The 138579-nt window shown below is 42.1% G+C and overlaps 3 protein-coding genes across 7 annotated transcripts; 2 read left to right on the top strand and 1 right to left on the bottom strand.

The window, feature by feature from the left end:
* The first annotated feature begins 20007 nt into the window (after nt 1-20007).
* On the top strand, nt 20008-85945 carry PTPN2 (protein tyrosine phosphatase non-receptor type 2). Of its 4 annotated transcripts, none has more exons than XM_068993587.1 (11): nt 20008-20135; nt 41099-41189; nt 53312-53412; nt 58531-58629; nt 62723-62860; nt 68823-69032; nt 70248-70400; nt 75162-75343; nt 79150-79251; nt 80035-80127; nt 84552-85945. In XM_068993587.1, exons 1-10 carry the CDS (start codon nt 20067-20069, stop codon nt 80084-80086), a joined length of 1197 nt encoding a protein of 398 aa, XP_068849688.1. In that variant the 5' UTR covers nt 20008-20066; the 3' UTR covers nt 80087-80127; nt 84552-85945. The 4 variants fall into 4 exon arrangements, with proteins under 4 accessions (XP_068849688.1, XP_068849686.1, XP_068849689.1 ...); XM_068993585.1 differs by having other exon boundaries at nt 85600-85924; XM_068993588.1 differs by lacking the exon at nt 80035-80127 and having other exon boundaries at nt 85600-85924.
* Nucleotides 85946-99785: 13840 nt separating this feature from the next.
* Nucleotides 99786-109395, bottom strand: PSMG2 (proteasome assembly chaperone 2). Its single transcript, XM_068993922.1, has 7 exons — nt 109307-109395; nt 106618-106789; nt 104694-104752; nt 103359-103477; nt 102289-102462; nt 100815-100935; nt 99786-100045 (listed from the first exon to the last, which is right to left on the bottom strand). The coding sequence occupies exons 1-7, from the start codon at nt 109361-109363 to the stop codon at nt 99953-99955; spliced, it is 795 nt and encodes a 264-aa protein (XP_068850023.1). The 5' UTR covers nt 109364-109395; the 3' UTR covers nt 99786-99952.
* A 354-nt stretch (nt 109396-109749) lies between these two features.
* On the top strand, nt 109750-126637 carry CEP76 (centrosomal protein 76). 2 transcript variants are annotated; one of them, XM_068993750.1, is made up of 12 exons: nt 109750-109812; nt 110418-110573; nt 111621-111702; nt 112301-112525; nt 113666-113851; nt 115959-116056; nt 116623-116751; nt 118161-118349; nt 120368-120534; nt 121543-121876; nt 124271-124488; nt 124878-126637. In XM_068993750.1, exons 1-12 carry the CDS (start codon nt 109750-109752, stop codon nt 125014-125016), a joined length of 1986 nt encoding a protein of 661 aa, XP_068849851.1. In that variant the 3' UTR covers nt 125017-126637. The 2 variants fall into 2 exon arrangements, with proteins under 2 accessions (XP_068849851.1, XP_068849852.1); XM_068993751.1 differs by lacking the exon at nt 112301-112525.
* The last annotated feature ends 11942 nt before the right edge of the window (nt 126638-138579 follow it).

The raw sequence follows: 138579 nt of genomic DNA, 5'->3' as shown, positions 1-138579 counted from the left end.
CTGGAACTCTGTCAGCAGAAACCTTCACCTGGGCCCCTTAAGCCCCAGTCCCATTGGGTTGTTGGCCCCTCTGGCTCCTCCCCAACCTTCTCTTTGTTCTCTAGCTATTCTACCCCACCTCAAAGCTGGTCTTAAGAGATGTGGGTCAACAGTTGTGAAACTACTACCATGTAATTGAACAATTTAGTAAATGGAAGATATTTGGTGGGAACCAGGGTTCTCAATGTTGAAGCTAGAGGTCACAGATAAGAAAATGGGAAAGACTAAGGTAATTTTCATGGTGATCAAGTGGAGTTGGGAAGCTCCACTTTGGTTTAATGTATGTAGATACAGATTGTTATATTTTGAAATGTTTCTGGATATTAGTAAACACACTTCCCTTGTTTATTCTGGCTTCACAAAGTTGTAAGCTTGTTTGTTTCTGTTTAACTTTTCACTTCTTTGCTGTTTTGGGTTTTCAGAGCACAGGTGGTGGTTTGGCAGCAGAACTTTTCTTTATGATTCTTGTTAACATTTAGTTTGGCACAAAGATCACAAACGGGCCCAAGGGACACATCACCTCTTTCATTATGGAGGAGTCTAAGTGATTTCAGAAGCTTTTACTAAAAGCCATTAATTTTATAAAATAATGATTCTTTACTGTAACATTTTATAGTATCATAGATCACTGCCCCTTTCTCTACAGTAGTAGTGTGTGTGGTGTGAATTTCCTAAACCAAAGAGTTAATTTCTTTATCTAAATTTAAAAACTTTAGCAGCATATACTGAGCCGAAGGCTACCAAGTTATTCTCAACAGAGGTGGATCGGAAATACCATTGGCTGTACTCAGGCTTTCTTATATATATAATTTTACTTATTTATTTATGAATATGCTGTGTTTTTGTTGCTGTGTTGGCTTTTCTCTAGTTGTGGCTAACGGGGACTACTCTCTAGTTGGGGTGCTCAGGCTTCTCATTACAATGGCTTCTCTTGTTGCAAACCACAGGTTCTAGGTTGCTCAGGCTTCAGCAGTTGTGGTTCCTGGATTCTAGAGCTCTGGCTCAGTAGTTGTGGCACGCAAGTTTAGTTGCTCCTTGGCATGTAGGATCTTCCTGGATCAGGGATCGAACCCCTGCCCCCTGCATTAGCGGGCAGATTCTTTACTATTGAGTCGCAAGGAAAGCCTCTACACTCAGGCTTTCTATCCACACAGAACAACCTGCCTGAATTCAGTAAGATCAACCTTTCCTATGTGTCTGTATAAAGTAAAATAACTTACATGACTGGTAGACTCTAATTCTTTTTTAAAAAATTTAATTCTTATTTTTGTATTGTGTTAAAATACACATAACAAAGTTCACCATCTTAACCATATTTAAGCATGCAGTTCAGTGATATTCACAGGCAGCTATCAGTGCCACCCACTGCCATAAGACTTTTACCTTGTAAACCTGAAACTCTATTAAGCATTAATTCTTCATCTTCTCTCCCTTCAGCCTCTGGCAACCACTGTTATAGTGAAAGTCGCTCAGTCATGTCCGACTCCTTTCGACCCCATGGACTATACAGTCCATGGAATTCTCCAGGTCAGGACTGGAGTGCATAGCCTTTCCCTTCTCCAGGGGATCTTCCCAACCCAGGGATCTAACCCAGGTCTCCTGCATTGCAGCTGGATTCTTTGCCAGCTGAGCCACAAGGGAAGCCCCACCACTGTTATACTTTCTGTTTTTATGATTTTGACCATATGTTTCACAGTGAAGTCATATAGCATTTTCTTTTTTGTCACTGGTTTAATCCACTTAAGATTCTGGATTCTAGAACCTTGATGCAATGGAATCCAGAGGTAAGTCAAAAACACCTAAAACTGTAGTCCAACTCCCTTACATATCAGATTCTGACAAGACCGCAAGGAGTTGGACAGGACTGAAGAAACTTAGCACTTAACACGCACAAACAGAAAAATATAAATAAAACCACACCCTGGCATGTCATAGTTCAATTGCTGAAAGTGAAAGATAAACAGAAAATCTTAAGTAGAGGCAGAGAAAAAAAGATTACATGAAAAAAAATAATAAGAATGACAGCTGATTTGTCATTAGAAATAATTTAAACCAAAAGGCAATGAAATGACATTTTTGAGGTGGGGGTGCAGAAAGAGTCAATTTAGAATTTGCTATCACTATGAGTTGAAAAGTTGAAAACTGGAATGGGTGAATTTAACTCAGATGACCATTATATCTACTACTGCGGGCAGGAATCCCTCAGAAGAAATGGAGTAGCCGTCATGGTCAATGAAAGAGTCCGAAATGCAGTACTTGGATGCAATCTCAAAAATGACAGAATGATCTCTGTTCGTTTCCAAGGCAAACCATTCAATATCATGGTAATCCAAGTCTATGCCCCAACCAGTAACGCTGAAGAAACTGAAGTTGAACGGTTCTATGAAGACCTACAAGACCTTTTAGAACTAACATCCAAAAAAGATATCCTTTTCATTATAGGGGACTGGAATGCAAAAGTAGGAAGTCAAGAAACACCTGGAGTAACAGGCAAATTTGGCCTTGGAATGCAGAATGAAGCAGGGCAAAGACTAATAGAGTTTTGCAAAAAAAATGCACTGGTCATAGCAAACACCCTCTTTCAACAACACAAGAGAAGACTCTACACATGGACATCACCAGATGGTCAACACAAAAATCAGATGGATTATATTCTTTGCAGCCAAAGATGGAGAAGCTCTATACAGTCAACAAAAACAAGACCAGGAGCTGACTGTGGCTCAGATCATGAACTCCTTATTGCCAAATTCAGACTCAAATTGAAGAAAGTAGGGAAAACCACTAGACCATTCAGGCATGACCTAAATCAAATCCCTTATGATTATACAGTGGAAGTGAGAAATAGATTTAAGGGCCTAGATCTGATAGATAGAGTGCCTGATGAACTATGGAATGAGGTTTGTGACATTGTACAGGAGACAGGGATCAAGACCATCCCCATGGAAAAGAAATGCAAAAAAGCAAAATGGCTGTCTGAGGAGGCCTTACAAATAGCTGTGAAAAGAAGAGACGTGAAAAGCAAAGGAGAAAAGGAAAGATACAAGCATCTGAATGCAGAGTTCCAAAGAATAGCAAGAAGAGATAAGAAAAACTTCCTCAGCAATCAATGCAAAGAAATAGAGGAAAACAACAGAATGGGAAAGACTAGAGATCTCTTCAAGAAAATTAGAGATACCAAGGGAACATTTCATGCAAAGATAGGTTCGATATGGACAGAAATGTTATGGACCTAACAGAAGCAGAAGATATTAAGAAGAGGTGGCAAGAATACAGAGAAGAACTATATAAAAAAGATCTTCACGACCAAGATAATCACAAAGGTGTGATCACTCACTTAGAGTGATCAAGTGAAGTCAAGTGGGCCTTAGAAAGCATCACTACGAACAAAGCTAGTGGAGATGATGGAATTCCAGTTGAGCTGTTTCAAATCCTGAAAGATGATGCTGTGAAAGTGCTGCACTCAATATGCCAGCAAATTTGGAAAACTCAGCAGTGGCCACAGGACTGGAAAAGGTCAGTTTTCATTCCAATCCTAAAGAAAGGCAATGCCAAAGAATGCTCAAACTACCGCACAATTGCACTCATCTCACACGCTAATAAAGTAATGCTCAAGATTCTCCAAGCCAGGCTTCAGCAATATGTGAACCGTGAACTTCTAGATGTTCAAGCTGGTTTTAGAAAAGGCAGAGGAACCAGAGATCAAATTGCCAACATCCACTGGATCATCAAAAAAGCAAGAGAGTTCCAGAAAAACATCTATTTCTGCTTTATGGACTATGCCAAAGCCTTTGACTGTGTGGATCACAATAAACTGTGGAAAATTCTGAAAGAGATTGGAATACCAGACTACCTGACCTGCCTCTTGAGAAACCTATATGCAGGTCAGGAAGCAACAGTTAGAACTGGACATGGAACAACAGTCTGGTTCCAAATAGGAAAAGGAGTATGTCAAGGCTGTATATTGTCACCCTGCTTATTTAATTTATATGCAGAGTACATCATGAGAAATGCTAGGCTGGAAGAAGCACAAGCTGGAATCAAGATTGCTGGGAGAAATATCAATAACCTCAAATATGCAGATGACACCACCCTTATGACAGAAAGTGAAGAGGAACTAAAAACCTTATTGATGAAATTGAAGGAGGAGAGTGAAAAAGTTGGCTTAAAGCTCAACATTCAGAAAACGAAGATCATGGCATCTGGTCCCATCACTTCATGGGAAATAGATGGGGAAACAGTGGAAACCGTGTCAGACTTTATTTTGGGGGGGCTCCAAAATCACTGCAGATGGTGACTGCAGCCATGAAATTAAAAGACGCTTACTCCTTGGAAGAAAAGTTGTGACCAACCTAGATAGCATATTGAAAAGCAGAGACATTACTATGCCAACAAAGGTCCGTCTAGTCAAGGCTGTGGTTTTTCCAGTGGTCATGTATGGATGGGACAGTTGGACTGTGAAGAAAGCTGAGCTCCGAAGAACCGATGCTTTTGAACTATGGTGTTGGAGAAGACTCTTGAGAGTCCCTTGGACTGCAAGGAGATCCAACCAGTCCATTCTGAAGATCAGCCCTGGGATTTCTTTGGAAGGAATGATGCTGAAGCTGAAACTCCAGTACTTCGGCCACCTCATGTGAAGAGTTGACTCATTGGAAAAGACTCTGATGCTGGGAGGGATTGGGGGCAGGAGGAGAAGGGGACAACAGAGGATGAGATGACTGGATGGCATCACTGACTCGATGGACGTGAGTCTGAGTGAACTCCGGGAGATGGTGATGGACAGGGAGGCCTGGCGTGCTGTGATTCATGGGGTCGCAAAGAGTCGGACACGACTGAGTGACTGAACTGAACTGAACTGATCACTATGAGAACATCCTTCAAAAAACAAAGGTGGTAAAATAATGATCTTTTCAGTGAAACAAAAGCTGAGGGAAATTATACCAGATGGAAACCTGGATCTAAACAAAGATCCAAAGTGTCAGAAAAAGATTAAAAAATGGATAAATGTAAAATACATATAGTTTTCTTTCCTTAATTTCTTTAATGTCAATTTACTGCTTAAGGACATAAATAATACATCAAGAGGGGTGGGTGACTGGAAGATTCAAGTATGACTTCTGGGTTTCATGACTGTGGTTATGGGCATGCCATGAGAAGAGATGGTTGGATGCTATCACTGACTCAATGGACATGAGTTTGAACAAACTCCGGGAGATGGTGTAGGACAGGGAAGCCTGTTATCCTGCAGTCCATGGGGTTGCAGAGAGTTGGACACAACTTAGTGACTGAATAACAACAACAATGGCCCTGCTCTTTGCTAAGGCTGGGAGAACTAAGGGAAGACACAGCGGCGGGAGGAAGGTAAAACACTTCTCCCTGGACACTGATGACTTCCTAGTCTGCATCCATTTAACCCAGCCTAGATTCTTCCTTGTATCTATATTTACCAGACTTTCCTCTACTCCAAGTGATTCAGGAAAAGCTGGCTTCACCTTCTCCTCCAGAGCTGGCGGAATGGCGCTAAGGGTCAGTTCATCTCTCCTGGTTAATGGCTAATTTGGGAAACCTGGCCTGAGACAATCAGTGCAGGGTGTTCCACACCAGAGCGCAGATTTAGGAATGGGTTAGGGGAGAAGTATTGTGGGGACTTATGAGAACAAAGTATATTCTTCCCTGAGAGAAATGCATCAGAAAACAATGTCACTTCTTCCTCTGGACACTGTGGTTCGAAGGGGTGAGGCTGGTACCCTAACAACTGTCTTGATCCAGTGTGAGCGGGAGCAGGCTTCACCCCAGCACAGAGCTCAGAACAGGCGCGTGACTCCTGGAGCTACTGCTGATGCACTGTCTGCATCAGGACTTTCCCAGCGGACCATGAAGTTTAAGTTACATCACAAGTAGCCCAGACCATTCTACCTGACACAGACACAGCAGGTTTAAGATGCCTGCTTCCCTGGTGTCTCAGAAGGTAAAGTGTCTGCCCACAATGCGGGAAAACCTGGGTTCGATTCCTGGGTCGGGAAGATCCCCTGGAGAAGGAAATGGCAATCCAATCCAGCACTCTTGCCTGGAAAATCCCATGGACGGAGGAGCCTCATAGGCTACAGTCCATGGGGTCACAAAGAGTCAGACACAACTTAGCAACTTCACTTTCACTTTTCAGGTTATCTGAGTGGAGGTGTCATCCAGGCCGTTGGATATCAGAGGTGAGTTCAGAGGGCAGTTCCAGGAGACAGAAGTTGGCATGTTAGCAGTGTAAACAGTATCTGAAATCATTAAGGGGTTAACTGTCAACAGAGATAAAAAGGGGGCCCCAAAATAGACCCACCCCTCAGATTAGGACTGGAATATGATGGGGTAAACGGTGGGGTTGGGGAGAGTTTCACATTCTTACTTTACGTATTTTTGTTGTTGTTTTTTTTAATGATCAGATATTATTTTCCTAATTTCAACTAGAATAAGGGAAAACACTGCAAAACTCTGTGTCAAAAAACATAAACAAAATTTTAAAATTAAACAATAAGAAAAATATTTAAGCTATGTGACAGATAATGGGTTAACTTGAAAATCTCTTACAGATCAATAAGAAAATATTGACCACAACAATGGAAAATAAGCAAAGGTCATGAACTTAAGACATGTACACATGCATGCCCGCATACAAACACACAAATATTATAAGTGCCCATCAATATCTCATAAAAAGTTCAATTAATAAAATGAAAAATTAAAATGAAAGTCTTGTTTTCAACCTAACATACGGTCAGGGCCAAAAAAAAATAAGAAGACTGACAACAAATAGTAAGTTTTGGGAGGACAGATTTAAACAGGGGCTGTCAAATACTGTTCCTCCAAGTATAAGTTAATTGAAGGCAATAAGCAATACACATTAAAACATCCACACAGCCTAGCAATTTCATTTCTTGGAATTCAGCTCTAGAAAAGAACTGTGGATGCATTCAGAGATATGACTACAAGGATACTTATAATGCCAAATATTGGAAACAATAGGGGATTTATAAATATGCCATGCTTGTTTTTGTTGTTCAGTCACTAAGTCCTGTTCGACTCTGCGACCCCGTGGACTCCAGCACACCAGGCTTCCCTGTCCTTCACTATCTCCCTGAATTTGCTCAGATTCATGTCCATTAAATTGCTGATGCCATCTAACCATCTCATCCTCTGTCGTCCCCTTCTCCTGCCTTCAGTCTTTCCTGGCATCAGGGTCTTTTCCAATGAGTCAGTTCTTCGCATCAGGTGGCCAAAGTATTGGAGCTTCAGCTTCAGCATCAGTCCTTCTAATGAATATTCAGGGTTGATTTCCTTTCGGATTGACTGGTTTGATCTCCTTGCTGTCCAAGGGACTCTCAAGAGTATTCTTCAGCACCACAGCTCGAAAGCATCAATTCTTTGGCCCTCAGCCTTTTTTATGGTCCAACTCTCACATCCGTACATGACTACAGGAAAAACCATAGCTTTGACTATTGTTGTTGTTGTTCAGTCGCTAAGCTATGCTTGGTTTAGTTCATAAAATGAAACAAGTTGCAGCCTTTACCAACTAGCTGAATGTTTAGTAGCATCTCAGCAAGCTTTTGGTCGCTCTAAAGGGATATAACCAGGTGATGCAAGCGCCCTAAGTCCCTGATGATTAAGGACTGGCAAGAACTCAGCTGGGCCACAGTGAGGGTTCCAAGGGATCAGAGAGGCTGCCTGTCTCTGTTTCTGGGACCAGGAGGTCTTCAGTTTCCACGGCCTTTGTGTGGACCCACCTCTCTCTCCAGACCATATTTCTCCTTGATGTGCTGAGCTTCTGTCCTCGTCTGGCTGCATCTCCCCAGGGTCTTAGAGCTGCAGGTTACCCTCTGTTGACTGGCTTGGTCTCCAGCCACAAAGTTTCATTTTTTGAGAAGGAATATCTAGCTGGCTTTACTGCGCTTGATGGCCTGGTTCCCCTTGTGGGCAGTGTGATCAAGTCTGGAGTTTGTGGCTCTGAAAACGGTCCCTGGGGATCCCAGCCTGGGTGCCTCTGCTTTATGATTCACAGGGATATGCCTGTGACACTTTCTGGGATTGGTTAACTGATCCGGGGCCAGTCCTCTTCAACCTGGTGACCATATAGCCCTCACAGCCCCACCACCCCTGGGAGCAAAGAGTAGACAGAAGCCAGACTTCTAGGGCGCAAGGCCTTCCCTGGCTGCTCAGCTTGCTCCTTCACAGGAGCAGAAATCCTTCTCTGCTTTGGTGGAGTGATGAGTTCTCAGATTAACAGAGCTCAAGGGGTGGGTGGGTCATCACGCAACCAATGTTTCAACATCCTGCAGCTGTCTAGACTCTGGCCAGGAACCTAAGAGGATTACACATCTTTCATAGACATCTTTCTGTGAACAGAGAACATGTATTTCTGTATAATGCCAATTCTGAATATTCATTGGAAGGACTGATGCTGAAGCTCCAATACTTTGGCCACCTGATACAAAGAACTGACTCACTGGGAAAGATCCTGATGCTGGGAAAGATTGAAGGCAGGAGGAGAAGGGGATGACTGAGGATGAGCTGGTTGAATGACATCATCAACTCAATGGACATGAGTTTGGGCAAACTCAGGAAGAGAGTGAAGGACAGGGAAGCCTGGAGTGCTGCAGTCCCCAGGGTCGCAGAGTCGGCAACTGAACAATGAACAACAAATAATGCCAATATTCTCGATTCTTCCCAACATACTGCCTGGGACAAAGATGTAGCAAGCATGCAGAAACCACAGCTTCTCATCTTTTCATATCCCTGACTCTGATGCTGGTAGTTTGAGGATCAGGCTCAATCACTTGAAATTTTTAAACTTTGGTTCAAAATTTCAAAGCTCCACAACAACTTAAGTGTGTTTAAATCCATATATTTGAAAGAATGTATTGACTAGGAAAAAGAATTACTTGCTATTTGGAATTAATATTAGTCCACAGCAGCCTTCCTGGGGTCGTGAGGCTTTTTGAGTGCACACGACGTTAGCAGCACTCCTGCCGGGATGAGGGTGACATCAGAGCAGTGTTTAACTGGGGAATTGAGCAGCTCAGCAGTGCGGGAATTACTTCTGTGATGTCATCTATGTTGTGCTGCCAGTAAGTGTTCTGAAAATACTCTGCTCCGGAAAAGCTATGTCTGAATGAGAGAAGTCAGTTTTCCAAAATGATTCTCATCAGCCCCTGCCCCCAAACAACCTAGTCCAGTAGACCAGAGAGGAATACAACAAGCAGGCTTTGCAAGGGGCACTGCTGAGAACTCTGGGGCAGGGACCATCCTCTGGTAATGACCTTCAATCACAGTCACAAATAGACGTCATTAGATGGATGGCCCATTAACTGTGAACCCAGAAGTTTCTATCTTCCCTCTTTCTCTCTCCCTTCCTCCCTTCCTTTCTCTCTCTCTTTTCCCCCACTTCCTCCTTTTTTCTCTTTCCTATCTCCCTCCCTTTCTTCTTTTCTTTCTTCCCTGGAAGAGAATCAGACAGGCAGAACTCCTTATGCAAAGTTTTCATTTCAAAGCTAATGCTACATGCTGAAGAATGCAGGATGATTAAAGACAAAACCTTTCAACCAGTTTAAAATCTATGCAACAAAGAAACAATTATCATTCTCTCTCACACTATAAGGAAAAGTTCTTACCAGCCCATAAAAGATTAAAAATCAGTTAAAAAATTTATAAACCCTCAGTCTTTAAAACCACATATTTTTGTTAATTAAACCATTATTTTTGCTTTAAAGCAATCCCCAGAATATTATAGAAAGCATTGAGACAGCATTTTTCACAAATTCGGATTCTGAATCTTTGTTTGAAAAAGGTCATTATTTGTTTCTGGGAACCCTGTTTTTTTTTTTTTTTTTTTTTAAGTCATTTTTATCTGTTTTGGCAGGCTCTGTGAAAACATTACCCTTCCTTGCAACAACACTTTGATGAAAGTTAGTCTGAAAGCCTAGCTAAAGAGAGTAAGTCATCCATAGCCTATGAAACAGATTCCTAGCTAAAAGAAGATTACTAAAAAAAAATCAACATGAAAAGTTATCTTTAGGCAGTGAGACTTATGTGTCCCCCACACTCTCCTCCCTTCCATCATAAGCCATTTCTGTGCATTTTCCAACAATCTGGTCAATCTAGTGCCTCTGACTGGAGAGTGTGAGACTTCCCACGTTTGCTCAGCTGGTATTAAACTCACCACTGACAGCTGCAGTACATATAATGGCTCACTCTCAGTGAATACACTGCAGAAGCCATCACCAGCTTTTGCTGTGGGTGGTTGTCTGGACTCTGCCTTTGGATCCGGGAGCTGGGGCCTAAAGCTCCTTGCATCCTGCCCTTCCCATCTTCTGCCCCCTGAGGTTGGGCCACCTGGGTAGGTGCCCTCCACCCAGCCTGGCCCTGTCCTTCAGGGCACACTCTGACTTACTGGCCCTGGAGTGGGGAGTGGTGGGGAGGAGCGAGGGACCCAGGACAGGACTCTGTCTGAGGGGTGATGATGGGGGGTGGGGTGGTTGGGGGTCGGGGATCACAGCCCCTCTCTGCTAGCACAGTATTTCTCTGAGGAGGCTGGACGGCTGGGGTCCATAGCGGAGCCAACATGGGTCCATGTGACTCTGCATCACCTCGGTCCATGTGTGTGGCCCCACATGGCCCATCTGGGATGAATGCTACTTTGGTCACAGCCCTGAGGCCAGAGGGCTGACCCCCAAAGTGATGGCCTCAGCCCCACTGCAGGCTCTGTGCTCCTCTGGGGGCCTCGGCTCCCCAACCCTGGGGTGACCTCCACTGACTACCAGCCTCTCTTCTCCACTCACTGTGAGGATTCTTGCTTTACCTGATCAGTTTCAAGTCCTTCAGCAGGAGCTTCTCCATGTTGCGCACCACCCCCCGACACACACACACACACCAGCTGGTGGGGAGGCCAGGGTGGGGTCTGCTGTGAAGCGATTAAAGCTTAGAGAACAAGAAAAGACAGGGCTGGGGGTTGTCCTGCTTTGTGGCATAAGATTCCAAAGAGTATCTTCACCCCTAGAAGATGAAGCTTCACCTGTATCCTCCTGTGCATCCTGGGGTACCTGCTCAGAGTATCTGGGGCGGGGGGTGAACATCAGCAGAGTGCAGGGGCTCCATGGAAGCCAGGGTGCAGACCCCCCTGAGTGGACTCTGCCTGACAGCATGGACAGGCCCCTGGCACTCCACATGGTCACCACAAGGGTTCGTGAAAGTCTCTCAGTTGTGTCCAACTCTTTGCAACTCCATGGACTATATACAGTCCATGGAATTCTTCAGGCCAGAATACTGTAGTGGGTAGTTTTTTCCCTTCTCCAGCAGATCTTCCCAACCGAGGGATCAAACCCAGGACTCCCACATTGCAGGCGGATTCTTTACCAGCTGAGCCACAAGGGAGCCCATGAATACTGGAGGGGTAGCCTATACTCCTCCAGGGCATCTTCCTGACCCAGGAATCAAACCAGGGTCTCCTGCATTGCAGGCGGATTCTTTACAACCAAGCTGTCAGGGAAGCCCCTATCATGAGGGTGCTCTCTCTCAAATGGGAGTCGGGTGGCCACAGAGAACCTTCATGTGCACTAATGGATGGTGAACAGGTGCGCACTGCATCTCTTCTCTGGCCACTATTCCAAATCTTTATCAATACATCCATTTACATCACACAGGCTTGTGGATTTTGTGATATATTCCTAAAGCAAGCTGTGCATACATTTGTTTTCAGACAGATTGTGTCCATTTGTCTAGGATTCCACAGGTCCTGGATTTTCATGGCCAGTTTGTATTTCCAGGTTTCTGGACCTTACTCACAGAGGGAAGGGAATTAGGACCACATCTCTGTGGTAACACGCATTGTTTTACTGCTAGTTTGCCATAGTGAGAAGCTGGAAACAATCTGAATGCCTAATAGTATAGGACTGGTTCAGTACATTGTAGTGGGACATTTCAATGGAACTGTCAACCACAAATTGGGACTTGCCATCTAGCTCAACAAGGATTAAATCATGTGCTGCTGTAGCTGCTGACCTTCAACACCCACTGAAAGGAGTTCAGGGTGGAGCGCAGAAATGAGGCACTCTGTGCTCAGAAGGGAAAAAACTGGCAAGACTGGTCCTCAGACAGATTTTTGAAGAGTCAGCTTTATGAGTCCAATTCTTGTATCTCCTCATATCTAGAAAGGCACTAAAGTCCTTCAAGGTGACAACTGTTCCTTGTGACTAGCAGTCTTTACGAGACTAAAAGAAACTTTCTGGAAAAATATGTGCTTGATTGCATGTCAAGAGTCACATCAGAATCACAGTCTTCATCAGAATCACATCTATACTGACCTTCCCCAATGCTTCTTTGGAGCAGTTTCTCAGAGCTACTGTGAGGGGCTATCTCCTGGGATACAATCTTCATTTTGGGCCAAATAAAACTTAATTCACAACTTTCGCGTTATACACTCTTTTTTTTTAAGTTGACAGGACTATGAAAATGAAACTGAAGGTCAGCTGTTCTATTTCTAAGTTTAAATTAAGGGAGTTTACTTTGTTTTCACGAGACAAGGCAATCTGATGATCATCTGAACGTTCCTTCTGGCATCAGCAGAAGGACAGGTGTCCTCCCTGCCCTCCACTACAGAGATGCACGTTCAGCGGAATGAAGGGAGGAGGGGTGGTGTTGGGTCTATTTTACCACAGTAAAAAAGATAACAAAAAAAACTCCAGACCAATAAGACAAATACCCCTGTACCTATCACCTGGAACGAACAAATATAAATATATTGTGTCATATTTTACTCAACCTAAATTTTACAAGTAAAATATTATGAATTTAAAAAGTGACATAAGGCTTCCCTCGTGGCTCAGTGGCAAAGAATCTGCCTTGTGATGCAAGGGACACCAGTTCCATCGCTGGTCCGGGGCGATCCCTCATGCCGAGGAGCAACTAAGTCTGTGTGCCACAGCTCGAGTTTGTGCTCTGGAGCCCGGGACCCAAAACTCCTGAAGCCTGAGAGCCCTAGAGCCCGTGTTCCACAACAAGAGAAACCACAGCAATGAGAAGCCCGAGCACCACAACTAGAGAGTAGCCTCCACTAGCCACAATTAGAGAAAAGCCTGAGCAGCAGCAAAGACCCAGCACACCCAAAATAAATGAATAAATAAGTAAATAAAAATTTTAAAAGTGATGTGGAAGTCTTAATTTCAGTTAGGGCCCAAGAAAAAATATATATGCAAGTAATTCCTACATCCTGAAGTCAGAGAAGGAGGACCCACCCACAGAGAGGATCAGAAGTACTCTGATTCATTTGGATGAGCAGCTCAGACAGCAAGCGAGCACGGGGACCACAAAGATTGAGATCCCAGAGGGCTGTACTGTGAAGGGAAGGCAAGAGCCTGGGAAGCATAGTTAGAACTCACTTCCAGCCCCTTTCTTGGCCAATGTGCAGGCGAACAGCCAGGTAACAAGCACTGCAAACCATCCATCGCTCAGTCCTCACTGAGTTGGGTGAGGTGCCTATGGTTGGGTTCCTAACTAAGTTCAGTTTACACTTGTCCACCTTTCCCTGCCAATATCCTGCTGGTTTTTGATGAAGACCACCACTCTCTATCCCTGCTGTCCCTTCTGATGGTGCTACTCTCCACAACTCCTCCTAGGATTGCTCCTAAGTTTTTTCTTGATGGTTTGGGGCAGTTTCCTCATGGCTCTTATTCTACACGTCAGGAAATCCTTATAAGGGTTCTGCCAACTACCATGTAAAATCCCAACTATGCACATGGGAGCTGGGAAATAACCACGGGCAGGCCAAGGACCTGGCAGCGCTATAGGGTGTTCTTGGACCAGAACTCCACTTGTCACCTGCCTTCATAAGCCCAGCTCTTACTGCAGGAATATAACACTATTTCAGATCAACCCAGATTCTCTACCCATTCTACCCTGTAGTGGGGTTGCAGCATCCTTCATCAAAGGGAATTGGCACCTTCCTTTCAGTCAGTGAGCTTTCAGTTCTGTGAACTGATTTGGCTTTGGACAGTGAATGAGACTGTGATTTTCCATTGCCATGACTCATTTCAAACTTCAGCTTTCCAACACTTGGATCCTACTTGGTCAGCTGCCATCTCTCTCACTCCAGAGTGGAGCACCTGGATCTACTGGTCATCAGCTGTGACTTCGAAGGTGGAGGAAATTCCTCTAGTGCTGCTGGCCCTGCGCTCCCCCAATCCACGCTCTTCCAGGACCCCACCATCCCCATTTCCAGCACCTTCTTCTGGTCAGCTTTGGCCCACGCAGGATATGTCCCACCCATCTCTCAGAGACGCCATGCCCCACCTCCCCAGCGCACTCCTTGAGCTTTATGAAAGGAACGTCCACTGAGTTCTCCGAAGGAGCAGGGACAGGCAGTGGGCTCTCCGCTTGCACAGAGGGTTCCATTCTGAAGTCCGTGCTCCCTGAGCTTTTCCAGTGCTTTGCAAGGAAGTTCAAACCTCACCTCATTCGCTGTGGATCACAGTCCTGTCTGCACTTCAGGAAGTTTTCCTGGCAGTGAACGAAGAGGGATGCAGGTGCCCCTGCCAGGACTTCCATGTCATCAGAGTGCATTTCTGTATTGATACATTCTCCTCTCCTCATCATCAAAGGTCCGTCCTTCTTTACTCAACACCTTAAGATTTACAACTGCCCATTTCCTTCTCCTTCCTATCAGTGCCTGTGAGCCAAGCCCTACGATTCTTTTGATTGCATAAGCTTTCTTCCTGGAGCGTGACCTGTTTTCCCAACTAAAGCAGCACTGAGAGCAGTCAGGAGGTAACACGTGGTGGTGGTGAGGAATCTGGAGAAGTAGAAGCATCATCGTGGGACAGCTCTTCAGGTGAGTCTAGCAAGAAGTTTAGCACTCCAGGGGGCATGGACAGAGAGGTTCAAAGAACCTGGACTCTCAGATGCTATTTGGGAACTATCCATTTGGGCTGCCAGAACCCAAATACCATAGACAGGGTAGCCCAAATGTTTATTTCTCACAGTTCTAGAGGCTGAGAAGTTCAAGATCAAATGCCAGCAGATGTAGTGTCTGATGAGAACCAGCATCCTGGTGCATAGTAATGTGTCTTTTGTCTTCTTGCCCCCCCACCATTTGAAGAAAGAGAGCAGCAGAACCTGCTGGGGTTTCTTCTAATGAGGCTTCACCATCATGATGAATCATCTCCCAAAGGCCCCACCTCTATCTCAACATACAGATGTGGGGGGAAGCAGATGCCTATGCAGTCCACAGTAGGGCCACATGCACTCTGATGAGAACCTCTAGAAGCTTCTTCAGCTCATGACACATGGGGTGTTGGCAGTTAACATCTCAACCTCCTCACCCTTCAGTCTGGATAACTCAGCAGTAGTTCTGGACTTCCTCTTGGAGTTCTCCAGTGGGACCAGGCCCGGTTGCCTACAGTGGTGGCGGGCTGTCAACAAACATTTCACTGCTTCCTTCCTTGCTTCCTGTTCCTGCCTCCCTTCCAGTGTTCTTCACCTGGGTTCCTGGCATCACCCACTGTGGAACATACTTGCACTCAAAGCTCCCTCCCAGGGCTTGCTTCTGGGAAAATCTAATGGAGTAAGAGTCATTCCTTTTTGCCCAATAATTCCAATTCTGAGTATTTATCCAAAGGATAAAAAGGAGGGGGGCGTAGTATCCAAAAGGATATTGCAGCATTTTCATATGATGGGAAAATTTGAAACAATCTAAATGTCCAACAAAGATCCATTTGGTCACATTTATTTTTCATCTATCATGTACCAGGTACCATGCTGAACTTGGGATTCCCAAAGAGAATGTCCCACAATTGGATGGGACAAGAGACAAGGCAGGAAGATGATGAAACCTGAACGAAGGCAGTGGCAGTGGGGACAGACTGGATCGCAGAGAGTTTCCTTAAGGAAGAATCAACAGAAGCAGGTGACCTGTTAGACATAGAAGAGAAAGGATAGGGAGACAGTGAGGGTGATGGGAAGCATGGTGGTGGGACAATTACTGGTTAGGAGACAATTAGGAGGTATTTTTATGACCACTGAAATTTGAGAAGAAGGAGCGATGTCTACAAAGTCCATGTCTACCTGAGTCCAGGTTTCCAGCTTCAGTGAATGGGAGACAGGAAACAGAATGTAGCTAAAAAACTAGGTCCGAACAATAAGGTCTTTTCATTTATTTCCTTATTTTTAGCTGTGCTGGGTCTTTGTTGCTGTGCAGGCTTTCTCTAGTTGTGGTGCAAGCGCTTCTTCTTGTGCTGGCTTCTCTTGTGGAGCATGGGCTCTAGGTGCACCGGCTCAGTAGTTGGAGCTCCGGGGCTAGTAAGGAACTCTAGAGCACAGGATCAAGGGTTCTGTCGCACGGGTTTAGTTGTTCTGCAGCATGTGGGATCTTCCTGGATTAGGGATCGAACCCGTGTCTTCTGCCCTGGCATGCAGATTCTTTACCACTGAGCCACCAGGGAAGCCCAAAAATAAGGTCTTGAATCCAGATTTTGTTGAGTTTGAAAAGCTTTACTAGATTGTTTTTGTTTAATCGATAAGTTGTGTCTGACTCTTCTGTGACCCCATGGACTGTAGCCTGCCAGGTTCCTCTGTCCATGTAATTTTCCAGGCAAGAATACTGGAGTGGGTTGCTTTTTCTTTCTCCAGAGGATCTTCCAACCCAGGGATTGAACCTGTGTCTTCTGCAATGCAGGTGGGTTCTTCACCACTGAACCACCAGGTTGCTTCAAAATTATTTAACGTCTGTGGACCCTCAAGCCACTTCACTATATAAGTCAGGCTCCTGGACTTCTGTCTACAAGAAGTTTCCTTCAAAAAAAATGAAAAGCCAACTACATAACCTTTGAAAAATACTTTAGATCTTTCTTATCAGTTTTCTTCAAGTCTTATTCCAGGAGTTTCCACAGGATAGATCCCAGAAACATTCCCTGAAATCCCTCTTTGATCATTTCCTCATCTGCTCTCTGCACCCACCATGTGTCTCACCACTGAAGATGCCATGAGGACCAGCAGCCAGTGGAGGCCACACCGAGCCTCTCAAGGGAGGCTGATGGAACCACGTAGGCAATGTAGCTCATCTCTGTTCATTTTGTTGCTCACTGTCAATGCAGATGCTGCTGGTATGAGAACTGCTTGTTGCCTTAGAGTCCTAGCTACACGCAGCAAATGAGGGCAAACCCACAGAGGGCAAGCACTGCACCCCCAGCCAGCATTTGCCAGAGTTCCTGAGGGACCATGTCGATCTGGTGACAAGAACGGCTGCTGTGAGATCACAAGTTGAATAGCTGTTTGACCCCAACAGCCATGGGGAATCCCAGGAGATATTATGCCTTTAATTTAGTCAGTTTGAAGGATGTAACTTCGGAAACCAGGACACTTACATTGTGGGGCATTTCTGGAGGGAGAGTGTATGTACTCCTCAGTTATATTCTATAAGGGTTTATTGGCTGCTTAATGTTCTGTGTTACAGTTTCTTCTTGGTCCAATAGCTTGCTGGTTTTCTCTCACCAGTGTTTGCATTATCTTACTTGTGTAAGGACACTTTAAAATACCCAAGTATTTTAAACCTCTCAGGAAGTTCTTTACCACTGAGCCACCAGGTTGCTTCAGCCTTGTTTAACATCTGTGGACCCTCAAGTCACTTCACCATACAAGTCAGGCTCCTGGACTCCTGAAAATCCCCTGGAGGAGAGCATGGCAACCCACTCCAGCATTCTAGCCTGGAGAATCTCGGTGAACAGAGGAGCCTGGAGGGCTACAGTCCATGGAGTCGCAAAGAGTCAGACACAACTAAGAGACTAAATGTCAATGTCAAGGACACTTTAAAATAATGAAGTATTTCAAACCTCTCAGGTAGCTCTGTTTCACAGAATTTCAATGGTCTGTGTGCTCTGCAATCAATCCTTTAGCCACTAACCTGTATGGCTACTGAGATTTGAAATGTGGCTAGTTCAACTGAGGAACTGAATTCTTAATTTCTGTTAAAGAAAAAATCTATGCCTGACACTTGTAGAAGATGATGAGGTAAAAGGAAGACTTCATTCCAGCTGTGCATGGGGTGACTACTGTGACAGGTATAGGGGCCACCACAATGGGTCTTGTAGTGGGGTAGGGATGGGTTCAACTCCAAATTCTGAAGAGGAAGTGGGAATTTACAGTCAAGTGGGGTGTCAGCAGATGGAAAATTACTAAGAGGTGTTAAAAAACAAAATTCAACTGAGTAAAATTTAGAGATTTTATTGGCTTTATTAAATGATTCATGTTTTGGGCAGATGGACAGAAGCTCCAAGGAGCTACCCAAAACAAACGACTTACAGGCAGAAGGGAGCTGGAACAAGGGAGTTATTCCAGGCAGAGAAGCAACTGGTTACTACAAGGTCGAGGGAAGTCTACCTAGCAGATCACCTACCTAGTGGTGATTAGTGAATCTTGATTTAGTCCTTTAAATTCCATTTCTGGGAGAGCTGAAACTATCATCAAATCTAGATTGGTGACATGGGGCTTCCCATCGACTTCCTTTTGGGCCTGTAGTCTTGTTTTTAACAGAGGCAGCACAGGGGGTTTTGGGTGAGCTGACCTAATAGGATTCTAGGTAAAAGCAGGGCAGGGAGATCAGATGTCACGCGAGGGATGCAAAGATGAGGAACCTGACTAAATATCAAGAGTGATCAGTTACTGAGAATGGGGGCTTCTGGCTAACTGACTCAGCAGGATTGCAAAAATTTGACAATGCAGAGAGAAACAGGGCAGTCCAAAACTCAAGACCTAGCTGAAAAAGAGCTCAGAGAATCTTGAGTAGAGTTTGGTCAAGAAGAGAATCTTTGTTATTTCATTTATTTAAAGTTTAAATTTCAGTGTTGGACAGCAGAGCTTAATTTTTCTAACACATCACATTTCTACTGAAGATGATAAGCTATTCTAAGAACGCAAGTTTCCCAATAATGAATTATCTTACTGTAAAAGGAGATGATTTCCATAATCAGCATGTTTGTTTGTTATGAGATGATTTGTTCTTTTTACAGGTAACAAAAATCTGTATAGTCAAAGCTACAGTTTTTCCAGTAGTCATGTATGGATGTGAGAGCTGAACAATAAAAAAGGCTGAGAGCTGAAGAACTGATACCTTCAAACTGTGGTGCTTGAGAAGACTGAGAGTCCCTGGACTGCAAGGAGATCAAACAAGTCAATCCTAAAGGAAATCAACCCTGAATATTCATTGGAAGGACTGATACTGAAGCTCCAATACTTTGGCCACCTGATGAGAACAGCCAACTCACTGAAAAAGACCCTGACGCTCAGAGAGATTGAAGCAAGCCAGGAGAAGAGGAGGACAGAGGATGAGATGGTTGCATGGCATCACTGACTCGATGGACTGAGTTTTAGCAAACTCTGGGATATGGGGAAGAACAGGGAAGCCTGGCGTTCTGCAGTCCATTGGTCGCAAGGAGCCGGAGACGACTGAGCGACTGAATAACAAAGGTAACACTAACTTTTAAGCTGTATAACGTTTACTTAACAAGCTGTCATCTCCAACCTGCAGGAGACGTTGCCTCTCCTGGTGTAACAGCGGTTTATCTGGCACAAAACCCGGGGGCGGCCAGGCGCAGGCATCAGTCCCGGTTTACATTATCCTAAAGAAGAAAGTGGGGCACATTCCGCTAAACTGACCTAGATGATGTTCAAAATAAAATTCAAACCCCAGGGCGCTCAACCTGCAACTCTCCCTGAAGCCCAGCCTCCCCGGCCTGCCCGCTCCGCCCCTGGGGCTGCCCGGCCCCGCCCCCTCCACCTGGGCACCGCCTGGACCACGCCTCCCGCGGCGCCCCGCCCCGCGCAGCGCAGACAGCGCGCTGACGTCACGCACCAGGTACTTTCCCCGCGGCCGCGGCGGCGTGGGGGCGGGGCGGGACAGGCGTGGAGCGCGCATGCGCGGCAGCGGCTGCGCGCTGCCCGGATCGTGCGGGGCCTGAGCCTCTCCGCCGGCGCAGGCTCCCTCGCGACAGCTCGCTCCCGCCGCCATGTCGGCTGCCATCGAACGGGAGTTTGAGGAGTTAGACGCTCAGAATCGCTGGCAGCAGCTGTACCTGGTGAGTGGCCGGCTCACACAGCCGCCGCCGTCCCCCTCAGAGGACCGGGCTCGCGCCCACAGGCGCCCGCCGCCTCCCCCGCCTCCCGTTGGGGCGGAAGTGGCGGCGCGCGTGCGCCGCCCAGGGCCTCTGCGCTTCGGCGCTCGGGGTGGGGTGGGGGAGGCCGAATGCGCGCAGGCGCAGTGGGCTCCGAGGGGGCGGTGCCGGTGGCGGGTGTGGGCGTGGCCGGGACAGGGCAGGGGGCGGCTGAGGGTCGGGGGTCCTGGGAGGGTCGCGGGACCGTGGCTGGGCGGCCGGCTCGCAGCTGCCTGAGCGCCTTCGGCGCGCGGTCGCCCCCTCAGAGCTTTCCGGAAGGAGCTCGGTGAATCAGGGAAGGCTCCGAGGGGCTGCCGCGACCCCGGGCCGGGCCCGGCGGGGTCGGGTCTCCTCACGTCGTGAGGCGGCTATGCGGACGCGAGCGCCTGGCGTGACTTTCTCGTCTCCTAGGGTAGACGTGCCCTAGGACTGTCTCCCGACTCAACGACGGACCTTTTCTGTGCGAGTAGAACTTCATTTTATGTCTTAAAATGATCTAGTTGTCCGCTTCCTCCTACTAATCATTGCATGTTATTCCCAGGATTACAGTGAGTGGTGTGAGGTAAATGCTGTTTTGGCTCCTCTGTACAGTCAGACGACAAAAAGGGCTTTCCTGTAAATCTAGTTGCTCCCGGGTTTTTTCCCCTTCCCGTTTAATTAGATGACAGTTCCTTTTGTCATTATGTTCGTAATGTAATGTTTTTTTCTTGAGCACGTTAGCAGGACGTGTAATAAATACCCTGATCCACGTGGGTCAGCGTGCGTTAGAATTGGGTACTCACTGCAAAGAAAACTGGTAAGGATTTTCCCAATAATAGGAAGTTTTAAATGCAGATTCTCGTAGGAAGCTTTATGTGAGAGGCTGCCAGCTGTGTCTTCTCTAGTTGCATTTGTTTTAGAAGGGACGACTGTCCCCAGGTTGCAGGCAGTTTATCAGAACCCAGGTTGGAGAAGAGGTGGTGCTTACTACAGCTTCATTCACCTGGACATTTTGATAAACCACTTTTGACTTTTTTTGTTTTCATTAGTAAATACCCTTGAATATTCCGTGAGAACTATAATTCATCTCATCAGAAAAATGCATTTATATCCACTAAAAATTGTATTCAATGGCATGGAGTTCAGGAAACTCTTCATGGGCTTCTGCCTAGGAGTTCTTTAATGGGTTGGTCAGAGCTCTTCATTTTTATTTTTTTCCTAAGGGAAGGACAAGAGCTTTAGGTAGGTCAGTACAAATCATGCAGATGGTTTGGAAATGCTGAAGGCCAAGGACAGAATCTTGACAGACAACAGTAAAGGACACAGGTAGAGAAAGGGAAGTTTGCAAAAAGAAAGGCTAGAGAGGAATAGCCTTAGGAGTTGGGGTAAATCGTTGGTGGGTGTGGAGGGAGCTGATGGTCTGTAGGCATGTGTTGTAGGGGGCACAACAAGGTCACAATCCAAGAGGCCCATTGAGTTAATGTCTCAAAGATCAACAGGTTCCTTAAAGAGAGCAATTTGTGTGGAAAATAGAAGTCAGATGGAGGACAGAGCTGGAATGGTGCCTTGAAACCCCTGCCACAGCTCCTGAGACCACAGGTCTTGCCTCCCCATGTGTCTTTCTTCCCACTTTTCCACTGGTTTCTTCTGCCCCTTGAAATGTGCTGTCTGACCTCTTAAGGCCTTTGTAGAGACAGTTCTCTTTGCCTGCGCACAGCTTTTCTTTCCCTGTGCACAGCTTTTCTTTCCCTGTTTCTTCCCACCTTTGCTTAACTACCTCCTCCTCATCCTTGGATTCTCACTTCCTCGAGGAGGGGGTGGTTTCCCGGCCCTCCCTGGCAGGGATCCCCTGGATGTACCTATGACCTCCCCTTTCAAGGCTGGGCAATGGCTGTGATACAGAAGCACAGGACTTCAAGACAGCGGTTTCCATTAAGCAAACCACTGTTGTTTGAGTAGGAAAAAGTATTTCAGTGGACTTTCTGCTTTGTAGATCACAGCAGTGGGTATGTTGATGATAACGTTTGAGAAGAGTTGTGCTTTTTTTGGCAATACTAATTTGGTTAGGAAAAGAAAGGCTTCGCTCTTGAGCAAAAACAACAACAAAAAAACTGAATAAAACTAAGAGCTAGACTTGCTTTTAGTGTGTGAGGACTTCTACTTTATACCTTATCAAAGTCCTGTAAGAAAAGGGAATGTATTATTTTTAATCTGAAGCTCTGGCCCCTTACTCCTTTTTTCCCCTCTCTGAACAGTTGCTTTTACAATGTAACTTGTGGCATGGGAGGTTTCTGGGAGTGAATGACTGGATTGGCGCTCACTCTTAGTTGCTTGTGTTCACTGCCTCATCAGGCTTCCTGCAGGCCAAGCATCTATCTAGTGGGCACTTAATATGTTTGCTGAACACTGACTTCCTACCACAGAAGGGTGACTTGATGGTTTACATGATCCGGATGGAGCGGGGGAGGCTAAAGAGAGAGGTTGGAGATTGAAGAAAGAGAAGGGATGCATATTGGAGCCAGAAACCTCAGGAAGCAGGGGCTGATCGGACCAGGAGCACAGGGTGGAAAGCCTTGCTGTGAATGGGCGCGGTTGGCAGAAGTGAGATTGCTGGAAAGGTCTAATTTGGTCTGAGCGACAAGCTAGTAGCATTAATATAGTCTGAGGTTAATTCTGGCTTTTTGAGAAATGTTCACAATCCCTTTCTGCCTTTCCCTTGTTGCTGCTGATTGCCATGTGAATCAGCAGGGGCATTTGAAGGGCAGAGGAAAGGAATGGAAGTGTGTGAGCCTTTCGGGGAAGAGAGTAAAACTGTAGGGAAATGGCAAAAGCTAAGTTATGGAGTAATGTTTCTTGTAAGTGGTAGTTCAGGAAGAATTGGGGTAATTAATCAGAGTTTGTGGAACTGGTCATTTTTCTTCAATAGAAATTCATAGTTCAAATATTGTCAGAGTAAGAGCAGTTTCTATCATTTGTGAGTCAGCTGATTTTTAAAAGTAAAATATCAAATGAACTCTATTCTTCTAGTATTTACCTTGGCAGCCAGTGTGGAGGAAAAATCAAAGCTGTCTTGTTCTAAAACTGTTCCCTTGCAGTATCTGTTCCATGTTCTGCCAGCCTTAATGTAAGTACTCGGGGCTTGCTTCCATATTAAACTCCTTGATTTTCTTGAGAATCACTTGCGTTTTCACACCTTGGAGTCTTTGTCTGGATATACTGGACAAGTTGGACATACTCTCTGTCTACCTTACTTGTCTGGAAAATGTCTTCAAGACTAAACATCAGTCATTTTGTTGTTGTTTAGTTGCTCAGTCATGTCTGACTCTTGGTGATCCTGTGGACTGTAGCCCACCAGGCCTCTCTGTCCATGGGATTTTCTAAGCAGGAAAAGTTGGTTGCCATTTCCTTCTCCAGCGGATCTTCCATCCTAGGGATTGAACCCACATCTCTTGCATTGACAGGCAGATTCTTTACCACTTCGCCACTGTGGCAAAGCTATGTGTTCCTTCTTTGATTCTGAACGCTCTTTTATTAGCATATGAATCCCATTGTTGTACAACTGTCTGCCAGTCCATGTAGTTTCTTGGGAACTGCCTCATTTTCCTTTGTTTCCCCACCATCTGCCTGTAGCCTAAGGTGTGCCTGATGCTCAGATAGCATTCACTAAACAAAAGTACTGCTGTGAGATGTCAGCACCTTGGTTCTTCCAGCCCCTCACTTGCCGCTGAGGTGACCCCGCCTAGCCACAACGAGGTTGTGACTGCTGTGGGGCTACCACATCCACTGGGAACTTACAGCCTGTGCTGTTGAGTCTCACTGCACTCTGCCCTGCTCTGCCAGCATGACAGCCTCTGTTGCTTCCTTTATGATCTGCTTGAGACAGTGGTGCTGAAAGAATCATGACATTTTCGATGGCAGGAGAGAGTGGGATGTGCTCTAATAGGTTGGTCCTTGTGGGACTGGAGGCCTTGAAAACCATATCCGGGACCCATGGATCAGACTGGAAAGGGATTTCCAAGTGCCCTGAAACTGCAGACTTATTTGAATGCTCCCGGGGATGTGGTTTCTAGGGGATTCCAGGGCTTCGGTCAGATTCTTAAATGGAACTCTGTGATTCCTCAGTCAGAACCACCATTTTAAGGAAAAGCAACCTGGAGAATGATACCCTGGTGAAGGACATAGAACTGGAAACAGTACTGTTTCGCCTTTGACAGGATCTGTAGGTTGTGTTCATGGTGCTGAGTTATGTCTGACTTTTTGACCGCATGGACTATAGCGCGCCAGGCTGCTCTGTCTGTGGTATTTCCCAGGCAAAAATGCTTGAAGTGGGTTGCCATTTCCTCCTCTGGGGATCTTCCCAGCCCCAGGATCTAACCCACATCTTCTGGGTCTCCTCCATTGGCAGGTGGATTCTTTACACTGAGCCACCTGGGAAGAAGCCCAGTTCTCTAGGTTACGGATACCTAGAATCATGGAATTCCATATGGCTGCATTGGCCCTGCCCTTTCTAGCTTGCTTTTGTTCAGGATATTGACTTTAAAACAGAATCTCCAGTAGCCCTTTTTGGTTTCTCCTAGATCAGTAGTATCCACAAGAATTTGCTATTCCCTGCTGGAAAACTGTCACAGTTCTTTTTTTTTTTTTTATATATCTATTGATTTATTTGGCTGCACCGAGTTTTAGTTGTGGCATACGAACAGTTAGTTGCTGCCTGTGGGATCTAGTTCCCTGACCAGGGATCGAACCCAGGCCCCCTGCATTGGGAGCACAGAGCCTTAGCCACTAACGCTAGGAAGTGGCTAGCCACTAAGGAGCACAGAGTCTTAGCCACCAAGGCTGAGGAAGTCCGTAGCTCAGCTCTTGGTGTCTCTTTCTCCAGTTCTGATCCCCTGCTTGATTGCTTTGTTTTCTTATTCTGTTCTCTCTCCAGAGAGTAAACCAGGGATAAAATCTAGGAAAGCAGAATTAAAATTTACATAAGTGCTAAATTAAGTTAAATGCGCTTTACTTTCTCAGCATTCCTATGATTTGTTTCCCCTGGAAATTCTTACCTAGATTCTCCACACACTGTTCCCTGTTGGTCACGCCATTAAAATTTTTATTTCTTACGGGTAAACTGTTTGGGGCAGAGAATGTTTAAACCTACTAGTTTATTAGAACCTTTGATAATACCATTCAGTTCAGTTCAGTTGCTCAGTTGTGTCCGACTCTGCAACCCCATGAATCACAGCACACCAGGCCTCCCTGTCCATCACCAACTCCCGGAGTTCACTCAGACTCACGTCCATCGAGTCGGTGATGCCATCCAGCCATCTCATGCTCTGTCGTCCCCTTTTCCTCATGCCCCAAATCCCTCCCAGCATCAGAGTCTTTTCCAACGAGTCAACTCTTCGCATGAGGTGGCCGAAGTACTGGAGTTTCAGCTTTAGCATCATTCCTTCCAAAGAACACCCAGTTCAGTTCAGTTCAGTTCAGTTCAGTCGCTCAGTCATGTCCGACTCTTTGTGACCCCATGTATCGCAGCACGCCAGGCCTCCCTGTCCATCACCAACTCCCGGAGTTCACTCAAACTCATGTCCATGGAGTCGGTGACGCCATCCAGCCATCTCATCCTCTGTCGTCCCTTTCTCCTCCTGCCCCCAATCCCTTCCAGCATCAGAGTCTTTTCCAATGAGTCAACTCTTCGCATGAGGTGGCCGAAGTACTGGAGTTTCAGCTTTAGCATCATTCCTTCCAAAGAACACCCAGTTCAGTTCAGTTCAGTTCAGTCGCTCAGTCGTGTCTGACTCTTTGTGACCCCATGTATCGCAGCACGCCAGGCCTCCCTGTCCATCACCAACTCCCGGAGTTCACTCAAACTCATGTCCATGGAGTCGGTGATGCCATCCAGCCATCTCATCCTCTGTCGTCCCTTTCTCCTCCTGCCCCCAATCCCTTCCAGCATCAGTCTTTTCCAGTGAGTCAGCTCTTCACATGAGGTGGCCAAAGTACTGGAGTTTCAGCTTCAGCATCATTCCCTCCAAAGAAATCCCAGGGCTGATCTCCTTTAGAATGGACTGGTTGGATCTCCATGCAGTCCAAGGGACTCTCAAGAGTCTTCTCCAACACCACAGTTAAAAAGCATCAATTCTTTGGCGCTCAGCCTTCTTCACAGTCCAACTCTCACATCCATACATGACCACTGGAAAAACCATAGCCTTGGCTAGACGGACCTTTGTTGGCAAAGTAATGTCTCTGCTTTTCAATATGCTATCTAGGTTGGTCATAACTTTGGATAATAGTGACTAACCATATACTAACTCAGTTTAGCATATAAATTTACAACATAGCAGCTGATAGCCAAGGAGCAGATATGGTTCAGCCAGCTAGTGTTACAGCATGTGAGTTCTGACTCTGCTGTTCTGAGTGGAATAGTAAGCTTTTCTGTTACGTTCTTAGTTGGGATGATGTTCTGCCTTGCTGGGCTGTTGTCTGAAATGAGTACAGTGCTATTTTAAATGTATTGAGTATAGCGCTAATTTAATGTTCTACTTATGGTTTAGTAAACAGTGAAATCCTTGCTTTTAATGATCGTGGACACATTTAGACACCTTTAAGATAAAACCTGTGAACAAGAGACATGACCACATAAGTTCAGTTCCCCCAGATTTGGTGTATGATTTCAAGGGCATCATAGGCCCTGAGGACCATTGGGATTGCTGACTTCCAGGAAACTTGTGTCTGTGGATTTCTGGCATCTTTTCTGTTTGTTTGTTTTAATACCTCCTACTCTTTCACACCCAGTACTCTAACTTAATAAGCTCATTGTTCTGTCACTTTGTTTGGCTCATGTCTCATTATTGATAACTTTGTGTCATACTGCCTGCATTCCTCTAAAGAAAGTCTCATGCTGAATTACTTTGTTTCTTCTTTCACTATATTCAAACAGTTTTGTATTTTGAAAGCTATCATTTCCTCTTGACAGTTTGCTTAGTTGTGCTTCCAGGAGTTCTTGAAGTGGGCTGGAGTAAGGTTCCTGGACGGTGGTCCGCTCCTCCTAGTTAAGGTTGGGACCTCAGACAGTCCAGTTTCTCCATGATAGCGGCAACTGTCTCAACCAATGAAATTACAAAACGCAGGTGATGTGATGTGAGGTTAGTTGCTCAGTCGTATCCGACTCTTTGTGACCCCATGGACTGTAGCCTGCCAGGCTCGGCGTTGCCATTTCCTTCTTCAGGGAATCTTCCCCACCCAGGGATCAAAATAGGATCTCCTGCATTGCATTCAAATCATAAGTTTTTATTTTTTGAAATCCCTATTACTGTAATATCAGGGTAAGAAAATTACACAATATTAAAAAATATGGCACTCCACTCCAGTACTCTTGCCTGGAAAATCCCATGGACAGAGGAGCCTGGTAGGCTGCAATCCATGGGGTCAGTAACAGTTGGGCATGACTGAGTGACTTCACTTTCACTTTTCATTTTCATGCATTGGAGAAGGAAATGGCTACCCACTCCATCATTCTTGGCCAGGAGAATCCCAGGGACGGGGAGCCTGATGGGCTGCCGTCTATGGGGTCACACAGAGTCAGACACGACTGAAGTGACTTAGCAGCAGCAGCAGCAAGCAATATTTTAGTACTTGGTATATAGCTTTTTTTACATAGTATGTGGGAAATATATCCTTGTACTGTAGAATGTTCTATCTTGAGCTCTTGTGATGGAACAGCAAGTAAGAATTTAGGAAATGGGAAAAGAGCTGTTAATTTTATAAGAAAAAAAAAAAAAACAACCTTTAAGATAATCCCAAATTGGTTGTTTATAATTATGGGAGAAATACCAAAATTTCTTCTTTATATTTAAGATCCCTAAGGGAATCCTGAATTATATGTGGGCTCATTGTTCTCTTTATTAGTCAAATGTTTTTGCCTGTACTCTGTATGAAGGTCCTGTGGATGGACACAGTGAAGTGTGAAGCTAAGTATCTCACATCCTTCAAACCCCATTACTTAAGAGTGTTCAGGCTTGGTTATGGCTCTGAGAGTGCCCTTCACTGTCTGGGGAGATCAGATTCCTCATGGTGTATGTCCTGCTGTATATCATGCTTTCTGAGAGGCCTTCTTTGAGTAAAAGAGTTTAATAAGAATAAAATAGCTTATCTTGCCTGAACCTCCTCCTTTGTATGAGACATGGTATGTAACTTCATGTGGATTATCTCACAGGTGGTCGCACATGAGAAAAACTGAGATTCAGCTTCTCCAGATGTATGCTGCAGTTAACCAGCAGGTCCAGACAGGAATCCAGTACTGAATTCTAGAGCTCGTGTTTTAATACCTGAATAAGTAAATGGTTGGGGTTTCAGGAATATGACAAGAATGAGAAAAGTACAGAAGGGCATGCAATGCAAGAGCAAGTCACTGCTCCTACCATTCCTGGTTCCTTCCTGTGGGCCATCACTGTGCTGCTCCATTCACACCCATCTTTACCTGCCTGCCTGCCTGCCTCCCCTCTCCCTCCCTCTCTCTGTCCAGCCTCGTTAAAACAAATGTTAGCATGCTGTTTTACACCTTGCTTTTTCTCTTACATATAGAAAATCCTTCCATATAGATCTCATGTGTTCATTTTAACGGTTGAACAGTGTTCATTATTTAAGCACTCATCTGTGCACATGTAGGTTATTTCCAGCCGTTAGCTGTTGGGAGCAGTGCTGCGAAGAGCGTGTATACACACGCCCATCAGTAGTGTAGGAAAGTGCCTGGTTTCCTACAGCTTTATATGCCTAGTGTTTAATCTTTGTTCATGAGGTGGAAAATGGTCTTACTGTTGTTGTATTTTGCAGTTCTTTTTTTATGAATGAAGTTTAACAGTGCTTACTTTTAAAAGTCACTTGTATTTCCTTTCCCTTTCTGGTATGTTAGAGCTCTTTACGTATTAAGGAAGTTAAACCTTTGTCATATATTACAAATATTTTTTTCAAATTTTACTCATAATTGTAATATTGTAATATTTTTCAAAATATCTTTTGTCCTCATTTATGATAGTTTTTCATGTAGAAAATTTAAATATTAATGAAATGAGATTTATCAGCCTTCTCTAAGTTATTGTGCCATAGCTCAGAGAGGCTTTCTCTGTTCTCTGATTACAAAAAAACTTTCTCCAATGTTTTTCAACAATTTTATGGTTTTATTTCTTTTACATTTGAATCACTGCTCAACCAGGGCTTGATTTTGGTATGAGGAATGAGGTAGACACCCTATCAAATTGTTTCTGTGGTTAAATGTAGGTAACAATTTGCCATTTTCACCATTTTAATGTATACAATTCAGTGTCATCTATTCCATTTACAGTGCTGTGCAGCCATCACCCCTCCCCCCGCCATTTACCAAACCCTTTCAGCACCTTGAATAGAAACCTGGTTCCCAGTAAGCAGTAACTCCCTATTTCCTCCTCCCCCAGTCCCTGGTGACCTCTGCTTTACTTGAGCTCTATGAATCTGCTTCTCTACATCCCTCATACACATGGGCCCATGTAGTACTTTTCTCTTTGTATCTGAATTATTTCACTGAATGTGAAGTTGTTAAGGTGGAACAATGTCATCTGTAGCAGCCTCATTCCTTTTTATGGCTGAATAATTTTTTTTGTATGGATATACCACATTTTGTTTCTCTGCTAATGGACGTTTGGATTGTTTCCATCTTTCGGCTCTTGTGAATAATGCTGCTGTGAACGTTGGTGTGCAAATATTCATTGGCATCCCTGTTTTGTTTTTTTATTTTTCACTGTTCTGGGTCTTTGTTGTGTGCACAGGCTTTCTCTAGTTGCATTAAGCAGGGACTACTCATTCATTGCAGTGGCCTCTCTCGTTGCGGCTCCTAAGCTCCAGAGCACAGGCTCAGTAGTATGGTGTACTTGGTGTGTGGGATCTTCCCAGATCAGCGATCAAACCTGAGTTGCTTGCATTGGCAGGCTGATTCTTATGCACTGAGCCACCAGAGAAGTCCTGGGGTTCATTTTTAATTCTTTTGGTTTGGACCTAGAGGTAGAATTGCTGGATAATACGGTAGTTCTATGTTTAACATGGAAGAGCTGCTAAACTGTTTTCCACAGTGGCAGCAACATTTTACGTTCTCACCAGCAATGTTTGAGTATTCTGCTTTCTTCACATCCTCACTAACATTTGTTATTTTCCACTTTAAAAATAATGGTCCTGCCTAGTAGTTATGTCATTGAGGTTTAGATTTGCATTTCCCTCATGTCTAAGGATGTTGAACATCTTTTTCATGTGCTTATTGATTGTTTCTGTATCTTTGGAGAAATGACTATTCAAGTCCTTTACCCTTTTTTGGTTTGCTTTTAATTAAGACTTTACTGGAGTTGTTTCCGGTTCACAGCAGAATTGAGAGGAAGACAGAGATTTCTTATATACCCCCTGGCCCCACACCATTATCAGCGTTCCCCACCAGAGTAGTACATTTGTTACAATCCATGAACCTACACTGACAATAATCATCCAGATCCATAGTTTAATATTTAGATTCACTCTTGGTGTTGTATATTTGGTGTGTTTGGACTAATGTATTATATGACCTCTGTCCATCACTGTGCCATCATACAGGGTATTTTCAGAAATCCTCTGTGCCCCACCTTGTCATCTCTCCAACCCTTGACAACCACTAATCTTTTACTGTCTCCATAGTTTTGCCTTTTCCAGAATGTTATATAGTTGGAATCATACAGTATGTAGCCTTTTCAGGTTGGCTTCTTTCAATTAGAAATATGCATTTAAAGTTCATCCATGTCTTTCATGGTTTGATAGCTCATTTCTTTTTCACACTGATTAATATTTTATCATCTGGGTATATCACAGTTTATTTATCCATTCAACCTTTGAAGGACATACTGGTTGCTTCCAAGTTTTGGCAATTATGAATAAAACTGATATAAGCATCCATGTGCAGGTTTTTATGTGGACATAAGTATTCAGCTCCTTTGGGTAAATACCGAGGAGCCTGCTTGCTAGATTATATGTTAAGAGTTTGTGTTTGTGTGGTTTTGTAAGAAAGCACCACACTGTCTTTCAGAATGGCTGAACCATTTTGTATTCCCACCAGCAGTGAATGAGAGTTCCTGTTGCTCCACACTCTTGTTATCATTTGGTGGTGTTGGTATTTCAGATTTTGTCCATGTTAGTATTTGTCTTTGCCTATTTTTTAATTGTCGTTTTGTTGAATTGTAGGAGTTCTTTACATATTCTGGTTATTAATATCTCATCAGATATATTATATATAAATATTTTTCCCAATCTGTGGGTTTTTACTCTTTAGATAGTGTCATTTTATGCAAGTAAGTCTTCAGTTTTGATGACATCCAGTTCATCTATTTTTGCTTTGTTGCCTGTGCTTTTGGTGTCATAATTTAGGATACCATTGCCAAATTCAAGATCATGAAGATTTTCAAACCTTATGTTTTCTCCTAAGATTTTCTTATGTTTGGCTCTTATAAATAGGTCTTTGATCCATTTTTAGTTAATTTTTCTGTGAGGTGTATTGTAAAAGTCCAACTTCATTCTTTTGCATGTGGTTGTCCAGTTTTCCCAACACTGTTTTTTGAAAAGACTGTCCCTTCTGTGTTGGATGATCGTAGCCCATTTGTTGAAAATCAGTTGACCACAGATCTGAGGGTTATTTCTGAACTCTCTTCTATTCCACTCATCTGTGTCTGTCTTTTTGGCATACCACATGGGGTTGATGACTATAGCTCTATAAATATTGTAATCAGGCAAGTGTGATTGCTTCAGCTTTATTGTGCTTTTTCAGTATTGTATGGCTTTTCTGCATCCCTTGACTTTTCATATAAATTTTGGGATAAGTTTTTCTATTTCTATAAAATTGTCATTGGAATGTTGATCAGGATTACATTGAACAAATAGGGATCTTGATAGGGATTACATTTAAAAATGACTTCTTATAGTTTTGTCATCTTAATATTGTCTTCCAGTTGATGAGCATGAGGTAGCTTTCTATTTTGTTTAGGTTGTATTTATTTCAGCCATCTTTTATAGTTTTTAGAGTACAGATCTTTCGCCATTTTGGTTAAGTTTATTCTAAAGTGTTTTATTCCTTTTGATTCTATTATAAATGGGCATGTTTTCTTAATTTCATTTTTTTGGATTGTTCATTGCTAGTATGTAGAGACAGCTGATTTTTGTATGTTGATTTTGTGTTTTGCAATTTTTCTGAATGTGTATTAGCTCTAACAGTTGTTTTGTGGATTCTTTAGTTTTTTCTACATACAAGATCACATCTTTTGTGAGTAGAGATAATTCAACAACTTTCCTTCCAACTTGGATTGCTTAATATTTTTTTGCCTAGTTCTCAGGTTGAACATCCAGTGCTGTGTTGAATAGAAGTGATGAAGGTGGAAATCTTTGTCTTGTTCCTGATCAATTAATTTTTTTCTGAATAACTGCTTTTATTATACTATGTGTAGAGTAATCCATCTTTCCTTGTCCCCGCCCCTCCACTTGCAACACCATTTGCATAATTTGTAGGGTCCCTGTGTGTGTGTTGGGTGAGTGAAGCATGAACAAAGGCCTGCATGATCTGATCTCTTGCCACTTGCTCATCCTTAAGTCTTGCATTTCCCTCTCTCATGCACCACAAGTGTTGTGTTGCTTATGCTTCTTGCAGGACACCAGTCAGTCATTCTTCATTCATTTCTTATGTATATTCATATGTCTGTGACTTTGCACAGCTGTTTTGTCTACTTGGACCCATCTTCCCCTGGTTGTTGACTTGGCTTCAGCCTGCTCATCTTTAGGCCCATATATGCACTGTTTTGCCTTCAGGCAAATGTAAATCCTCTTTCTGTGTTTACTTTAAATGTGAACATGCTTTTCTTATGCTTAATAGACTTGCTCCTTGGTAATTTCAAGTCTGAGGTCTGATTTTAAAGAGAAAATTGTCAGATGCAGTTGTGCAAATAGCAGTAAAAATTGACAGCAAGAAAGTCAGAAAATGAAAAACGAATATGATTTTCTAGGTCTTTAATCATGCAGTAGAAGCTTTTTTTGTTGTTCTTTCTTATTGAAATGACCAAAACACAGTGATAAGGGAAAAAAAAGATTATTATTTGACACTAGAGAAGGGTCCCACCCACATATTTGAGACTTAGGGGATTTTGATAGTAAACTGTGAGCATCCACAAAAGTTTGGGTAAGGGCACCTTCCTGTAGAGATGAACAAACACAATGCTAGAGATACGAAAAACTCAGCACTTGAAGAAAATGAAACTGTGTCCTTTAGGGCATGTGAAATAGTATGAAAAAGAGAGAAAAGTGGAATTCAGATCCCCAATATGACAAGAGAAGATTGCAAAAATAAAATAAGCTGAGAACAGGAACAAGTTCTTGAAGTTATAAAATGTGACTGTAAAAAAAATTTAGGACTCTCTAGCAGAATAGATTGCGCAGAATGCCAAGTTAACTTGAAAAACAAAAACCTCACATTTAGGAATTTAGGAAAAAGATTAATTGTAAGAGAGCTTTTAAAGCACAGGAATTTCTCAAATGTCTGGTTAAAGTTCTGAAAGAGAGAACAGAGGAGACAGATGAAGCAGAAACTGAGGAGATAGTGAAGAACATCTCTGAGCCAAAGAAAGCCTTGAAACTCAAGGTCAAAGTTTTTACCAGGGATACATTTAAAAAGCATAAAAACTTGGCTCCATCCTGCTGACTTTTCTAAGTATTCAGGGTAAAGAAAAAGCAGGACAAGTTATCTTTAGGGAAGAACAGGTCAGATTTGCATCAGATCCCTGGGAAAAGGAGATGTTGGTCAATCTTAACATAGTCAACTCACACGTGCAAGTAACTTTGAAATATAGCTGAGGAGCTAAATGAAAGGTTCTCCCAAATAGCCCAGTTCCATTTATTGATTTGTTAATGCCTTTGTTTATGTTGTGTATTACCATTCCAAGAGAGTATGAGTTTATGCGGCTGCTGGCAGGAATGCCTGCATGGGATGTGCCATGATTTGTTCATGGTTCATATTGTTTCCCTGAAGTGGACATTCAGGTTATCTCTAGCCTTTCAACATCATAAATAACTCCATGAAAGATATTTTGTGCATGAGTTAGATATGTTTTGGATCATTGCCACTGAGAAATAATGAGTGAGTCAATTATTCCTATCTTTTTTGAGCAAAAATCATAAGGAATCAATAGAATATAAATTTTGGGGGGTTAAATGCTTTAAAACAAAGATCTTCCCCACTTAAATTTACCTCTGATTAAAGGTGGCCTTGGAAGTTAGATGAGCTCAGTGGTTCTCAGCTGGGTATTTTGGTGGGTGTGTTGGTGGTCATAGATGGAGGAGGGTCTGCTGGTGCTAGATGGCCTGCTGGGCACAGGGGACCCTGCAGCAGAGCCAGCCAGCCCGCTGTCAGCACTCTGAGGTCGGGAGACCTCAGGTTAACAGATTTACCACTGACAGAAGTATCCTTGGTTGGTACTTAGGGCCACAGTTCATGGTTCTCTCTGTGGTGGGAGGAGGATGTTTCAGCAGAAGGACATCAGTGGATACTGTGCTGAGTATAGCAGACCTGGGGGGTGGTTTAGCGCTTCCCCTCCCCTCCCCATTTTGAGAAACACCCAAGTATTTTATTGTGTACACAAAGTACTTAAAAATTATTTTTATGTCTTAAGTCATTCAGTCAGTTCAGTCGCTCAGCCATGTCTAACTCTGCGACCCCATGAACCATAGCACGCCAGGCCTCCCTGTCCATCACCAACTCCTGAGTTTACCCAAACTCATGTCCATTGAGTCGGTGATGCCGTCTAACCATCTCATCCTCTGTGATCCCCTTCTCCTCCTGCCTTCAATCTTTCCCAACATCAGAGTCTTTTCAAATGAGTCAGCTCTTCGCATCAGGTGGCCAAAATATTGGAGTTTCAGCTTCAACATCAGTCCTTCCAATGAACACCCAGGACTGATTTCCTTTAGGATGGACTGGTTGGATCTCCTTACAGTCCAGAGGGCTCTCAAGAGTCTTCTCCAACACCACAGTTCAAAAGTATCAATTCTTCGGTCCTCAGCTTTCTTTATAGTCCAACTCTCACATCCATACATGACCACTGGAAAAACCATAGCCTTGACTAGACGGACCTTTGTTGACAAGGTAATGTCTCTGCTTTTTAATATGCTGTCTAGGTTGGTCATAACTTTCCTTCCAATTAAGGAAGGAAACTTAAGAAAAAGTTCCTTTTCCAACTTTCCTTCCTTTTAATTTCAAAGCTGCAATCACCATCTGCAGTAATTTTGGAGCCCCAAAAAATAAAGTCAGCCACTGTTTCCCCATCTATTTGCCATGAAGTGATGGGACTGGATGCTATGGTCTTAGTTTTCTGAATGTTGACCTTTAAGCCAACTTTTTCACTCTCACTTTCATCAAGAGGCTCTTTAGTTCTTCACTTTCTCCCATAAGGGTGGTGTCATCTGCATATCTGGGGTTATTGATGTTTCTCCCTGATATCTGAGGATATTGATATTTATGTCTTAAGTGGTCCTCAAAATCTCTTCTTAGTGTCAGATCTGATTACTGTTGAGATTTGGCACTGTTGTCTGTATTAGTTATGAGACCTGTTCTTTAGCTGCTGGGAAAGAAAGGAAAATCAGGCCACAGCTGACTTAACAAATAGGGACTTCCTTTTGGGATAGGAGTCCAGGCCTGTTCCTGTGGCTCCGTCGTGCCATCCATGACCCTCTTCTCATTCTGCCTAGCCTTCCTCAGAATGTGCTGTCACCGTAGGGTCACAGGACGGCTCCCGCCCTTTGCCACCCCCACGTCAGAGCCTGTGCTTAAATGAGCCAGCCCTCTTCCTCACAACTCTCCTGCAAGCCTACCAAGTGATTTCTGATTATTCCCACTGATTGGCCAGAGCACTGCCCCATGACTGTTCTTAGCTGTACTGGAGTTCGGGAAATACAAGCTTTTAATTGGGCTTGTTGTAAGTCAAAAAACTACATTCAGAAACCTTTAGTAAGAAACAGTCTGTTGGAGCAAGCAGCTAGTATATACCTCTACAGCTGTTTTCTAAAGTGCTGGAAACTGAAAGTGAAAGTTGCTCAGTCATGTCCAACTCTTTGCGACTCCTTAGATTGTATAGTCCATGGAATTCTCCAGACCAGAATACTGGAGTGGGTAGCCTTTCCCTTCTCCAGGGGATCTTCCCAAACCAGGGATCGAACCCAGGTCTCCCGCATTCCAGGTGGATTTTTTACCAGCTGAGCCACAAGGGGGAAGGGGTTCTTCCTAAATGCACTGAAATTAAAGGTAAAGGAGAACAAATAATAATGATAGCTTTGGAAGTTTGAGAGATTGGACTCTGTAGAATTCTTTTTTAAAAAATTAATTGAGAAAATAAAATGTGTTTGTTACGAATGTATTTCTTAACCCCAAGCATTTGACTGTTCTATGGTGTTTTGTACATTATGGTGATCTGTACATGTACATTTGCAGTCCATGGGGTTGCAAAGAGTCGGACATGACTGCGTGACTGAATTGGTGTTTTGTGCATTAAGATCACTTCCGTACCCCAATACTTGGGACCTCACCTTTTTCTTCTTTTGTCATATCAGCAGTTTCATTACAGTATACACAAAAAAAGTTTTTGCAAGAAAAAAACTGGAAACAGCAACGAACAGATGGACTTAACTATGAAAAATAGTTGTATAAGCATAACAAAAGTATTGAAGAAGGGCTTGTAAAATGCCCTTTTTAAAATTTGTTGTAGTTTTTAGTTGTATGAGGTGTTTTTTTCTAAACATATACTGAATTTTAATCCCATATCAGATGTATGATTTGCAGCTATTTTCTCCCAGTCTGTTGGTTGCAACAACTTTTTGATGTGATTTTAAAACTATACATTAGCATTAAGACTGATATTATACTAGTATTTATTAGTATTTTAGCTAGTTTATTTTAAAGTATCAGTAATATATAAACTGAAGAATATGTGAACATATGGTTAAAAATTTAAATGGCTCAAAAGGTCTCCAGTAAAAAAACAGTTAAAAGGGTGGAGGGTTACCATAGAAGAGAGAGAAGCAGGATAGAGAAAAGCTGTATTTGATGAGCTTTATTCCTTTCCTAAAAAAGACTAGAAACAAATTTGGCAAAAAGTGGTAACAAATGGTTAATCTCACTGGTGGGAACATGGAGTGTCCTGTTACCTATATTTTTCTGAAGGTGACTTAGATGATAAAGAATCTGCCTGCAATGTGGGAGATCTGGGTTCGATCCCTGGGCTGGGAAGATCCTCTGGAGAAGGGAACGGCTACCCACGCCAGTATTCTTGCCTGGAGAATCCCACGGACAGAGGCGCTTGGAGGGCTACAGTCCATGGGGTTGCAAAGAGTCAGACACGACTGAGCGACTAAGCACAGCACAACACAGCGATATAAATCTTCACCCTTCTCTTCCTCCCCACAAGCTACTCATGCTCTTACTCCTTCCAGAAGTGTGCCTTGTGTTCTCAGGCAAGTTGTGTCTGTGTGGATGGAGGTGGGAGCTACTGGACATCTGTGTCCCTGAGACCATCCCACGCACATGTTTGTAGCGCTTGTGTCCCTTGCCTGGTTCCCACCTGTCCCCCTTCCTCCCTTCACCTCCGTGTCACTCCTCATGGGCCCTGAGGCTGCTGCCGATGTTCCACTGTTAACGACAGTGAACATCCTGTTACACTGGTGTGTGACTGTGATATAAATTCCTGGAGGTAAAGGTGGTGGGTCAAGTTTATAACCATATCAGATTGTTCTCACAGAAACATTACAATAGTTTACACCCCTGCAGCAGCATGTCTGAGCACCTCTTCACTCTCCTTACCTGCCTGTTGTTAGAATTTCATATTTTTGTCAACTGTTTCTCTGCATTTGATGCAGAAGAGCTCTCAACAGAAACACGTGTGTTTTGGTATTGTTTTAATGTTTTTCTTTTATATCAGTTACTAACTTGGAATATAAATTTACTTGTACTCTGTAGTGTTTCAACTCTTCATATAGTGTTTGAAATTATACAAATATAAGCCTAGACCTGAATATGTTAGCTTTACATATAAAACTTATTATTTGACATTTTAAAACTTTTTAATTGGTGGAAATGAAGCTTTTTTCTCTTTTCACTCAGTCACAGGAATTTGTTATAATATGCTTTCATGGAAAACTGTTTGAAAGGTAATAGTCTGTATGGGACTGGTAGAGCTTTGATACTAAAACTGAATAAATTGTATGGGACAAGAAAATTAGAGGTCAGTTCAACTTAAATATGTATATGCATATATCTTAAAGTAATGGTGGTATGACCAGACAGCAGAATACCATTCTGCAGTAGAAAGAAATGAGCTATGAAGCCATGAAAAGACATGGAGAAACCTTAAATGCATATCCATGCATATCTAAATGAAAATCTATTATTGTAAGTCAGCACATTACCGGATTAAAGGAGAAAACTTATGATTATCTCCATGAATGCAGGGAAAACATTGAGTAAAATTCAGCACCCAATCATGATGAAAGAAGCATTCAGTAAACTAGAGACTGAGGGGAACCTTCTTAACCTGAAAAAGGATATTGACCAGAAACCTAAACGTGGTTAAACCTTAGAAGTAGTTCTTCCAAAATCAGGGAAAAAAATAATTTCTATTTGACATTGAATAGAAGGTTCTAGCCAATGCAATTAGATGAGAAGAACATGGAAGCAACCTAGATGTCCATCAACAGATGAATGGATAAAGAAGTTGTGGTACATATGCACAATGGAATATTTAGTTGGGTTCAGTCGCTCAGCCGTGTCCGACTCTTTGTGACCTCATGAATCACAGCACGCCAGGCCTCCCTGTCCATCAACAACTCCCGGAGTTCACTCAAACTCACGTCCATTGAGTTGGTGATGCCATCCAGCCATCTCATCCTCTGTCGTCCCCTTCTCCTCCTGCCCCCAATCCCTCCCAGCATTAGAGACTTTTCCACTGAGTCAACTCTTCGCATGAGGTGGCCAAAGTGCTGGAGTTTCAGCTTTAGCATCATTCCTCCCAAAGGACACCCAGGGCTGATCTCCTTTAGAATGGACCGGTGGGATCTCCTTGCAGTCCAAGGGACTCTGAAGAGTAATATTCTCAATGGAATATTACTCAGCAATAAAAAGGAACACATTTGAGTCAGTTCTAATGAGGTGGATGAACCTAGAACCTATTATGAAGGTTAGTGAAGTTACTCAGAAAGAGAAAGATAAATATTGAATTCTAGTGAGTATTTACAGAATCTAGAAAAATGGTACTGAAGAATTTATTTTCAGGGCAGCAGTGGAGAAACAGATATAGAGAATAGACTTATGGACATGGGGAGAGGGGAGGAGAGGGTGAAATGTATGGAAAAAGTAACTTGGAAACTTACATTACCATATGTAAAATAGATAGCCAAGGGGGCATTTGCTGTATGGCTCAGGAAACTCAAACGGGCTCTGTATCAACCTAGAGGGCTGGGGTGGGGAGGGAGATGGGAGTATCAACCTAGAGGGGTGGGGTGGGGAGGGAGATGGGAGGGAGGTTCAAAAGAGAGGAGATATATCTATACCATGGCTGATTCATGTTGACGTTTGACAGAAAACAACAAAATTCTGTAAAGCAATTATCCTTCAATTAAAAAAAATTTTTTTTAAAGGAAACGAGGTATGAATTAGAAATGTGAAGTGTTAAGGAGGAGATAGAGTTATTACTGTTTCCTGGTATTGAAAAATTCAGAACCAGCTTCCAAATGTTAGAAAACTCAGCAAGGTTCCTGGGTGTGAGAGTAGCGTTACAAAGTCAGTGGCAATGATGTAGTGGTGTGTTTCTGTTTCTGTGTGTGTGGCAGGTTGCATTTTCCAAAAGGGCTGCACCAGCATATGATGCACCCCCTTTCCTGTTACACAAAGAGGCTGTGATTCCTTTCACTGAGATTGGTCTCTGTTCCCAATTCTTGTTGGAATGCCCAGTGGGTAAAAAGATGAGCTAGAAAGTTACTTGTCCTGGGGCTATTGGGTGGGGGCAGGCAGGCATGGGAAAATCTTGAATTAACTTATTTATGCTTAATTTACAAAAACTGCTTAGTGCCTAATTTTTAAAATACTGTTTCTCCACACGTGGTAATGTGAGCAAAAGCCCAAATTATTCTTTGCTGTTAATGTATACTCCTTTTCTGGAAGGGGATATGCTTCTGTTTTTACCTGACTTCTTAGGGTAATGTTCCACATGGGGAAAAAAAAGCTGGTCATGATGGACACGCCACGTAGCTGAGTGCCTTGTGCAGGCATCCTGGCATGGAATCTTCCGTTGTGGAACCCCGAGAACCAGAAGGGTCTTGAAATGAGCGTTTGTGGCTCTAAAATGAGATTTGAGAATAGTTCTGGAGCTCAAAATAAAGTAACAGTTATATGGCTTGAAGATAACAAAACAGATTACAATTTTAAGAGCAACACTCTGGAGTATAGGCAGATATTATTCGGAGAGTTTAGTTTGGAATTGGAGTGTGGTGTGGTGACCTGAGATTCCGCCTTTGCAGTGTAGTTACCTGAACTGTTTAATGTGCCTGTGGGTGTGAGCACAGCAGAGCAGTGCAGTGCACGCGTGTGAGAATGGAGCCTTCTGCTTGAAGGGCTGTGTCCAGCCCTGGGGTCCCAGGCTGTCAGCTCTGTAGACCTGGTAGATCATTCAGCCCGTAGCCTATTACCCCCAAACACACAGTGGGGGAGACAGTATTTCCATTGGTGTGGTGAGACTTGAAAGAGGTGCTGGGCAGGTCTAAGTGCTCAGTGAAAGTTATTTTATACAGTTTGGGAAACTATGTTTTGCTATATAAAGTTTAAGAGAAATGTTAAAATATATTTTTGTTATTTTAAGGAAATTCGCAGTGAGTCCCATGACTATCCTCATAGAGTGGCCAAGTTCCCTGAAAACAGAAATCGAAACAGATACAGAGATGTGAGCCCATGTAAGTACTCATGGGGGGTGGCGTGTGTGTGTATATGTGTATGTATGTTTGTGTGTGTGCTGGTTTGTTGTAGGACACAGGACATGGCAGAAAATGTTGAGGTCAGGATTGATGAGCATGGTGGGGTTTTTTTTGGTATCGACATATATACGTGCACTTTAAAGGAAACTTTTGAGGTATGAAATTGTGGAAGGAGGGGAAATTGCCTGTAATTACCTCCTCCTTATACGTGCACTTTAAAGGAAACTTTTGAGGTATGAAATTGTGGAAGGAGGGGAAATTGCCTGTAATTACCTCCTCCTTCAACACAGCCACCATTTACTCTATGTATTTGCTACCAACCTTTTTTCTTCCACTTGATTTTTGTTTTTTTCAAAATAATCATAATTATATATGTATGTGTACTCAGATATATCTATACTTCTCATATATTCTATAGCGTTTATAAGTATTACTTTAAATATTTATTCGTATTGCTTGCTTTTTCTCCCTAAAATGAAAAAGTAGTATGCATACTATAGAAAAGTTTTAAAACATAAAAATATGTAAAGGAAAAACTCTCATGACTTAAAAACAAAAACTTTAGGGTTTATATTCTTTTGATATTTGTCTGTGTAAATGTGTGTCCTTTTAAATTCAGTTGGATCCTGCAGGTACAGATCAAGCTCTCCTCCTGTGAGGCCACACGCTCTGGTGGTTTCCTGTCCTGAGCACGATCTGTCAGTGGTTGGATTTCGATTCCGCTGTGCTCATGTGGGTACACACATACATGGTTTTGTGAACAGTTGTAATATCAGGGCTCTAAAAATGTGTTCACGTGATTTTATTTTTGTCCTGGTTGAGGCCTCCTTCACATACTGCCTGAGGCTGCTTCACTGCCCACAGGACTCCCCGAGTTTGGTTTCAGTGGGAGAGCGTGGGCAGTGTCCTCCGAGCCGCCTGGGTGCTGGGTATGTCTGTGCCTAGGGCCTTCTCCCGGCCTCCCTGTCTGCCGTCACAGCACCACTCTTCCTCCCATCTTCAGCCTCTTTCTAAGAACTCTCTTCCTTTATTATTCACATGTGCTCCAGTGTCTTCTGACGTCATCCCCCATATCCATTGCAGCTGTGACTTTGTCACCTACGTGGACACAGGCATGTGTGTGCCCACACATGTTCATATAGTCTTGGAAGAGTGCATCACACAGTCTGTCTCTCCAGCCTTATCACCCACGCACTCTTCAGCCCCCGGTTCTACCCCAGCCTCCCTATGGAAACTTTTATTCTGAAGTGCTGTTCACTCTCTGGTTTTCTCTTGCAGTGAGGGACTTTCCGCCATTGTCTTTTCTTACCCCTATGTGATTTTTGACATTGGCAGCCATGCCTGCCTTCCTCAACTCAGTCTTGATTTTGCTGTCATTCCTCTGGCTGATCACCCCTTTCTAGAGCTTCTTCTTTCCTCAGTTGTCTTTGACTTGAGGGCTCTGTCTGTCTGCCCCTCCTGCTCCCTCTCCCATCTTGTGTGAGTTCGGTTGTCATGTCTCTGCTGTGGCCCCGGATCTTGTCTGCAGCCTGTGTCTCCTCAGATACAGACCCATTCACCCACTTTTCGTGACCTATCTCTGTCTTGCTGTCCCGTGGCCGCCTCAGGCTCAGGAGTCCTCCCACATCCCTCAGGCCTGGCCCTACTCCTGCTCTTTCCACCTTATACCTCATATTCTTACTGGACCACTAGCCACACACTTGGTGCAGCTGGAAACTCATACTTCTCTCCCATTCAGTTCCCATGTCTGGTTGGTGACTTGTTTAGTCTCTAAGTTGTGTCCGACCCTTTGCAACCCCAGGGATTGTAGCCCTCCAGGCTCCTCTGTCCATGGGATTCTCCTGGCAAGAATACTGGAGTGGAAAGCTATTCCCTTCTTCAGGAGATCTTCCCAACCCAGGGATTAAACCCAGGTCTTCTGCATTGCAGGCAGATTCTTTACCAGCTGAGCCATCAGGGAAGACTGGGGACTCCTGCTAAATCCAGATGACAGAAAGGTGTTTTTTAAAAGCCCTTAAGGTGGTGCTGGCAATCCTGTCCTGATTGAAAGTCATCCTATCATTTCCATACATAGACTTGTATGGTTTTGGCTTGTTCAGAAAACCTGTACTGAAAACCAGCTCTATGCCTGCTTTGTGTGCAAGGACCGTGAGTCCACACGCCCTGCCTGCTTACGTATACGTGCAGTGTGGGGGTTTGTACCTGCTGTGCTGTGTGTGTTGGGAGGTGCTCAGTTCTGCTTGAGGAGTTAGGGAGAGCTTTTAACATAGTAATTTTTGTTTTTTAATAAACTGGTCTATTTTATACCAGCATTTATTTTTCCCATCCATACAGGAAATAAAGATAGATAATATCTCATGTGGAATAAAAGATAATACTGAGTGCAAAGCAGACAATAATGTTTGCAAATAATCAAAAACAATTGGTTGTTTTCTTAATTCAGAGTTTTAGATCTTTCTAAATTTTGATTCACCGTCTGGAAATGTATTTTTAAACAAATTCCTTATACAATTGTTATGTATCCAGCTTGAAACTACATTTGGAGGTATGAATATGAGATGCATGTTCAAAGAGGGTTGTTTTGAAATAGAATTTTAAGAAGTCCATAGTCTTTGTGTAATTGCCGTGACTGAAAGATGCCTCATCTGTGTCAGTTAACCATGAGGTGATTGTAGAAGAGATGGGCAGGAAGGTGGTTGACTGAGAAAATAGAGGTTGTAGTAATCACATTGAGGATTGTATTTGTACTGTCAGAGACAGCTGCCAGGTTCTGAAATCTTCCTCACTATTTGCTTTGGACATAGAAATCCCAGTTTACTGTTTGATATAAGAGGAGGTCCCAGCCTTTTGTTTTTTTCTGGCCATGGAAGAATAGTTTTTTGTTTGTTGTTTTTGTGATGAAAACGCATACCATTAGTTTACTCTTCTAGCAGTTTTTAGGTGTCCATCACCCATGTTGTTGGCTGTATGCATGTTGCTGTACCACAGGTCTTGTCATCTTGTGTGGCTGAAATGCCACCCCTCCTCCAGCCCCTGGCTGTCACCATCCTGCTCCCTCTTTTCTCAGACTCTGATCATTTTAGATGCTTCACAGAAAGGGAATCATACAGTGGTTCTTCTTGTGATGGGCTTATTCCTCACAGCATAATGTCCTCAAGGTTCATCCTTCAGTATTTAAAGTAGCACATGGACTTCAGAATCCAGTTGTGTGGCAGGTTAGACAGTCCATGGTTTCTTACTGCTGCAAAACAAGATTCTCAATAAGCACACGTTTTAAATAAATTACTCGGTGGGGAGGAAGTAAGGAAAAGATTCAGGCTTTCTGTGCTCCCCACCTCCTACAAAAAGATCTCAACAAATGGCATAGCTTCTCTGAATGTACAGGCCAGTGTCAGCTGTGACATTTGTACTCACCTAATAAAATAGTCTCCAGGTAAATATATAAGGCATAAATGACTACAGAAAGAGATTGATAATTCTATGTTCACAGATTTCTTAAGGCAAAATAGTAGTAAAGAAGTAGAAGATTTAGATTGCACAGTTAAGCTTAATTTAATAAGAAAAATATATAGAACTTTATGTCTAGCAATTAGAGAATTCACATTCTTCTAAGACTGCATGGAATACTTGTAATAAATGGACCATTGACTAGGCTGTAAAAGTAAATCTTGACACAGTTTAAGAATTACTGCCTTACAGGCCATGTTCTTTGACCATAATGCAATTAAATTATAGATTATTAATAAAAAAGATAAAAATTCCTATAAATTTGGAGATTTATTTAAAGATTTCTAAATGATTCATGGGTCAAGATGAAATCATAATGGAAACTTAAAAATGAACAATAGGTAAAATCTACTTACCACAACTTGCATAAAGCAGCAAAAACAGTACTGTAAAAAAATACTGTTTTAAATGTTTATATTAAAACAGAAGGTTGAAAATTAAAGTGCTAAGTGTCTAACCTAATTTAGAGTAAAAGTAACAGGATAAACACCAAAAAAAAAAAAAAGCAGTAAGGAAATAATACAAAAATAAATGCAGAATGGAAATCAATGGGACCATACACAGGACCAAATAAAATCAAATGTTGGTTCCTTAATAAGACTAATCAACTAGCAAGAGTGAATAAGAAAAATAGCACAGATACACAAAAACCAGACACAGACAGAGGCAGATGCATATAAATAGTATTAGGAGAAAAGGGGAACAAAATACAGAGGTAAAAGGAGTTAAAAAGCTAGACTACTGTAAACAATTATGGCAATAAATGTGATCACTTAGAAGAAGTAGAACAGACTCCTGGAAAAATAGCATTGTAGATTAAAGGAGAAATAGAGTCTAAGGAGGCCTGTGACAGCTAAATAAGTTAAATTAATTAATAAACAATTTTGCATTGAGAATTCACTGAGACTAGCTGTTTTAACAGGCATGTCTTATGATAATGAAAGCTCTCCCAGAGAACAGAAAAAGAGAATACTCCCCAGTTCCTTTTGTGAGGCTATTAGATAGGTAATTTGGATATCCAAAGCAGAAAATTTCAGTAAGAGGAATGAGTAAGTTTAGTAAGATACATGCGTATCTGTGACATGGATGTAGATGTAAAAATCCTAAAGAAAGGTTAGCAAACTGAATATGGCAATATCTATATTAGTTTTAGGAATATAAGAGTGGCTTAGCATTAGACAGTCTTTAAATGTAATTAATCTTAGTAACAAGGTAAAGGAGAAAAAGCCATATGAATATCTTAATAGATGGAGAAAGATTATTTAAAGTCAATTCTTGCTCCTGATTAAGAACAAAACGTATCAAACAGAAGGAAAGTTCTGTAAATTGAGATGACACCAGCAGTCATATCACTGTGTTTTGCTAAAAAAATATTTAATTAATTTATTTGGCTCTGCTGAGTCTTAGTTGTGGCATGTGGGATCTAGTTCCCTGATCAAGGATCAAACCTGGGCACCCTTCATTGGGAGCTTGGAGTCTTAGCCTCTAGACCACAGGGGAGGCCCCATGTCACTGTTAATGATAACATGTTACAAACATTTTCTAAAACTTGAGGACAAAACAAGCGTGTCCATGAATACCACTTCCACTTCATATTGTCCTTTGGTGGGGGGTTGGGAACAGAGCAGACCCCAGAGGCCAGGTACCACCCCCCCACACACCTCCCTGACCAGTGTTTCATCTGACCACACTGTTCCAGTCGCCTCTACTGAAAGGTCCTGGAGCTTTCTGAGCTCTTGTTTTGCTGAGTTACTTCACTCCTCAAGTCAGTTATAGTTTCACCTGCTGATGTTTAGGGAGGTTTAATAGTGATCTGGACTGGAAAAGGTCAGTTTTCATTCCAATCCCAAAGAAAGGCAATGCCAAAGAATGTTCAAGCTACTGCACAATTGCACTCGGCTCACACGCTAGCAAAGAAATGCTCAAAATTTTCCAAGCCAAGCTTCAACAGTACATGAGCCATGAACTTCCAGATGTTCAAGATGGATTTAGAAAAGGCAGAGGAACCAGGGATCAAACATCCCTGCCAACATCCATTGGATCATTGAAAAAGGAAGAGAGTTCCAGAAAAACATCTGCTTTATTGACTACGCCAAAGCCTTTGACTGTGTGGATCATAACAAACTCTGGAAAATTCTTAAAAAGATGTGAATACCTGACCACCTTACCTGCCTCCTGAGAAATCTGTATGCAGGTCAAGAAGCAACAGTTAGAACTGGACATGGAACAACAGATAGGTTCCAGATTGGGAAAGGGTTACGTCAAGGCTGTATATTGTCACCCTGCTTATTTAACTTCTGTGCAAGGTACATCATGTGAAATGCTGGGCTAGATGAAGCACAAATGGGAATCATGATTGCACAGAGAAATATCAATAACCTCAGATGCACAGATGATACCACCCTTACAGCAGAAAGCAAAGAACTAAAGAGCCTCTTGATGAAAGTGAAAGGGGAGAGTGAAAAAGCTGGCTTCTTATTCAGCATTCAGAAAACTAAAATCATGGCATCGGGTCCCTTCATGGCAAATAGATAGGGAAACAGTGGAAACAGTGACAGACTATTTTCTTGGGCTCCAAAATCACTGCAGATGGTGACTGTAGCCATAAAATTAAAAGACGCTTGCTCCTTGGAAGAAAAGCTCTGACCAACCTAGACAGCATAATAAAAAGCAGAGACATTACTTTGCCAACAAAGATCTGTCTAGTCAAAGCTATGGTTTTTCCAGTAGTCATGTATGGATGTGAGAGATGGACCATAAAGAAAGCTGAGTGCCAAAGAATTGATGCTTTTGAACTGTGGTATTGGAGAAGACTCTTGAGAGTCCCTTGGACTGCAAGGAGATCAAACCAGTCCATCCTAAAGGAAATCAATCCTGAATATTCCTTGGAAGGACTGATGCTGAAGCTGAAACTCCAGTACTTTGGCCACCTGATGGGAAGAACTAACTCACTGGAAAAGACCCTGATGCTGGGAAAGATTGAAGGCAGGAGGAGAAGGGGATAACAGAGGATGTGGTGGTTGGATGGGATCACCAACTCAATGGACATGAGTTTGAGCAAGCTCCAGGAGTTGTGATGGACAGGCAAGTGCTGCAGTCCATGGGGTCATCAAGAGTCAGACACGACTGAGCAACTGAACTGAGTAGTGATCTGTCATTCTAAAAAGATTCCACCACAAGTTAGCAATTTGAATATGAACATTTTGTGGAGTTCATTGTATAAACAGTGCTTGAGCACTTGCCAGCCTAGATTGTTCAGATACCGTGCCTGGTAGTAGCTACAAGAAGAGGGAAGTAGATTTCCCTTTCTGTGATAGTTGGATTCATGAGTTGAGGCTAATGAATCAGTTCAGGATTTCTCAACTCTGAACCTGAGTTGCAGAGGCTCCTCTTCCCTTTGTTCTTGGGGCTGGTGGCACAGTCTCTTGTGTCCCCAGACGGGAGGCCCGTACATGTTGTAAAGTCTTCGGTCTCTGTGTTTGGCATACTCTCAACCCAGATATTCATGTGACCGACCCCCTCCAAGTCTCTGCTGAAGTGTCAGTGCATGGCAAGGCCCGCTTTGACCACCCTGTTCAGAATCCCAGTGCCCCCCCCACCTCCCCCAACGCAGCTCCCTTTTATGGGGCTCTTTCTCCCAGGGACTCTTTTTCCCAGAGGATTTATTGCTGTGTGACATGTAACTTACTTGGTTGTTTTGCTCATTGCCATCCCCTTTCTGAGCAGGTGAGCTCTGGGGAATATGGATGGGCTCCAGGGGCTGGGGCATGCATACTTGGTCTGAGAGGTTTGCCGGGTGCTCTTGGGTTTGTGGGTAGAAAGGAAAGATGTTTGTTCCCCTGCTCTCTTTCCCTTCCAACCTTGAGGCTCTTTCTCTGAAGAGAAGTTCGAGTTTCAAGGGAAGCGGTAAGCTGCTCATGACTGTGCCAGACCCCTGTGTGGTGTTGGAGGGGGAAGGTGTCCATGATTGAGCTTCATTGGGAATCTCACCCATTTTGTGAGGACACCTCCCAAGTCCTGTTTCCATCCCAGAGACTCTGGGGGTGGATTCAAGAGCCCTTTAAAGTTTGGGGGTGTCTGGAGGCAGAATGTTCAGTTAACACTGTTCTGTCAAGTGTTAGGAACTTGAAGTCACGGCGGATGGAGAGATGGAAACGTGTGGGCAGCTGGCCTCTGGTTGGAGGCTGTGGAACATGTAATGTCTCTCTCCCGGTTGTCTGGCTCCCAGCGTATGTGTTGAGGGTGTGGAAGGTGGTCACTATACACAGCAGATCGTCTGGTGAGGGAATGCAGGCGGGGGCCTTCCACGAGAGGAGAAGTTCTGGGCCAGGTGTTCAGGAGGGTGACTGTGTGTGTGTGTGTGGGGGAGGTGGAGGCAGGGAGCAGGGTGGAAGGCAGCGCAGGGGTAGGGGGCTCAAGGGCACCTCTGGGCCTCTGCTCCTGCTTCTCTAGGGTGAGATGGAGACTGAAATGCTCACAGCTCAGCTTGGAGGCTGGGGTGGAGGAAGTGAGCTGTTCAGGTGTATCCTGTGGGTCCTGCCCAGACTGTGGTTGGTTATGTAGTCAGAGAAGGAACCATTCAGCCAGCAGGGTTTTTTTTGGCGGGGGGTGGGGGGGGGTGGGGGCAGAGGAAACAACTGAACTGCTTTTGGTTCACTGCTTGATTCATGAGGGAAAGTTCATATTATTTTTCCTTGAGAATTCTTCTTGTGGGCTTCCCTGGTAGCTCAGCTAGTAAAGAATCCACCTGCAGTGCAGGAGACCTCAGTTCGATTCTGGGGTCGGGAAGTTCCCCTGGCGAAGGGATAGGCTACCCACTCCAGTATTCTTGGGCTTCCCTGGTGGCTCAGACAGTAAAGAATCCACTTACAATGTGGGAGACCTGGTTTTGATCCCTGGGTTGGGAAGATCCCCTGGAAGAGGGCATGGCAACCCACTCCAGCATGCTTGCCTGGAATGGGGTCTTGAAGAGTGGGACATGACTGAGCGACTAAGCACAGCACACAGCATTCTCCTTGTAGGGTTGAAGGGGGCTGACACTGTCAGATGCTTGCCTCATTTGCAGGGAATTACCATGAAGTATGGAAATCAGTATTGGAAACATAGGCCCCCACCCTACCCCTGGTTGAGAATGGAGCCTGACTTGAGGGGAGATTGGTCTTCTGCCCAATTTCTGTTAATTATTCCTGATCTCTGCCTCAGCATAAATGTGAGCCCTTCCTGCTTGACCTGGAAGACTTTCCAGAAGGAGATGCCTTTACAATAATGAAAAGGGTGAAACTGTGGGTGGGGAGGTGGGTGGGGTGGGAGAAAGAGCTCACTGTGGCAGTATTGAAAGAGGAAGCTGATCTGTGTTGTCAGCTCAGGCAGCTCAAGCCAGTCATTTCTTGACAGATGGAACCATTTCTCAGAAAACAGACTGTGAGGTGGGAGGCATGGGGACTCTTCATCGGAAGTTTGCCTAATCTAACTTGAGGGCCGTGGTTCTGTGGGGCGTGTGTTTCTTTGTCCCCCACGATGATGCCACTGTGCAGGAAAGTGTTTGTTCTTGGTCGTCCTGCTGCTGGTGGTGTTAGATGTTGAGAAATCAGATTTCCTGTGCAGTGTGGTTTGGTTGCTTTTGTGGCCTCTCATGCAGTACAGTTTGAATCATGCTCATTTTCTCCCTTTGCTGGATCCTGTACGTGACTTGGGAGAGGGAGTAACCCTCTAAGTACACTTAGAATGAGGAGGAGGTGCTGTGGGCTTGCCCCGTGCTGTGGGCTTGCCCCTTGCTGATGCCCCGAAGCTATGGGTCTCTACTGTTTTGGATGTTTAGTTTTTGTTTGCTTGTTTTTAATGTTTATTTATTTGGCTGCACCGGTCTTAGTTTCCGGCATGCGGGATCTAATCACCCAGCCAGGGTCAAAACTGGTTCAAACCCTGCTTAGGGAGTGTGGAGTCTTGGCTTCTGGACCCCCAGGAAGTCTGTGGACTCTGGCTTTTGATAGTCTCATCTCAGAGGTCCCTAGGCAGAATCAGCTCCTATGGGAGAGGAGAGAGCAGGTCACTTCCCAGGCTTTTTCCTGAGAAGTCAGAGGTTGGTTTGGATGAACTGTTCACAGATTTGGGGCTGACTGGACCTGATGGGCAGGGAGAGGAGACGTTGACCTCGGGTTCTAAGGGGACCTGGGTCACCCTTACAGGCATTTCAGACCACATGGTGAGTGAGTCTTCAGGGGAGAAGAGGTTTTGTCTTTGTTACCATTGCTAGAGAATGTATAAATCATAGAGTCACAATTCCTCATAAAAAGGCTTTGATAGTTTCACTTCCTGAAATGTGTATACTTACTTTGTAGACAGTGTTAATTTAACACAAGAAACTCATGTTTTTTTCTCTGCACAGATTCTCTTCTGAATCAAAAAGTTACATGAGTTTCATTTTTTATTAAAAAATCTTTTTTAGTGGAACAGAAGAATTAAAATGATATAAGTATAGGGTGTTTTTTTTTTTTTTTTTTAATTAGTCCCGAGGCAAAAACATAGGTTCAGCCAACACTTGAAGCCAGTTCTAAATGGCTAGAGTTTGCCAAGGATTTCCTTCCTTTCCGGGGTGCTGTTTCTGTAGTGTCCTGCTGCTTCCCACCAATTAGAATCGGGGCTCTGGGGAACCCATCTGTGCTTCTCGGGGTATGTGACTCTTGTATTTAATGACCTGGAGTGACACCAGGTGTAGAGTAATACAGGAGGGAAAATAATAGTGAATCCAGTGCAGAGTTCAGAAGGCAGGGGTCAGATGTCCTGAAAACCCCCCTGAAGTCTTTCTCTTGGCTTATGGAAGGGTCTGGATGACCTGCTGGAACTCCCTTTGAGGGGAGACTTGGTGTTTATGGATTCTTGCTTCTTTTGCAAATTGCTTCTTCACTTGTGCAATAGATAAGATTAGTCTCCATTTGTGTTCTTGCTGTGATTACAACATGAGGAAACACATTCCTTTGGGATTATATTTTAGCAGAATTTGAATTTTAGGGATGCATTGTTCTTCTGATTGGTGTTATCTGGGAGGCATATGGCCTTTATTATATGCTGAACTTTTTACTCTCTCACATAACAGTTAGAGTGATCAAATTGTTAAAAAAAAGAAGTGACTGTTTAAAAAAAAAGTGACTATTGACATCATCTTTCCGAGAACACTAGTATAAGTGATTTACTATAACAGGATCTTCGGTTTTCCTGTTGGCCAATGACATGTAATATTTACAGAGGTCTTGGGTTCAATCCAGCAGAAACATTTCATATAAATTATGTGTGTAACTAAAACTGTTTAACATTTTCTTTCATATGGAGATAATATGAACAACTCTTTTAGTTTAAGAGTGGGAAAGAGAATGGTTATTTGGTATTCCTTGAGGGGCACAGTTTATACCAGAAGGTATTCTCCAGCTAGACATCAAAGATGCATGTAGGTTGTAATTCAGTCCTGTGACTCGGCCAGGTGTGTATTTAATATTCCAAGTGAATGCTAATCCTGTTGTTACATGCATTCTTTCTCTCTTAGCATCTTCCCTCCTACCATAGTGATAGAAGGTAAAGTTCTGTGCTCCATCTGTTTACATTAGCACAAATTCTAAATCTGTGAGATCTTCACATTTAAAAACTAGAAGTATATGACACAGCCTAAGTAATGAAGCACTTGTACTTGTCTGTTACAGAATTAGAATATTCCAAATGTGTTAAATATAGCTTATTCCAAATGTGTTAAATATAGCTTAGCACTTAACGTAATTAGTTCAGTTCAGTCGCTCAGTCATGTCTGATTCTTTGTGACCCCATGGACTGCAGCACTTCTCTGTGCGTCACCAACTCCCGGAGCTTGCTCAAACTCATGTCCATCAAGTCAGTGATGCCATCCAACCATCTCATCCTCTGTCGTCCCCTTCTCCTGCCTTCAATCTTTCCCAGCATCAGTGTCTTTTCCAGTGAGTCAGTTCTTCACATCAGGTGGCCAAAGTATCGGAGTTTCAACTTGCATTAGTCCTTCCACTGAATATTCAGGGCTGATTTCCTTTAGGATTGACTGGTTGGATCTCCTTGCAGTCCAAGAGACTCTCAAGAGTCTTCTCCAACACCACAGTTCAGAAGCATAAAAATTATTGAAATATAGCTGAATGCAGATCTGTTGAGGCAGGAAGAAAATGAAACATAGTTATGGTGGGATCTGTCCAGTCTTATTTTTTGGAGGCCGTTGATTTTTGTAGGAAAACTTGTTAGTTCTTAAGCATAAGGAGTCTTAACCATCCGTTTTCTTTTGGGAAGATTGGTACTTTATTCTTTTTACTATGTTTTACTCTTTGATCAGTTTTTCTACTTAAACAGCAGCTAATCTACTACCAACAGCAGCACTTCCTTCTAACACACAGTAACAAACAAAAGGATTTCATCTTTGCACTAACTTTTTAAAAAAAGGAATAATTTGGGATTTGACTCAGTTGTGATGCTAATTTATTTTTCTTTGTTTTTTTCTGTCATTTTGTAAATACCCAGAAAATTAATATTCATATAAAAAAGACATGCAAGTTTGAATTGACAGTATGGTTTATCATTTTCTGTTTCAGATGATCACAGTCGTGTTAAACTGCAGAATGCTGAAAATGATTATATCAATGCCAGCTTAGTTGACATAGAGGAGGCACAGAGGAGCTACATCTTAACCCAGGCAAGTGGAGTGGCATGGAGTGGAGGCCTGACCGCCATTCCTGGGGTCTGCTTTAGGATGGAGCAGAAAGTGTGTCCTGACTTCTTTTGGCTGTTTCAAATGGCTGTTTCAGGTTTTTCAATTGTTTTGTAATGAATAGTAACATAATATTTTACAGCTGTGTATATTTAAGATAAAAGCAATTGTTACTGTTACATGTTCTCTGAAGGAAAGTTGTGCTTAAGGTCTGGCCAGCTGGTTCTTTTCTGGCCAGCTGTCCTCCTTGCTGTAAGTTTGGTACAAAGTCTCGGTTGGTGGATACTGTATTCCTTCTGTTTCTCTTCACTTGAATCGGAACCAGAGGCCCTGCGAAAACTTTTCTCTGCCCTGGCCTGGTGTGTATTTTCAGTATGGACAAGTCTTGGGTGTTAGGTGAGGGTATGAGCCGGGTGCCTGGACCACTGATGGGGTGGCCTGAGAGCCCACTGGCCCCTTGAGCCTCCTCCCTTCTCAACACACCGGCCACACCCGTGCTCCATTGGCACCGTTCTTTCACTCTGAGATAGCAGAAATGATTTGGGTTTATCCATACCAGCTACCCTTTGTTTATCAGAAAACAGATTTAATTAACAGTGCTGCTATTTCCCTAGTGATTTTTAATTATTCCAAAGATAAACTGTATTATTAAGTATCTTGTTATAACCTACAATGGAAAATAATCTTTAAAAAAAAGTATGTAACTGAATCACTTTGTTGTATACCTGTAACTAATGCAGTATTGTAAATCAACTATAATTAAACTGAAAAAAAGATAAACTGTATCTTGTAATGTTTGAGATTTTTAAAGAACCCATTTCAGATCAGAATAACCTGTTACTGAAAGTGAAAACTGTTGAAAATGGTAAGATATTCAGATGAATGTAACTATCAACTGTTAGGCTGTTATCAATTTACAGGAAACAAAAATTAATTACGCTTTTTTACTTAGCATAAAGCAGCTCCTATAAGTCAAAAACAAAAAGAAAATCTGAAAAAAACTGGGAAGGAACATAAATTCACAGTTCATAGCAGGGAAGTAAAGGTAGACAATATATATAGAAAAGATGCTCAATTTTTCTAAATTTAAACCAGCAATCAGTTACCACTTCTCACCTGTCAGAACCACAGATTTAAAAGTTTATAGTACTCAGAGGTCTAATATGTAAAGACATGAAGGTAAATGTGAGAGTATTTGTTATAACTTAATAGCACAGGACCAAAAATAGTAGGACAGAAACAGTCTGTAAGGAGCTGGCTAAATAAATTATACACATGCTATTAGTACCGATTGTTTCTGCGAATTAGGAAAAAATACAGAATTCACTTTGCTATTTTCTGTTATATTTGAAGTTTTTCTTATGTGTATTCATGATGTTTTTAATAGTCATTTTTAGAGTTGAAAATTTTTACTGTTTTTAAAAACCATGTTAAAAATAGAATAATTACCCTAGATTCCTTATCACACCCTTTCTTATTCTCTTTCTTTCATTCTTGTTTATCCTTTCCTCTTTGTCATCTTAGTTTCTAAAAATATAATTGTTTCCCAAGATTCTGATTTAGCTTTCGCCCCCACCTAGTCTGTACTCACCAGTTCAACTCTCTGGAACCATATTTTGAACGTTTGTTTCTTAAGAAAGAGGCTGGACTCTGGACTCATGGTGTCTGCTTGAATCCTGTTCGTTCATCCAGCAAAGCTTTGAATGCCTGCTTTGTGGCAGCATTGTGTGAATGAAACAGCCATTCATAAAACTGCTAGTATGAACTTCACATCCTAGAGGGAAGTAAAATTAACAGCAGCTAGCAATCTTTTATTTATTTTTTACTGAATTACAGTTGACTTACCATACTGTGTTAGATACTAATGTGAAGCAAAGTGATTCAGTTATATACATGTATACACGTATACGTCTCTATATATTCTTTTTCAGATTCTTTTCCATGGTAGGTTATTATAAGATGTTGAATATAGTTCCCTGAGCTACACAGTGAATTCTTGTTGTTTACTTTATATATGGTAGTGTGTATCTGTTAATCCCAAACTCCTAATTTATCCCTCCTCCCATTTCCCCTTTGGTAACCAAAAGTATGCTTACCTTCTATGTCTGTGAGTCTGTTTCTGTTTTGTAAATAAATTCTTTTGTATCATAGTCTAGAATCCACATATAAGTGATATATATTTGTCTTTGAATTACTTAGACTGATAATCTCTAGGTGTATCCACATTGCTGCAAATGGCATTATTTCATTTGTTTATGGCTGACTAATATTCCGTTGTATATATGTACCACAGATCTTTACATATGTGTACCACACATCTTCTTTAATCATTCCTCTGTGGATGGACACTTAGATGGCTTCCATGTCTTGACTGTTGTAAATAGTAACAGCTTGCAATTTTTAACATTTTTCTATATTTTATATAACTTAAGCCTCAGGATAACCCTTTGTGATAAATGCTCTTATTATCCTTATGTTAACATGAGGAGTCATCTAAAGAGACAAAGGAACATCAAATAACTTTACCAAGGTCATACAATAAGTAGGGTGAGGCCACACGGTCTCTGTAGGCTGCTGCATGGCTCTGGTTTTAATTCTTCAGATCTGCTGCCCTGAAATTGTGATATGCCCTTGGATTCATTCCTCAGTTCCCTGAGGTGCAGCAGCATCCTGCAGCACCGTGGGGTTTGCTTCCAGGACCCTCTGCAATGCCAAAGCCCCTGGGTGCTCATGTCCTATCGTTGTTGCTTCTGTCCTGGCCCCACATACACAGATTCATTGAGTCACAATCATGTATTAAGTTTGCCATCTGAGGTTGTTGATCCTGAGGATGCATAACCATGCCTAAAAGGGCTGACTGTGTACTTATTGAAAAATCTATCTGTATCTGGACCCCTGTAGTTCAAACCTCTGTTGTTCAGGAGTCAAGTGTATATGTAATCAATATGTATCTCTGTGATCTATAGAATAGTGCTAATAAAAACTCATGTAGTGCCAGGTAATATGGTGAGTATTCCACGGAGTGTTCATTGTGGCATTGTTACTGCTTTTTATTATAGTAGTAATGATAGTAATTACTAGAGAATCCCATGGACAGAGGAGCCTGGTGGGCTGCAGTCCACAGGGTCGCAAAGAGTTGGAGATGACTGAGCGACTTCACTTTCTTTCAATGATAGTAATAATCCTTTTATAAAACATTGTAAATTTCTTCATGAAAAAGAAAATACCCGACTAATACCCTAGTTTAAATCTCCTGTCCATTTGGGCTTTCCTTTGTGTCCTGATCCAGGCCCTCTGCCCTCATTCTAGTGGACTCACTGTCTTCAGCTTTGGATTATTTCCTGAGTCCTCCCTAACCCCTGCCCCAGAGCTTCCAGCATCCACCCACAGGACCACTTGATGTCACAAATTCTTCCTTTTCTGTGTCAAACTCTTTTTTCCTTTTCCTTCTTTCTTTTACACTAAGCTAGCCCCCGTCCTGTTTTTGTCATCTGGGTTAAAGCTGTCCTCATCTGTCGAATTCTCTCCTGTTTTCTGCTGCCCTACCCTTCTCTGGAGCTCTCTTTCATCTACACCAACATAGTAGCTTTTCCACTTATTTCTTTGCCACCAGTCCCTCATTTCTAGTCCATCTTTAACAATTCCTCTAGAGGAATTTTTGTGATGTACTAATCTGGTCATATTTCTTCATTCTGTAAAGAAGAGATTGTTGACTGTTTCCTGGGGTCGAGTACCTCTCACTTGGCAGGTGTAGTTTCCTGTGGGTTCTCTGTGTCACCTTCTTTCCCAGAAGTGCCCTGACACTGGGAATGGACCTGATCCCTCCCCTCTCCCCTCGCTGTGTTAGCACCTCCTCGTTTTTAAGGCCCTGCCCTGGTACCCTTCCTGCTCCTGCATACCCAGGCTCAGCCCTCGCTCAGGTGGGGCTGGGTGTGTTTCTGTTCCTCACCTCGGACGTAAGCTCTGTGACAGCTGGGACTGCTTTTGCCTATGTCCCTAGTATCTTGGGACAGAGAACATGCACAGAAAATATTTCAAAGGACAGCAAAAACCAGAGACACTAAACGTTTATTGAAACTGCAGTTATTCTGCTTGTCCTTTGTTGCTTATAATTTTTGTCATCCTTTTCCTCTGAGTTTTATGAAAATTAAAAATGTATACCTGCTGATCCCTTGGTACAGATCTCCATTTTGTAGAAGATAATAGGTTGTATTGCTGGTAAGTGAAAGAGCTGAGAACCCCTCTTCCCCTTTTAGAACCACTCTAGAATGTGTGTGTGTGTGTACACACTAAGCAGTGACTTCATTGGAGACCTGATCCATCCATTTTTTTAGATAAAGAGAAGGCATTCATTTTACTGGGGCTCTTCTCATGGCTGTTTTTATCTTTGCACTGTGTGGTTTTGGAAGTAGCTCAAACTTTGAATAATATGCACTCAGTAAGGGGAACGGCTCCTCAGACCTGAAGGTGCAGCTTTTCAGGGTTCTTGGTCCCTTCTAGCATTGGTATAACTGAGAGCATGGAGTAATATTTCCAGAACATCCACTACAGAGCTGGGATACAATGGCCCTGAAGCTGCTTTTAGTGCAGCACCACTCGAATGGCCTTGTCTCCTGTGTGGAGCTGAAGCTCCAGGCAGACCCAGCCCCCGGCAACCCACAGGTAACTGCTTGTTGAGTTACTCAAGGTACAGTCAAACCTGTTAACCTGCACGCACTGCAACCACCTGAGGATGGCAGTGCCCTCAAAGGGTGACAGTGGTGACTGGTCGGGAGTGCTGCCCCAAGCCCATACCCCTTGGGACAAAATCTTGTCTTGGCCTTTTTTCCTGCCCAAGCCTGCTTCTTCATCCCTCAATTCAGAGAGCTACCTGACAGCCTGGAAATTTTTCTTTTCTGCCTAAGTAAATAAAAGTCAGTTTTGATCGTTGATAATCAGTAATCCAACTAATAGAGACCTGTTTTTAGTTCTGGAGGGTTTAGAGTCTGGATTGACATTCTATGACCTGATCCCCTGTTCTCAGATGCGAAGCTTCCTGGAAGGCATGTCCTTGGAGTGTCAGTCCCCGCCCCCCTCACCTGCTGTTTCTTCTCTGTCTTACAGGGTCCGCTTCCTAATACAGGTTGTCATTTCTGGCTCATGGTTTGGCAGCAAAAGACCAAAGCAGTTGTCATGCTAAACCGAATTGTGGAAAAAGAATCGGTGAGTAATACTTGGTATTTACAACTTACTGTACAGTCTATGATTGTTAACTTACAAATATTTTCTTATTTCTTTTGGGATAGTCATACATTAGTTTTGGCCTTTAATTACTAAAAACTAGAGTCAGGGTGATTCTGAGTGGAACTAATCTATCATTTTCCTTTATTACCTTAAATATTTAAATAACAACTGTGGACCACTGCTCTCCAATCATAAGTATAATGGAGTGAGTACTGGCCAGTTGTGGTACTTAGATATTTGGAATTCGTAGGCTTTTTCAGAATCTTTATTATTAACAGAATCCTGGAAATTTTATGAAGGATTGAAGTGACAGGTTTCTAAAACCTTTATAAACTGCCATGGGCTCTTATGTCAGGAGGTAGTGAGTATTGATATGTATAGATTTATTCACATTTGAGGTGCAGTTTAAAATCCAGTGCTAATTAGTGGTGTGATGGTGGTTAAGTCTTCAGCTTCTGTGGCTTGAGGGTCCTTCTGTCAAACATGAACATTAGAAAGTGTTACCTGTCAGGTCTCTTCCAGGCCTGAGGTCTAGGCTATTCTGCTCCTTCAGATCCCGAATTCTTGCTTTTCCGAGTTCGCAGCTGTCGGTTTTCAGCGCTAGTGGCGGTGCGTCTCATCTGTCTCAGTCTGCAGTGTTGTTGCTGCACCATGGTGTCCTGCAGTGTCAGCGTAATCCCTGCAGTGGTTTTCATGCTTCCACGGTGACCCGCAGAACCAAGTGATGCGGTGCTGTTGTTGGGACATTTGAGCATTGTTGCCAGCTGGAGGATTATGGGTTTCATCTCTCATTCTGCAGAATAAGTATTGTAATAGAGAAGATTGCCACCAGCAATCAGAAATCACCTTCATCCAGATGTTCAATAAAAGTCAGGTTTGATTGTTGAGGTCGCCTCGTGTGTGGTGATATCCTGTTTGTCAGCATAATGATGTCAGCAGCTGCTGCTCGTCAGTGTTTAGTGTTATAATGATATTCCAGCTTTATTGTTTCTTCTTGACTTTTGGTTGAAATTCTTCTATTGAAAAAAAAGGCTCCCACTCTAGTTACCTACCACCTTGATGTAGGAAAAGCAGTTTTCAGAAGAAGTTGATTCCCACGTATCCTCAATATGTCACCACTTAGGTTTTCTTGGTGTGGGGGCGGGAGAGGATCAATGCTGTGAAGTCATGAGTTTGTTAAACACCTTGATTCAGTTCACTCCATGGCAGTTATTATCCTTGTTGTTGTTTGGTCGCTAAAGTTGTTTCCAACTCTTTTGCGACCCCATGTACTGTAGCCTGCCAAGCTCTTCTGTCCATGGGATTTCCCAGGCAAGAATACTGGACTGAGTTGCCATGCCTTCCTCAGGGGATCTTGAGAAATTAATGCAGGGATCGAATTGGTGCCTCCTGCTTGGCAGATGGATTCTTTACCACTGAGCCACCTTGGAAGCCTGTTGTTATTCTTACTTGTAGTCAAATTGTCCCTTCATAGGCCAGAGTAAGCTTTTCAGGTTGGGCCCTGAATTCTTTTAACAAAAACCGAAGAGTCTTGCTAGCTTCTTTGATGTCTGGAAGGACTCCCTGTTGCAGGCTTATCTTGTGCTTTCCTATGCGAATCAGCTGTTTCTTTAAGAAGCCTTGGTTTCTTTTGGTGAGCAGCGGTATTTCAAGATCACAGCAAAAATAGTAATCTTTGTTCTTATGGGTTGGTCTTTTCAGTGAACAGAGTTAAGGAAAATTATGTTTGTATGTTAAGATAACACTAGTGTTCGTACTGATACTGATGCTTCTTCCTTTTTTTTCCTTTGGTACTGATATTCTGATATTTGATACTGATATTAAAATTTAGGACTGTAGGGTTGATTCACCATGAATTCTGGTTCTCAGAGATACTAGTGATGTTGAATGTCTTCTGCTCATTTACTCTGTCCCATATTGCACACAGAAAGTACTTATAATAACAAAATCAAGTCCATCACTAAAATAACTACTGAAAACAGTTTAAAATGCTTTGTCTCATCCTCTTTTTCTCAAGTTGTGCTTTACCTCCATCATCAGCGTTTGCCGCATGTTTTAGTCTCTTAAGTCCCTTTTGTGTAGATATGCATCTGTCGCTGAGTCTCTCTGGTTGCTCTGTGTGTAGCTCACGCAGAGGATCCTGAGGATGGGTGCCCTGGTCCCAGTTTCTTGTGTGTTGATGACAATACCTCTGCTGGCTTGATGCTGAAGAGTCTGGCAGAATATAAATCTCTGGCTCACATTTGCTTTTTGAGCAACTTGATGGTATTACCCATTTCCTTCTGGCATGTTCCTGTCACAAAGGCATATCTCACTGTTTCCTTTATTAGTTACTTATTCTTTTACCCAGAGGATTTCTTTTTCTTCAGATCCCATTGATTGTACTGAAATGTGTCTGTGCTGGTCATTCTGGGTCAGTTTGTCCAGGGACAGAGTGTGCTATTTCATTATGTGATTTCAGGCATTTTTTTCTTTCTTTTAAAGAAAAATTTTTATTGAATTATACTTGTTGACATCTATTCTGTTCCCTTGCTTGCCTTACTGTTCTTCTCCCGGGGCCTTCTGTTACACATATGTGTTAGATTTTCATTGCCTACTGGTCTCTCTTTATTTCTTTTTTATTTTAAAAATGTCCTTTTTCTCTTAAGGCATCATCTGTCGTGTTTATTCACAGCCCTGTTCCCTTTGATCAATTAGTCTTTGTTTATGAAATGATGTGTTCTGTTACTTTTGATTCTTTTTTTCTCTTCTGGCACATCATTTATGAGTTGTTATAATTTATGCTCTTTCACTTCTTATGTCATTTTGTTTTTTTAATGTCTTTTAGCAGCTTTTGAAGTATTAGCTCATAGCATTAATTTGTTTGGGAAGTATTTCTGTTGATTGTTATTTGTAGCTGTTTGTGATATCTAAAAGGAGAAATGACCATATTTTACAGGGATGTTTTCCTAGTGTTTTTCCCAGTGAATGGCTCTAGCTCACCTCACCACAGCCTGCTGGCCTCACAGTTTGGCTTTTGGGGAGATGCTTTTATTGTCACAAAATGTTAATTCCACATCAGTAGTTCTGCCAAAACGTAACAGTTCTAGGTAAAGGGGGCTTATCTTCTGATTCTTTCCCTTGACTTTTAGTATGTAAGTATGCAGTGTTATCTCTAGATATATAGTATTTAGTAGCAGATTAGCAGGTATTTATGGAAAATGTTGTGTTCAGTTGCTAAGTCACGTCCAATTCTTTGCTACCTCATAGACTGCAGCAGACTAGGGTTTTTGGTCCTTCACTTCCCAGAGTTTGCTCACATTTACGCCTTTTGAGTCAGTGATGACATCCAATCATCTCATCCTCTATCACCCCCTTCTCCTCCTGCCCTCAGTCTTTCCCAGCATCAGGGTCTTTTCTAGTAAGTCGATTCATTGCATCAGGTAGCCAAAGTATTCGAGCTTCAGCTTTAGCGACAGTTCTTCCAGTGAATATTCAGGGTTGATTTCCTTTAGAATTGACTTGGTTTTATCTCCTTGCTGTCCAAGGGACTTTCAAAAGTCTTCTCCAGTACCACAGTTTGAAAGCATCAATTCTTTGGTGTTCAGCCTTTTTTATGGTCCAACTCACATCCAAACATGACTACTGGAAAAGCCATAGCTTTGACTTGATGGACCTTTGTTGGTGAAGTGATACCTCTGCTTTTTAATATGCTGTCTAGGTTTGTTATAGCTTATGAAAAGTACTTATAAAATAAAGCCTTTCGGTACTGTTTAAAGATACAATTCTTGCAAGAGTTTTATATTTATAGAAACATTGAGTAAATACCAGTATGATGAAATACAGGTTATCCTGCTTTAGAAATGACAACTTGATTTTCATTTTATGAACATGATATCTGTTAAGTGTGTAAGTTATAAGAACATTTTACAAACTGTGTTTATAAGATGTCAATCTTATTAAAATACATTAAACATCAAATATAATGTGACTGTCTCTAGATTTGGGTACTTGAAAAATATATAGCTTGTGTGTGGTTTGTTTTCCTTTCCAGCTTTTTGTGGTTTCATTATGTCTATGTTCTTAACTTTAGGTTAAATGTGCACAGTACTGGCCTACAAAAGATGACCGGGAGATGCTGTTTAAGGAAACGGGCTTCAGCGTGAAGTTCCTGTCAGAGGACGTGAAGTCCTACTACACGGTCCATCTGTTGCAGTTAGGAAACACCAGGGTAAGACTGCTTGTGCCCAGACTATGGGGCTTCATGTGGTGACTTTAAGGGATTATTCTTTGTTCTTAGATTTGAAGTTTGGGGCAGCCCATTCATTGCAGCAATGCCTGTAATGGTTCACCGCCATAACCATGTCCTCATAGATTTTGTTCGCATATGTGGTGGCTCTCTGAGAATTCTTAAGAAATGCTGGAAACTAAGAATTGTGAAGTTCAGGTTGATACCTGAGGATTCTGAGCAACTGATCAGTATTATAATTGGTTGAAGATTGAGGGAAAGGGCTTTAGAATTGGGCAGCCTGGGTTTACATCCAGTGCTGCTGCTCAGTGATCCCTGCCCAGGCCCTCCTTATCTTTAAGGGGAGGCTGTGGTGCCTCTCTGTTCGCATTTGTGACGTTGAGTGAAGACATGGGTATCACATGAGGAGGTATGTGCAAAGGTGCTGGTACAGAGAGCATGCCTGGGAAATGCTAGCTCTTGTTCTTGACGCTTGGAGAGAGTTGCTAATTCGAGGGGTTTGTCACATGGAAATGTGCCTTTATTGAGCTGGTCAAAATGGTGAAATAAATTTACCATATGACCTCATCAGTATTTATTTGGATTTTTTCCAAAAATGTAACACTCGTTCCTTGGTGCCTGGGTGAGAAACAGGCATGCAGTTGGTTGTGAGCCTGCTGTTGTTGTCTAAGCATCAAGATAGTTCCCCCTCTTCCCATTCACCTCTTTGCTTTCTTTGGTTTGTATTTAGAATAACAAAAAAATATGAACTAAGAGTGATTCTGAGATGCATTCAGAAACTAGAAAAACTAGAAAATATGAAAATGTTTGCCCAGAAATGGCTTCAGGGATGTATCTGGTCTCTAAAGCGAGATACTATTTTAGTTAAGTATTAAGTGAATTGAGTATTAATGTGTGATCATTAATCCAAAAGAAAAAAAAATTTGTGGAAAAGGGAGGTATATACACTTTTTAGATATGCTGAGTTATCTTTTGTGGTTATCTCCTAAAACACCTGTCCTTTGTGACATAAACGTAGGTGTGTACTGTGTGCGTCTGACTGGGTCCAGCTTGCATGAGAACATAACTCAGCTCTGAGGTCATTCAGGGAGGGGCCTTCTTTATGAAATCTCCTCACTGTGTGTGTTTTGCACCAGTGATTTCATTTGCGTGTATCTTAAGCTGCACTGAAATACATCAACTGCTACTTGGTATTGGTTGTCCAGCCCTTATTTCCCAGAAACAGAACTTCATTTCCATAAACTTCTCATGGTTCTGGGAATCACCTTCTCTTAGTATTTATGTATCCTAGGTACTGCATCTGCTGTGGCATTAAAATTGATTTAGCAGGAGATTGGCATAGGTGTTTTTCTCTGTCCTGACTGAGAATTGATTCACCTGAAATAATAAAATACTTTTGTATTTTGTTTATCAGCTTGTGAAGTATTTTCACATGTATATAGTTTGACCCATGGTCTTCCTACAATGTAGATAAACTCCTAATCCTGTTTTTCTTACTAAAAGAAAATAACCTAAAAATCTATTAGGTTAATGGATTTTTCCCATAAATAGATTACTTAGCCAAATTCCAGATCTCCTAACTTCTAATGACATGGGACCAACTCTAATTGTTGTGGAAAGAGCCTTGGTTCTAAAGTTCCTGAAGCGGAGGCCACCCTGGGAGTGGGACAGCCCCTGCGATTCAGTTTCTGGCAGTGTGTGGTTTCTTACTGGCCTGTGTTGAGAGTCCACTGTAATTAAACAGCAGCAGTTGATGTTCTACTTCACAGTCTGTAGTGAGAGTGAGCAGTGTTGGAAGGATAAGGTAGCATTTTAGTGGGTGAGACAGGATTGCATTAGTCACATTCAGACCCAGGAGCCAAGTGGCCTGAATCCTGGCTGCTGCTCCTGGCCGTGTGACCAGTCCTGTACTTGATCTCTGTGCCTACGTTAGCTCATCTGCGAAACGAGGGTGATGGCGTGCTTCCCTCATGGGGTTGTCACCGTGACTGCATGAGTTAGTGCTCTGATGGTGCCTGAGGTTCTGGGCTCCCCTGGGTCAGGGCTCCTGTGGGAATGGAGTGAGTTGGGAGGGCCTGCAGGAGCCAGGGCAGTGGAGACAGGTGAGCTGAGGGAGAAGGTGCTGATAAAGTAGGGCTGCCTCTCTTGTTCCTGAGGTCAGAGCACCAGGTCGCTTCTAGAGGAGTCTCCTGACTGACCTGGGCAGAGTTGCCCTGTCAGGCCTACTCTGAGGGGACCTTGCATCTGACGTGTCTGACGGAGCAGTGGAGCACCAGCAGTCTTTTCAGCATCATGATGAGAGCTCAGTCTGAACTTTTGCCCCCAAGTCCATTCTACTTTTGAATGGCTTAAGCTGTGGAGGTAGTTTTGAGGGGCTTTTAAAATCCAAGGTCACGTGGAGAACTTGCCTTTCGGGCTTTTCTGTTTACTTGCCCTTTGGTGTTTTCCATGTGTCTTCGGTCAGGTTTAGGTGATTGAGTTCCTGGAAGACAGTGTTGTGCTGAGTTCTGTTTCTTCTGCCCCAGCTTTGCTCCCCCAGGCTCCTGTCTGTCCTGTGCACCTTCCGTCCAGCTTGTGCCCGTTTCTTGCTTTGGTCACTTAATGTGTTGAGGTCCTTTCAGTGGGTACACTGAGTCCCCTGTTCACCACCCTGAGAACTTCTGAAATGCAGAGTCCTTCCCCAAGGCTCTGGAAGCCTTTCCACGGCCCCAGCCCACCTGCCCTTGCCGCTTGTCTACCCACCAATTCTCCTGTCCATGCCTGTCTCAGGCACACCCTTCCCTCTGCTTAGAACTGGGCCCTAAGGCCCCTGGCATACCGTTCTCTTCTCTTCACCACCTGGGCTTCTGGTCAACTCCCAGAGTGACTTTCGGTGACCATGTATTTAGCTTGGCCATTGCAGTGGCCCTGCAGGAGCTGGTTAAGGACTGGACTAGGACAGTGACCTCGAGGGGGACAGGGTCAACACCTTACTGCTCTCCAGGTGGAGCAGAAACACAGATAAGGAGACTGGAATCGTGGAGAGGTCATAGTTGATTGAAAGTGTTAGGGCTGTGATTAAGGCCGCCAGCTCGTGTCCCTGTGTCTCTTCAGGCTTCACCGGTGTGAGGGTTGCCTGTTTACTCCTCACTGGAGCCTGTGAAGTAAGTGCTTTATCAAATCCCATTAACAGATGGTGAAACTGGGCGTATGAAAGTCTTAGAAACACAATCTTGCTACCTTCTGCCTGTGCCTAAAGTTGGGCCTGGGCCACAGAGCTTTGCAGATTTTTTTTAATAATAGTTAGAAGATTTATAGTCCTCTTCAAACTGATAATAGTAATAGTTAACCTGAATTTGAATGGCTCTGTATGGCACACACAATTCATCCCCACGCTCATAGCTCCTGTTGTCTGTCCCTACTCAGCTCATAGACCAGCTTCCTGGCCTTCATGGACTCTGAGCTTGTCATCTTATTCAAAGACTAGAGTTAGAATTCTTAAAAAAAAATGTAAATGAGATTTTGCCCTAAGAACAGTGTGTGCTAACGTCTTTGTGCAGGGGTGATATGCACGATGCAGTGTTTTCTGAAGAAAATGGTTCGGGGATGTGTGGACTGGCAGGTGTGTACAGACCAGCTGGAGTCTGGTGTGAGGGGCGGCAGTGAGAAGGGATGGAGGCCTGGACTGGGCATTACAGAAGGAGGACCAAGGGCATGGTGACCACCGAGGAGGAAGGGGCGAGTCCACTGGTATGAGACGAGGACTTTGTCAGAAGTTGTGGGATCCGAGTGTAGAAAACTAGGACTCTGTTGGAAATTGTGGGGTCCATGTGTAGAGAACTGGGATTCTGTCAGAAATTGCGGAGTCCGCCTGTAGAGAACTGGGGACTCTGTTGGAAGTCGTGGGTTCGCAGTGTGAAGAACAAGACTCTATTGGAGGTTGTGGGGTCCATGTGTAGAGATGAATTTCATTTGAGCTCTCCCTGCTCTGGAACTCTTCCCTCTTCTCATTACTTTTCCAATATGAAATGAGGGAAAGGGCCTCCAGTTGTGCACATAAACATTTTTATACCACAACAGTAAACAATTGGCTCCTATTACTTCACATGGCCCTTTGGGTATTAATGTGATTTTGTGAGCTGTGTTTTTCGTGTCTTGTTTCAGGAGGGGTTAATTAATTTTTTAAAAAATTACCTATAAGAAGTTCTTTAGTCCGTTCCTGTTGGGGAAGAAAAAGATGGATTTTCAGAAATCTATTAGTGCAGAAGACTGTAGTATACAAACAGTGACGAGCATTTCTGGGAACTGGCTTTGAGAGTCCCAGACACTGTGACCTGAATTTGGAAGAAAGAAAGAGGCCATTGATCTTGAGCCAGCATCATTCAAGCGAAGAAAAAGCAAGTGGTCGCCCAGGATTGTGGGGTGACCTTAGGTTGGGGCCAGGGTGTGATGCAGAGGTGAACTGCACCATATAGGCCACACCGTGGGAGCAGGGTCCTGGCACCACCCCTGCCCGGCCTGGAGCTCTAGCAGGTCCACCTCGACCTGGCTCAGGCCCTAGGGGACCAAGTCTGGCCAGCTGTGCGTGGTCAGCACAGCATGGTGGCTGAGGACTGCAGCGGGGCAGTTGTCTGGGGAAGGGTTAAAACATCTCCTGGAACCTCAGGCCTGGCACGTCAGGCCTGTTTATAGGAAGATGTATGTTAACCACGTGCCTGGGTTGAAAATTGTGCAGAGACGTGTTAGTGGGTCCCTGCTGCCTCTGAATGAGGAGTAGGAGGCAGAGCAGTGCTCCTGGGGATGGGGGGCCGCTGGCAACGCTGAGGGATGTTTTCAATAATGAGTTAGGCAGAAATAAAGATTGTTGGGAATATCCAGGAAGCGGTGCTGAGTAGCTAGCCAGGCAGGCTGTATGAGACAGGAAGCATTTAGCATGTTGGTAAACCAAGTTATCAGCACATCAGCCAAGGCATGTCAACAGTTCTAGGATTGGGAATTATTACCATGCGGAAAACAGCAATTAAGAGAGAAGTTTCAGTTAAAAATGTAAAGATTGTGTCTTTAATTCTTGAGTTGTTCCTCTGTGCCTGTGTAGCTGAATCAGAAAGATAACTTATAATGGGGACGATTGTATCTTTAAAAATTTGGAAATTGTTTTTTTTAAATAACTTTAAATTAAAAAAATAATTTATTTATTTGCTTTTGGGTACACTGGATCTTCATTGCTATGTGGGCTTTTCTCTAGCTGTGGCGAGCAGGGCCTACTCTCTAGTTGTGGTATGTGGGCTTCTCATTTCAGTGGCTTTGCTTGTGGAGCACAGGCTCTAGGGTACCTGGGCTCAGTAGTTGTGGCTCCTGGGCTGCGCTGCCCAGTGGTATGTGGGATCTTCCCAGACCAGGGATCAGTACCATGTCTCCTGCATTGGTAGGCAGATTCTTCACCACTGAGCCACTGGGGAAGGCCCAAAACTTTGAAATTCTTAAACAGGAAATCAGTAAAGATGTGAAATTATACTGGTAGAAATTTATAAAATTTCATGATGAGAATTCACTCATCATGATGTGTGATTTAAGAGGATCTGGCAGCATGTGTGGTGCAGGTCAGTGGAGGAGACCCAGGTGCTGCTCCAGTCCTACTCTGCCATCTTCTTACGTGTGACCTTGGATGCATTACTTAACCCTTGCCTCAGTTTTCTCACCTGGAAAATGGATTTTAATGGGATTGTTATATGGGTTAATACATAAAAAGCTTAGAATGTACCTACAAAATAGTAATTGTTACAAAAGTGTTAGCTATTAATATATTCCAAATTCTCCTAAAGAAAATCTTCCCAAACTTGTATGTGTGATTATCAACAACCAAATGAAAAGTCATGGTGCATTACACAAAACACATCTTACTGCAGTATATTTTTAAAAGAAAAAACTTAGAACTAACCTTTCCCCCTTAATTTTCACTTTTTAGACTGGTGAGACCAGAACAATATCTCACTTTCATTATACTACCTGGCCAGATTTTGGAGTCCCTGAATCACCAGCTTCGTTTCTCAATTTCTTATTCAAAGTGCGGGAATCTGGCTCCTTGAACCCTGAGCACGGGCCTGCGGTGATCCACTGCAGTGCCGGCATCGGGCGGTCGGGCACCTTTTCTCTGGTGGACAGCTGCCTTGTTCTGGTAAGTGGCCTCATTTCAGGCTCCCATACCTTTTTGTTGTTTCCACTGGCAGAAGTTAAGTTCAAATACCAGGATTCCAGAACTGTGCTTTTCAAACTTAAACATCTGCCTTTTTTTAGAAAAACCAAAGATTCTCTTTCACATCCTTTCAGCTGCCTCTTGCTTGTGATGAGTGGATGGGGCTGTGACCAGGATAATCCTCGAGCTCTGGGAGGAGACTGATGCTGGTAGCTTTGTGTTAGCTAAATGATAGGTTGTCTCCCTCGCCCACTGTATTTTTTAGACATCAGTTGGAAGATAATACTGAATTCCTTCTTGCCTTGGTTTCCTTATTTACAAACTGTGGGTAGTGGTGGTATTTCCCTCCCAGGACTGTTGTGAGAATTAAGTGAATCAGTGCATTAGGAACACATACTGTCTAAGCCCCTTGGTCAGTGTGGTGTTGACATCACCCCCTGAGGTTCCTGTGGTGCCCGAGGGCTGTGTGCCGCCCCAGCCCTCCCAGCCCCCAGTGGGGCACCGGCATGTGCCTGTCTTCCTTTTAGGGCATGTTAGACGTCACTGTTTAATACCCTGTGTTTAATACCCTGTGCTGCCATCTAAAGCTGATTGTTACATGTAAGTGAGCTTTGATGTGTTTAAGAACTCTTAAGCATCTGGTCTGTTGATGGTAAATATTAAAACTGGATCACGTGTGTACCAGTTCCCTCCCAAAGTTACTGTAGCAGCTGTTCTCTCTTCCACTTAGGGTGGGGTGGGGTGGGGTAGGGGCACAGTGGATTCAGCCTGACTGCTGCAGCAGCGGCCTGACATATCATCTGCAGTGTTGTCACCATGGGTCTCTCTCTTCCACCCCCTTGGGTGCTGCCTTCCACAGACTGCTGTGTACAGACATGAGGCTGCTGTGTACAGATATGAAGGCAGAGGGCACCCAATGAAAAGATTGACTCCTTAAAAAAGAAGAGTACTAATCTCTGTATTTATCCTTATGTTAAGCCAGCACTCGGCATAAATCCTTCCTTCGACCAATCACCAATCGCTAGGCCACCACAAGTGAGATGACTGTTGGCAGGAGTCAGCCGTGGGTCTTCCCTGTGCTGCATGGACAGGGAACGCTGGCCTGGGCCGGCTTGCCCTTAGTGATTATCTTAGACTGCTTCTCTTTTCTGGGCTCGTAACAACAAAAGGCTTGAATAATGTTTACCTCTCTTGCAGATAGAAAAAGGAGACAATATTAACATTAAACAACTGTTATTGAATATGAGAAAATACCGAATGGGACTGATTCAGACGCCAGATCAGCTCAGATTTTCCTACATGACCATAATAGAAGGAGCAAAGTTTATAAAGGGAGACTCAAGTATACAGGTAAAGCATGTGTCAGGTGTATTGTCGTCGGGTAATTGCGCTCCGTGTAAGCCATGGGGCTTTTCCCCTCCTCCCGAGAAGTGTGTTTACATTAATATGGTGGGTCCAGCTGGCTTCTGAGATGGAAGCCTGTGCCCACCTCTTTGTGTGCTCCTCAGCCTCTTGTAAAATTTTGCTTATCTCTCAGAAACCCAGCTGGGAACATGGTTTCATTAAAAAAGGTAGAAGTTTCATGTAGAAGAGAGTCTGAGCATTTAATCATTGAAATAACTGGAAAAATTAGGTACTTTTGGCCCATTAAAACCTGGCCTGGAGTTACACAAGAATACTTAGTTTGTAAATAGATTATCCCATCTGCTACAACAGTGAGTAAGCAGCTTGAGTACTTGCAGCAGATATAATGAACCAGGACAGTGTTGTTTTTCTCTGGTTGGTAGCTTTATTCTCATGAGGGTGTTTTTGTTCTGCAAAAGCTAAAATTGATTTTCAGAAACATGTGTTTATGTACTAACATAAAATGTAAAATAGAAACAGAAGTAACAGTAGACTCCCGTTTCTTGTCTGAGCCAATCATATAGAATTTTACATAAGCAGGTAGATTTTCTTTTTGTTTCTCCTACATAAAACTGCTCACTTGCTCTCTAGTTTCTGTGATCATGGCCAAAAGAGCAAGGTTCTGAATAAGCGCTGTTTTGTAACAGATCACACCATCTGTGGAATGATGTATAAGTAGTTGTGTCATATAGATTACACAGATATTTAAATACTCCTGAACAATTTTATTTATCAGCTAACGTTTTTGTTGTGATCATTGGTATTAACTATTCAAGACAGTCTATTTATCAATTAAAATTTTAAGTTTTATTTAAAAGATTCCCCTTCTTTAGCATCAAAGGAAGATTTTTAATGAAGAGAAAGGTGAGGTTCCTCAGTGCCCTCAATCAGTAAAGTGTTTGGTGTGTGAAGATTAAACCCACGAGACATTAGTGCCTCCCCCAGACGCCACCTCAGCATTCAAGATGGGGAGCGTCTCTAACGTGCATGTCCACCAGATTCAGTGCCAGTGTGTGTGCTGACCCCGTCTGCTGTGCTCATTCCCTGGCTCCTCCTCCAGACGGGCACTTCCTCAGGGCACTGCCCCTTGCTGCACTTAGATCATGGATGTGCCTCCTCTGAGGGTTGCTTTCTCCATGGAGATGGGTTTTATGGATGTGATTCCCATAGTGACTGTGGTGTGTGGCTCGGGGGAATTTCCTCTGTCCCAGTTTATCTGTGCTGTGTGGCTATCACGTCCCTGACCCAGCACCTTCATCCCCGCTTAGACCCACAGATCCTTTGCCTCCTTCCACAGGGCCCATTGGAAATGCCCCTGTTTCTCAGGTGCTCAGGATCAGAGAGCCTGTTACCTTCCAGGGGGCTCAGTTTCCACAGAACTGATCTCAGCAATCAGTTAGTACCTACTGAATATATGAGAATTAAGAGACTGTGAAAGTACATCATTTACAAAGTAGAAGTCCTCGCTAACTCACCCTCACCCCGCAGCATGTAACTACTAATGCGTGCATGTGTGTGTGCTTCCAGGGCTGTGTGTCCATGCATCAGTAGTATTTATGTATCAGTGTGTGGACTTGTTTATTTTATGTCGTTATTTTCAGACTGTTTTCTCCTTCTGGAACCCCTGATGTCTCATGCTGTAGCCATGTGTCTGTTTAGCGTTGAGATGTAGCCAGTCTGAATCGAGTTCCGCTTAAAATTTAAGGTGTACAAATACAGGGAGAAAGAGTATAAAAGATCTCAGTAATTTAAAAAATATTGTGTGTCCAAATGACAATATTTTTAATATATTAAGTTAAATAAAACATGTTAAAGTTCATCTTTTTTTAAAACATGGCTATTAGATACTTTTTAAGTTACATATATATGTGGCTTACATTACATTTCACTAGACAGTGCTATCCTAGAACCTTAGCTTAGAACAGAACAGAAATCTCAGAGAAGTAGATTTCCCTGAAATCTTAAATCATAAAACTGTCCTGTTACGAAGATCAAGAGTTGCTTTGTTGTGTGGAAACCCCAGAGTGCATGGCTCTGAGTGTCCTGTGCCCCGCAAGCATCTCCTGGACACATAAGGGGGTGATAGGAAATTTATGGGCTCTTTTTTTCTCTCCATGCATCTACCTCCTCCTCTTTGCCTCTGATTTTGGGGGAAATGAGTATTTGTAAGAAGAAAGAGGGAAGCTTTTCTAGTGTGAGCTGTTGGCAGTGGAAGCGGGATACTGTCTTTCTGTCCAGTAGCACCTGCACTGTGTAAGCTTCATCTCTGGTTCTTTTTCTTGAAGGAGGCAGCTGTCTCCACCTTCTGTCTTAATCTGGGCTTATGTGATGAGAGTGGTGTTTCCATTGTTGACTATAGTTTCGTGTTTGTTTTCCTGTGAAGATTTCTGATATATGTGGCTATAAAATGATTTAGAACCTGCCAGGACAAAGGAAATCTGTTAGTATTTACACCTAAAATGACTGTACCTGAAACTAGTAACTGTGTGTGATGACCGCATAGTGCGTGTTCACGCACTGCCATCTCCAGTGGCCTGGGCCCACCGGGAAAGAGGAGATGAGCTCTAGCTGTCTTTAAAAGGACTCTGTTTACCTTCCATCTTTTTGGCCTGAGGTTGTCATAAACATAGTACCATTGCTGGTGTTTCACATCTTTATTAGCGAATCCTCAGTTCTGTCCAGAGATGTGGCAGAAAGATATTGCTCTTTTTTTCCCCTCCTTTGAAGTTCACTAGCATTGACAGCCCCCACCCACCACCACCGCTGTACCCTGCTGAGTCTTGGTAGATTCTGGGAAGTGGGCCAGTGAGTCTTGTTTCTGGGCATCATCTTGCTTATTGACATTGCTGAGTTTTGTCCAAGTATGAGGCCAAGTTGCAGTAACTAGATCTTAGTGAAGAATTGCTCAGCATAATTCTGGAGACAGTTAACATTTTTGTTGGGTACTTAAACTCTCTGGTGTCTGACACTGATGGTTATTTCCAAGATGCAGAGCATCCTGAGGGTTTCTGGCACTGTCAGCCCAGGTTGTCTGGGTTCACATCCCAGCTCTGCAGCTGTGGAGCCTGGGGCAGGGTGTTCACTCACAGCCCACCTCCCTGTATGACAGGAGGGATCAGCAGGAGGAGCCGCACCTCCTCCAGGAGTCTCGTGAGGATAGGGGACCAGTGTAGGTGGAGTCTTAGGTCAACCATGGGTGTGGTAGTGCTCAGGAAGTAGCCGTCTCTCCACTGCATTTCCTCCAGTATAAAAAAATCTTGTTTGGATAGAGAAAAAAATTTTTAATGGGAAAGAACAAAATTGACACAGTTACCTCAGGTGAAAACATCTTACTTTTGCGTGTTGTTATGTTCTCAGCTCTTGATGAGATAGTCTTTCTGGATGTGATGGAGACACTGCAGGTCCCTTTCGGGAGAGCGCAGACCCACCCCAGGTGCCTCATGTCAAGGTTGTCTTTCCCTGAGGTCCACCTCCTTCCTGGCCTCACCTGTCTGGCCACGCTTTCCAGGCTCCCCTTCCTCCAGCCATGCTGTTGTGCTAACTGCCCTCCAAACACAACAATTTACAGAGTTGTACTTTCTGAGTCTTTTGTGAGTCAACTTCATAGAACAAAAGGAGATCCGTTCACACACTATGCAGCTTCATAGAAGAGCTGTGTCAGGGGAGGTGGAGTGTAACAAAATACCTTTTAAATTCCTTTGTTATGTAATGAGACAAGCTGGAAATTAGTTTATCGGTGTGTCGGTGAATTTCCTGAAATTTTTAAATCTAAACATTACAGGCATTGTTTAAGTAATGCCATTTTGTACCACAGTAACTTCAGAGAATGACTATTCTTCTGTCAGTCCCAGAAGAATGTGAGTTGTGCAGTATTCCTTCTCTGTCAGAATCCTTTAAATTCTCAGACAGTAGTTGCAGGGAACCTTACTCATTATTAGATCTGAGACTCCACACTTGCAGGCTAGATCTCCAAAGAGGGCCTCTCAGGTCTGTGCCGGAGTCAGAGTTAGAGGTCATGGAAGCTGCTGGCTGTCCCAGCCGTGCCTCTGCTCCTCCACGGATGTCCGGGAGCTGGGTGAACGTGTTCTAGCCCTTGGAGGACTTGGAGAGCCTGGGTCTTCCTGCCTCAGAGGAGGAAGGTGGATGGCTCTTCATTGTGGTCTGAGTCCTGCCACCCCACATTCCGGCTGCTGAGGACCTTCCCGCCCTGGGTCAGGCCAGCTGCTGGTGCCTGTGGTGGGCACAGTCTTTGGAGTCCTCTGGCACCGGAAGGACTTGCTGGTTCTCTCTAGACTGGACAGTGGCAACGAGCCGGAGGACATGGGTCACATTCATGGGCCATCTTGGTCACTCTTCTTGCAACAGGTGCCTCTGCACTGGGGACAGTACAGTCAGACTTTGAAGATCTTAACCTGAGGTCCTAGTGTAGTTTGTCTCAAATGGGCTAAAGTCACTGTGTTTTATTAAGGTGGTTGTGTTCAACTACATACTGATGTGCATCAGAATTAAATGCTTTATTATTATTATTAAATTCAACTTCAAGTAGACATAGCTAGAAGTGATTTGACAAAACACGTTTTCCCCTTTCATTCATATGTTAGCATCACAGGGTTCTCTTCACTATATAATTACATTTCATAAATTTTATTTAAGGAAAATCAAAACTCTAGCGTTTTCATTTGTTTCTCATTTATCTTCCCTATGTAGAAACGTTGGAAAGAACTTTCTAAGGAAGACGTATGTCCTGTTTTTGATCATTCGCCAACCAAAATAATGACTGAAAAATACAATGGGAACAGGATAGGCCTAGAAGAGGAAAAACTGACAGGAGACAGATACTCAGGTCTGTCCTCTAAAACGCAGGAAGCTCTGGAGGAGAGCAGTGAGAGGTAAGGTTACTGCAGCAATGTGCTTGCAAAGATGAGACTCTTATTTTAATAAGTTCGTGGATATTAATTAATATAGATCCTTTGTTTATTGACTTAATGTAACAATTTATTATTGCAGGGCATTTAAATAGTATATGATGACATCATTGATCTCAAAGAAGACAGTTTATAGACAGAAGCCTGTTGGAAAATGGCTTGACACAATATGGCTTTAGCACGGTATTAGAGTGTAAAAGTTAATATAAGTGGATGCTAAGGTGTGTAGTGTGGCACAGAAAACAAGCAGTAATACCTGCTGTTTGTGTAGTTACGCAGTGTTCATGCTTCTGTTATACAGTGTAAGTGATAATATTTCTTTAATACCACTGAGGGTATAAGTGCTCAGTTGCTAAGTCTTGTCCAACTCTTAATGACCCCATAGACTGTAGCCCGCCAGGCTCCTCTCTCCACGCCTGGCAGGACCTCTGTCCTAGGCAGGAATACTGGACTGGGTTGCCATTTCCTCCTCCAGGGGATCTTCCTGACCCAAAAATTGAACCAGTGTCTCCTGTGCCTCCTGCATTGGCAGGTGGATTCTTTACCACTGAGCCACCTGAGAATCCCATTAATACCTTTATGAAATAGTTAAATGAATATTTCAATTTAAATTTGTTATTGAAGGAAAAAAGTCTTTCTAAAAAATCACATAAAATGCCCTATACTTTTAGAGTTTTGAGTGCATATGAATGTGTAAACTATTCAAGTTTTTAAATTCGAAAAATTATACTTCTAGGGTTCCAGAAATCTCACACTGTATGAAGTTGATATCCTGAGTTGTGAGTTTCTTAGAAAAGTGAAGGAACATTTTTTCTTCCTCTCTTCAGTATCTGAGTGATTTTTTTTTTTTCTTTTTGTCAAACATGCTTTTTCTTGTGGGAGATTTTACATTGTAGTCATATTTGTTACTTTGGGATCTTGGGATATGCTGTGAAAACCATTAAGGTTTCCTTACATTATAACTTCATTTCTGTGTTTCCCCAAGACCTAAGGAATTGTGATGCATGGCAGTTACATGTTGCACTGCAGAGTTTGTTCTGACTTAGCTGTGCTGCTCCTTATATGTGATGTCAGTGGTTTAGTCACAAGTTAAAGAATAGAGGTGTTTGTGTTTTCTTCTACCTCAGATTTAATGCTTTTAAGTCAGGAAATAATACTGTGAGCTCTGTATCCTTTTATATATTTTATATGTGCTTTGCCTGTTCTTGATTACAAGGTAATTTTTTTTTTTTTAACTGGCAGGTACATACATACTTGTTATATGAATTTTCAGTCCAGAGAGTGAATTTTGAGTAATAGTTTTTGCACATCATTGTAAGAAATACTCAGGTGGAGATCATTCAGGCAGAGCTACCTGCGTCTGTGATAAGGGAAAGTGGAAGGAAGACTACAAGGCACACGGAGATGGGCAAAACATAGTCCCAAGTTGCTAATACACTTGGAGGACAAAACAAGAACCCAGACCAGCATCATAAGTGATTTACTGTAAATGAAGTGCTATAAGATAAGAATAGAAGGACTCCAGGGGCTGAGAGAAGCGAAGAGAAGTGTGTTCTTAGTTTAGAAGGAAACAGACTTGGAGAACAGCAGAAAAGCTACTTGTGCGGGACCAAAGCCATACACGGTAGGCAAACACTGGAGAGTCTTTGTGAGCATGCGTGCTCTCATCTCCTTTGTTAACTAGGAGTGGGGCTGCTGGATCACACGTGGTTCACTACATGGGGATCATTTTTAAGCCACTTTTCCAAATGACTGCATCACTTTGCCTTCCCACCATCAGTGGCTGAAGGTGCCCTTATCCCCAAGAATAATTTAACATTAATAAAATAATCTAATATGTAGACTATATTTAAAGTTCTCTAATTATCGAAAACCCACCTTATAGCTTTAGAGAAAATAGCTGTACTGAGATACTATACATATGAAGTTGACAGATTTAGAGCATACAGTTCAGTGTGTTGAGCATATTTACAGAGTTACGTAGCGGTCACCGTAATGTAATTTTGGAACATTTTTATGATCCTGGTCTGTTTAGCTATTTAAAAAAGTAATTCATGATCTTGTCCAGGATCATGCAGCGTATGAGTGGTTCTTCAGGCTCCTCACCTGGGACCATCCACCACCTTCTGTTCACTCCCTGCTTGATATTGTTTGCAGCTTTTAGATGAGTTGCCTTCTAGGACACCCCATGATCTGGATCCCTCTGACTGTTCCTCATTATTAGACTTAGGTTAAACACTTGAGGCAAGAAGAAAGCTGGCTGCTGATATAGTAGACACTGAAGAGGCATTCAGGACTCTTAACCAAGCAGCAAGTCAGGGCTATGCCTGACAGCGATTGCTGTGGCATAGGCAGCCTGACTCTGAAGGCAGGGAGGCTGGTTAGCCTTCCGCTGTAATACAGCAGTACCTGAAGGGAGATGCGGTTTGTGGGATTTAGTTTTTTTGTAACTAATTTTAATAGCCCTTACACTTGATGTAATTGTTATGCAAAATATTTAGATAAGTACTCTTCTGTTAAAAGTATATGTTAAATAGGCAAGTTTCCATCCCGTTCACTTCAGTCGTTTAGTCTTGTCCAGCTCTTTGCAACCTTATGGACTGCGGCACGCTGGGCTTCCCTGTCCATCACTAACTCCCAGAGCTTGCTCAGACTCATGTCCATCGAGTTGGTGATGCCATCCAACCATCTCATCCTCTTAAATTTCCATGAGTTTCCATTAAGTAAGTGAAAAAAAAATTTAAGTTTTGCTTTCCATATCATTTGAAGAAGGGAAATTATTTTAAACACTACTCAAGCTTATTAAAAACACATTTTTAAAGTATTATAAAATGGTTAGCTTTCATCAGCTTCAGGGCTTGTGTTGCTCCCAGACTTTGCATATAACTGAACTCTCAGATCTGCTCACACCTGCTGAATTGATTCCACTTTGCATTCTAAGGTGTCAGTTTCTTCATGCAAAGTTTTTTTTGCTTCTTGCAGCGTTTCTCATGTTTTTCCTCAAGAGTGCCTGATGGGAAGATTGCCAGTCTCACATCATTAAGCAGTCTTCATCTACAAGCATGATGTCTTTACAAGCATCTCTAAGTTTTAGAACTGTTTCCTTTTTCTGTTTCTTCCTTCAGCTCTGTGATTCTACTTGTATACTGTGAAAATGTGTCTCTTGTTGATTTTTAAAAGTAACAGCGTCTGCTACTGCTGCCTTCTTCATGGTGGCTCTCATCTTGGGCTTTTGAGATTTTCTTCTTAAGGGGGAAAAATAGTAAAGTACATGTTGCCATCAACTGTTCTTTGCCTTGTTCCAGGACTGTGATGTTGGGAGTCAGATAGCTTCCATTGAAACAAAAATTCTGTATTGAACAGGAAAATGGGAGCTAGAAAAGGGTGTGGGCAGATGACAATAGGCACCACACAGCGGAACATTCAAGAAAATGTTAACTTTAGGGGTTTTTGTGGAAAATCAGATGTAAACTCCAGAGGGGACCGGATGCTGAAGGGACCCTCTGTCTTCCCGGTATTGCTGACTGGTTAGCAAAGAAGGATAGAACACTGACACCGTGGTTCTTTTCACATCACACTAAAAGTATATTTATTAGCACAGAGTTGAACTGGCAATTGTTGTTGAACAATCCGAGTGTATCTGTGGACCATTCTGAGCATTGAGGCCTTTCCCTTTCTTGCAGTGTCTTAAGGAGTTGAGGGGTGGGGGGATGTGGGCTGAGTCCCTGCCTGCAGCTGAGCCCGCCTGCTGATACTCTGTCTGTTCACAGTGCTCTGCGCAAGCGCCTCCGGGAGGACAGGAAGGCCAGCACCGCCCAGAAGGTGCAGCAGATGAAGCAGAGGCTGAGCGAGACCGAGCGCAAGAGGAAAAGGTGGTTATATTGGCAACCTATTCTCACTAAGATGGGGTTTGTGTCAGTCATTCTGGTTGGCGCTTTTGTTGGCTGGACACTGTTTCTTCAGCAGAATGCCCTATAAGTAACTAATTCTGCCCCGCAAGCTTCGGCCTTAGCAGCTGACAGTGTTGCGTGAGTCACAGAGTTGGTCTGCCACAGACTCCTCACCTAGACGGTGCGCGTGACTCGACACCCACAGAGAAGTGTGGTGTCTGGTCCCCACAGCACCCCAGGGCACTGCCCACACTACCCACCCCCTAAGTAAAGACTTGAATGCTTCTTAAGAACTGGTACATTTTCCACTGTGTTCATACATGCTAAGTGTAATATTTCACCTGACCAGACTGAGAAATCCTTTACCATAAGGGTTCATTTTTGGAGGCTGTCTGGATTTTAACCTGCACTTGATATAAGCAATAAATATTGTGGTTTTATCGACATTATTATTGGAGAGAAAATGACCTTAAAGTAATGCGTGTAATGTATAATGTACTGTTGACATGGGCATCAACATTTTATATTCTTAACCATTTCAGGGTAAATATATTTTATAAGTACCTATTTAATCTTACTTTTGTAGTTAAATGTACTTTTTAAAAGCTCAATTTGAAAAAATCTGTTACCATAAAAATAATGATAAATTGTATGTTGATTCAATTGTACTGGATACGTTTTCTTAAAGAGAAGTTTGATATGAGCAGGTAGAGCTCTGAATAAGTAATTTTTACTATATATTTGCATTTCTTTTATGTTTTACAGTCTTCCCAATTTTAAAAAGAAAAACAAACAAAGAAACAAAAATTTTCTCTAAAAATATCTTTGAAGGAAGGTTCTCCTTACTGGCGTAGTCAGGTAACAGTTGGTCAAGACTTTGTAAAGAAACTGGTTTCTGTAAAGCCCATTATTAATACTGTTTATCTTTCAGGAAAATTTCAGTGTAATTACCCTAAGTTATAATTGGGGTAAATCATGATTTAGGAAATCAAAATAAGGAACAGCATTTTATTATCCATGATTTCCATTTATTTGACTGAAGTTTTGCAGTAAAAAAATTTTTCAAGTTCTTTCTACTTCAATAAATAGTATAATGATGTTCAAACTTTATACTGTCCCTTTAACTTCTTAATGAGTATTTTTAAAGCCTATTGTTTAATGAATTTAAATGCTCATTTGAGTTCTAGTGTTTTAACTTGTTTTATTTAAACTTTAGGTGTTATAAATTTAGTTGCTGAAATAATGAAATCACATTATTTTGGTGGTTTCAAACTATGCTGGTGGGATATCTAAGGGGTTACCAGGAAGGGATAGGGGGGACGCTGAACTTCCAGCCAGGCGTCTCTGCTTTATCCACTTTACAGGGTAAGATTGCTGTACCAGGCTGAATTATTTTCAGAGAGCACTTACCATTTAAACACAGTTTGAAAAATGTCAGTATAGATAGACTTTTGAGTGGGTTTGAATAGCCTTCTAAGACTGTGAGAGCAGGACACATGTGGTGCTCTGTGTGGAGGACAGCTGTGTCTGGAGCACGCCCCACTCAGCACCACTGCATCCTGTTAGCTTTACACTGAAGGAGGTAAGAGGGACATTTCTGTGTCTGCCTACTTGACACCTGTATTCAGGCACCAAGGTCCTTACATTTTAGGTCATTATTGGTTTAAAATCTTTCTTTCCAATTTGCCTTGGTTTTTCTTTGCTAAAATACAGTAATTACTATGCAAGTCAAATACAGGTCAGTTCAGTCTAGACCTGTTCAATTCCAACCGCAGGTAGCCTTGCTTTCAGTAAAAGTGAAGTAAAAAGACTTTACGAGAAACACAAGCTGGTAATGATGCCCTTGTTCCCAGGCAGGGGAGGGCAACTGCTCTTGGGGTTCAGTGCTTCAGCTTTGCTGTCTGTCTGCTTTCTGTCCTTCTGGAGCTGTGTGTCCTAATGTATTCTTCAAGTCACATCCAGGGCAGCAGACCCTTGTTAATCAACTTCTGCATAGGTTAGTCGTCTTCCTCCTCTCGGCAGATGCTTGAGGCGAGCACATCGGTTTTTACCAGGGGTCATGGTTTTTTTTTTACCATTTGCTACAAAAGGGTGGCAAGGTGCCTGAACTTTATTAAAGGAGGTGTCTGGTTGAGGGAGGGTGGGCAGGCGGGGTCCTGGCCTCAGGTAACAGCCACTGGGGATGTGGTCTCCATGGTGTTTCCTAATTAGAACAGATGCTGAACATCAGTTCTGTGTTTGACTTTGCTGAGGTGGTATTTTCTTAATAAAAAAAGCCAGAAGCTTTATTGTTTTTAAGAAAGAATATTTGCATTAATACTTGGTTCATTTTGTGTTCGTGTCTGTTTCTGCTCATAAGCAGGCAGCCCTGATTCAGAGCCATCTTCTCCGGTTGCACCATGGGCTCCGACCTTGTGTCCACGTTCATACGAGCACTTAATTTCATCCTCCTGCTGGTTTTTATCTATGATTGCATGTGTGGAATATCTAAAAACCCAATTCTCCATATTTAGTGGGTCCATATGTATCTTAATGTGAAAGTGCAGAGAGGACTGTGGTGACACAGACCGTTTCTTGTGTTTAGAGAATGATTTTGTGTTTGTCCTTTTTTCTCTTTGGTCTTTTTGGTCTATTTCATTATGTATTGTTATTTCTACCAAGAAATGAACAAAAAAAGAGAAAAGAAGTGAAGTGATTTTTTTTTTTAATATAGCTCTGCCTAACAGGTGTGTCAGAGGAAGGAATTGTGACCCAAATTATTAATTTTATGTACACTTCTGCATGTCCCCTTTGTTTCACATAAACTAGAATTTATGGTTTGAATCAAAAAACACCTATTAGTTTAAGAAGCAGTTTCTGACACAGAGCCATCCTTCTGCTTTCATCAGTTCCACCTTTGCTTGCAGGGTTCTTGGCAGTGACGGTTGTTCCCACTTAGTGGTGGTTTCCGCTGCTCTGGGCTCTGTGTTTTGGAGTGTTCTCTGTTGACTTCCAGTGTTCGGGTCACTGAGCCAGAGTCACCTGAGATTTGACTTTTCCACCGTCTCTCCTGGTCCTGGTGCTGAAGAGTCCTGTGTGTTTAGAATTAAATTCTCAGAGAAAGGTGTAACTTCTGCAAGTCGCTTCTCTCTTAGAAGAATGTCTCGGACTGGATTCTTTGTGAGCCAACACAGGCCAGACCTGATGACTGGAAATCTTGTATTGACCATTGTATACTCTAGGGAATGCACTTCTGAAGTGCCTACCTGGTTATTATACAGGATTTTTAATTTATTTATTTTTTAAATTTTTATTTATTAATTTTTGTTATGTGGGATTTTAGTTCCCCAACCAGGGATTAAACCTGTGCCCCCTGTGTTGGAAGTTCACAGTCTTAACCACTGGACCACCAGGAAAATACCCTGTACAGGTTTCAGGATCTTGCTGCCTTGATTTTTACGTTCAGACACAGTCTTACAGACACTTTGTAAATGTAGCTCACTGTAAGTCGAATGCCGCTGTGCATGTCATCCACTTTTCCTTCCAGGCAAGAGTGTAGGAGTCACACTATCTGTCAGTGCTGACTGGTTTCTGATTCTGGCAGGTCTGAGCAGGGCTGTCAGTGGATAGGAAGCATGGGCGTGGACAGGAGCAGTGAGTCTGGGCCCCCGTCCCCACGTCACAGCTGTTTACATCTCTCACATCAGGAAGCTCTCGTTTGGCTTTGACTTGTTTAGATGATGGAATGCAGCATCTTCTAAACACAGTTTTTGAAAAACAGAAATGTAGTATTTTTTCACATAATAAAATGCAGTCCTCCTGGCTCGCTGAAAATACAGGTCTTGTCTTCCCTGGATGATGTATTCTGGAGCTTTCCCCGAGTTCACTAGTTTGAATTTGAGGCTGCTCTCCCTCACATCTATCTTCAGAGCCCTGTTTCTGGGCCAGCGGCACTACAGCCCCTGCAGCAGCAGACGAGTCAGAAAGGCTGGGCGTCCTCTGTGCTCTTGGGTGTGTACGTGCCGTCCCATCACGGAGGATGCCTGGGTGAGCGATGACTCAGCCAGAGGCTTTATCAGGAACAGCCTGACCATGGACATTCTCCAGCGCCCTCACAAGCTCTGTGCGGTCCAGTGGGAGAATGAACAGTTCAATCATTGGAACTCTTTCTGTTTTGGTTTTGTAATTTAGAGTGGAATACAGGACTTACAGGACTCAGGGCAGATATCACTTGCAGAATCTAATACTTTCTGGTTTTCCACCACATACTATGTTTGGGGAACTGTAAGGAGAGTGGCTGGGAGTTTTTATCTTTATGGAGACCGTTTTTTTTCCCCCAAAGAAAAACATCAATTCTTTACTGTTGCTTTCATTTGGTATAGAATTTTTAGACATATGATGACAAATTACTGCTATAAAAAACCTGAAGTTATTTCGAGTTTGGTGAATTCAGGAGAGGGAAACTGGGCAAGCTAATCTTGTCTGTAAGGCAGTGAGTGCCTTGCTCACCCCAGAAAAGTGTGTGTGACTCTTTTTAGTGAAACGTAAGTGTGAGCATCTGGTGGCTGGAACTACTTTGGGTGCATTTGACATTGTTCCTTTAGGTGTGGAGCTGGCCCCTGTCGGCCTTAAGTTGTTCTACAGAGTCGTTCATCTAGTGGAGTGTGTCTTTAATGCACTGCTAGTTGTGTCAGTTGGTTTAAATACACCTCCCCTACATACACACACACTCCACCTCTCCTAAACACACGCACACACTCCACCTCTCCTAAACACACACACATACACCCTGAGTCAGAGAACCAGCAACTTGCCTGCAGCTGTACATCTAGTTCATGTCAGAGCTGAGACATGGACTCCCATCTGTAGAATCCCAGTGACTCCGGATCTCATACTTTCCCATTATGTCTCACTGGGCCTGTATTTATGGAATATTTACATAGAACATTAGACAGCTACTTGTGCCCGTTAAAACCTGAAATAACCCTCTTTTTATGGTTCAAGTGAAACAAAAGTTTTTCCCTCCAAAAAACTTTGTGGAATAGTTTGAACTACTGCTGATCCAGAGGAATCCTGGAAATCAGACTACTCTGTGACTCAAACCATGGTTCCATTCACTCTGACTCATGAGCTTTGTTCTTTTGTTTTCATGAGGGGGCTTCTGAAGGTGTGGGGAACACTTCATATTTGCAATAGTCAGGGTTGATCAGGAGCTTCATTTCTTACGTCAGCCACTTTGGTTCAGGGTTTGGTTTTGTTTCGCTTCCCCGCAGGAAGCACCCGTTGTGTTTCTGTGCCCACAGGCATCTAACAAGAATGTTCCCTTGGTGTCTGGACATTTCTGTGTCGGTGCTGGAAACCTGACACCAAAGAGCCAGCACTCAGGAAGAAGCCAACTCGCAGTGTTGGGGGTTTTGATGGAACGTTTTGGATAAAAGTGTGGGTGCAGTTTATATCTTCTGTTTATATACGTGGGGACACAATAATAACAGGTATTGAGATCTGGGCTGTTGTGTTTTTTTTTTTTGGTCATAGCAGAGGAAGTTGGGAAAAACCAGTTACCACCTCAGAAATTCAGCTGTTTGCAAATATTGTGAAATAACATTAAAATCTCAGCTGCCCTTAAACTAGTTATTTCATCTCTATCGCTTGTTGAAACTCTCATTTATCTTTACTTTTTGGCATTAAAATACAATAAATCTATCAATTATTTCATGTCTGTGTTTTCTTTTAATACTTAAATCATGTCACTTCAGTTCTGCATTGCTGTGATCATTAGTGTTATCCTTCAGGACAAAATGCACGCTGCTCACAGTCCATGAGTTAAAGATATAAGCCAACTTTATGTTCAGATGTTACATTCATTAATATTTTTAGCAGTATGACACATTGGAGGTCCAAATTGGATTAGACTTTTGCATTGAATTCCAAAGTATTGGTAAGTCTAGCACATACCATATAATCTTGCTGAACTGTTGTGGGTACATTTTTTTTTTAACCTGTCTGTCCGTCAGTATTGCTCACTTGGAGGTCATTTCTTGAGTAATACAGGATGACCTACAAAATTTATAGTTAGTGATTCTTGTAAAAGACTTGAGTTATGGTGCTTTAACATAAGTCTGCCTCACACCACCAGTTCTATTTGAAGAGCAAACACATAAGCAGCTTTACCAAGATAACAGTGAAGCATTCAGTGTGGTTGAGTGTGATGTGTTGGAATGTTTTTTTTTTGTTGTTTTTTTTTTACCTTTTTAGTTCATTGTTAGTCCTTTTATGTCTGTGGGTGTCTATGTATGTCTGTGTGTTTGGTAAATACGAATTGAATAGATGACTTCTTATTTTATGTTTTAGGCCAAGATTGACAGACACCTAAATATTCATGCCTTGAGAATATTCTGCAGCTATAAATTTTGAACCATTGATGTGCAAAACAAGACCTGAAGCCCACTCCGGAATCTCAGTGAGGCTTGATAAGCCTGTAGATTGCCTCACATGTGTCTGTTTACAAAGTAAACCTTACATCCAGGGAGCGAAGAGCGCCACCAGCGGAAGACTGTTCAAAAGCCTCTAATTCAGCGCATTGTTAAGTTTTCTAACGCGCGTGTGAAATGTAGAAAGATGTAAAAGAAATAAATTAGGAGAGACTACTTTGTATTGTACTGCCATTCCTACTGTATTTTTATACCTTTTGGCAGCATTAAATATTTTTATTAAATAGACGATGTTGGTTTGTGTGCATTATCTTAGGACAGTTCTGCTTCACATAATGAATGTTCTCTTAAGGGTCTGCTCTCAGGTTTTTATATCTGGCAGTCGACATTTACAGTGAAATTGGTTCAAAACATTGGTCCCTTGCTTCTTTGAGATTTTTATTTAGTTAGCCATCAGTAGCCTATCAGTGGGCTTTCCTGGTGGCTCAATGGTAAAAAGAGTCTGCCTGCCAATGCAGGAGACCCGGGTTTGATTCCTGGGTTAGGAAGATCCCCTGGAGAAGGGAACGGCAACCCACTCCAGTATTTTTGTTTAGAAAATTCCATGGACAGAGGAGCCTGGTGGGCTACAGTCCATGGGGTTGCTGAAGAGTCGGGCACAACTGAGCGACTAACACACACAGGCTATCAATATAGGTTAGGTGATGCAACAATATCCCTTTTGTTAATTGGAAAAGCATTAATATGGATGATGGTATTAAATCAGTGTTCACTAAGCATAGCACTTAAGTGCAGTTTCTGAATCACAGTGTTAGTCTCATGTTGAAGGCTGTGCTTTCCCCAACACGTCCTGTGGTAAAGAGACCAAAGGCTCCTTCCCCAGGGGTTTCTGGCCTTCTGACCGTCTGATCTCCCAACTGTGTGGTGGGTTTGGGCTCAGAATCTACTCGTCGTCAGGCTCCTGGTGAGGTTCCCTCCTCTGCATCAGGTGAGCATCACTTTAACGTGTGACAACTCACTATTGTTTTGCCACTGTGAAAGTTTTGTAACACCGTTCATTGAATAATTGGTATCATCTTTCACAAATTTAATGACTTTTCCTTTTCCTTTTTGCTTTGTTGTCCAGCGAGTTTTGATAAGGAGTAAGCAGACATTACCAATCCCTACTAAATCTTTCCTGAAGAATACATGGAAAGTTTGTTAGGCCACGAAGTGCATCAAGACGTTCCTTCAGTGTGTCAACAGATCTTGAACACATTCTCTGCACTTGGTGCCTCTGTTTTCTGACTTCCCGTACTCTCCCCAAGCAGTACGTGGCTTTCTCTGGTGTCTCTCCAAAAATGTCTCATAGAGGTCATCTTCGCTTATGCTCTACCAAACACAGTGGTCTCTATTTGGTTCTTCCCTTGTTTGACTTCTTGAGGGCAGAATCACCTCCTTTGAAGCTTCTCCTTAGAGTCAGTAGGACTTCTCTCTGGGTTTTCTCAGTCCTCCTGCCTGACTCCTCCTCCTCCTGGAACTTCAGACCTGTTGAAATTAATCTCCCTATCCCTCCCAACCACCAGTCCCTGGCAACCACCATTCCAGTGTTTGACTCTATGATTAGACTATTTTAAATACTTCTATGTAGGAGGAAAATCTACTACTTGGCTTTCTGTGACTAGGTTGTTTCACTTAGCATAATTCTCTCAAGGCTCATTTATGGTTTTTAAGGCTGAGCAGTATTTGCTTCATTGTATGGATGGACAACGCTTTTTAAATCCATTCATCTGTCAGTGGTTGTAGCTATATATCGACTGTTACAAATAGTGCTCCAGTGAATGTGGGCGTGCTCATATGTCTAGGAGATCCTGATTTCAGCTCTGTTGGATTGATACTCAGAAGTTGGATTGCTGCGTTGTGTGGTGGTCATATTTTTAATTTCTTGAGGAACCTCTGTGCTGTTTGCTGCTGCAGCTGTTCCATTGTGCATTCCCCAGCAGTACATGAGGGCTCCAATTTCACCTCATCCTCACCATCACTTGTCTTTTTGATAACAACACTGACAGGTATTGGTGGTATCGCATTATGGCTTCAATTTGTATTTCCCTGATGACTAGTGATGTTGAACATTATTCCGTATACCTGTTGGCCATCTGTATGTCCTCTTAGAGAATGTCTGTTTTTGTTAAGTCCTTTACCCTTTCACTGGATTTGTACTTTTGCTGCTGAGTTGTATATTTTGGAGACCAGCCCTTTATCAGGTACATGACTTACAAATATATTCTCCTATTCAGTAGATCATCTTCTTACTCTGTTGATGTTTTTTTTCTTTTTGGCTATGCAGAAGTCTTTTAGTTTGATGTCCTGCTTGTTGGTTTTTTATTTTCTTGCTTGTGCTTTAGGTATGACTCCCTGTCTTCCTTCATGGGCACCCAAGTTGCAGCTGGAACATTTGGAATTAGTGGAATCTCCCTTACTCATTCATCTGTTAGGTGAATGTTTATTGAACACTTATGTGCCAGGTGCTGTACTATCCAGGCTCAGTGACAAGAGGACCATGGTTTGGTCTACTGCAGTCTTGTGGGAAGGTCAACAATACACATGTAAATAAGGAAATAACCATGCGGTTAAGGCTAGTGGTGAACACTATGGTGGAAGTGAACAGGGACCTGCTTAGATGTGAAGAAACGGCTTTGGGAAAGCAGAGACATTGTACAGCAACTTGGGGTCCTTGCTCTGCTGCACTCCTTGGATAAGGATGTGGCCTTACTGGAAGCTTGGCTCCGAGACACAAAGAGTCCAACATTTGAAGGTGTTGGGTTAAAGTGCAGGGTGTTGATTGCCAGCATATATTCTCACAGACTGTCCATGCGAGCCCCGGTTTGGAAAGGGCCGAGTCAAGGCAAGGATCAAATTTCCCAGGTCTGGTGAGACCCCACCCCATGGTCTCCATCCCTCTGAGATGTCTGGAGGCCCAGGGAAGCTGCTCTGAAATAAGCTTTATCAACCACTGTCTTGTGTGGTCACCTGCTTGTGATAAACGTTTGTCTTCATTAAGTCAAGAATGTAATGTAACTGGTGGCTCCTTGGATGGGGCTTTTCCTAATATTTTCAGCCTGTCTGACATGCTGTAGCATCCCACAAATGGCATGGACATGAAAACCCCTCCACCGGATGGGATGTGGGCAGAGAGTCAGGAAACCAAGGAGACATGACAGCATGTGGCCCGGGACTTCTGACCGTCTAGTGCACAGGAAGGAAGCTGAGACAGCAGAGCTTGGTGCATGTTTCTCTTTTGCAGCCTCTAAACCAGAACTCCCCAGGGAAGAAGGTCCTGGGAAATGTGTTCTCTGCCTCAGAGGAGGGTGGTGGCACCATGTCACAGTGGGCAGCCAAGCCCAGCCTTGGGGCTGGCATCCAGCATGCACTCGCTTCAGAGCAATAGGAAGTAAAGACCTCAGCACACATACATATCAGATAATCACAGTGTACACTTTGTGCTCAGTCCCTCAGTCGTGTCCAGCTCTTTTTCAACCCCATGGACTGTAGCCCATCAGGCTCCCCTGTCCATGAAGTTGTCTAGGCAGGAATACTGGAGGGGGTTGCTATTTCCTCCTTCAGGGGATCTTCCCATCCCAGGCATTGAACCCACATCTCTTCTGTCTCCTGCGTTGGCAGGCAGATACTTTGCCTTTAGCACTACCGGGGAGCCAATACATAATCAGATAATCACAGCATACACTTTAAAATCTTATCATTTTGTCAAGTATATCTTTGTGACCCCATGGACTGTAGCCCACCAGGCTCCTCCATCCGTGGGATTCTCCAGGCAAGATTACTGGACTGGGTTGCCATTTCCTTTTCCAGGGGATCTTCCTGACCCAGGGATCAAACCAGGCCTCCTGCATTGTAGGCAGATGCTTTACCATCTGAGCCACCAGGGAAATCCAAGTATATCTCAGTAAAGTACAACAAAAAAAAAGGAAAGATGAAGACAAGTTGGAAGCACCAGTATTAATTACTCTCCACCTAGAGGAAAAAGCTGGTCACATTTGGCTGCAGGAATGTTAAAGGTGGGCCTGACAAAAGTGGAACCATTTGAATCTTTGAAAGACCGAAAGACTGGTGATGTTCATCAAGGGTAAAGCATGTATAATGTTGGGAAGATGAAAAGTTCTGGAGATGGTGGTGGTTGCATGACAGCATGAATTATACTTCATGTCACAGAACCAAGCAGATGAAGATGGTTAGTTTTATATATTTTTAGCACAATTATGTGTGTGTGTGTATGTGTTGTTGAAAAGTTCTTCCTATTTATTCATCTGTGAAATAGGAGTAATAGTACCTAATTGTTCAGAGAGCCATTAAGAGGGGTGATTAAGAGGATGCAGCTGAGATGCTCAGCTCTTAAATAGTCACTGATTTCAGCGTTCCTATTACCTACATGCATGCCTGTGTGCTAATTTGCCTCAGTTGTGTCCAACTCCTTGCAACCCCATGGACTATAGCCCACCAGGCTGCTCTGTCCATGGGATTCTCCAGGCAAGAATATTGGAGTAGGTTGCCATGCCTGTCTACAGGGATCTTCCCAACCCAGGGATTGAACCTGCATCTCTTATGTCTCCTGCATTGGCAGGCAGGTCCTTTACCACAACCGCCATCGGGGAAGCCAGTTACCTAAATGGTGTGTTACTTATATTGTAATAAAAAATGCACTAGGCATCAGCCGGATGATCAAGGTCAGTGTCAGCAGTGATAAGCTGTGTTGGTGGTATGCAGTCTTGGCACCGTATGGTGAGAAGGCGACTTTACTTCTGTGGTCCTTGTCCCAGAACACATAAGCCCAGTCTGCTCAAGAGGAAAATGTCAAGAGAAATCCCAGCTGAGGTTATACCAAACCTGCCCTCCTCAAAACTGTGAAGTCATCAAAACAAGGGACGTCTGAGAAATTGTCAGAGGCCTGAGGAGCCCAGGGACACCTGGTGACTAAAAATAGTGTGTCCTGGATGAGATCCTGGAACAGAAAAAGGACATTGGGTGAAAATAAAGGAAAATGAACAGTGTGAACTTTATGTAATAAGAATGTTTTAATATTGGTTCATTGATTGTGGCAAGTGTATCTACTAGCCTAATGTAATATGTTATTAGAGAAACAGTGTGGGGTGTATGGGGACTCTCTTGTTCAGTTGCTAAGTTGTGTCTGACATTTTGCAACTCCATGGACTGCAGCACACCAGACTTCCCTGTCCTTCACCATCTCCCTGACTTTGCTCAAACTCATGTCCATTGAGTTAGTGATGCAATCCAACCATCTCTGTCGTCTTCTTCTCCTCTTGCCCTCAGTCTTTCCAAGCATCAGAGTCTTTCCAAGCATCAGTGTCTTTTCCAATGAGTCGGCTTTTTGCATCAGGAGGCCAAAGTGTTGGAACTTCAGCTTCAGCATCAGCCCTTCCAATGAATATTCATGGTTGATTTCCTTTAGGATTGACTAGTTTGATCTCCTTGCTATCCAAGGGACTCTCAGGAGTCTTCTCCCTCACCATAATTTGAAAGCATCAATTCTTTGGTGCTCAACCTTCTTTATGGTCCAACTCTCACACCCATAACCTGACTACTGGAAAAACCATAGCTGTGACAAAATGGACCTTTGTTGGCAAAGTGATATCTCTGCTTTTTAATACTTTGTGTAGGTTTGTCATAGTTTCCCTTCCAAGGAGCAAGCATCTTTTAATTTCATGGCTGCAGTCACCGTCCAGAGTGATTTTGGAGCCTGAGAAATTAAAATCTGCTATGTCCACTTTTTCCCGGTTTACTTGCTATGAAATGATGGGACTGGATGTCATGATGTTAGCTTTTTGAATGTTGAGTTTTAAGCCAGCTTTTTCACTCTCCTCTTTCACCCTTATCACCCTGTTACTGTTAGTGACTCAAAGTTTTCTTTTATTTCTGAAGTCATTCTGATCTCTGCAGTCACGCACTCACAGTCCAGAGCCAAAATGCAGTCCACCACATGGGGTCGCTGTCGAGTCTAGGGGGGGGTCGGTCACTCTCCTAGAATTCCCCTCCTGGCTTTCCCGCCTCCTGGAGCACAAGGCAAGTGGGTGTAGCCTGGCAACCGCTGTCTGCAAACTCTCCCCCAGCTTGTTCGTGGATGACACCAGGCGTCCTTCACATGGACCAAACACGAGAGATGGCGGGGTGGGGGCTCTGCGCAGTGTTGGTCATCACTGGTGACTGAAGGCTCTTGGCCCCCAGGCCCATCAGCCCGAGGCCAGGCTGCCCTTCCTGCCTCCGCAGATCCATCTCCCCACGGGAGGAGGGGGCACCCCAGAGGAGCTCAGGGAGGGAGCCCTTGGCCTGAGGCCAGCCCAGGGTGTCCAGAGTGGAGGCCGGACCAGGAGGCTTTCGTGGGCACAGCCAGACACTCAGGGCTTGGCCTTCAGCTGGCAGCGTGAAGAGCAAGGCCTGTGGACCCCGCAGAGCTTCAGTTTTCCCCGAAATCCACCCCCAGCACCCCTGGAGAAGGCGACAGCAGGTCGGGATCAGCAAGTGATGGACTCAGAGGTCCGGGGAGGAGGAAGACACACTCCAGTGTGGAGATGGAGCCTCCGAGGCCGCCATGGTCTTTTCCTGTAAGGCCTGCTGAGGGTCTCACGTCCTCCTTTTACCTGGTTCTTGGTCTGCCCTCTCTGGACCACAGTGGTTGACAAGATTCTTCGTCCACTTGGCTCCTTGGAGCTTTCAAATGGACGGGTTTAACCTTTTTTAAAGCCTTGTCAATTGGCTCTTTAATTATATTCACTCGGGTTCAAGTCCAGCACAGTTTCCAGCAGGTGTCGTCATTGCCACGTTGGCCTCGGGTGGGTCCGGGCACAGAACAGGTGCAGACTCTGCCACACACCTTTTGCAATGTCTGTCCTCTGTGTCCCTCGAGGACACGGTAAGCAAAAAACAGTTCCAGGAGGAAGTGTCATTAAAGGCCTGCTGACGTTTCCTGCCTCTTGAAAAGGCGCTTCTCGGTTGTGATTTGTTGTGACCACATTCTGAGATACTGTGTGGCCTTGGCTGTCCCCGGGCACAGTACCCAGAGTCAGCTGGATGTGACAGCCATGGCAGAGAGCTGACTGAATGGGATTCTAATTACTTATCTCCCAGACAGGCCGTGATTTAGTTTCATAGGCAAACAACCAAAAATCCTTCACAGTGTAGTTCCAGGGAGAAATAATAGAAAGTATGAGTGGCTGGAAAATATGCTGTTTTAATGTCAAACCAGTTTTACGAACAATTGAAAGCCAGTGTTTGGCTGAGAGGATGACAGGACCATCTCCACCCTTCTGTTCACTCCTCTAAGACCAGGGTCAAGGTCTGGGACGGTTCAGCTGTGTGCATGTCTCTCCCTGGTGTTTTATGCTTCATTCATTCAATAGCAGGTGCTATTCTGGGGCCTGTCACACACCCAGAAAGCAGCAGAGTTAAGTCCTGAGGTGATGCCCACCCTGTAGGTGGTTCAGCAGTATCACAGCGAGGCCCTCAGTTCAGGGCCTGAATGTGGATAGCGGCCAGCAAACACCAGGGACCACAACATAGTGCTCAGAGCCTTTGCAAAGCTCTGAGTGGTGGGTGTACCCTTGAGTCAGACAGTGTGGGCCTGGCTCTGTGTCTGGGTGTGGTAGGAAGTCAGTGAGGGCCAGGTCTGCATGGACTTGGACCATCCAGCAGAAGTGGGAGGTGGGCTGGGAGCAGACAGAGGCCTGGTGAAGCACTTAGGGAGGCACCTGAGATGTTTAGCCTGAGAGCAGGGCGGGGACTTGAACACCGAGCTGACTGGTGATTGGACCCCGACCAACCTCCTTTTCCCATTGTGCCCCCCTACCCTATTCATCCTGAATGTTAGTTCCCAACAGAACAGGGATCTGCAGTGCTGAAACCGTGCCTGGCTTGTAGTAGGTGTTCATTTTACCAAAGGTAGTAAGAAAATTTGTGATTATGTTACAACTTGTTCCTGAGCAACTACATCAAGTCCAGAACCATCCCCTAAATTGTAATTGTGCTGTGCTGTCCTGTGCTTAGTCGCTCAGTTGTGTCTGACTCTCTGCAACCCCATGGACTGTAGCCTGCCAGGCTCCTCTGTCCATGGGATTTTCCAGGCAAGAATACTGGAATGAGTTGCCATTTCTTCCTCCAGGAGATCTTCCCGACCCAGGGATCAAACACAAGTCTCTCTCTTTTTTTAAAATTTATTTTAATTGGAGGATAATTACTTTATAGTATTGTGGTGGTTTTTGCCATTCATCGACATGAATCAGCCATGGGTGCACATGTGTCCCCCCATCCTTGCGTCTCCTGCATGACAGGCGGATTCTTTACCATTGCAGTTGTCACCTGGGAAGCCCATTTCAAAATGAGTCTGTGTTAACTGTAGAAAACTTAGACTTTTTATAGTTGAAACAACAGAATAAAGTAAAAAATCACCCATATATAGCTGCTGCTGACATTTTGGGTGCCCCACATTTTTCCAGCCCCCAAATTGAGACTCTGTGATAATATTTTGTAGCCCTTTTTTTTTTTCTCTTAACCTCTTAGTTATTGTCCAAATCGACTGCAGTCTTAAGCATAGAAACTCCACATCAGCATAGCGGGCTGACCAAGTTGGCAAGTCCTGTCAACTCTTTGTTGAGAACTGCTGTGAAATTAAAATATATATGCCACTCACAAAATATGGTTGAAATACTCATTATAGAATTTGCTATCTTGGGGAAAAAAAAGTATTTTCAGAGTATGTAAAAGTAAATAGTCTCTATTCAATAATACTAATCTATTTACAAGTTTAAATGGAATCACTGCCAGATGAAATATGTTTTCACTTCTTGTATTGTTTTATATATCTTCCTCTTAAAAAAAATTACATTTCTAGCAGCAGTAAGGGTTTTTTCCCCATAAGTGTACTCAATAGCAATAGCCTTTGAAAACCATGTAATTTCAAGATCAAAGAAAATGAAATAAGCAAACCAACAAGAAAATTGAAAGAAAATAAGATTTAAATTTTTATTTCAGTTAGAAACTAGTCAGTAGAAGTAAAGATGTTTATAAATTCTTATACATTCTGCATTGTGTAAATCACATCCTAGACACAGATTTTTTCTTAAAGACACATTGATTTTACAAAGAAAAAAGTAATTTAACTTACATATTAAAAAAGAAACAGTTCCCTCTACTGGATGTTTTAATAGAAAGCTATACACGCTAAATTCTTGCATCACGGGATTGCATAGGAAGGTCTGAGGGGGTGTGACAAGATGGAAATGGTCTCTGCGGGGCGGTGTGGGGTGGGCATGGCAGGAAGCAGCTGACAGAGGACTTCACATTTGTGTTGTTTGATTTTTTTGGTTGCATTGGGTTTTCATTGCTGCACGTGGGCATTCCCTAGTTTCAGCCAGCAGGGGCTTCTCTCTGTTGCAGTGCATGGGCTTCTCTGGCAAAGCACAGGTTATAGCCGAAGGGGCTTCAGTAGTTACAGTGTGTGGACTCCTGGGTGTGCAGGCTCAATGGTTGTGGCATAGAGGCCTAGTTGCTCCATTCTATGTGGAATCTTCCTGGAGTAGGGATTGAACCCTTGTCCTCTGCTTTGGCAGGTGGATTCTTATTCACTGTTCTTCCAGGGAAATCCTGTTCAAATTTTTTTTACAGTGAAAGTATATTCATCACTTTCACAAGTAAATAATTTTTAAAAACGATACAACATTCTACATCAATATAATGTCACTTAAAATATTGATACATTTATATACATAATGAAAAACTATTTGGGTTGAATCACACTAGAAGGCTGTTTTTTATTTTGGCTGCAAAGATTTTGGATGATATTTATTTTTCCTTATGCTCTTTTGTATTATCTAATATTTTATAATATGCATGCATTGAATTTACAATTAGGAAAAATATTCTGCTTAGCAATAAAAAGTTTTAAAAGCCTGGTAAAGTTAGGTAGAAAAAGTGTTTTGTTCAGTGAAAAGGATCTTGCTTCGATTATTATTGTTAACCTACTCAGTTTTTGTTTCTATTACTTAGGTAAGAGCTTATTCTGTAAGAAATGTATATTGGAAAATATGAAAATTAGATGCTGATAATCTACCAAGTGTATAACTGAAATAACTCAAGAAATCATATGTAGGAAGTTATTTGTGGATTGTGTGCTTCCATCCTGTGGTTGTTTAGAACTCAAAGCATTTTACCATAGACATGATCTAAACGTCCTTCTCACATTGGGCAAAAGTATGTTTTGTGCAAAGTGTAGCTAAACCAGTATGTTAATTGCAATAAAAAAATAGTAAACAATAGTTGTAGTGAAGAATAGTCAACAGTCTTCCCTTATTAGTACTATAACACATGTAAGAGCTGGGCCCCTTGGCCTGTGAGCTGAAATAAAGATTCTCAAATGCCAGCACTTGGTGTGGGAAAACCCAAACCTCTGGAGGATTTCTGTGAATCCACAGCCACTTATTCTCTCCTGTTCTCAATGTCAGGAATATGTGTTCACATTAATGCATGGATGAACATTGTAAGTCTGACTTAAGACCCTGGAAGCAAGTGGGACGGGGGCTTTTATCAATCACTCAGTACCCCCAGAACAACTCCCTATTACTCCTTCCCACACCCCGACAACCTTTGTCTTCTTTCTGTTTCTGAGTCTGATTACTTTAGATACTTCATATAAGTGGAATCATGCAGTATTTTTCTTTTTATGACAGACTTATTTCACTTAGCATCATATCCTCAAGGTTTGTCCATGTTATAGTGTATGACAAGACTCCTTTTTTATGGCTGAATAATATCCCATTGTATGGAGAGACATTTTCTTTATACATTCATCTACGTTGCTTCCAAATAGGAAAAGGAGTATGTCAAGGCTGTATATTGTCACCCTGCTTATTTAACTTATATGCAGAGCACACCATGAGAAACACTGGGCTGGAAGAAGCACAAACTGGAATCAAGATTGCTGGGAGAAATACCAATAACCTCAGATATGCAGATGACACCACCCTTATGGCAGAAAGTGAAGAGGAACTAAAAAGCTTCTTGATAAAAGTGAAAGAGGAGAGTGAAAAAGTTGGCTTAAAGCTCAACATTCAGAAAACGAAGATCATGGCATCTGGTCCCATCACTTCATGGGAAATAGATGGGGAAACAGTGGAAACAGTGTCAGACTTTATTTTGGGGGGCTCCAAAATCGCTGTAGATGGTGATTGCAGCCATGAAATTAAAAGACTCTTACTCCTTGGAAGGAGTTATGACCAACCTAGATAGCATATTCAGAAGCGGAGACATTATTTTGCCAACAAAGGTCCGTCTAGTCAAGGCTATGGTTTTTCCAGTGGTCATGTATGGATGTGAGAGTTGGACTCTGAAGAAAGCTGAGTGCCAAAGAATTGATGCTTTTGAACTGTGGTGTTGGAGAAGACTCTTGAGAGTCCCTTGGACTCTCAAGATCCAACCAGTCCATCCTAAAGGAGATCAGTCCTGGGTGTTCGTTGGAAGGACTGATGCTGAAGCTGAAACTCCAGTACTCTGGCCACTTCATGCAAAGAGTTGACTCATTGGAAAAGACCCTGATGCTGGGAGGGATTGGGGGCAAGAGGAGAAGGGGACGACAGAGGATGAGATGGCTGGATGGCATCACCGACTCAATGGACATGAGTTTGGTTAAGCTCCGGGAGTTGGTGATGGACAGGGAGGCCTGGGGTGCTGCAATTCATGGGGTTGCAAGGCGTCGGACACGACTGAGCAACTGAACTGAAATGACTGAGGTTGCTTCCACATCTTGGCTATTGTGAATAATGCTGCAATGAACATGGGTATACAAACATCTCTTTGAGATCCTGTTTTTAATTCTTTTAGTATGTGCCAAGAAGTAGGATTGCTAGATCAAATGGTAGTTCTACTTTTAATATACTTAGAAACCTCCGTACTATTTTCCATAGTGGCTGCATCATTTTACTTTCCTGCAAACTGCAAAAGGATTCCACTTTCTTCACCAAAACTTGTTTTACAGGTTTAAAAACAATTTTTTAAAAACTCATTTTATTTTTTATATATTATTTTTGAAGCACTAAGTCTTCGTTGCTGCACACAGGCTTTCTCTAGTTGTGGTGAATGGGGGCTACTTGCAGGTTGTGGTGTGCGGGCTTCTCATTGCGGAGGCTTCTTGTTGGGGAGCATGGGTGTGCAGGCTCAGTAATTGTGGCTCGAGGACTCTGGAGCATTTGGGCTTTAGTACTTGTGGCGCATGGACTTACGTGCTCGATGGCATATGGAATCTTCCCAGACCAGGGATCAAACCCGTGTCCTCTGCCTTGGCAGGTTCTTAACCACTCCACCACTAAGAAAGTCCATCAGTTGTAATCTATTTTTCATTTCTGATTTTTCTTTCTTAATCTAGCTAAGGATTTATCAGTTTTGTTGGTCTTTTCAAAAAAACCAACTCTTACTTTCATTGCCTTTTTTCTATTCTTCTTCTCTAATGTTTGTTGTCGCCTTCTTTCTACTAACTTTGGGTTAAAGTTCTTCTTCCCTGAAGTATAAAGTGAGATTGTCGATTTGAGAAATTTCTTCTAATGTCGTTTACTGTTGTAAACTTCTTACTACTGTATCCCACAAATGTGTGTATATTGTGCTTTCATTTCCACTTGTATGAAGATATTTACTAGTTTCACTTGGGAGTATTCTTTGACTTACTGGTTGTTCAAAAATGTGTCAATTTGCTCTTATTTGTGAATCTTTTTTTTTTAATTTTATAGCTACTGATTTAATAGTTTCATTCCATATTAGTCAGAAAAGATACTTGGTATGATTTCAGTGTGGTTTGTTAACTTTCTTTTTTGTGGCCTAACACGTGATCTATCATGGAGAACGTTCCATGTACACTTGAGAACGTGTGTTCTGTGCTGTTGTGTGGAGTGTTCTGCATGTGTTAGATTCAATCGGTCTAGTGTTTTCAAGTCCTGTTTCCTTACTAGTCTTGTATCTGGTTGTTCTACCCATTACTGAAAACGGGTTATTAAATGTGTCATGGTCTATTTCTCTCTTCAATTTTGCTAAGGTTTGCTTTATATATTTGGGTGCTCTGATGTTAGGAGCCTATATATTAATAATTGTTATATCTTGTGTATTGACCCTTTTATCTTATAAAATGTCCTTCTCTCTAGTTGAGTTTTTGACTTAAAAGTCTGTTTTGTCTGATAATAGTGTAGCCGCCCCTGCTCTTTTTCGGTTATCGCTTGTGTGGAATATCCTTTCCCTACCCTAACCTATAGTAGTTTCCAAAAAGGGAACATATCAGACTATAGAACCCAGAGTAATTTATCAGAAGTAAATCATTTACTGAATGCTGTGGAGTAGGGTGGGGGCTTTCCTGGTGGCTCAGCAGTAAAGAATCCGCCTGCAATGCAGTAACCTCGGAGACTTGGGTTTGATCCCTCGGTTGGGAAGATCCCCTGGATGGCAGGAAATGGCAACCCACTCCAGCATTCTTACCTGGGAAACCCCATGGACAGAGGAACCTGGTAGGCTATACAGTCCATGGGGTTGCAAAAGAGTCAGACACAACTGAGTGACTAAACAACATGGAGTAGGGTGTGCCCCTTAGCATCATAAGCCCTTGTTTTACAGATTAGAAAGCCAAGGCACAGAGGTAATGTGACAAAATAGCAGGTAAAAAGGGACTGGTATGTATTAGGCATGCAAAAATGAAAACCTTTTCTTTCATACTAAAATTCTTTGAGATGGGGCAATTATTCTGGATGGAGGAAGAAGCCATGAGCCAAAGAACACAGCAACTTCTAGGAGCCTGAAAGGGGTAGGAAACGATTCTCTCCAAGACCCTCCGGAGGAAACACAGTCCTGCCAGCACTGTGACTGGCCCAGGGAGACCTATTCTGGACTTCTGATGTCCACAATTTTAAGATAATTGACTTATTTTGCCTTAAGTTACCCAGTTTATGGTAATTTGTTACAGCAGACATAGGAAACTAATATAGAAGTCTGAGTCCAAAAAAAAACACATAAAAGAACACATTTTAGACAAAATTACTTAGAAAACAATTTATTGCACCAAATTTACATTTGTTGTAGATGATGGAAAACATGGTAAAAACAACCTTGTGTTAATCCATTTTTCCTGGAGATTTTTCTGTGGAAAGTAAAGATTTCCTAATACATTCTTTTTATACAGTTGTTTACCAGTTGTGTTGGTAGTAAGTGTCTTGGGAAGTAAGGTATAAAACTGAAACAGGTCAGAAGAGCGCAGGGGGAAGACCACTGCCGAAGAGTAACCTCCAGGAACTCGGCATTTTCCAGGGCAGGGAAGATGCTGTGGGGTCCTCACACTGCAAGTGAAGAACAGAGCATCTAGGTCCTTCAGCTTTACTGCTCCCTCTCCCTTTAACACATACTACAGTTTGTTCCTTTTGGTTTTGACACTTCTAGCTTTTATTGTCAGGAAAAAACAAAGTAATAAATTTCTGTCTTTATATCAGCTGAAGATAAATTCCCTCAAATTCCAAATCATAAAGATATGCCAGAATGACTGTGAATGGAGTCCACGGAACAAAATCAAATTCAAAAGAAAATAGGGGTTAAAAAAAAAAATCAGTGCTGCATGATTTGCATCCGTTTGTTCAGTGAAAAGGCATGAATTAAAAAGACAGTCACCTGCTATATAAAGCAGGCTTCGTTTACTTCTGTTATGCCTAAAGGCTAATTGATTTCCCTGGTATAATGCTCTTATTTTGTAATAGGGAATGTATTTTAATTATAATGCATGTCCAATAGCTACAGTATTGCTCCCATAACTGTACGTTTTACTTAAAAAAGAAAAACTTGAATTCTAAAGAGGACTTGTTTATCCTTATAAACAAGTTGCTATAATTAATGCAACACTAAGAAGTACAATGAAATACTTAAGATCTTCCTTTTTTTTTAAATCAGTCTTAATGGTTAGCTGCTTTCTTTTCAAAAGTTCAAGGTAAATTTATATAAAGATGTCTATATTTAACATAAACTTTCACTTATTTGGTCTACTTATATAGTGTGTAAAAATGCAAGTTTATGAATACCTAACCAGAACAATCAGGCTTAAGCTTTAGTAAAACTTACATGTGGTTTGATTATCTGAAGCCATTCATTAAGATATTCAACCAGACCCAGAGCATCTGGGATGTTGTCTCCTTCTGAAACGAACTTCAGCAGAATCGCGATTGGGATTTCTTTAGAACAGCTGCAACAAGTGAAAAGAACAATCAGGTATTCTTTTTGCTTCCCAACGGAAGTTCCACTGAGCCTGTGTTCCTACAGAGGTGATCAGCCAGATCATATGCGAGGAGATGCCACACCTTCTACGTGTGGAGACAGAATCGGGAGCCATGTAACACTCACCCTGGGCACATGCACCTTCCTGCCTCACAGCAAGATTTGTGTGAGAAAACCAAAAGAACATCAGTTTTGTGAGAAATATCTTTAAACAGCATAAACTCTACAGCTGCAGTATCCTGCAGATGCAAGTATTTACTTCAACTATTTTAAAGACGATGGGAAGAAAGCAGACCAAAAAACTAGTCATGGTAGTTACTTTTGGTTGACACAGGTGAGTACTTTAAAGTATTGCTTGTACGGTTCTGTATTTTCCAAATGTTCCATGAAGAGTGTGTTTCTCTCAGCACTTTCTCTAGTGCCTCTAACTTTGTGACCAAAGTCACAAAGCTGCCCAGGGACTCTGGCCTCATGGTTTCACCCTGCACTGTGTGCTCAGGGCTGAGAGGGTCAGGCAGCCCACAGGTCCTCTTCCGTGGCTGCCGGCCCTCTGATTCTGTGCCGCCTCCTCTCCACCCGTGTCAGCGCCTGAACTCGGTTCAGCCCCCTGAACTGTGAGCAAACACAGTCCTGTTATTTCAGCTCCGCAGTCTATGACCCAACACCAGTGTAGGCACAGGTGACGGGGCCTGAACAGAGCAAGAGAATAGTTCAAAGCTGGTGGTCTGCAGAGCAGGTAGGAGTGACTAGGTAGCCGGGGCTTCGGGGCTGTGGTGTGAGAGGAGGTGAAATAATATACTGTGGGTGTAAGCCAGAGAGGAAAGACGGGACACAGACTAGGCAAAAGAAACGTTGGAGGGAATGATGGTTCTAATAAGAAATACACTTTCAGGTATAAGAAAGGAGTTATTACTTAATGAGTGAAGATCTATTTAGAATCAAAATCCTGAAGGTGGATGGTGCTGATGGGTACCCAACACTGTGAATGTACCTAATGCCTCTTAATTGTACACTTAAAAATGGGTTATTTAATGTTATGTACATCTCACCACCACCACCACATAAAGAACTGACTACAGAGGCTGCAGAGAATAAGTGTTAGGACTCCTAACGTGCTACACACAATAAAGCATTAAATATGGCTTCTCAGGAACCAATTCTATAACCACATTTCAGTCTTTCCCTTGAAAGTAACACAGCACCTATTTAATGAGGTGCTGTGTTATTTTCAGAGTTCCAGCAAGTAATCCAAACACTCCCAGGTATCCTGATTTCATTTTCAAATCATGTGGCGAGCAAAGACACAGGCAGACACACTCACCCTTCATCATAGAGCAGCTTTGTGATCCCTCCTCCAGGAACACGGACACAAAACTCAGAATCGTCTATTTCAGGAATGCATGGGGTTTTTTCCATTTCTTCCCAGTTGAGGCTCTGTATTTTATTCTGAACACTTTTTTGCATGGAAGGGGTAAGAATGTACCTGAAGGGGGTACTGGAAAGAAACAATCATATCATTAACTAAACACTCACAAATATGAACATTAAGACAAATAAGAGTTCTTTCAACAAAAATTATCTTGTTTTCCATATATTTTGTTGCAGAAGGCAAAATGCAAGTTCTGACAGTTTATGGAAGAGTAACGTAAAGTGATTGCTCTGACTTGCTACTCACATACTTAGGAGACTGTGTTGGGGACAGGAAAACAACCAAAGGCAAGGCCAGCATGAAGACCCCACAGCCATGCCCCAACGAGGCCTCTTACAAGGGCCTCAGAAATGTGGTCTATTGTGACAGTCTCAGAAATTAACTAGTTTTGAGAGGCTACTCTTCGCAGATATTTCATGATTTTACAGGTGTGCAAATGACAATGCAATAAATAGTATGGATTTCTAACTCTTGAATACTTTATCTTCTATTTAAGAATTCAATCTGACATGCCTGGAAATTGCACTTAAAGGCAGCTGGAGTTCTGCAGATACAAATGGTTGAATACATGGAAATAAATAGAAACAGTGATCCAGTCTTTGAAAGACAATCAGTTGATAAACTTCAGGTACTCTTTCTCCTTTCTCTCCATCAGCTGAGCCCTCAGGTGCTGTGGGCTCATGACACACACAGCAGAGCATAGTCCCGGACACACACAGCAGAGTGCAGCCCCAGAAGCACCCCATTGCTACCCTAGACCCCAGTGCTGCAGCCCCGGGAACACCAAGGGCCCCCAACGCCACTCCCCCTATCTCCCCACAATCTTCACCTCCTTCTTTCTAAATTCCAGGGAGAAAAGGAAAGGATGGCGTTAAAATTTTCTTTTAACCTTTTAGTAAAGCAATCATCCTAATAACTGTACACATCTTAACAAATATACTTGTTCAGAGACACAGACCTACCTGCGCAGCTGGAGGTCATTACGGTGATACGAGTGGCTGCTAGAAAGAACCACCACTTTGGCGCAGCCGCTGCTTTTCACCCAGGAAAGCAGTTTTTCACAGAATGACTTTGATTTATACTTTGTATACCATGGAAAGAGTACAATGAAAATACAAAGTTAGATCTCAGATTGTTAGAAGAGTAGTCTACGTAGTATTTCATCAGTCTTTGTGATGATACTACTAACAGTTTACATATGCTAAACTTATAGTTAGTTTGAGATCCACTTATTGTCCTTGCACTGAAGGTGAAAGATGAGGGACAATGACTATAAATTTCTGCCCCAAATCTGATCAGGGGCAACAGTTAGGTAAGCCAGAAGGCAGAATGCCTGTCTAGGTCCCTCAGCACAGTCAGCGTTGTGAATCACAGGAGGAAGTCAGCTCCATGCTGAATACCAGCTAAAAAGGTGTGACAGCTGAGGCAATACTCGAACTTCGCCTGGATGCAGAACTGATGGGTGTGTGGGGACCAGCTGGGGAAGTCTGAGTATTTGCTGATGCTCATCTCCCAGGTGTGTGGTGTACTGTAGTTGTGAAAGAGGCTCTCCTTCCTGTAGACGTGTGTTACGTGATGCTGGCACGCACCTGCTTTGGACTGTTTGGCAGAAGGAAACTGTGCACGTGCACACAGAGGATCAACCAGGTGTGGCAAGAGGTGAACAGGTGATTGACCTGGGATGTGGACCTTTCACTCTACTTTCAATGGATGAAACAAAATTTAAATAGCTCCAGGTGTCTAGTGGCTGCCAGGTCAGTGTGGACACATTCCTGCCAGACAGTGGTGAGGGCTATGAACTTGCTTGGAGACAGGAAGCTACGAGAGGATCTGACTGAGGTTTCCAGGACCTGGGGTGGAAGAGCCTGTGGGGCGGGTGGTGCAGAAGCAGAATCAGGGGCATGAGAGAGGACATGGGCTGGACCAAAGTGGTGACAGCAGAAGGGGAGAGAAGCTGGATTCAAGAGTGTATTTTCAGATACACGTCATTTTAATGCAGGTGCCACAGGTTTGAAAGGTAATGCAAATAGAATAAACCTGTAATATTCATATGCTTAAATTTTTTCACCCATGGTACCTGAATCGGGAATATATAGGAGCCAAGCTATATGTCCCAATTCCTTTCGATATATTCAGGAAATAATAGTGACAACTCTGAAATTTTATGAGTATTTCTCTATAAACTCAGACTGCTTAACTGTATAAAGAAAGAAATGATTTTTGAATCTTAATAATGACTCAGTATTTTCTCATTATACTGTACTTAAATAAACTTAAGACAAAAGCAATATACTAACCTTAATAAAAATGGATCTTAACTGAAGAGCCACTAGTTTCTTTGAAGGCAATGCATATACTGCAAGTATAAGAGAATGAAACCATATGATAGTTAAAATTAAGGAGTCATACATGAGAAATTAATAACAAAACTGAACTAGGAAAAATTCTGTATCTAAATATTTTTAAAATATATTTATTTGGCTGCATCCAGTCTTAGTTACAACACACAGGTCTAAATGCCCCGCTGCTTGAGGGATCTCAAGCTCCCCAAACAGGGATTGAAATCTGTGTTCCCTGAATTGGAAGATGGATTCTTTACCACTGGAACACCAGCGAAGTCCCTAAAGATTTTTGCCAATTAAAACACAGAACATATGCACTACATCATTTAGCTAAAACATTTTAAAAGTACCTCAGAATTCACCCATGGGCTTTATTCTATGGAATAGATTCACTGCTGAAATTTAACTATAAGAAAATTATCAGAAATTATTTTTCTTCTTTGATTGTAAACCTAGAAGATTCCCCTGAAAATTTCTATCCTTATAACAAACGACCCCATTTTCAAGGTTTGGTTTCTGATATTGTTCCCTCTTTTCTCTAGAGAATAGTCACACTCATTGGGGTTAGAAGGAAGAGTAAAATGCAGGCGAATGTTAGCTGTGTGATAAAACACAGAAGCTATATTTATTTTCTTCAGGAGATTCAGAAAGACCTGAAGTAACATGTAAGAACTCTGTGAGTCAATATTTGTGAATTTATCCTGTGAGGAGGATCCACAGCATTCACCAGTCTACAAGGGGCCCACTTTACTGATGCTTAGGAGGCTCTGCCCAAGTTTACCTCCAAGAATGAGAAGCCCTGAAATGACCCGAGAACAAAATACAGAGTCTCCGAGAACATGTGATTAGGCCTCTGTGCCAGGGCTAAGCTTTCAGTCACTGTAAACATCACAGACAACCCGAGACTCAGGCACTGTGTCTGGTGGGGCACGTCTTTCCCATTCTACAGGTCTGTTGGGATCATCTCACTGCACTGGTGTGTGTGGGGTGACTGGGACCATGCAGCATCCATCAGCAAGGGTGCTGACCACCAGGTGTGTTTGGGACAAAGTGGGCTAGAGCTGGAAGCTCAGGAACCAGGGAAGTGGGCAGGCTGAGATGACGTCCATGACGCCTCACTTCTGCAGCAGCAGCAGCACTCCTGCTCTCCACCAGAGCTTCATGCACATCTTGTTTTGTTGGTAAGATCCTGTTTCCTAGCACCTTGCTCATGTGAGATAACATCACCTTTCACGTATTCTGGTCAAAAATATTTAGCTTCTAAATAATCAAGGCTTTAAGACTAAGTCCAGTTTCAGAAAATACAGAGGCCAGAGGAACACAGTGGTCAGTCGCTTCTAAATAATCCAAGCTTTAAGACTTAAGTCCAATTTCAGAAAATACAGAGGCCAGAGGAACACAGTGGTTGGTCTGTACGCTGCGAGCCCTGACTAACCTCACCTGACAGCACAGCAGGGAACTGTGGAGATGGGTGGCGTGGGAAGGGCCTAGGCCTCCTGCAGTCAAGTGACTTGCCTCTCTAAGCCGGGTCAGTGTGCATTACGATGAATGCTACCACTGTGTGACAGATGACTTCAGCCTGCATGGGGCGCTGCACATTAAACACATAGGCCTGAGCCCAGTGTTAGCAATGCTTACACGTGCCAGGAGGACAGAAAGTAAAACTGAGGATAAGAGGGGGAAACCCCGTGTTAAAAATCATTCTATCCAAGGGTACAAATACAAGCACATCTCTCGAGGGGGCTGTAATCCAGGGTGTGTGCAGGAGAGGAGGGCACCGCTGTGGATTCTAAAGAGCCACTCCAGGTGCCAACGGACACCCAGGGAGAGTCTGGCTGTGACTTGACACAAATCTGCCTTGTGGAAGGATATAACACACCTTCAGCATTTATACTGAGCTCCGCTGAATTCTCTTCTGCAGTTGCATATGGATTGTTTCCAACCATTGGCACAAGACAGTCAGTATAGAAGTAACCGATCTTATGCATATTCAGTGTGGAAATAATCAGATCTATTGCAAGCTGGCCAACATTTCCAACAGATACTGCTGGCTGAAACAGTAAAAAAAAAAAAAAAAAAAAAGTTCATTAAGTTATCCAAATCAGCAGCACTTTAAGAAGTTTAGACAGAAGATGACAGTCACAGTGGATGTACTGGACATCAATGCTCAGGTGCATCACACCTGGGTTCTGAGCTTTTCATTAGGTCCACCTGGAGACTACTGACTGCATACTTACTGAATACTTGCTATGTGTCAACCCCTGTTCTGGGCACTGAGGATGCAGTAAACAAATGGATCAGAGTTCCTGCCCTTGTGGAATTCCATCTAGTGAGGGGGTGGTTTGCTGGGGCAAACAAAATAGATAGTAAAATACATAGCGGTAAGTACTACAGAAAACATTTAAGTCAGTAAGGGTGTGTGTGTTTATGGGTGACTGCAAGTTCAAAAGGGGTGGTCAAGGAAACAGTCACTTCAGGTGGCCAGTAACTACAGCCCTGAAAGAGGTAAGGGAGACAGTCACACCAAGACTTGGGATATGATGAGGTCAGGCAGTGGTGAACCAGGTGCGGAGGCTGTGAGGTGTGAACAACAGAGTTCGTGGGTCTTCTTTCCATTTGGTTCGTTAGTGCCTAAAGATTGGAGGGAGCTTCTTTTCATGCTGCACACACACACACACACACACACACACACACACACTCGCTCACTCTCTTTCTCTCTCTCACACACACACTCTCTCTTTCATGACTTCAAATAGCCAATTACCACATCTCTACCTACACCGCAAACACTCACCTGAACTCCAAAGCCTAACGGCTATCTCCACACAGTTATGTCAAAACCAGCAGGTACAAAACAAAGCATCTGCCCAACCTGCTCCCTACTTTGCACTTCAGAAAACAGCAACAATTACTCACCCAGTTACCTAAACCAGGGACCTGCTTCCCTTCCCCTCAGCAGCCACAGCAGGACAGGACTAATTTTCATTGATCCTGTCTCCAAAGTTTCTCTTCACTATACCTCCTCCTCTGCACTCTTCCAGCAACTGCTCGTTTTTGGCCTCTATGGGTCCTTCAGAGCAGCCTCCCACTTTGGGCCCTCCCGTACCAATCCCCTGGTTACCTCCTTTAATTCCCTTTCCCTTTTTTGCTACTTTGGTTAGACCCTCACTCTCGGGTATCCTTCGTTTCTTCCTCACTACTGGATTCTCCCATCAGCATATTCACACCCTCTAAAATCTTTCCTTCTGAAAAACTCGCTGTCACTTCTCAGTGTCCCTCCAGAGCCCAAATTCCTTACAGTCTGTCCACTAAGACACAAGCAGGAACTTTATCTCTGAATTCAGGAACAAAAGCACAAACATACACATCTCCACATCATCTCCCATTTCTTCAATCCAATATGGCTTCCCTCTTCACTGTCAAGGGTACTGCTAGTAACCTGTGGACACTATTTTCTCTATGATGTTTTCTTTCTGCCAGGTATCTCCTGCAAAAACACTTTTTCCCTTTTGTGATTAACGAATATTTTTCAGGGAGACACTTTGAAATGAAGTCAAATTTTCTTCCTCAGTACACTATCAAAGCTGCTTATATCATTCACTGATACTTCTATTTTTGCTTTGAGCGGCGCCACAAGTAGGACCTTAGATCCTCGACAAAGGATCAAATCCATGCCCCTTGTAGTGGAAGCGCAGAGTACTAGTTACTGGACCAGGAGGGAAGTCCCCACTGACATTTCTTGCTTTCATTATGAAAACTGTCGAAAAGTGACTTTTCTATTACCATCGTCCTTTTAAAAACGGATACATATATGTTAGTTTCAGGTGCACAACATTGTGATTCGACATCTGTACACATTGCAATATGATTACCTCAACAAGTCTACTTAACATTCATCACCACTCAGTCAAAAAATTATTTTTCCTTGTGATGAGAACTTTAAGATCTACTGTTACTTTCAAACATACAACACAGTGTTAACTAGAGTTACTACGTTGCAAATTACATTCCAGGACTTATTTTTGACTAAAAGTTTGTACTTTTGACCCCTTTCACCTATTTCATCCAATCTGCTCTATGTTTGTTTTTTTTTTTAATTCCACATACGAAGCTTTTCTTAACAGATCTTTGTATCCCTCCCCTTCCCAATAAATCCCCGGGTCTTTCTGTACCACTTTCAACGTTCTAACTTTATTTATTTACGTGTGTTCCCAACTAGACTGCGAACTCCTTGAGACACAGAACCTGGTTTTACCGTTACACACTGACACAACACAACGCTCACTGAAGCAATGAATGAACTGCGATAGAATCGCGTGCTGTCAGCAAGTCTTTACCAGCCCGTCTGCAGTTTCCTGACTAACGACAATCACTCCCCAGCTTAAGCGCGATACAGAGCTCGCTGAGAAAAGATTTTCCAAGAAGAAAGGTACAGCGAGTGGCCCACACGGCACCAACGGAGCGCAAGGTCACGTCCCCACACATTTCGCTCAGCCACCAGGACCCGGCCCCGCAGACTCGCGCGCGTCCGGGGGCCGCTCTGACGCCGGCCCCCTGCCCCGACTCACCATTAGGAGGGTGCACCCTGCGAGGTCGGGGACCGAGTCCCCGGAGGGGACGAACATGGTTTCGCCGGCGGCCGGAAGTGCGGGCGACTCCTGGGGTCCTTCGAGGCCCCGGTCGCGGGGTCCTTAGGTGCCCGTCCCACTGCCTGCCGGGGCGGCGCGCGGGAGGGGCTGCGGGCGGGGGTGGCGGCCGGGGCGGCGCGCGGGAACAGGCTGGCGGGCAAGGCGCGGAGTCTGCGGGCGGAGACGAGCCGGGGCGCCGGCCGAGGTGACTCACAGGCGGCGCGGGGACAGCCCGGCCGCCGTTTGGAAACAGCAGTTGGAGCCGCCCGGTTCCCCCGCCGGCCTGACGCGGCCGCCCCCGGAGCGCGCAAGCGAGCGGTCGCGGGCTCTGGCTCCGCCGCGGAGACGCTGCGGCCGCCGGCACGCCCGTGGGGGAGGCCAGCATGTCGCTGCCGCCGGAAAAGGCGTCCGAGCTGAAGCAGCTCATCCACCAGCAGCTGAGCAAGGTGAGGCGGCGGGCGGGCGGGGGCTGGGCCAGAGGGCACCGCGGATCCGCTGGGAGAGGGCTGAGGGGCCGGAGGCCGTCACTTCATGGGAGGCGGCACGGAGGGGCTGTCGGTCCTCGGGGTCAGCCGGGGCTCCAGCCGCCGCCCCGTGCCGAGTGTTAGCGTCTCCCTGCCCTGCGGCGGTCCTGACCCCCACCGCCTCCCCCAGACGCGTAAAGGGTCACTCCGTTAACCCTCGGCCACAACTAAAAGGTTGAGAGAGTTTACTTTTGGCCTTTGGTCGCTCCTCCACTGCTCTGCTCTAGTCTCAAAAGACTGGTTTCAGTCGGGTGTTATTTGTGGGGAAGTGCTAGCAAATGTAACAGATAAGCTTAGAGCTTTTTTTTAAAAATATTTATCCTTAAAGTTTTTTCCTTTAAAAAACCTTACCTTTATTCTCAGTGAATTTCGGTAACAATGTCACAGTAACTTGAGAAACCTTCCTGAGTTTAACTACTCTCTCGTTATTATTATTTTGTGGTCAATATTTTGCAAAGATGTTAGCTAGTTGGCTATCTTTGACTGCTCTATAACGTTTTAAGTCCTAATGCGAGTTTTCTATCTAGATGGATGTCCATGGCAGGATAAGAGAAATCCTTGCTGAGACGATTCGGGAAGAATTGGCACCTGATCAACAACAGCTATCAACCGAAGATTTGATCAAAGCCCTTAAACGCCGGGGAATCATTGATGATGTGATGAAAGAACTTAATTTTGTTACTGTGAGTAATCTTTTAGAGCAAGACATTTGAGAGTCTCAAGTACATTCTCATGTTTAATACCACTCTTAGGGTCCAATTTGAGGCCTCTCTTTAGTGAAGCTACTTTTTAAATAAGACCATTTTGTCTAGTAATATCTGTGTCTCAGGAATGAGCTACTTCACCCTTGAGTGGAGCGGGTAGGATTATGTATCAGTGAAACTGAAATTATGGACCTAATTATTCCCTTTACAGTGAGAGTTTTCTCTTATACTCTAGGTCTGAAACTTTTAAGTGTGTGTATTAGTCAAATTAGTTCACTCCAAGTGTATTTTTTCTAAATTAATACTCTGAAATCTTTCTACACAAAGCTTATTATTGAAGTAAACACATTGTTTGATGCTGTGTTCTCTAAGATGAACAGATTGTTTCTTTAAGGAATTAATTGTCTGCATAAGAAGTTTCAACTCTTTTCATATAAATAGGTCAGTAGTGAGGTGATGCCTCTCTGCACAAATTAGTAAGTAGGTCTTTTGAAAGTGAGGCAATAATGAGAGACTGTGACCTCAATACCTGGGTAACATAATGTGGAAATTGGATGGACTTCATAATACACCAGAGAATAAGTATTTTAGTCCAGCGTCCTTTTTTGGTTTTTGAGGTTTATAAACTCATTTGTTATAAAAACTGACCTAGTAATAGCTTCTGCTGTGTGAATGTCACTTCCTTATTATAATCAGTTCTGTTCCTGGTGGAACCACAAGCCAGATGTCATATGAGGTTTGGAGAAAGTTTAACCTTTTGTAAAGTGTTAAAAATTTATTTTAGCATTCTGTGGACATGGCTTGAAGATCATGAATTCCTTCATGCTAGACTTTAGGAATGACTAATTAGTTGCATTATTGTTTCAGCAGACTTTTCATTATTCTGACTGTGCTAGGAAAGTTAGGGCATTTTGAGGGGGCTTTATCCTGTCTACTTTTAGTTCAGTTCTTAGTCCCATTATTGGCATTTTCTTAACTGTAATTTTTGTTTTCTAATTTGTTATGATTTTTTTTCTGCCATTCTAGGATAATGTTGATCAAGAACTCCCTTCCTCTCCAAAACAACCTGTTTGTTTTACTGACAGACAATCAACGTTATTAAAAAAAAGTATGTTTATTTCTTTTTAACATTAGTTGTGGATAGTATTGCATATAGATGTGCTGTAGTGTTTTGTATTTGAGAGAAAGCATTTTGATTTTTTTTGTCCAGAATGTGGTGCTTATGTTTTATGATAAATCATCCAAAAAACTTAGATTCTATTTTGCATGAAGTGTATCAAAGATTTAATGTATAGCTGAGTGGAAGCAAAAGCAGGATTATTTGTTTTTCATGTTTTATTAATATATTTTATAAATTGTACAGCCTTTTTTAATGGCAGTGTAATTATCTAATAAGTGTACTTGCTGAGTTGGTAATTATCCGAAATTATTTGTTGTATAAGAAACTAAAGAAAAAAAGATATTCTAAACCTTGGCTCTAACTCCTGTCTAGATGGAAGAAAGTAGCCAAAATATAAATCAGAAAAAGATATCCTATTATGTATTTTTTCTTCCCTGGGTATAAGTGAGCCTGGTATAAAGTAGATTTGTTACTCTTCCTTTTTTTAAGTCTTTAGTTTTATTCCTGTCAAGTTATTTCCTGTTGTCTTGATCACATTGCTTAAGTTGATTGGCAGTTTCCTCATATGTATTGCTACACTTTACAGCTAATATTGATCCAACACGGAGGTATCTTTACCTTCAGGTTTTGGGTGGAAAAGCTTTCTTGGAACATCTGCAAGAACCTGAGCCTTTACCCGGACAAGCTTGTTCGACCTTTACTTTATGTTTACATTTTCGAAACCAACGTTTTCGTTCTAAACCTGTTCCATGTGCCTGTGAACCAGATTTTCATGATGGCTTTTTACTTGAAGTACACAGAGAAAATTTAGGTAAGGAGCAATAATAAACTGTCATTCAATTTTGTAAATTTTTGTTAGATCTTATTGCAGAACAACTTTAACAACTATTGCTTAAGAGATTTATAATGGATGAATCTCCCCAGTCTTTTGTTTTGTTTTTTCCCTTACTGCTTTTTTCCTACATAAGTTACTACTACCTACCTTCTTGCTTTATTTTTGGCTAGTTTTCCTTGAAGGTTACTTTTGACTTTTAATGGTTGATTCTTTAGTAGTAAAAATTTAAATGTTTGTTAGGTGGAGAATGAGAGGGGATCCTCTTCATTTCTGAAAGATGACTTGATTTACGACGTTAGTAACTTTTGCAAGTGAGAGTTTAGATGTTAATCTATAACTCATTTTTAAGACTTTAAAATTATGGTACTTAATTACTATGATTATTTTAGATTGTTTCTTCCTGTAAAGGTGTCATATCTTAGTTGTGGATGTCAAAATGTTTATATTTGTAAACTTAACAAAGTTGTAGTGTTATACATTCAGAATTTTGGATTGCTGAAATGGCTAGTGCACTACTAAAATTTTATTGTTTTTTACCCGGTGAAAAGTATTACCTTAATAAGGCAGTTACTGGCTTAAATTGGTAGCTCCAAGGTGCTGGATCTTTCACTTTTGTGTAGTTAATACAGTTTTTTTTTTTTTCCCTAGAGGTTTAAGTTCAGGTCAGTTCAGTCGCTCAGTCATATCTGACTCTCTGCGACCCCGTGGACTGTAGCACACCAGGCTTCCCGGTCCATCAACGCCTGGAGCTAATTTAGGGATGAAGATATTTTGGGGAATAATGTTGACAGATTTCAAGGATTTTTATAGTGGTAGCATATACTTTATTTATGTACTTTTGAAGAATAGACTTAACCTCTTAAGAGGTCAGAAAACACCAATATGCATTAAGTAACTAGATAACTTGTCACAGTTCTACAAGTCTTCTGAAAAGTTAGCAACAGAAATGGGACCAAACTTTTATTCCCACTCTGTTGTGTGCTTTTGAGGCATTGCTGACTTATTCTGTTTAGTTTTATATGTTTATTATTAGTATCCTTTTCAGTGAAAATATTCTTTTACATTGCCCTAACTGGATATGTCATGTGGTGTAATGTTTTTGGTTTATGTTGCTAGGTGATGGAACTAGAATGGCTGACTCTACCACAATGTTATCAATAAGTGACCCAATTCATATGGTGCTAATCAAGACAGACATATTTGCTGAGACCACTTTAGTTGCATCCTATTTTCTTGAATGGCGATCAGTGTTGGGTTCAGAAAATGGAGTGACCAGTCTTACTGTGGAACTTATGGGTGTAGGTATGACAATTAATATCACTGCTACCTTTTTTTTTTTTTTAACATTTATTTATTTATTTAATTTTTATTTTTACTTTATTTTACTTTACAATACTGTATTGGTTTTGCCATACATTGACATGAATCCACCACGGGTGTACAAAAATCTGCAAGCAATAAAAGCTGGAGAGGGTGTGGAGAAAAGGGAACCCTGCTACACTGTTGGTGGGAATGCAAACTAATACAACCACTATGGAAAACAGTGTGGAGATTCCTTAAAAAATTGCAAATAGAACTGCCATATGACCCAGCAAACCCACTGCTGGGCATACACACCGAGGAAACCAGAATTGAAAGAGACACATGTACCCCAATGTTCATCACAGCACTGTTTATACTAGCCAGGACATGGAAACAACCTAGATGTCCATCAGCAGATGAATGGATAAGAAAGCTGTGGTACATATACACAATGGAGTATTACTCGGCCGTTAAAAAGAATACATTTGAATCAGTTCTGATGAGATGGATGAAACTGGAGCCGATTATACAGAGTGAAGTAAGCCAGAAAGAAAAACACCAATGCAGTATACTAACACATATATATGGAATTTAGAAAGATGGCAATGATGACCCTGTATGCAAGACAGCAAAAAAGATGCAGATGTGTAGAGCGGACTTTTGGACTCAGAGGGAGAGGGAGAGGGTGGGATGATTTGGGAGAATGACATTGAAACATGTATACTATCATGTAAGAATCGAATAGCCAGTCTATGTCCGATGCAGGATACAGCATGCTTGGGGCTGGTGCACAGGGATGACCCAGAGGGATGTTATGGGGAGGGAGGTGGGAGGGGGGGTTCATGTTTGGGATCGCATGTTTTAAAAATGCCTTTGTAAACCGAGAGGGAAATGTAGAAAGAATTTGTTGGAATTATAGTTGGACTCCAGTATCGGAGTCTGAGGAAGTGACTTGAGTAGTGTGAATACTGAACTTCTCTGTCACTCTGGCCTTGTTTTAAGGGAAAAAAAAATTCTGGGAGATACATAAAGAAATCTCGAGGGCTTTTCCTCTCCAAATTTATTTGCTAAAAAGAAAGTTAAGATTTCTTTACACAAACATGCAGGCATGCACCATACATGATAGCTTGTACCCTGGCCCTGCCAGGGTAGGTTCTTATAGAATGTGCAGTAGATGTTCCTCTCACCTTATACAGGTGGGACAGGGGCTCCCAGAAGTGTTCATTTGCTCAGTGCTGGTGTCGTCAGTGTACCCTTGGAGATCAGGGTATTGTCATCATTGTGTCCCTGGGTTCTTGCAGATTCCCTGATATATAATACATATTTGCTAGAGGAATGAAAGACAAAATAATAGCTGCACTGTTGTAACCACTACATATAATGGAATTATTTTGGTATTGAAATTTGATTACAGAGTTAAGCTTGACCGGTGGACAATAGACCTTTAGTAAATTAGATATCAATAGGTTAGACCCAGAATACATTTTTCCTTAAGTAAATATTAGGGGAAAAGCTTTATGATAGGTGATTTATTTTCAAAAGAGATACCCATTGTTTGTTTTTAAATATAAGCCTAACAACAATAACCATAGTAATGACCTGGAAATTTCTGATTTATCAGAGAAATATTAAGTAGTTATGGTGTGAAGTATATTTGTTTTCTAATTCTTGAAGTCCAGGTGTGGATTAAAAATTTGTACTCATATGTAATGTGAAAAATGGGGAGGGATAAATGGAAATTACTATATGCGGCAAAATGTATAAATCTTTTCTGAGAATGAGGCTTTAACAGTTACTTTGACTTTGTTTTTAATGAAGATAAAAATCAAGAATCATAAATCCTTTAGGTCTGAAAAAGTCCCTTAAAATCTGATTGAGAAGCTAGGAAAACAGGTAATCTTATAACTCGATAAAAGTCTTTGAACAAAATAAAAATAATTTGAGCTGGGTCGTTTTTAATATGAATGTAAAAGGTGAGTTTTGAATATTGTCTTTATTCCATTAAGTGATAAAGCACAAAATTCTTAAATTATTTTGGTTAAGCTTTAGTTGACTAAATATTACCGAGTATTGAAACTTCTGAAGTTACATTTATTTACATTTACAGGCACAGAATCAAAAGTTTCTGTGGGAATTTTAAATATAAAACTTGAGATGTACCCACCGCTCAATCAAACATTATCTCAAGAAGTAGTGAACACACAGGTAAATACTCCTGAATTTCTCTTCTTTGTGTGTTTTCATAAATCCTAGGAAGTGTTCTCTTTTTAGAAAATTATCATTTATTAGTTGTAAGTGAGAGAATGATAGTATAACATTATTTAGAAATTTTTGTCTGGGATCAAAAAAGGTAGCTCTGACTGGTATGGGGACTTCCCAGGTGTCTCACTGGTAAAGAACCTGCCTGTTACACAGGATACACAGGGGGCTTGGGTTCGATCCCTGTGACGGGAAGATACCTTGGAGGAGGCAGTGGCAGCTCACTGTAATATTCTTGCCTGGAGAATCCCATGGACAGGGGAGCCTGGCAGGTCAGAGACCATGGGGTCACAGAGAGTCAGACATGATTGAGCACGATTGGCATGGAGACTGGATTGTCCTAGGAAGTGTGAGAACAGGGAGGCCAGTTAGGGGCCCTTAGGGATGAGAGATGATGGTGTCCTGATTGAGTAGTGCTAAAGAAGTAGGAGGTATGTAGACTTGTTCCATATTTTGTGATCATTATTGAAGAGAATGAATATAAATTGATAAGTATATTTTTAAATTTCAAGCTTGCTTTGGAACGTCAGAAAACTGCAGAGAAAGAGCGGTTATTTCTTGTGTATGCTAAGCAGTGGTGGAGAGAATATTTGCAAATTCGACCCTCACACAATTCACGACTGGTGAAGATTTTTGCACAGGTTTGTAAATTGTATGAGAAAAGTTTCACAGCTATATTTGAGACTTACTGGTTGTAGACATCAATTTCAATTAACTTTAATTTGTAAAATGTATTTATTCCAGATAAGTGAAAATTTATTTGTAAAACAAAATGTTGATTTTGTAATAATCTGACAGTAGTAAGTAGGTGAGTGATATATCACAATCTTTGTTTTATTTTGCTTTTTATTTTCAGTTATTGTTTTTCTAAACCATTTTTTAATATGTTTAATTTAAACTAGATGAAAACTCATTTTGTTTAACTTGGAGTGTGTCCTTCATTGATACTTTGTACTAGATAAGTAGTAGAACACTTTGCAGTTTACATGTAAATTCAGCTTTCAGGTGCAGAATTGGAAGTGTAGGCATGTATTTTTTTGTTAGGGTATTTTTTAAGACAAAGAGTATGACATGTAATAAGTCTGTTCAGCCAAGATCTCTAAGCTGATGACCAATCATATTTAACTATAGCATTTCAGTTATGTATCTCTGCCTCTATTTTTTCTGTATCCTAAGCCCATTTTCTCTCATTAGTAAACCAACATAAATAATCAGATCCTTTTATAACTTCTGAGGAACCATTCAGATATTTTTCTATGTATTCAGTCTTGTGTAGGTGTTATGAAAGCATATGAGTGTAGTGTTGTGAGTACTGTGGCTCAGATCCTGTACATTTATGTAGCTTTTCCCTATACTCCCTAGCTTTTAGGACAGGCTAAAGGTGGTTCACTTTCTAGATGAGGAGCTTGGGAATGGAGGGCATAGTTGGTTGTTGATGGAAATGTGGGAATGTCTTTTGACTTCCTGACAGCCTTGTCTGTACATTGAAGGGAGCAGCGACATTGGGACAAGGGCAAAGAGAAACCAGCCCAAGGATAACTGGCTCCCTCTTGTTTGTGTAGTCTGGAGTGTAGTCATTCACTGCCCCGTTGGACCAGAGAGGACAGGGAGGGAGGGGAAAGTGGGCCAGAGAAGTGGCCCATGGAAGAGCTGAATAACACCCCATGCCTTCTTTATTTGCTCATCCCTTGATGTCCACTTAGGTGTTTCCATGCCTTGGCGGTCGTGAGTGATGCTTCAGTGATGGGATTGGTGTGTAAGCTGTGTCTTTGAGACACTGACTTCAGTTGGTTTGGACATATATCTAGGGGTGGGGTTGCCAGGTCATATGATGATTTAAGTTCTTAATGTTGTAGGCTTTGAAGAGAAGTTATGAGAATTAAGAGAAAAATTGTATGTACAACACTCAGTAGCTTAGTGCTGGATGCAGGGTAAGCAAGTGCTCAAGCGGTGTCCAGGATTATTTTCTCTCTGATGTGTTCTGAGACAAAGTGTTAAGACTGGGAATGATTAACTGTCACTACACATAATGTTTTCCCTTCCCCTCCAGGATGAAAATGGGATTAACCGACCAGTCTGTTCTTATGTCAAACCACTTCGAGCTGGAAGGCTTTTGGACACTCCAAGGCAAGCAGCAAGATTTGTCAATGTCCTTGGTTATGAACGAGCCCCTGTTATCGGAGGGGGAGGTAAACAGGAGCAATGGTGCACTCTGCTGGCCTTTCTCTGTAGAAACAAGGTATCCTACACACATACTAGAACTAAAAACCAGTACCTTGTAGTTACTGTGAGTTGATGGTATATTTGTAAAATAATTAACTTAGGAAAAAAATATATATTGGGGTATTTTCTAATTTCCTGTGTTCTAAAATTGTTGATAGTATTATAAAAATTAGATTCTTTAGCATTCCAACTCTTTTGAAACAGAATGAAAAAAAATTTCTTTAATGTATTATTGCTTTGAAATAATTTTTAGTCTGAAGTTCTATAAGTAGTACATATTGATATTCACAAGGCAGAGCTTACAGAATGGGAAAAACCACTTAGAGTAGAAATTGATTGTCAATTGGAAGGATTTTATCTTAAGATAATTGAAAACAGTTAAACATTATTTATTGAAAAAATTATTTATTTCCAAGTTGTAATTCCCAAAAGTTGTATGTATAGATTTAAACTTAAAAATTTCAAATATAGTAGGAATATATTGTACATATTTAAAATGATTTCCCAAATAATTCTTTTGTAAAACAAATAATCACCCCTTTTGATTCACTATTTTCTTGAGTTCATTTGAGGAGAAAGCACATCTTGAACTTTGAAAATTACTAAAAATATTTTTCTTAGAAAAACATTAGTTTTATAATAGTGAAGGTGAAATTTCACCTATAATTCTGTTTTTCATCTATTTTTATATTTTTATGTTTTCTTCTGTGTATATATTTTTCCTATATTGATATAAATAGAATTGTGTGCCCTGCTTTATAAATTAGCTTTATGCTGTGAACATTTTCCCATGTGTTGCTCAGACACTATGATCTCCAGCTTTGAATGTCTGAATGAAATTTTTATTAGCTGATACATGAAATCTCCCTAATGGTTTTGCCATCATAAGAACTGTTTCTTTTGGCTAAGTTAGGCTTGCTTCCAAATTTTTGATATCACTATGAATGAATGTTTGCATTGAGTATCTTTGGTTGTATTGTTATTTTTTTCTTTTGAGATTTTTTCCTAATACAGAATCTCATTGTACAGAAATGACTGACTAGGTCTAAAAGGTTGGGTATTAATAGTTTTCAACAGTCAGTTTAACATTTATCATATGTTGTTTGTTTTATTATTGTTAACTGAAAGACAGCAGTGTAGAGCTACCAGTGCAGAATTTGGGGGCCGAGAGCTCATCCCTCATTCTAACTCTGAAATCAGTAGTTATTTTGCTTTTGTATGTTACCTGTAGTCCTACACTTAAGTACACATCTTCATATAATTATAGCCTTACTGTGTAATATTTGAACAAGGTTTTTCACAGAAAATGGACATTTTCTATTATTTTTGTAGTTTTTGTAATTTTTTTTTTAATTGTGAAAGTAATCTAACATTATCAAAGAGAGTTTACACAAGAAAAAGGGAAGCTCTGTAAAACCTGCCCTAATGACAGGCATTGTTTTTTTATCCAGTCATTTTTTTGTGTATTTCCTTAAAATGATAAAGTGTAGATATTTTTAAATCATTGAGTGTTTTCCCATTTATTGGAATTTCCTCCTATATGATCTGTCATCTTGTGTGTTCTTGCCCTTTAGCTATTTATCTTTAAATTTTTACTGCTTTTAGGGGGACTTCCCAAAAAGGATGAGGGTTAGGTCTCTGAAACTAAAATCCTACATGCCTTGAGGCCAAAAAAATGAAAACATTAAACAGAAACAACATTGTAACAGACTTAATAAAGACTTTAAGAACAGTCAACATCAAAAAAAAATCTTCAAAAAACTTACTGCTTCTATGTTGTGTGAGTTCTTTGTAAACTATAGAATCTTGCAGTGTATGTTAAGACTGTCAGTTTTGTAGGCACTGACTTTGTAAAACAGGTGCTTCTAAAATGCACATTCTTTCCCCCCCTTCATTGTTTCAGCTTAACACTGGACTAAATGATTAAAAGTGAAACTTTGGTTCATACTTTTTAGTTGCAATTTTGTATTTAAATATTTAATGTGGAAACCATGTGAGAGAGTAAGTACTTCCTGTTACTCCTTTCATTGGCAGGGAGACTGTGAAGATCATGCCAACCTTCTGTGCAGCCTCCTGCTCGGGTACGGGCTGGAAGCTTTTGTCTGTGTCGGGACCAAGGCCAAGGGAGTGCCCCACGCATGGGTCATGACGTGTGGCACTGATGGGACTGTCACTTTTTGGGACAGTTTAACAGGACACAGGTTTGTCAGCCACGGATATTAGCATGAAAGTGTAAATGTTGTCAACTGTAGGTTCTGTTTTATTGATGGTATCAGAAGGCACATATTGATAATTTGGGATATGTTAAAAAAATTACCTCAAGATAGCTATGAACGTTCAAGCTAAGAAAATTTGTATACCTAAAATATGCTTTACCAACATGATACTAATAAAAGATAAATTATGCTTACTTTTAATTTTGTATAATTGGCATATAGTTTTGGCTTTTTTTTTGGGTGGGGGGAGTACCATGTGGCATATGGGATCTTAGTAGCCAGACCAGGGATTGGACCCACGCCTCCTGCAGTGGAAGCATGGAGTCTTAACCACTGGATTCCAAGGAAGTCCAGGCATATATTTTCTGATGACTGTTCCTAAGCCTAAAAATAAATTCAAGTTGTAAATCATTTCTTTTGAAAATTTGATGTGGTTACCAACTCCTTGTTGGTAAATCCAGTTTGCATTTTCTTGGTGTCATCAAATTTTGATAGACTGAAATGTTCCCTCCTTCCTGGAACATTCTCTTCCTTAGCTTCTCTCATAGCACTGTGTTTCAGCTTTTGTAATTCCTCTCTGGCTGTTCTCTGTTTTCCTTCATTTTGTCTCAGATGTGGGAGTTCTTGAAGGCACAACCCTGAACCCTTTTCTCATTTTCCTGGATTTTCTCTTTCCCTGGTTGATAATCATTTTAGTTAGCTGTGCCTAAAAATGTGTGGCTAAATTATTTTGTTACCTGGATAATGTTTGTGATCTTAATGCTATGCATGGAATATATTCTTATGTTGAAGGAATAAAATTGGTTTCTCTGTCATAAGATGTGCCAGTCTATGTGGTATAATCAAATTGTGGAAATACAAGGAGAAACAAATATTAAATTCTAGTCTTGGGATGTAGTTATGACCTTAAGTGTTAATTTTTTTCCTCAGTAAGCTGCTGTCATCTTAATTTCTGAGTTCTTACTATATAAAACTATGATTAACCTTTTTTAGGTACCTCCACAAACCTATCAACCCTGATGAGCCTCCAGCTGCTGAACAGCCCAAACCATTGTACCCGTATCGAACAATTGGTTGTGTTTTCAATCATCAGACGTTCCTGGGAAACTGTCAGCCCTCTGACTCAGTGGAAAGCTGTGTGTTTGATCTGAATGATGAGTCCAAGTGGAAACCCATGAGTGAGGAAGCAGTTAAATCCGTGTGTGCTCCAGGGGCCACCACGTCCCTTCCTCCCTTCCCTCCGCTGTGTGCGTCCACAATCGACGCTTCTGTGACAAGCAATGAGATAGAAATGCAGCTCAGGCTGCTCGTGTCGGAACACAGGAAGGTAATTAACACTGAGGTTTGTGCTTTCCTGCATTTTTCTCATGTTTATGTATTTAAAAGATATATATATATTTTTGGCGTATAAAATAATTTCAATCACTATTCTAGTCCTAAATAAAACAAATTCAGTCCCTTCCTTTATGAAGGTTGTAGTTTTGAAAGTCAGAAGAGTAAAACTCTGAGACTGAAAACTTTCTGAATTCACCAGTACTTACAGAAATTATTATATCCTTGTTCTTATAGGAATGAAGAACTGTGGACTTGTTCAGACTTTTGTGAATACTACTGTTTGGCTTTTCTCTTTGTACTTATTTAAATCATTCCCCATTGACAATATTGGGTTACATTTTTTCATTTTCATTTGTTTTCCAGGTTTGTTTAGTTGTTTTGTTTTTCTGTTACATTAAACTGGGTAGATATAAGATTATAGCCTCATGGTGGCTTTGATTTACATTTCCCTGATTACTAACAAGATCAAGCTTCTTAGTAGCCATTTAGATTTCATGAAGGGCCTTAAAGGAAACAAAAAAGCACTGATCATAATGGTAAAGATTAGTGTATGTTAATAACTTACTTTCATCAGAAGAAATCATTGAGAGAGTGAAAAAGCAGCCTTGGAGTGGTAAAAGTTGCTTGCCACGCATACAGTCAACCAAAGACTAGAGTCCAGAACTTCCACAGAAGGTTGATTTCTAATTCACCTTTTGGGATTCCCTAATACTCCCCTCCTTGGGTGAGCCCTGATTCTCATGTTCCTTGAGACCATCAGCGACACTCCTGAGTTATCAGCTGTGTTCTCTGGGCTCCCAGTTCCTCTTAGCTTTAGCCTGTGAAATCTTCTTACCTACTTGCCAACTTCTCAGGGTGTTGAGTGCGTTTTGGGAAGTTTTGAATATGGCACTTGTAGTGTGTTTCCAGCAGTACCTGGGCCGGGGCTCCATCTCCTACCTCCATTGCTTGTATTGCTTTTTACTTTCTTAGCTCCTGTTTGAAAATGAAACTGACATTTTATTTTTTATTATTTTTATTTTATTTTATTTTTACTTTATTTTACTTTACAATACTGTATTGGTTTTGCCATACATTGACATGAATCCACCACGGGTGTACATGCGTTCCCAAACATGAACCCCCCTCCCACCTCCCTCCCCATAATATCTCTCTGGGTCATCCCTGTGCACCAGCCCTAAGCATGCTGTGTCCTGCATCAGACATAGACTGGCGATTCGATTCTTGCATGATAGTATACATGTTTCAATGCCATTCTCCCAAATCATCCCACCCTCTCCCTCTCCCTCTGAGTCCAAAAGTCCACTATACACATCTGTGTCTTTTTTGCTGTCTTGCATACAGGGTCATCATTGCCATCTTTCTAAATTCCATATATATGTGTTAGTATACTGCATTGGTGTTTTTCTTTCTGGCTTACTTCACTCTGTATAATCGGCTCCAGTTTCATCCATCTCATCAGAACTGATTCAAATGTATTCTTTTTAACGGCCGAGTAATACTCCATTGTGTATATGTACCACAGCTTTCTTATCCATTCATCTGCTGATGGACATCTAGGTTGTGAAACTGACATTTTAATACATTATAAGAACTACTTGTTTAGAAAAAAGAGAGCAAAGCTGAGTTGGATGCCATAGATGGTTGCTTGCTAAGTTAATGGTGTCTATAAGCCCACAGGTAAGAGTCACAGGAAGAAGATAAGTGATCCCTACTTGAAACCAGTTATAACAGAATGTGAGATTAGATCTGTTATAATAATCAAAATATTTAGAATTTTTAGTTTGTAGCATTAAAAAAATTACATGTCAAGGTAGCAATGGTTCATTTGATGTCATAGTGAAATTATAATTGCCTTCAGCATGTCTTAAGCTCCCAGAGGGCCTGTAGCTTCTGCTTTTTGGTGTCTTTTACAGAATAAATGCTCAGTAAATATTTGAGTTTAATTATATGTGCAATTTGTTGACATTTCTCCCCAACTACAGTTCAGTTGATAGTGGGAGCAATCAGGTTAAGCAGATTCAATCTTCTGAAAGTCTTTAAAGTTAAATAAAATTTGACCTCAGAATTCCTTGACATGTTGTCTTCCTCAGTAGGACAATTCCTTATGGTCTTTCCTTGTGGATATTAAGGGAGTTCAGCATTTGCAGCCTTCACTAACATCATTGCATTGGCTGCCTTTTGTTATTTCTCTAAGAAGTAAAACCTGATACCTGTTTTTCCTTTTAGGATTTTTACTTCTTTGTATCCTTATAATAATTAATAGGAAGTTAAGAAAATTATGACAGATTTTAAAAATCTTTTCTTGGCATACATTAAAATAATCAACATTATAATTAGTTTCTTTAAATATTGTATTTTGCTTTTTCCATTTCAATTGCTGTAGGACCTTGGCCTCACTACTGTCTGGGAAGACCAGCTTTCTTATCTCTTGTCACCAGCTCTGGCGTCTTATGAATTTGAGCGTACGACAAGCATATCTGCGGGAAATGAAGAGTTTCAGGATGCTATCAGAAGGGCTGTGCCTGATGGCCACACATTTAAAGGGTTCCCAATACACTTTGTGTATAGAAATGCGAGGCGCGCGTTTGCCACGTGTCTTCGGTAAGGTGGAATTTATGATATCTTGGTGTTTTTAACATAATTTCAGTGAATACTTGGCACTAATTTAGGAATGACTTCAGAGTCACACAGGGAGCTTCTGTAGTGACCTGTCCTCTTGCCTCAGACTCTGATTCATTAGGGCCAGAGTGTAGCTCTGGAGAGCTCAGGGTCGTTTTTCTGTCAAGGATCACTGATCTTGTCTAGTGTAATTTTAAAAACTTAATTGGCTATGAGGAAATAGTTTATAATTTGAATAGTTTTACCACAGTTGCAGAGTCCTTGATAACAGAGACAGGATTTTTAAAAATCATTTTCAATACCCGACTTTCTTGGAAATAAAGTAAAACCTAAATTCATTTCTTAATTGAATCCATTTTCTCTCTTCTAAGGTCTCCTTTCTGTGAAGAAATCATCTGTTGCCGTGGAGACCAGGTGCGCCTGGCAGTTCGTGTCCGAGTGTTTACTTACCCTGAATCTGCTTGTGCTGTTTGGATCATGTTTGCTTGTAAATATCGCTCAGTACTATAGGACTAAGTTTCTATAAGACTATACCTGTGTTTTATTAGAATTTTACACATTGTGTTGATAATAATACTAGGTGTTTTGACATTCATTACTTTAAAAATCACAATCTGGCTTCGATGTCATATTTAACTTTTATATAAGCCTCACTAATAATGTTTGAAAAGTATCATGATGTGTGTTTAAAAATTAAGGATGGAAAACTTGTATAAATCTGAGAGGATGGTAGTATAAATTAAGTGTTTATCTTATTTTAATAAATACTACTTTGCTTATAAGTAGTCAGTAGTTTAAATATGAAAATAAAATTTACTTAGTTTTCTTTGCATTAACAGGTAATCAGAAAGTTATTTGCCTAAGGATTTGAGCCATAGTGAAGTTAATATGATCATTATTTTTCATAGAGTAATGGGATTATTTTATATAAATTAGGAGAAATTAACTTCACAACATTTATTACATAGATGAAATACATTTTGATGAATTTACCACTTTTGTAGTTTACTCATAACTACAGGGATATTTGTGACTCTCTAGAGAGTTATGGGAAGACATGGATGCCGGAGCAGAGAAAAAACTCATACCAGAAAAGCATTATTATTAATAACGAACCACACATGAAAGTATACAAATAATTTATAAATATTTGTTAGTTTGATTCATTGTAAAAGCGAATTGTGTATTTTTTTTTTTGCTTATTTATTTTTGAATTGAGTATTGTAGAAAAAATTTATTATACCCTTTAGTTGTATGTTGAAAATTGTTTTCTGTAATTGATATTGGCAGTCTGTTGCTGATTTTCTGTGGTCACAGCATTCTTTACTAGCCTCTCATGGAGTCTATCTTTTGAAATCACAGTTTTTGTTTCTTTCTTTTCTCTTTATGATAAAAGCATCCATGTGTATGTGGTGAATGTAAATGAGAGAATCATTATGTGAGGCCACTGAAAAATGAGCATCTGTGAGTGCCTCCATGCTGATGTTTGTTTTTAAGTTGAGAACAGTGCACTTTGAAGAGGCTGTAGTGGTTTAAACTTTGTGAGAAGCTGCCTGATGGGATTGCCTTGCTATCCACCCACCTCTCTGTACAGCTCTCATTCTTTCCTGCACCCACTGGGCTTCTTATGAAAGTGACTATACCAAGTGGCTGTGCAAGTTATGCTTTTCATTGCTAATTCAACATGGCAAATAAAATGATATTTTAGAAATTAAAATCTAAAGATACTCTAAAATTTACTTTTTAATTTTTACATATGTAATTATTTATGATATAACTTGTTTTAAAAGTCTGAAAATAATCTCTCATACCAATTTTTATTGAAAATGACCAGAAATCAGAAGTTCCTTGAGACTGACATGACTTTAGAGAATCAGCAAGATAAGAATTAAGACTTTTTGGTCTGTTACCAGAGTTACTTGCAAAGCTATCAACAGGAAAAATGGCTTGTAATTTTCAGCTTTTGGAACAAACTGTTTGTGAGGCATGTACTAGGAGGCAGACTGATACATGAGATCACGGCTGTGTTTTCTTTGAGGCTGAGCTTCCTGCATTACTGTGCCAGAGTAACACATGTACTTGTAATGCGCCTTTGGTGTAAATTCTAAAATAAATTTCCTTTTTACGCACTTTAATGGAGCCTGGCATGAATTAATGTTTTCCTTTAAAGATTGTTTATTTCCAAATATTATTTCAGTCTTTTTGTCACTAGAATTCTGCTACTCTTCTTACTAATAATTTCTTTTTAAAAATTAAATTTACATTGTATATTTAGCTCTGTCATAAATTGTTTTTCTATTAAAATTGTAAACTTTTAAAAATATAATGCTTCTAATGTTTTCATTTTGACAGTATGTGCACTAACATAGTTCTCTAGACATATGTAATATATAATAGTTATTTGTATAATAGAATGTTAGAAATTAGAAACTTCATTACTCAAGCATAAACTTGTTGAATAAAACTTATAAAATTCAGTTTCAACTAACTGAACACTCCAGATGCCCTTAAGATTGTTTCTAACAATGAGGTGGAGATTTTTAGCTATGATCAAAAACATCTTTAACCTGTCAATTCTGGGAGGTACACACATTTGAAAACCATTTTTCTACTTCTTAACAAAGACAGGAATTGAGTCAAAAATGCAGGCTTTATATTTGAAAAATAGTGTTGCTCATAAAATAGTATCCTGTGCTTGATATCTAACCATTAGACAGCATTAGTTACTGAATGTGAGTTGCTTAAACTAATTAATTCACACTTTTGGTTTCTAAACAAAATAGATTAGACTACAGTTTCGTAATTTTTTTTCTTTACCTCAGATAACAGTTTTGTACTTTCTACTTTAAGTAAGTACAGGAGTTAGATCTGTTTTTAACGTGCATGTACCTTTTATACCCATGAGAGTAGCATTGCTTTCCAGCCGTTGGTAGCTAAGAAGTTATTTGAGACTAGCCAAAACCTATGTAAAATCTTAACAAAATAACCAAACACATAATCTAGAAAGCGTCCAATTTTGAAGAACCTTTCCTATAGCTCATACCACACTCTGTCTAACGTGCAAGTTCAGTTATAATCACCAACTCGTATTCCTGCTGTACCAGGCTGTTCTGCTGTGCTGGTACCTGACATTTCAAGTATCACTACTTTGTTATAAGTTTTGAAATTGGGAAGTTTGAGAATCTTCCAACTTTGTCCTTCTTCAAGATTGTTTTGGCTGTTCTGGGTACTTTGCAATTCCATATGAATTTTATAATCAGCTTGTCAATTTCTACATAAAGGCAGGCAGGGTAGTAGGGTTGTCTCAAGTTTGTGCCTTGTTTTGTGGAGTGTCACCGCCTTAATGAATGCGAAGCCTTAGGATCATGAGCATGAGTTGCCTTCATATTTCTTTTAAATCTTTAATTTCCTTCAACGATGTTTTGTGGTTTTCCGAGTGTGAGTTTTATACTTCTTTTGTTACATTTATTCCTATTATTCTTTTTGATGCTCTTGTAACTGGATTTTTATTTTTTTTGGATTGTTAATTGCAGGTGTATAGAAATAACAACTGATTATGTGTATTGATGTATCCTGAAACCTTGCCGGACTCATTTATTCTAACAGTTTTTGTCTTTTGTTGGATTCCTTAGGAGTCTATACACAATCATGTTGTCTGCAAGGAGAGAGTTTTTCTTTTCCAATCTGGATGTCTTTTACTTATTTTTTTATTTATTGGCCTAATTGCCCTGGCTGCTACCCCCAGCACAGTGTTGAATAGAAGTGGTGAAGGTGGACATCCTTGTCTTGTTCATGATCTCAGGGAAAATCATCTATTCTTTTACTATTAAGTGTGATGTAAATTGTTTTTTTTCACTGATGCTCTTTATTAGGTTGAAGGATTTCCATTTTATTTCCAGTTTAAAAAAAATGTTATCACAAACGTTTACCAGGTTTTGTCAAATACTCTTTCTGTGTCTATTGAGGTAATTATGTGATTTTTGTTTCTTATTCTGTTGATATGATGTATTATATGAATTGATTTTCAAATGTTAATCCAACCTTGAAATTCTGGAATGAATTGTACTTGGTCAAGGTGTATAATTCTTTTTATGTGTTGCTGTGTTCATTTTGTTAATATTATTTTGTTGAGGATTTTTGTGTCTATATTCATAAGTGATACTCATTAGTAGTTTATTTTTCTGGTGTCTTTGGTTTAGTTAAAAGATGTTAAATTGGAATCTTCAGCTTTTAATAAACCTGATCATAAGAACTGGTTAAATAGGTTGTATATTTTAAGTAGAGGTTATTTTAAATATGGTAAATGAAATTAATTCAATAGTTCCTTCTTTGTAATTTTCCATGGAAATACTAGGTTCTTTTTCAAACACATGTTCAGAATTAATTGCAGTTTTCTTGAATATGTCTTTACATGGTATATTTTTATTCATAAGATTCTAATCAGTTGGTATTCTACTTAGTCACCAACTAGTGATTGTTAGAAAATGCAAGTTTTTGTGCTGTAATCTGTACAGGTAAGACCTGATGGAGGTCTCATGTCTGACTTGATAACTGTAACAGCAGCAGGCTGCTCTCTCTGGGCTGAGACTCATTTGCCTGTTTGTAAAATGGGATTATGGGAAGGGCCCTGCCTGGAGTTGTGGGTAATCCCTTGTCATCTTTTACAACACTTCTTTTATGTTATAAACTCTTCTTAGTTATTTTACACATTTTTAGGTGCTTTGAAAGAGTTTTCAGTTTTAATGTTGTTTTTAAAATAATTAAGGCAAATTTAAGATGCTAAGTGTGTGCTGTTAGGCGTTTAATTTTGTCATGTTCGTTTCATTGTCTTGCATGAGGACATTTTTTACTAAGTGGAGAAAAATCAGTGTAGGTATAAATAGGTAGATAGCTGAGAATTTCAAATATCCCTAGATGTGCTTGTAGGAATGTTTTATAAATAAATGTCTTCTATCTTATGTGTTAAATCAGAATAAAGGTTGTGAATAGTTGGCATAAAGTATCTGGGTGCTGACTTCACTGCTCTGCTTTAGATGAGGAAAGTTGACCCAATATTTGTAATCCTATAACATAAATAAAATTAAAGTTTACTTCTGCTAAAAAGAAGATAATCTAGTTAAAACTGAAAACTTCAATGGCATTTTGAAAGTGTTACAGGTAAAGAATGATCATTACTTACCAAATCTTGCAAGGGAATAATAATAATACCATTAAAAGAATAGTTAGGAAGTTTGTTTAAAATATTGGAGAGCTTCAGGTTGAAATCTGGGAATCATATCTTTATGAATTTCAATGTCAGTGATTTTCTTCTAAAGATTCTTTAAAAGGGTTTGATGACTAGGCAGAAAGTAGGAGCAAGGGTTGCACTTTCAGCTGAGACGAATGAGCATGCATAGCAAATAGCAGAAAGGAAGACATTGTGCTCCATGAATAACCCTTGAGAAAGGATTAAGTGGCCACAGGAATTCAGGTTCTCAGGACAGTGAGTGAATAGACATGAAAATACAGCTATATCCATAACCTTGCACAAAAATCACCAAGGCAAGGCTTAAAAGATAACTAGAAGGTGGTTCATTCATTGTTCAATTTAATTAAAAGGCAAACCATATGTGTGTTGGTTATGTGTTGACTTTGAAAAAGAAATGAGCCTTTCACGGGGTCAGAGAAAAATTCTAGACTTGAGGGCAGCTCCACCTTTTATCTGTGTACATTAGGGGAAAAGACAAGGTTTTTGGAGTAAAAAGAAAGGGCCAGTTTTCTTTCTTTCTTTTTTAATAAAGATATTAACAGAGGTTTGAAAAAAAGTTTAGCTTCACCTTATCAGTAAGGTATGACTAGTCTGAAAATGGATTATGTCTCTTTACCTTAAACAACCTGAAATTCTGGTCTCTTAAAAGTTTCGTTGAGAATTCTATATTTTCAAGAAATTACTGTTAAACATCAACATCTTTCTATCAAATACAGATATTTTTGTACTGTTGTGTTATTTTCTATTTCCCACTGGGATTAAGAAGTTAAGCTACTGCTTAGCTTTTGAAATCCAGTGAGAACTTTAAGGTAACATGGCTAAAACAGAGAATCTGGAAAGCTTATGTTGTTGGAAGTAAATTTGGATTACTTTGGCAACTGGCAGTAATTTAAATCATATAACCCCTGCAGATTCAAATTTCCCTAAGAGTGAAATAGTGACTTGGCTAAAAATTTAGGTCTCTTGAGGTCTTTTCCAAATCAAATCTTAACTAATTGAAGCTAATAATTTCACTAACATTCATGATAAGAATACCATCTTTCCTTCTTTTTTTTTTTTTTTTCAAATTTTATTTATTTATTTGGCTGCTCCGGGTCTTAGTTGTAGCATGTGGGATCTAGCTCCCTGACCAGGGATTGAACCTGGGCCCCCTGCACTGGGAGCTCAGAGTCTTAGCCGTTGGACCACCAGGGAAGTCCCTACCATCTATCTTTCTTTCTTGGTTTAGAACTAACTGTTTCAAAGAAGAATCACGTTAAGAAGTTGAAATATAACTATTGTTTGACCTTGGGTTTCCCAGAGTCCCCCATGGACATACCAATATGCTACTATTCATATATTTCACCTCACTGCTCTACTTTTCCTCATTTTTTATAGGTGGGTGTATAACTTCATCTCATCAAGGTGGGTTAGGTAAACTTATATGATACAGAAAATGTGGGAAAACACTGGTTTAGGTTATAATTTAGTAAAAGGACAGTAATGGATTTTTTTTACATGTTTTCCGATAATCATATTTCTTTACCATAAAAAAAGAGCTAATTCTTTACAAGTTTATAGACTTGAGGAAAACAATTTTGTTGTGTTCTTACCTGGGCCAATGTACTTCTAGTTCTGCATATAAGGTTTGCATGACTAATTTTAAGGATTTTTGGTTAAACTTTAGTCTGATAACCCAGTGACAAGAGATGAGTTTCAAATTGCATTTAGAATTGTTGATAGAATTCCCCTCCTTAGAGGAGTGATCATGTATAGCCTTTGATGGGGATGGAGTCATGTAGATGGTGGTGAAGATGAGGGCTCTGGGGGTAACTGCTCGGGTGAAACTAAAGTGCTGATGAATTCATCAGGGAGATGGGGCATCACATCATTTATTTAAAGTGTTTAAACTATCAAAAGTTTAATTGCTGCCACTGCTTAGTCGCTCAGTCGTGTCTGACTCTCTGACCCCATGAACTGTAGCCCACCAGGCTCCTCTGTCCATGGGGATTCTTCAGGCCAGAATGCTGGTGTGGGTTGCCATTTCCTTCTCCAGGGGATCTTCCTGACTCAATCGATCATATTGGTAGATACGAATTTTATAGCATCTGCTTTTTATTATACTCTTGATAGGTGTAGGTGGGATGAAGTCTCAGGACTTTTTTCGTGCTGTGGGCTAATTGAGAGAGATGTTTTATGCAGCAGAAAGAGCTGGGCTGGTCAGAATGTCTGGATCCCAGTCCTGCATCTTTAGTCACCAGCCCTGTGTTTTGTTGTGTTTATGATGTCATCTGTAAGATAGATAATGTCTGACCTTCAAGTTGTATAAGTGAGGAAAGCACTTTGCAAGTATAAAAAAAATCACTGTAAAGTTATAAGGTATTATAATTGTGGGCAGAGAAAATTTAGGTGATAACACTGAAAAAAATATGCTGTTCTATTTTTTTCCTTTTTGGTGCACTTTTCTAGGTGAATGTGCCTCTTAGGAGCAGTTATCTGAGTGTCTGGGATAAGCGTGGGCTGCACAGGCAGCGTGTCCCCCGAAAGGCCGTGCTCCCTGAAAGACTCGGAGCAGCTCAGCCAGCATGTCCAGAGTGTGAAACACGAAGTACATTTATTCTGCGAAAATGATAAGTAAATATAAGATGATAAAACATCTCAAGGATTCCATTGTTTAATAAATATATAACAGCAAAATCAATAAAAACTAAAACTACATTCAGAGTAAATAACACAGGCCACCACTTTTCACAGACCTCAGCATCTGAAGATGGCATTCAAATGTTGATCTGAGTTGTGCAGACATTTTAACTACATAGAGTGACTTTTTAAAGGTAGTGAAGCCACAGAATAAGAAAATGACAGAAATTGGAACAAAGTAAACTGTACATAAAGATGTTCGAATCTTTGAATTTGAGTTGAGAATGAGAAACTGAGAAGGTTCCGAGCTACACCACAGTGTTGGTTGAACCTGCAGAGGTGGTGTCAGCCTCTGAGAGCCTCTGAGTTGTCAGTGGTCACTTTCTAAGAGTCCTGGGGGTGATAGTTGGGGCTTATCCAGATTGCAAAGGGTTCTGAAAAATCATATAAAAGTTAGTACAATTACACTCTGTATAAAAAAGCATCAAGTGTTTGGGGGTATACAATGCATGGATTTATAACAAGATAGCTAGGATTTTTAAGGATTTACCTTTTACTTTTTCTGCATACAGAAGGAACATCAAACATTTAACTAGTCATCTTCAGTTCAGTTCAGTCTCTCAGTCATGTCCGACTCTCTGTGACCCCATGAATTGTAGCACGCCAGGCCTCCCTGTCCACCACCAACTCCCAGAGTTTACTGAAACTCATGTCCATCAAGCCGGTGATGCCATCCAGCCATCTCATCCTCTATCATCCCCTTCTCCTCCTGCCCCCAATCCCTCCCAGCATCAAGGTCTTTTCCAGTGAGTCAACTCTTTGCATGAGGTGGCCAAAGTATTGGAGTTTCAGCTTTCACATCAGTCCTCCCAATGAACACCCAGAACTGATCTCCTCTAGGATGGACTGGTTGGATCTCCTTGCAGTCCAAGGGACTCTCAAGAATCTTGCCACAACTTAATTCCACATATGCACACAAAGGCAAGAAATTTAAACACAATATATCAGTAATGAATTTGGCAAAAATAAAAGCCCTTCTGTTGTATGTAATATTGTATATTCCTGTGATTTAGTGCCAAATTATTTTTCTTGCTAAAATCTATTCATATTTAAAAAAATTATCACTTAGGAAGGGAAAACAATCCTGTTGTGAATCTTTTTAAAGACTACATCTTTTAAAGTTAACATTGAAGGTTAAATTTGGATTTCTTTTCCTCACTTCCGCTCTCTTCTTTCTGTCATTGTTCTCCTGAGATTTATTTACTGCCCTATCCCAGGATTACCAAGTGTCTGGCTCATGGGTTGCTCAGTTGATTAAATCATTTGGTGGTTTTTTTTTTTTTTTCAGTTCAGTCGCTCAGTCGTGTCTGACTCTTTGGGACCCCATGGACTGCTGCACGCCAGGCCTCCCTTGTCCATCACCAGCTCCCAGAGTTTACCCAGACTCATGTCCATTGAGTCAGTGATGCCATCCAACCATCTCATCCTCTGTCATCCCCTTCTCCTGCCTTCAATCTTCCCCAGCATCAGAGTCTTTTCAAATGAGTCAGTTGACCATTATCAGGTGACTGAAGTATTGGAATGTCAGCTTCAACATCAGTCCTTCCAGTGAACATTCAGGTCTGATTTCCTTTAGGATGGACTGGTTGGGTCTCCTTGCAGTACAAGGGACCCTTAAAAGTCTTCTCCAACACCACAATTCAAAAGCATCAATTCTTTGGCACTCAGCTTTCTTTATAGTCCAACTCTCACATCCATACATGACTACTGGAAAAACCATAGCCTTGACTAGATGGACCTTAGTCAGCAAAGTAATGTCTCTGCTTTTTAATATGCTGTCTAGGTTGGTCATAACTTCTCTTCCATGGCAAGTGTCTTAATTTCATGGCTGCAGTCATCATCTGCAGTGATTTTGGAGCCCCCCAAAATAAAGTCTGACACTGTTTCTACTGTTTTCCCATCTATTTGCCATGAAGTAATAGGACTGGATACCATGATCTTAGTTTTCTGAATGTTGAGCTTTAAGCCATCTTTTTCACTCTCTTTCACTTTCATCAAGAGGCTCTTTAGTTCTTCGCTTTCTGCCATAAGGGTGGTGTCATCTGCATATCTGAGGTTAATGATATTTCTCCCGGCAATCTTGATTCCAGCTTGTGCTTCATCCAGCCCAGCGTTTCTCATGATGTACTCTGCATATCAGTTAAATAAGCAGGGTGACAATATACATACAGCCTTGATGTACTCCTTTTCCTGTTTGGAACCAGTCTGTTGTTCCATGTCCAGTTCTAACTGTTGCTTCCTGACCTGCATACAGATTTCTCAAGAGGCAGGTCAGGTGGTCTGGTATTCCCTTCTTCTTCAGAATTTTCCACAGTTTGTTGTGGTTTTTTGAGGAAGGACAAAAATGTTTGTGACTTTTGGCTGTAATTAAGTGCAACACTGCAGCAATATCCCATAAGGCCAGAAGATGGTGCTATTGTCTATCAAAGTAGACCATTCCTCTGTTTCTCTGTATTACTCAAAACCAGTGCTTTAGGGGCCTCCCTAGAGGCCAGTTATGAAGACTCCAGGCTTCCATGGCAAAGGGTTGGGGTTTCATCCCTGGTAGGGGAACTAAGATGCCACGAGGCAGAGTCAAACAAAAACAAAACTAATAAAGTCATCTGTATTCTCAAAATTCACACGGGGTCTAAACTTTTAAAACAGCAAAAATTCAGCATTAGTTTCTATGTTTTTAATCAAGAGGTTTTGTATATCTACATCTATCCTATCTATGTCATCATGTAAGGAATTTGACCTTTGTCTTTTCGGGGATGTGGCACACACAGTGCATTTTTTACAAATTGGATTATAAACCGGTAATTAAGTGACATTACTTCAAAGGTTTGTTTTGTGTATCTTGTAATGAAATTATAATAGAGTGCCCAGGGAGAAGCTTTTCCTTCCTCTTTCAAAGTCTTATCTATTCTTGCTTTTTGTCTTCTCCCTATTCCTGCTTTATGTACTGTGGTGTCTTAGGCATTAAGAATCGACTTGTATTAATAATTTCTACTATAAGATGCAGTTGTTGAGGGTGCAATATCTAACACTGCACATAAAACTGCCTTAAAATGTTTATTGGTATTTACCATTAGATACATACCTTACTGATAGATGCTTTCAACTCTGTAAGGTTCTCATACAGGACTAGTCTGAGAGTGGAGTGTTACCAATTAAACTCATTTGCCAAGGAGCGATTGTTTTATCCAAGAACTCTCTTTTATCACACACTTAATGGTCCATCGTGGCCCAGGAGGATTTTTTTCCTTTTCTTCTATAGCTAAATGTCCGTGTGATAGCGGTTCATGAGGTGTGAACAGACTGGGTTAGCTTGGCTATGTAGGCGTGTGGTCACTGGGAACATTATCTTGGTGAAAAGTTGTACAAACGTCACAAACGAATCCGAAGGACGTCTGCGATTGTTTGCTACAAGCTTGTACCCCAGGCCTTGATCCGTGCGCTTGGGAGAAGCCAGTGAGCAAAACCCATAAAGACCCTGTCCTCCTGGGGCTTCACTCCCTCGTGAAGTTGGGAGCGGAGAAGGAGGTTATCCGAGGGAACGGTGCGTTGATGGCGACAGTACCCAACCGAGCAAAACAGGACGCGAGGGAGAGACCAGGCGACTACGAAGTCTGTCCCAGCGTGGAGGCCGGCGTGGGTGTGATGCAGGTGCGACTGCAGGCGAGGTGCGACTCCTGGCGGCGGGGCCAACCTGGGGGCGGGGCTCGGAGTGCGCGGAGAACCGGGGACAGAGGAGGGGCGGAGCCAGACCGTCAGTGGAGGCGGGGTTATGGGCGGGGCGCGCCCCTGGGGCGGGGCTTGGAGGGCGGGGCGAACCCCAGGGCTGTGCGCCGCGGGGCGGGGCCGCGGACGCCATTGCGCCGCTACCGGCTGGCGGTGGTCTCGTCAGGCGCGCGGGCCCACGCCTAGTCCCTCGGCCCTCCCCCAGCTCAGTTCTGCAGCCCGGTCCCGGCCTGGTCTCCGCCCTGTCCCCGCGGCGGCGCGCGCGGCACGTGGGGCGGGGTTCCGGGGATGAGGCGGCGGCGGCGCGCAGAGACGATGCTCCGCAGCTGAGGAGACGCGGCGCCCCGAGCGCGGCGCCACCCGCGGGATGGCTCAGCCGGTCGGCCCGGAGGGCGGCGAGGGGCCTCCGGACGCCGGGGCGGCCGCGGGCTCGCAGGACGCGCTGAGCCTGGAGGAGATCCTGCGGCTCTACAATCAGCCCATCAACGAGGAGCAGGCGTGGGCCGTGTGCTACCAGTGCTGCGGCTCCCTGCGCGCCGCGGACGCCGGCCGCCGCCAGCCCCGCCGCCGGGTGCGCTCGGCCGCGCAGATCCGCCTGTGGAGGGACGGCGCCGTCACCTTGGCGCCCGCCACCGGCGACGCGGGTGAGCCGTCCCCCGCGACCCCCTTCCCCCGCAGGAGGCCCGCCGCGGGCCCTTTCCCCACCGCTCGCGACCCTCAGTCCCCAGCTCCGAACCCCGGACCCTTCTTCCTCGCGGCCCCCATTTCCCACGATCCACGGAGGACCCTCACCCGGGCGCCGGCCCCACCAGGACCCTCCCCTACCCCAGCCTTCGGCCCTCCGACCTGCTTACTTCTCAGTCTCCCACTGGAGGACCTTGGCCGAGGCCCCGGGCCCTTCCCCCACCGCGGTCCCCCATCTCCCACGGAGGACCCCCGCCGCGCCCCGGGCCCTTCCCCCCAGCTCCCCCTCCCCCGCCCCGGGAGGCCGGGGACGCGGGCCAGGTCTGCGGCCGAGCGCCGCGGGAGTGGGTTGGTGCGTGGGCGAGGGTCTGGAGGCGGCCCCGGGAGGGGGCATGGGTCTGAGGGTCAGTTTGCGGCCTGTCGAGGCGACCAGCCGGCGGCCGGCGGGGGAGGAGCGGGGTCGGTCGTGGGACGCGCGCTCGTGCGGCTCGCGGCCGAACCCAGGTGGGATGCGCTCGGCGCTGCCCAGGTTCGCCCGCACCTGGTCCCCGGCCGCTGCGCCTTCGCGGGAAGCTGTCAGCAGATCATGGTTTTCAGAGATGGGCAGCGATATTCCCTCGGTTGGAAATGTAAAGAAATCTGAGCCCTGAGGGGAATTCTGCTATTTGGGGAGAAATGAAGAGACTGGTTAAAAACAGACAAACAATATAATACGATTTCCTTGTACGTTAAATTTTATTGTAATGAAAAACAGGCTTGTAAAGTAAAAAGTCGACTGGATGTCGGATAGAATGGGTTTTACTTAGGTTATTATCTAATGTAAATTCTTTGGGATTATCACCTGCCCATCAGTGTATAGCTGCAGTTTACCCAAATATCTGTCGATGTTAAAGAGATTGGTAATATGTTTCTTCTATTAGTTTTTGTTTAATTCAGTCTTCTGAGGGACAAATATGTTAAAAACATTTAAAAAATCTACTCTTAGTTTTAGAAAGTTGATGGAAGTGTCAGAATGCTTAAAGTGAAAGATGTACTTCAGAATAGAGTTTTAATGAAAATTCTTATTGATTAGAATAGAGAACAGTCAAAAGAGTGTGTTATCAGTTCTGTCAATTCCAACAGAACACTTATTATTTATATTTGGTGTTGGGTAAACAGATTTTTAGAATTTTGTTTAAAGCCAGTCTTTTAATGATTGTTTTGAAATTATTTCAAACAAATTTTTAGTTTATTTGATGTGTCTATTGCTTTTAAACTTGGACAATATTAGTGGGAAATAGTTGCAGTTATAATTTATTTACAGTATATTAATATGATATGAAAATATACTTTTATAATATACAGCAAAACCATGCCTGGAGATCCAAGATTTCAAGGGGAAAAGTGTTTGTGTGCAGCCTGCTTTTAGAAGTCGCATTAGTTGTGATGACTTCTAGAAAGAACAAACTTCTTTTTGTTTACATTATCCTTGAATTTAATCCCAGATTTCAAGTTGTGTTTGTGAACCTACCAGTAGTTTAGTTGTCAAAGATTGATGGATTCTGGTGGTAGGTTTTTAAAAAGTCATAACCTTATGTTGAAATGATTTACATTTTATATCATTGGTATGAATGATAGTGTATTGATCTCTTGGAATACATTCTGGCTCTCTGGAGAGAATGGCAGAGTTGTTTCCCACAGCAGCAGTATTGGACTTGTAATCTATCCTTTTCCTCCTCTGTTGTGGAGAGAGCCCCATC

Source organism: Capricornis sumatraensis, chromosome 21 (genome assembly GCF_032405125.1).
Source record: "Capricornis sumatraensis isolate serow.1 chromosome 21, serow.2, whole genome shotgun sequence".
Taxonomy (NCBI): domain Eukaryota; kingdom Metazoa; phylum Chordata; class Mammalia; order Artiodactyla; family Bovidae; genus Capricornis; species Capricornis sumatraensis.
Note: the sequence above shows the minus strand (reverse complement) of the source record. Positions and strands in the feature narration are given on the sequence as shown.

Excerpts from the sequence above, each read along its gene's own strand:
- PTPN2 (XM_068993584.1), top strand. The coding sequence starts at position 20,067 with ATGTCGGCTGCCATCGAACGGGAGTTTGAGGAGTTAGACGCTCAGAAT. Across the intron at positions 58,630-62,722 it reads GAATTGTGGAAAAAGAATCG|GTTAAATGTGCACAGTACTG; the intron begins GTGAGTAATACT and ends TCTTAACTTTAG. Across the intron at positions 70,401-75,161 it reads AGGGAGACTCAAGTATACAG|AAACGTTGGAAAGAACTTTC; the intron begins GTAAAGCATGTG and ends TTCCCTATGTAG.
- PSMG2 (XM_068993922.1), bottom strand. The coding sequence starts at position 109,363 with ATGTTCGTCCCCTCCGGGGACTCGGTCCCCGACCTCGCAGGGTGCACC. Across the intron at positions 102,463-103,358 it reads AATGACCTCCAGCTGCGCAG|TACCCCCTTCAGGTACATTC; the intron begins GTAGGTCTGTGT and ends GTTTCTTTCCAG. Across the intron at positions 100,936-102,288 it reads AAGCTGCTCTATGATGAAGG|CTGTTCTAAAGAAATCCCAA; the intron begins GTGAGTGTGTCT and ends CACTTGTTGCAG.
- CEP76 (XM_068993750.1), top strand. The coding sequence starts at position 109,750 with ATGTCGCTGCCGCCGGAAAAGGCGTCCGAGCTGAAGCAGCTCATCCAC. Across the intron at positions 116,752-118,160 it reads TGGTGAAGATTTTTGCACAG|GATGAAAATGGGATTAACCG; the intron begins GTTTGTAAATTG and ends CTTCCCCTCCAG. Across the intron at positions 124,489-124,877 it reads GCGTTTGCCACGTGTCTTCG|GTCTCCTTTCTGTGAAGAAA; the intron begins GTAAGGTGGAAT and ends CTCTCTTCTAAG.